At 36.8% G+C, this 144,179-nt stretch overlaps 1 protein-coding gene across 3 annotated transcripts; it reads left to right on the forward strand.

Annotated features, from left to right (window-relative positions):
• On the forward strand, positions 2,839–91,613 carry YTHDC2 (YTH domain containing 2). 3 transcript variants are annotated; one of them, XM_021084629.1, is made up of 31 exons: positions 2,839–3,003; positions 5,281–5,318; positions 28,966–29,056; positions 36,528–36,724; positions 38,171–38,370; positions 43,097–43,263; positions 44,159–44,261; positions 45,064–45,220; positions 47,663–47,770; positions 49,562–49,710; positions 51,449–51,584; positions 52,611–52,737; positions 52,941–53,006; positions 56,915–57,093; positions 57,605–57,701; positions 57,775–57,865; positions 57,952–58,032; positions 59,966–60,048; positions 65,758–65,863; positions 67,571–67,690; positions 67,999–68,271; positions 70,185–70,311; positions 71,620–71,825; positions 72,394–72,589; positions 74,335–74,444; positions 76,189–76,481; positions 80,654–80,831; positions 86,738–86,941; positions 87,689–87,871; positions 89,452–89,539; positions 89,661–91,597. In XM_021084629.1, exons 1-30 carry the CDS (start codon positions 2,978–2,980, stop codon positions 89,530–89,532), a joined length of 4,173 nt encoding a protein of 1,390 aa, XP_020940288.1. In that variant the 5' UTR covers positions 2,839–2,977; the 3' UTR covers positions 89,533–89,539; positions 89,661–91,597. The 3 variants fall into 3 exon arrangements, with proteins under 3 accessions (XP_020940288.1, XP_020940287.1, XP_020940286.1); XM_021084628.1 differs by lacking the exons at positions 2,839–3,003; positions 5,281–5,318 and adding an exon at positions 26,776–27,184 and having other exon boundaries at positions 57,778–57,865; positions 89,661–91,613; XM_021084627.1 differs by lacking the exons at positions 2,839–3,003; positions 5,281–5,318 and adding an exon at positions 26,777–27,184.

Raw genomic sequence — 144,179 nt, forward strand, 5'->3', positions numbered from 1 at the left:
AGTACAGTTCCAATGACTGGTGCTGGGCTTGTGGGGCCTAACTGATCTTATTGTCTCCCTTCCCCATCAGTATGTATAGAGTCCCCTCACTCTCAGAGAGCTGGCCTTGGTGGCTTACCTAGTTATACAGCCCAGATCCTCATCTCTGACTGTGTCCTTGTTCATTTACCGTTATAACTGAACAAGAGGGTATGAAGTGGTGCCTGAATTATCACTCAACATATTCCTCTTTGTCCCTATTGTATAATGTAGCCCTGCTTCTTCCTAACCAATGGGGTAAATTACCTTAGCCAAGATGGTGACTTTTCTTTTTGTCTACTGATATCTACATCCCTTGGTGGAAGACTTCCAAGATTTTTTTTTTTTTTTTTTTTTTTGCTTTTTAGGGCCATACCCATAGCATATGGAGTTTCCCAGGAGAGGAGTCTAATAGGAGCTACACCTGCCGGCCTACACCATAGCCACAGCAACACCAGATCTGAGCCATGTCTGCGACCTACACCACAGCTCACGGCAATGCCAGGTCCTTAACACACTAACTAGCAAGGCCAGGGATTGAACCCGCAACCTCATGGTTCCTAGTCAGATTCGTTTCCACTGCACCACAACAGGCACTCCAAAACCAACATTTTTAACCTTGGAGGTCCCATTGTGGCTCAATGGGTTAGGAACCCAACATAGTCTCCATGAAGATGTGGGTTTGATCACTGACCTTGCTCAGTGGGTTAAGAATATAGCACTACTGCAAGCTGCAGCATAGGTCTCAGTTGTGGCTTGGATCCAGTGTTGCCATGGCTGTGGCATAGGCCTCAGCTGCTGCTCCAATTTGACTCCTTGCCTAGGAACTTCCATATGTCACAGGTGTGGCTGTAAAAACTAAAATAAGAAGGAGAATAAGGAGGAGGAGGAGAGGGAGGAGAAAAAGAAGAAGGAAAAGAAGAGAAGTTCATTTCTAACTAACCCTCTAAAGACAAAAGCTTTGCAAACAGGAAGCACCTATTTCCCAAAAGGGCCATGGGAAGTCAAGGTATGTGTGGTCACTTCTACTTCCACTTCTTGGCTTCTAGACCTATATAGTCTTCCTAATGCAGCCCTATATGAACACTTTGTTAGTCAAGGTATAGCCTGTGTCCTGGAAGATGGACACCATCCTCATAAAGTATCAGCCTCAAGCTGGCACTTTAGCTGTGCTTTCTGGAGGCTGTTCTACTTCTCTTCCCAAAAGCTTCTTGGTGGGACAGTATGTAATATGAACAGTGGATCCCATGGTCACAAGCCCCCTCCTGTGCTTCAGGTAATGTGTGTTAACTGACTTGACATAACATCATGTGGGATTCTAGGTCCATAGAGTGAACATTCTGTAAGCCCTTGAATGGTGATACTGGCTGAATCCTTGAAGGTGGGAAAGGAAAGCCCATACCAAAAATATATGTCTAGCATGAGCATGAATCACTGGCCCTTTCAGACTAAAGGTGGTCCAACATAGTCAACTTAGGATCAGATAGTCAGTTCATTCTAGGAATGTTGCCATATTGGAGCCCCAGCATTAGTCTCTGCTAATTGTACGCAAGACATTTGGCAGCAGGAGCAGTAATGTCAGCCTTTGTTGGTTGGGTAACCATGCTGCTGGGTCCAGGCATAGCCTCCATTTCTATCACCATGGCAATTTCATCTGTATGCCCATTGTGCTGGTGTCATCTGACTTAGTCATTTTGCTTACTTAGTTGCTTAGTACCTCTTCTGTGGTTAATGCTCTTTGGTGGACCTTAAAATGTGATAGAAAGGTCTTCACATTTTTTACCCATTCACAGTTGTCTTTTCTTATGTCTCTACCTTGTCCTCTTTGTCTTCCTGTCTTTCCAGTCTTCCTGCTGTCATGCCACCATCTATGAATTGTATCTATTCTAATGTGAGCTGTTTCTCTGTATACAAAGTGACCACTTGAAACTCTGCCCATTGAGAAGATTTTTCTTTGCTCCAGTTTTGGTTCTCAGAGAAGATACATGGAGGTAGAATTTGGTGTGTAGGATATCTAGTAAAGAGTGTCCTTGAAAGGATGGAAAAAAGAGAAAGGAAGCAAGATTAGGTAGAGGGAGAAGTACAGCTTGGTGTGGACCTGATGGTGTTATTTGACCTGATAGGAAGCTCTGGAGTTAAAAAAATCTTTTAGAGTTTTCATGTGTTGCCCTTTCATGGCTGGACCTTCAGTCTCCACCTCAGTTGGTCACTGGGTGTAGACTGCTCTATGGGAAAGTTGTGACCTTCTTCAAGGTATTTCTTGGAGACTGAGTCAACCCCTGAATAATTTGACAGCTAACAGCTGCCACTGATGATACTCTTGAAGAGGGATTGGGTGACACATCTCTGTGTCCACAGAGAATCAGGTAGTCTGATTCTATGTATGCTATTTCCTGGGTGATCTTGTGTAAATTGCTTAACTGTTCTGAGTTTTGCTTTCCTCGTCTTTAAAACGAGGGTCATAGTAGTACTTATTTCCTAGGGATTTTGTGAAGTTCCAGAATATAATTCATGTAAAGCACATTATATGGAGCACCAGGAAAAGCCCATTGAAGATTCACTGTTATTATTTTTTATTAGAAAACTGGATCAGGCTATGCTTCAGCATATTTCCAGGATCTTTATTGTTGAATAGTGATCAAGAGAACTTCTCCTTTAAAGTATTATCTGTTTTTTTAAATTTCTGGGTTCAGATATAGGAAGTTAGCTGTACATTATTTAGATTCAAGTCTCTGGGGAAGAAGTCTGGCTTTTTTTTTTTTTTTGTACGCACAACTCCTCTTATATGTAAGAAGCTTGCGCTTCTTCCTTCAACTAAAGGGTATGGGAAACACAAGAGGAAATCTTGCAGCAGGCTGAGTGTGTGGATGGCTGTGTGTCATCATGACCCTCTCATGACCTCAGATAATGACTGACTCTCCAGCTACGTCCACCCCAGCCACAGAGGGTCCGGCAGGCTATGAAGAGGAGCATTCCATCTGGCAGGTACCCAATGCTGGTTGACTTGAAATAATCACGAACTGATTATCATTTCTTGTAAGCGGCCTAAGTATCCTGGATTTAAGATGAGCAACTCTACTTTGTGAGGGATCACACTGGCCCCCAGTGAAGGAAAAAATGAACCAAAGAACCCTAAAGAAAAGAGCTCCAACCCAACATCTTAGACAAAGTCCCTAGGGCAGTGGTTTCCAAACTTCAGATTGTAACCCATAAAAAGCAAAATTATTTTAGTGGATGGTGACCAGGTTTTTTTTTTTTTTTTAAATGGGCTAATAAAATAGAAAATATCTAAATATATTTAGTGTGGAAATCTTATGTATTGTTTCAGAAAACTTTTTCATTGGTGCACGTACTTTTTTTCTGGAATACCATACAAAAAGAGTGTATATCTGGTTGCATAGCTTCTTGAAACACACAACCTTGGGAAGACACAGCAAGAACAATTATCCTGACATTCTTAACCCAGAAGCCTTACTTGTCTTTCCTTTCTTTTGATCTCTTAATTCTTCCCATTTCATTCACCTTCTGTTCACCATACCTGGGGTGATTGGGAGAGAATGCATTTTATTTCTTTGTCTCCTGTGCCCCTTCTCGGTTCCAGGTGGTGCCTGGGTGAAATTAACAGGCCTGACATCCCTATTTCTCTCATCTCTGGGGCAAAGCAGTCAAGAATAAGCAAACTGCTGGATTCTGGGAGGGGGTTGGAGTAGCCTTTTTATCTGAGATGGGTGATGCCAATGAAAAAATTACAGAAAATCTCATTTGGATCCTCAAACCTAGGTTGCTAGACAGAAATCTAGAGTCCATGTGCAGAGGCAGTATTTGAAGCAAAAGTGGGGGAGGAAGGGTTGATCTTGCAGTGCTGAAATGGGAAGAGGGGAGGCTGAAGGAAAGGATTTCCCAAATGAGAACATCCACAGCAATGCTTCATGATCTGAAAATGAGGAAAGCTAAAAACCTATAAAACTATTTCTTAACCTACCAATTTAAGTATTTTAAATATGACCAAAAGGAGATAATAAGGGTGTGTGTTACATGGGTGTATCCATTTCCAAGTTATACAGCTAATTGTGCATTTCAGTATATATACATTTTACTTAAAAAAAAAAAAAAAGGCCCCTCCCACTATGTAAGGATACAGTGAGAAGCCTCCAGCTCTGAACTGGGGAGGGGACTCTCACTAGCGAAGGAGACAATGCTGATGCCTTGATCTTGAATTTCCAGCCACCAGATCTATGAGAAATAAATTTCTGCCCCCCGCCCCTGTTTTTTAAATAATTGAGGAGCTCCCATTGTGGCTCAGTGGTAACAAACCTTACTAGTATCCATGAGGATGCAGGTTCGATCCCTGGTCTCACTCAATCAGTGGGTTAAGGATCTGGTGTTGTAGTGAGCTGTGGTGTAGCTTGCAAATATGGCTTGGATCTGGCATTGCTGTGGCTGTGGTGTAGGCCAACAGCTGCAGCTCTGGTTCGACCCCTAGCTTGGGAACTTCCACATGCCTCAGATGTGGCCCTGAAAATCAGAAGAAAAAAAAAGAAGATAATTGAGTTAGAGTGGGAAGTATAAGGAGGTAAAGATGGGTCGAGAATGGATGATTATTGATTAATGGGTGATGCGTACACGGGATTCATTATACTATTATATTTATTTTGTGTTAGAAAATTTGCACTATATCTCAAATGCCTTGAACAGTTTTCCTTGTATTAATCCATCCAAGTGGTGATATTATCTTTATCTCAAATCAACGTGGAAGCAATAAATGGGCTACACTGCATCCACATTCTTTTTTTCTTTTTTCTTTTGTCTTTTTTAGGGCTGCACCTGTGGCATATGGAGATTCCCAGGCTAGGGGTGGAATCAGTGCTGTAGCCACTGGTCTATACCAGAACCACAGCAATTCCAGATCCGAGCTGTGTCTGCGACCTATACCACAGCTCACACAATGCCAGATCCTTAATCCACTGAGCAAGGCAAGGGATTTTGTGTTAGAAAAAAAAGCCAGACTTCTTCCCCAGAGACTTGAATCTAAATAATGTCGAATCCACAACCTCATGGTTCCTAGTTGGATTCGTTTCTGCTGTTCCACGACCGGAACTCCTGCTTCCACATTCTTAACTGCTCCCAGCAGCCAAGTCTTCCAAGATCTCCAGGAGAGACATACTGACCATGGTCATATGGGTAATCAGAAGAGATCTAAGAGAGACAGTAGATTTGTGTCTGAAAATGATTAAATCCAGCATTTCTCCATTGACTCCACAGATCTCTTCAATGTCCAACCTTTCGAGGAAACTGTGAAGGTAAGAAGAGACTTTTGCTTGTTGTTTCAGTAGTGTATTGATAACTAAGGAGGCAGTAAGACCTGTACCCATCTAGAAAGTGCCCGATGTTGTGAATTATGACTAGAAGAGGTAGGGGGCAACAGCTGGCAATTCAACACATTTGGTTTCCTCTCATAGGAAGCCACAATCTAATCTTTAAGCATGGAACCCGCAGAGTTTCTTGCTCAGGGCTAAGAATATAAAGTCTTGCTGGGGAGTTCCCTTCATGGCTCAGTGGTTATCAAACCCGACTCGGATGCCTGAGAATGCGGGTACGATCCCTCACCTCACTCAGTGGGTTAAGGATCTGGTGTTGCTGTGAGCTGTGGTATAGATCACAGACACAGCGTGAATCTGGTGTTGCTATGGCTGTGGTGCAGGCTGGCAGCTGTAGCTTCTATTCGACCCCTAGCCTGGGAAATTCCATATGCCATGGGTGCGGCCCTAAAAGAAAAGCAAAAAGTAAAAATAAAAAATAAAAATAAATAAATAAAGGCTTGCTAGTGAGGAAATGGTCACCTTCATCTGCCTCCTCCTTAACAGTTTCAGAGTGAGAGTGTGCAGTCAGAGGCTGGTCTTGATGTCTAATGACAGAAGACAGAACTGGTGCCCTGACATGATGTGCTAGAAAGGCATTCTAGTCTTGAATCTTCAAGTATTGGACAGTCCATCCAGCTAAGCTATACTTTCATTTCCTTATCTGTAAAATGATTCAGCTGAATTCTAAAGGTCCCTTTTATTTCTAAAATTCTATGATTCATTTGCCATAGTTAAAGTCTCAGTCACTCATTACATTGGCGACCTATCAATAAGGCAGCATTTTCCTCTCTCATGCATTACCTAATTCTTTCTTTTTTAAAAATTGAAGTATATATATAGTTGATTTACCGTACTGTGATAGTCTCAGGTAAGGGTCTCACAAACAGAGAGAGTAATAATTACTTCTAAGTGGTGATTTAGGACATAATGAGATAGAGTCCCAAGTACCTAATATCTTCACTAGCTGTAGCAGTTCCTAAATTACACTAGAAGAAATTTGTTTCTTTACATTTTAGAGGGTCCTCTTTAAGACTCCTTTATTAAAATGGAAATTCCCCAGAAGACTACTCAGGCTTAGCACTGATTTAAAACTTTATGGAAGAAATCTGTTAGATAGGTCTTGTGGGCAGGAGGAGAGGAAGGGGCTGAAGAAAATTCCAAACATCAAAGTGTATGCACTGTACTTCCTTTTCTTCAGTTTTTATAATGATTTTTATTTTTTCCATTATAGCTGATTTACAGTGTTCCGTCAATTTTCTACTGTACAGGCAGGTGACCCAGTCACACATACATGTATACATTTTTTTTTTCTGATTTCCAGACAAAACTTTCCTTGAAAAAGAAACATGCACCTGCATGTGCATCACAGCGCTATTCACAATAGCTAAGACATGGAAACAACCTAAATGTCCATTGGCAGATGAATGGATTATATATACACAATGGAATACTACTCAGCCATAAAAAAGAATGAAATAATGCCATTTGCAGCAACATGGATGGAACTAGAGACTCTCATACTAAGTGAAGTAAGTCAGAAAGAGAAAGACAAATACCATATGATATCACTTATATCCTCTGTACTTCTTGAGCTCCACTACTCTGAGCGATGGACTCATCGATACAGGAAAGGGAATATAGAGGGGTCGAGGTTAGACAATAGTGTGTGCAGATGTGAATCAGTTGGAATCAAAATAATTTTAGCATATGACTCTGAAATTCCTTCCATCTCTATTATGGACTGAATGTTTGTGTCCCCCCAGATTCACATGTTGAGCCTCTAGCCCCTAATGCTATGTTATTTGGGGAGGGGGCCTTTGGGAGTTAGTGAGGGTTTGAGGAGGCGAAGTTGGATGGGGCCCTAATGTTGGAATTAGTGCCCTCGTAAGAGGAGACTGAAGGGGTTTGCTATCTCTCTCCTCACATACACCAAGGAAAGGCCATGTGAGCACACAGCCAGAAGGTGGCTGTCTGAAAGCCAGGAAGAGAGCTCTCACTAAAACTGGATCCTGCTGGATATTGATTCCAGGCTTTCCAGCTTCCAACACTGTGAGAAAAGAAATTTCTAGCCAAAGCCTCAGTCTGTGGTATATTGTCTTGGCAGCCTGAGCTGACTAATAAATCATCTTTTAATCATGCAGCCCCCCTTCCCTTCCAGTGTTAGCCATGAGCCAATTTGCCAAGGTAAGCATGAAGGAAATGTCCTCAAAACATCTGGCAAGGATTATTCTTTTTTTTTTTTTTTTTTTTTTGTCTTTTTGCCATTTCTTGGGCTGCTCCTACGGCATATGGAGGTTCCCAGGCTAAGGTCGAATCGGAGCTGTAGCCACTGGCCTACACCAGAGCCACAGCAACGCGGGATCGAGCCGCGTCTGCAACCTACACCACAGCTCACGGCAACGCCGGATCGTTAACCCACTGAGCAAGGGCAGGGACCGAACCCGCAACCTCATGGTTCCTAGTCGGATTTGTTAACCACTGCGCCACGACGTGAACTCCAAGGATTATTCTTAACATTATTCCTCAACCAGAGGTTACCAGACTGGTGCTCTTGCTGTAATTGACCACTTTCAGATGATCTATTCAAAAAAGGTGGTTACATTTCTTAAAGGAAATTTCTCTCTTAAACTGTCCCTCATGTGAAGCAGGTTTATTGACTTGATACCTGTCTGAGGTGAAAAGGCTTTTAAATATTTTTTACAAAATTATCAGCATTTTCCACACATGTTCCAAAGTAAGGAAAATGGAATGGAGAGAACTCTTATCCTCATTACACAGATTCAGTGATTACCAGGATTTTGCTGGTGAAGATTTTTTTTAAAAAAGGAAATATCAGTGAGAGACAAAGTATTATATTTACAAAGTAGTAAGTGCCATGGAGAATGTAAATCATTATTTTGTGGTTTATGAATATGTTATCAAACTGGAGAAAAATGTATCTAATTCTTCTTTAACTACACACAAGGGTAAATCTGGCCTAAGCTTTTAAAAACTAGAATCTTTAATAAAATGGAAATATTAAATATTCAGTGATAAATCTTTTTTTCAGTAGGTTTCTTATGCTTTCTTCTCCTTAGAAGGTCCCGGGAGGGGGTTTCCAGGTGAGGGTTCCATGAATAGACAGCCTCTCCCTCTTTTATTATTAATTATTATTTATTATTTATTTATTTATTTGCTTTTCAGGCCACACCTGCAGCATATGGAAGTTCCCTGGCTAGGGGTCAAATGGAGCTGCAGCTGCCAGCCTACACCACAGCTACAGCATCACAGGATCGAGCTGCATCTGTGACCTATAACACAGCTCACAGCAATGCCAAATCCCCAACCCACTGAGTGAGCCAAGGGATCAAACCTGCATCCTCATGGATACTGATTGGATGAGTTTCTGCTCCACCACAATGGGAACTCTGACAGTCCCTCCTTCTTAATATCCAAGTTCTTCTGAACAGTCTCCTGAGGGAGGAACCTAGGGGCATTCGTTTTCTCTACCTTACTGCATCCTCTCATAGATTCTCATCTGATTTTTCTATAATCATGGTTAAATCCTTCACTTGATTTCACAGCCTCTTTAGACTGGCCTCCTAATAGCATCATTTCCTTACAATTCTATAAGGACATATAACAGCCAACATATTTTATCACTCATGTCTTTCAAACCGTATAGTGGTCTCCTTCCCAGTAAATTTCCTCTGCTACCAACCACAGACTAGACTCATACGGTTTACTGCAGGTCACTGCTTTTTTCCTTGCCTCTTTCAACTTGCATTACCGTGTTCCCAGTGAGGAGTCTTTGGGATTATGACATGGCATTTTTGTCTTTGATACCACCCCTTTGCTTATAAAATTCTTCCCTGTGAGTTTTTCAATCTCTCTCTCTCTCTTTTTTCTTTTTAGGCTACACCCATGGCATATGGAAGTTCCCCGGGGGCAAGGATCGAATCTGAGCCTGAGCTGTGAACTACACCAGAGCTGCAGCAACACTGGATCCTTAACCCACTGCACCGTAGGAGGAACTCCTCCATATATCTTTTTTCCCCTTATGCTATGCATCTCTTCAAAATTTTATCTATTAAAAACAAGAACAGTGGTTCCCATTGTGGCTTAGTGATAACTAATCTGACTAGCACCTGTGAGGACACAGGTTTGATTCCTGGCCTCACCTAGTGGGTTAAGGATCTAGCATTGCAGGGTTACCATTGTGATGCATAGGAAACAAATCTGACTAGGAACCATAAGGTTGTGGGTTCGATTCCTGGCCTCGGTCAGTGGGTTAAGGACCCGGTGTTGCTGTGAGCTGTGGTATAGGTCCTAGATGTGGCTTGGATCTGGCATTGCTGTCTCTCTAGTGTAGGCCGGCCGTAAGAGTTCTGATTAGACCCCTAGCCTGGGAACCTCCATGTGCCACAGCCTAAAAAGACAAAAGACAAAAAAAAAAAAAAAAAAAGGATCTGGCGTTGCCTTGAGCTGTGGTGTAGGTCACAGATGTGCTCAGATCTTGAGTTGCTGTGGCTGTGGTGTAGGCCAGTGGCTACAGCTCTGATTTGACCCTTAACCTGGGAACCTCTATATGCCATAGGTGCGGCCCTAAAAAGACAAAAAACAAAACCAACAAACAAAAAAAACCCAAAAAACATAAACCAAACAACAACAACTAGCAAGATGGCCTGGAAGAGGTTGTTAGGGTCTACTTACCACTCTAAAGCCAATAAAGAGGCAAGTTTGGTGGAAAGGAAAGTTTGCTTTATTTTGGATGCCAGCAACTGGGCAGGAGGGTAGACTTCTGTTCAAAGGGCTGACTCCCCCATTGACAGTCTGTGGGCCAAGCTTTTATAGACACAGAGAGGCGGGTATATGCAGAAACATCATGGTCAGCTCTGACAGTCGTCTTGGAATCGGTCACTCGGTGGTCTGACCAGTGTCATCTCGATTGTTAATCTTCAGTTCAAGGTGGCGTGTTCCCATTTCCTTGAGGCCAGTTCTTGGAATTGTGGCAGTTTATGACATGGCCACAGTCTGGTCATCATGTAGTTAACTTCTTCCACCTGGTGGGGGTTTCAGTATCTACAAGACAGCTCACAGGATATGGCTCAGAATATTATTTAGAGCCCTTCAGAAGGTGCTAAAAGCCCTTGATTTTGCTTAATGGCTAAACTATTTGGTCTCATTTGACTGTTTTCCTTTGCTCCTGTATCTTCTCACTTCTCCCATTAAACTTTATTCTTTGACAGGAGTTTTTCTATAGACCAAAGCAAGCAGAGGACATGAGGTAGGGGCGGGGGGAGGTCCTGCTCAGTTTCAAGGTGGCCTTTCTCTCTCCTTAGTTATCCTTAGTGTGAGATAGCAGGTGCTGCATGAGTTACACAGTGCATTTGCTAGCCTACTGTGTTCACATTTGGGGGTTGAGCTTTAGTATTTGGGAGATAGTTTAAAGATGTCCCAGATGTTTGTGAGGCAAATCCTGTAAAAATACTCATTTAAAATTTAACTTCTGGGCAGTGCTAGGAATGAGGGGGGGGGGGGGGGGGGGGGGGGGGGGGGGGGGGGGGGGGCAGTGCTACATGATAATAAATATAAAAAAAAAAAAAAAAAAAAAAAAAAAAAAAAAAAAAAAAAAAAAAAAAAAAACTTCTGCATCTAGGATACCATGTGTATTTAAATTTTTCTCTGAGTGCTGAATGTGTATATATGATGTTTCAGATAACAATTGGGATAGTCTATGATGATATAATAGTGGGTAAGAAAAAGAGGACGAATACAAAACAGTTGATAGCATCTTTTAGAGAGAATCAGATTTTATTTATTTTTTATTTTTTAAACATAATCACCTCCTTAAAGGAACCCAGTCCTTGCCATCTCAACCTTTACTCTGATCATTGCTGTTATTACAGTAGTTCACAGTTTAAAGTCAATGACATTCAAGGAGGGCCTACAGCAAAAGACAGCTTTCTAGTACCACCTTGTGGCCAACTTATTAATATATCTTTTAAGCCAATTATTTTATGTAGATGGGCAGGTGTTCAGACAGAGTGTAAGTAAAATATGCATTTTGATGTATATATAATTTTATAAATAATAGATGATACATCTGGAAGAAATTTTACTTTTATTGGAAACTCAGGTAGTGGGGACAGATTTCATTCCACAGATTCAGATATGTAGGACTTAATTTCTCTGTAATTAACTTAATCTCAGTTAATTCAGTGGCCCCCAATCCACCCTTAAGCTTCTTCTAAACTCTGGAGTACCTAAAGGGCATGAGGAAATGTGGGAAGAGTTTCTGAGCATTGGTCATCGAACAACATGCGTCACTTCAGGGTCATTCATTACTTGTTCCCAGCTGCACAAAACCTTCAGGGCTGGTGTATATCTTTGCCAATGCTGGACCATTTTTGGGCACCAGGAATCTTCTGCTGCTCTACATCACACTGAGGCCCACCTGTCTGGACGCTTTGCATCTCCACTGTTTCCTGGGCTGCCTCTCTGGGGCTCCATCTGTGAAAACAGGCTCTTCTAGGACCTCCCAGACCATCTGGAGTTGTTTTATTCTCCTCTAGGTGAGCAGAGTTCAGGATCCTTTTAAGTCAGTCAGTGACACGTTAGTATATGACTTCTTTCTCCCCCACATCTCCCCATTTATCCCACCTCCCAGTCTCTGGCAACCACGTTTCTATTCTCTGTTTTACTGAGTTTGACCTTTTTTAGTCTTTCTTTGAAAAAAAATTCCACATATAAGTGGTAATAATTCCACATGCAGTGTTTGTCTTTTTCTGTCTGGCTTATTTCACTTAGCATAATGTCCTCCAGTTTTATCCATGTTGCAAATGATATAAGTTCCATTTTGAAGGGTGAATAATATTCAATTGCATAAATGCATCACATTTTTGTAATCTGTTCATCCATTGACAGACACTGTTGTGAATGATGCTACAATGAACATGGCAGTACAGATATCTTTTCTGGGTAATGGTTTCGTTTTCTTTTTATAGATACCCAGAAGCAGGATTGCTGGACCATATCATAGTTCTATTTTTAATTTCTTGAGAAACCTCCATTCTCTTTTCCATAGTGGCTGTATCCATTTACATTCCCACCACTCATGTATCTGTTGGTCATTTGTATGTCTTCGTACATAAGAAGAAATATTTATTCAGGTCTTTTGTCCACTTTTACTTGGGTTATTTGTTGTTTTGCTATTGAGTTGTGTGAGTTCCTTATACATCTTGAATATGAGCCCTTCATGAGATATGAGGTTTGCAAACACTTTCATTCCATAGGTTGCCTTTTTATTTTGTTGATTGTTTCGTTTGCAGAGTAGAAAGTTTTTAGATTGATGTTGACCCACTTGTTTGTTTTTGCTTTTTTTCCTAATCCAAAATATCATTGCAAAAGTCAATGTCAAAGAGCTTATCTATATGTTTCATTCTAGGACTTTTATGGTTTTAGGTCTTATGTTCAAATCTTTAATCCCATTTTGAGTTTATTTTTGGGTTTGGTGTAAGATAGGGGTTCATTTCCCCTCTTTTGTTTGTGGATGTCCTGTTTTCCCAATACCACTTAGAATACTTCTGTAAGGAAAATCTATCCCTTTCCTCGTTTTTTTAATTAAATGATTTTTATTTTGTCCATTATGGTTGATTTACAGTGTTCTGCCAATTTCTACTGTACAGCAGTGACCCAGTCACACATATACATTGTTTTTCTCACATTATCCTCCATCATGCTCTATCGCAAATGACTAGATATAGTTCCCAGTGCTATACAACAGGATCTCATTGCTTATCCATTCCAAAGGCAATAGTTTGCATCTATTAACCCCAGATTCCCAGTCCATCCCACTCCCAAACCTGGCCAAAAGTTTGCCAATTTTGTTTACATTTTCAAAGAACCAGCTCTTGGTTTTATTGATTTTTTCTATTGTTTTTCAAATCTCTGTTTTATTGATTTCCTCTCTGATCTTTATGATTTCCTTCCTTCTGCTGACTTTAGGTTTTGTTTGTTCTTTTTTTTCTAGTTCATTTAGGTGGTGGGTTAAGTTGTCAATTTGAGATTTTTCTTCTTTTTTGAGGAAGGCCTGTATCACTATGAATTTCCCTCTAAGCACTTCCTTTGCGGCATCCCATAGTTTTGAATGGTTGTGTCTTCATTATCATTTTTATCCAGGTATTTTTTAATTTTCTTTTTGATTTCTTATTGATCCATTGGTTTTTTAGTAGCATGTTGTTTGGTCTTTGTGTAGTTAGTTTTTTCTCATTTCTTTCCTGTGGTTGATTTCTAGTTTCATGCCATCGTGGTCAGAGAAGATACTTGGAATAACTTCCATACTTTCAAATTTGTTGAGGTTAGTTTTGTACCCCAGTATGTGGTCAATCCTTGAGAATGTTCCATGTGCACTTGAGAAGAATGTATATTCTGATTTTTTGGATGTAATGTCCCAAAAATATCAATTAAGTCTATCTTTTCTACTGTGTTATTTAGGATCTCTGTTGTCTTATTGCTTTTCTGTCTAGAGGATCTGTCCATTGATGTGAGTGGTGTGTTAAAGTCTCCTACTATTATTGTATTCCCATCAATTTCTCCTTTTATGTTTGTTAGTATTTGTTGTAGATATCTGGATACTCCTATATTAGGGGCATATATATTGACCGTTGTAACGTCCTCCTCTTGAATGGACCATTTTATCATTAAATAGTGTCCTTCTTTGTCTTTCTTTATGGCCTTCATTTTAAAGTCTATTTTGTCTGATATGAGTATTGTTAACTCCTGCTTTTCTGTCTTGTCCATTGACATGAAATATCTCTTCCCATCTCCTCACTTTCAGTCTATTACGTGTCCTCCTTTGCTCTGAGGTGAGTCTTTTGTAGACAGCATATTGTAGGCGTTTGCTTTTTTATCCAATTTACCACTCTGTGTCTTCTGATTGGAGCATTCAGTCCATGACATTTAAGGTAATTATTGATAAATATGTATTTATTGCCATTTTAAAGCTTGTTTTCCACTTGTTCTATGTTTCTCCTTTATTCCTTTCTTTTTTTGTTTGGATGATTTCAATTTACTTTATGCTTGTATACTTTTTAGTTTTTTTGAAATAATGTTTGGTTTTGATTTGTGGTTGTCCTGTTTTTGAAGTATGTTAACCCCTTCCTATATCTGCTTGATTTAGCCTGATAGTCATATAGGCTCAAACGCATTAAAAAAAAAAAAAAAACAGAGTCTAGATTTTCTTACTTTCCTTCCCCACATCCTATGCTTTCGAAGTCCTTTTTTTTTTAACATCTTCATGTTTGTCTTTTTGCTGTTTCCATTTTTACAGTAGCCCCCCCCCCCCCACTTTTAGATCTGTATCCTGGCTTAAGTGATTGCTTTCCTATTGTGATTTCTTCCATCCTATTTCTTATTTCTTTTTATTTAGAAAAGCCCTTTCATTATTTCTTTGAGATTGGGTTTAGTATTGCTATACTCTTTTACCTTTTGTTTGTTGGAGAAATTCTTTATTTCCCCTTCTATTTTAAATGATATCTTTTCTGGGTAGAGTATTCTAGGCTGCAAATTTTTCTCTTTTAGAACTTTGAATATATCTTGCTATTCTTTTCTGGCCTGTAGTGTTTCTGTAGAGGAAATCAGCTGATAGCCTTATGGGAGTTGCCTTATAATTAATGCTTTTGTGTTTCTCTTGCTGCCTTTAGAATCCTCTCTTTAACTTTTGCTATTTTTATTTTAATATGTCTTGGTATGGACCTGTTTGGGTTCAACTCGTTTGGGGCCCTCTGTGCTTCCTGTATCTTAATATCCATTTCCTTTAGATTTGGAAATTTTTCAGACATAATTTCTTCAAATATATTTTCAATCCCCTTTTCTTTTTCTTCTTCTTCTGGAGTTCCTATTATGCATAGATTGGCCTACTTTATATTATCCCATATATCTCTTATATTACTTTCATGTCTTTTAATTTGGTTTCCTGTCTGCTGTCTTAATTGGGTGATTTCTATTTTCTATATTCCAAATCACTAATTCGTTCCTTCTGTTCTTTAGTGCCTTTAGCTCAGTTTGCATCTCTGAAAATGAATTTTCTAATTTTTCCTGGTTCCTCTTTATATTTTCTATTTCCTTTCTAAAGTAATCTGCATTACTATTTATATCTGCTCTTAATTCCTTGACATTCAGCCTTAATTCCTTCAGTATTTTCACTATCTCCCTTTTGAACTCAGTGTCTATCAGACTGCAGATGTCTGTTTCATTGTTTGCTGCTCCAGGTGAATTCTCCTGTTCTTTTAACTGGGAATGGTTCCTGAGCTTCTTCATCTTGCTTATGCTTTTCTTTTTCTCTGAGTTTATGGAAACCAAACTGTAGTCTTGGGGGGCTATTTGTATGCAAGAGTGCCCCTTTGTATTTTGTGGGAGGTTAGTATTTATTTTTGACATGGGAATTTTGATATTGCTGTCTCTTTCTTTGGTGTGAGCAGGCTCTTATCCCTAGGGTGCTGAGTGTATTTCCAGGGAGAAGGAGGCAACGGCTGGTAGTCAGTGCCTGGATGCTGGGCTCTTGACAGTAGAAAGGACGTGCAGGAAGGTGGCACAGACTACTTCTAGTCACAGGGCCCTGGGAAATGGTAATGAGCCTTAGGCAGATTTAGAAGTGCCCAGAGCATTTGGCAATGGCAACAGCAGGTCAGGTGTATTCCTGGGAAGTAAGAGCAAAAACGAGTGGTGCTCAGTTGCAGTGTCCTCTTTTTTGCTGACCTCTGAGGTTACTGGGGCCACAGGTGGAGCCTGTTCACAGATCCCTGTGGTGGCAGGCCATGCCTCCCTCTGCTTTCTGAGGTGACTGCTGTGATTTGCCCCTGCTACCTGTAGATCACACAAGAGGCACCGCATCATGCTTAGCCCCCACTGCCTTTAGCCCACACAAGAGGTGCCTGGCCATCTGTAGCCCACATGAGAAGCACCTGGTCTCCTGTAGCCTGAGAAAGTGGCCTCTCACTCCCTGTGGCCTGCACCAATGGTGCCCTGCCCTCTGAGAGCCTGTGTGAGTGTGGGCAGGGAGATTCCTATGGTGGTCTGATCCTCCTCTTCTGCCCTCCCCAACAATGGCATCTTGCTGCTTCTGCAGGCCCTGACCTCCTCCCAGGTTACCTTGGCTGTGGCATTCTGCTCCCCAGTCCATAGCACACCTCTCCTCAGCTTGTGGCACACCACTCCCTAGCCCCTCAGGCTGTCTCCACATGGCCACTCCTAGTCCTCTCCCTGGAACTGACCTCCAGAGCCTGAGTCTCAGCACCCAGTCCCCACCCTAGTGTCTCAAGCTGTGGTGTCCAGGTTGGTGGTGCAGATGATCTGTGTGGCTCTCACTCTGCTTTGCCCTCCTCAGTCCAGCTGCTACACTTTTCTAGGCGACTTTGAGGTCCCTCTGTCTCGGCCAATCTCCCCATTTTTTAGGTGGCTTCCCAGGGTGTGGGTTCCTTTTTTCTTTCATAGCTCCCTCTCATTAATGCTAGTTGCATCCTGATTCCTTTTTTCTCTCTTTCTTTCTCTGTTTTTTTTTTTTTGTTGTTGTTGTTGTTGTTCTACCCAGTTATGTCAAAGGTTTATTGCCCTTTTTGGTGGTTAAGTTCTTCTGCCAGTTTTTAGTACATGTTCTGTTCAAATCATTCTACATGCAGATGTGGTTTTTTGATGTGTTTGTGGGAAAAGGTGAGCTCAACATCTTATTCCTCCACCTTCTTGATCCTGTCTCCCTCTCTCATTTATTTATATGTTCAATTACGTATTAATATCACTGTGGGCTCATGGATGTTTATTTAAAGGGTTTTATTCTAATACTATCACCATTTATTACTTAAATTGCACCAGCGTTAGCCCTTTGGAAGGAGCTCCTTGAGTTTGGCTTCTGTGTTCTTTTGATAAGACTGTATCCCATTTTGAGCCATTCCTTAATTTCTGACACATAAAGATGTTTCAGGCTCATCTTGTTTTTGTTGTATTCTAGCCCTGGAACCAATCTTTTCTCTGGGGAGTGCTGATTCCTTTTATTGGGGAATGGTATTTAGAAAGTAGGGTCTGGGTGGTAGGTATACTCAGTGATATTCAAATATCATTGCTCCTAGGCCATCCCAGTGTTTACACTCATACCTAAAAATGTACACATGTATTTTTATTTCTCTACATACCCCTGTGTGTGTGTGTGTGTGTGTATGTCAAAAGCCATGATTTTCTACTGATACTGCTGATTCCACTCCAACACCACAGAGCTCTTTAGCTCTTTCTGACTTTCCCTCTTTTCTTATTTATAATCCTTCCTCCAACATCTGGCTGCAAATCAGAAAAGAGGGAGAATCACAGGAGGGTTAGGGTAAATAGCATTGTACACATTTCCATTAGCTGGAACTTAGACATTTGGCTTCCCAATTACAAGGCAAAAATTAAATCAAAGGAGTTCCCATTGTGAGTTGGCAGGTTAAGAAGCTGACTAGTATTCATGAGGATGTAGGTTTGATCCTTGGCTTTGCTCAGTGGTTTAAATATCCAGCATTGACTCAAGTTGCAGTGTAGGTCCTTCATTGCTGTGGTCGTGGAGTAGGCCAGCAGCTGCAGCTCTGATTCCATCCCTAGCCCAGGAACTTACATATGCTGCACATGCAGCCTTCAAAAGAAAAAAGAAAAAAAAACAAAAACAAAAACGGAGAAACACGGGGTTATATGGGAGAAATATGGTCTAGCATCGTGCTTAGAAAGAGAATAAACATTAAAATGAGCACTTGCATTCTTTGCCATACCCAAGGTTCTATGCAAATATTGTAACTTTCTATGTGTGCCACAAAGTGAAAAAGTTTGGGAAGTACTAATTTAGATAGACTCACTGATTTGTAAAAATTAAGGAGCAGCTAGATTTCTTACAACTAAATCGTATTATCTAATTAGGGTTGACAATGTTATTATTAGTTTTGGCAAATATTTCTGATATGTAAATAAAAAAGTCAGTGGGAAAACACCAAAACTTAAGTGTAATAAGCAGATTCAAATTTTCAAACCAGAATGTATATTTTTTTTGCCTCCATATCTAAGACAAATAAAAATCTGAGTATTTATGTATGTAAGTCTGTTTGTTGAGTTGGGTTTTCAGTTTTTAGTTTCCAAATAACTCAATGACATCCTGTTAAGTACTGTAAGGAAGTGACTAATTAACATGATAGGATAACAGTTACTCTTTAGCTGATACTGTGTTGCTAATTCAAATTCTGTATGGATGTATTCAGAAATGTATGGTATTTTCTGCTTTAGTGGAGACAGTTATTTTCTATTGCTCACTTTCTAAGTTCTTATGAAGTCTTAATGCATATTCTGGGAATTAAGATATTATACTCTCAAAGATAACAATTCTTACCCTTTTAGTATAACCATATTTCTGATATTTTCTTGTGGAGAATTAGACATATTAAAATAAATTAATTAATGAGTTAAACAGACCCGAGAGTTAGTACTTTGTATAAGAGAATATTTAATTAATGCAGAATATTTGATCATTCAATTTGGACTGAAACTATATTTTAATTTAAAACATAAAAAAGGAGTTCCTGTTGTGGCGCAGTGGTTAACGAATCTGACTAGGAACCACGAGGTTGCGGGTTCGATCCCTGGCCTCGATCAGTGGGTTAACGATCCGGCGTTGCAGTGACCTGTGGTGTAGGTTGCAGACGCGGCTCGGATCCCGCATTGCTGTGGCTCTGGTGTTGGCTGGTGGCTACAGCTCCAATTTGACCCCTAGCCTGGGAACCTCCATATGCTGCTGGTGCAGACCTAGAAAAGGCAAAATAAATAAATAATAAAATAAAATAAAACATAAAAAAAATCACATAACTACTCTGTCCTAAAATGGCTTTTGCAAAGACGGAGAAAGGACTATACCTTCTGATATTATGTAGGAAAAAATAGTACTAGGCTCAAAGTCTTATAGGTTATTTTTTAAAAAATAAATTTATTAAGGTGTAATTGACATACAGTAGCACACATTCACAGTGTATAATTTTAACGTTTTGATGTATGCGTGCGCACGTGCAAACATACACACACACACAAACACACACACACATGTGAACCTCTTACCCAATCAAGGTAATAAAAATATCCACCACCCCAAAGGGTTTTCTCACACTCCTTTGAAATTCCTTGCCCTCTATGCTATCCCTAGGAAACCACTTATCTGTTTTCTGTCACTGTAGATTAATTTGCACTTTCTACAGTATTACATGAATGAAATTATATAAATGTATCCTTTTTGTCTGACTTCTTCAATTTGGGATACTTACTGTGAGTTTCACCCATGTTGCTGTGTGTAAAAATAATTCATTCTCTTTATAGTTGAGTAGTGTCATGTTATATGCATGATTCATTATTTGTTTTTTCTTTCACCTGCTGATGAATATTTGGATTCTTTCCAGTGTTTGCAAACAAAACTGCTATGAACATTTGTGTTCTAGTCTTTGTGTAGATATATGCTTCCTTTTTTTTTTCTAGCCATCCCCATGGCATATGGAAGTTCCTGGGCCAGAGATTGAATGTGAGTTGCATCTGTAACCTATGGCATGGCTGTGGCCAAATTCTTAACCCACTGTTCTGGTCTGGGGATTGACAGGTCTGGTCTCCTGCCACAGAGACTGCTGCCTTAATCTGTTGCACTGGAATTCTTATACTTCCATTTTTCTTGGGTAAATACCTAGGAATGGATTGGCTGGATTTTATGGTAACTGTGTGTTTTATTTTTTTTCATGGTTAATTCTATTTTATTTTATTTATTTAAACTCAATAAATTTTATTATGTGTATAGTTTTACATTGATCATAACAACCCAATTTTTACAGCATTTCCACCCCAAACCCTCAGCCCATCCCTCTACTCTGCATCCTTTCTCTTTTGGTAACCATAAGGTTTTCAACATTTGTGAATTGGTATCTGTTGTGCAAAGTTCATTGTATCATTTTTTTTTTTATATTCCACATGTAAGTGATAGCATGTGACATTGCTGTCTCACTGTCTAACTTCACTTAGCATGATAATTTCTAGGTCCAGCCATGTTGCTGCGAATGCCATTATGCCATTCCTTTTTTATGGCTGAGTAATATTCCATTGTGTATATGGACCACATCTTCTTTATTGACTCCTCTATCGATGGACATCAGGTTGCCTCTATGCCTTGGCTACTGTATATAGTGTTGCGGTGAACACTGGAGTACATGTATCTTTTCAAGTCATGGTTTTCTCTGATAGATGCCCAGGAGTGGCATTGCTGGATCAACTGGTAATTCTATTTTTAGATTTCTGAGGAATCTCCATACTGTTTTTTATAATGGTTACACCAATTTACATGCCTACCAACATGAAAGAGTTCCCATTTCGCTGCACCCTCTCCAGCATTTATTGTTTGTAGACCTTTTGATGATGGCCATTCTGGCTGGTATAAGCTAGTACCTCATAATAGTTTTGATTTGCATTTCTCTAATAATTAGTGATACTGAACTTCTTTTCATGTGGCTTTTTTTGGCCATCCATATGTCTTCTTTGGAGAATTGTCTGTTTAGATCTTCTGCCCATTTTTTGATGCAGTTGTTTTTTTTGGTATTGAGCTACAGGAGGTCTTTATATATTTTGGAGATAGATCCCTTGTCTTTACGTTTGTGAATATTTTCTTTCATTCTGTGAGTTGTATTTTTATTTTGTTTAGTGTTTCCTTTGCTATGGAGAAACTTTTAAGTTTAATTAGGTCCCACTTGCTTATTTTTGTGTTTATTGTCATTAGGAGGTAGATCTGAGAAGATATTGCTGTGGTTTATATCAGAAAGTGTTGGGCCTATGTTTTCTGCTAAGAGTTTTATAGAATCTGATGTCATATTTAGGTCTTTAACCCATTTTGAGTTAATTTTTGTGTACGGTGTTAGGAGGAGTTCTAATTTCATTTTTTATATGTGGCTGTCCAGTTTTCTCAACACCACATTTTGAAAGGACTGTCTTTTCTCCATTGTATATTCTTGCCTCCTTTGTCATAGATTAGTTGACTGTAGGTGCGTGGGTTTAATTCTGGGCTTTCTATCCTGTTCCACTGATCTGTATGTCTGATTTTGTGCCAGTGCCATACTGTTTTGGTGACTGTAGCTTTGTAGTATAGTCAGAAGTCAGGGAGCCTGATTCATCCAACTCCATTTTTCTTTTTCAGGATGTCTTTGGCTATTCTGGGTCTTTTGTGCTTCCAAACAAACTTTAACATATTTTGATCTAGTTCTGTGAAAAATGTCCTTGGTAATTTGATAGAGATTGCATTGAATCTGTAGATTTCCTTGGATGGTATAGTCATTTTGACAATATTGATTATTTTACTCCAAGAGCATGGTATATTTTTCCATCTATTTGTGTCTTCTTTGATTTCTTTCATCACTGTCTTGTAGTTTTCAGAGTACAGATACTTTGTCTCTTTGGGTACGTTTATTCCTAGGTATTTGGTTGTTTTTAATGCTGTGTGTTTTATTTTTTAAAGAGGCTGCCTTATTGTTTTCCAAAGTGGTTTCTTTTCCATCAATAGTGTATGACAATTCTAGTTCCTCTACTTGCTCTGTAATGCTTTGTAAAACCAATTAATTTTAGACATTCTAATAGATATGTAGTGGTCCCTTTGTGGATTTTATTTGTCTTTTTAAAATGATGAGTGATATTTAGCATTTTTAATGTATATCTTTGGTGAAGTGCCTGTACAAACTTTGCCCATTAGAAAAAAAAAAGATTTTTTTTCTTATTACAGTATTTGAGATTTATTTATATATTCCAGACATGTCTTCTGACATATATAGGATTTGCAAATATTTTCCTTTATCTTTTCATTCTTTGAAAAATGTCTTTCAAATGGCAAAAGTTTTTAACTTTGATGAAATCCAATTTATCACTTCCTTTTTTTTTTGGCTTTTAGGGCTGCACCTGCAGCATGTGGAAGTTCCTGGGCTAGGGGTTGAATCTGAGCTGCAACTGCTGGCCTATCCCACAGCCACAGCAACTCAGGATCTAAGCCATGGCTGCAAACTACTTCACATCTCATAGCAACACTAGATTCTTAATCCACTGAGCAAGGCCAGGGATCAAACCCACATCCTCAGGGATAGTAGTCAGGTTCATCACTGCTAAGCCATGACAGGAACTCCCCAATTTATCATTTCTTCAATGGTTTGTGTTTTTGGTGTCATATATAAAGAAAATATTGTATAATTCAAGGTTACAAATTTTTTCTCTTATTTTTCTTCAAGAAATTTTATAGTTTTAGCTCTTATATTTAAGCAATGCCTATAATCCATTTTGACTTAATTTTTGCGTCTGGTTTGAGGTAAGGCTTGTGATTATTTTCAAGCCTTTATTTGCATTTGGCCATTCAGTTGTTCTAGCACCATTTATTGAAAAGGCCAGTCTTTCTCCAATGAATTATCTTTTTTACCTTTGTTGAAAGTCAATTGTCTGAATATATGTGGGTCTATTTTTAGATTCTCTATTCTGTACCAATGATCCATTTGTCCACCTTTACGTCAGAGCTGTACTATCTTATTTGAATGCAGCTTTATAATAAGTCTAAATCAGTGTTAGCCCTCAAATATTTTTTTCTATTTCAAAGGTTTTTTTTTTTTTTTTTACTATTTTAGTGCATTTCCATATGAAGCATCAGCTTGTTACTTTTTTCAGAAAAAAAATGTATAGGGTTGTGTTGAATTTATAGACCAAAGAGAGGAGAATTGATATCTTAACACAACTGAGTCTTCCAATCCCTAAAGAGTTTGTGTTTTGATTTAAGCCTTTAATTTTTCTCAGCAATGTTATTTTGTAGCTTGAGGTTTTTTTAAAAATCAATTGGAATAAGATAATTCACTTTCTTTCTTAGACATGTTTTGCTAGTTGTTTGTAGCTAACCTCAGTGAAAAGGGAGGTCAACATGAAAGTGAAACCATATCACTTTAGCTCAGTTCATTGACCACAACTAATCATATTTTCCCACTCAACTGCAGTAGGGCCAGAAAGTATGGTTCTGATACATACCTGGAAAGGAAGAAAAGGATAAATATTTGATTAATGTTATTGTTGATCACCATAACATCTTTGGCTGCCTACCCAATAGTCATTTTCCATCCCTTTGTACTTGCTAAGAGAACCCCAGTTTTGTCTGCTCTTTTAGGTGACCATCTGCTTCAGGAAAGACCGGACCTTTCATGGTAATCCTATTTTTCTTTGCTGGTTATTGGGTTAGACATATTCTGGCTAGGAGACATAAGGATGTCTATTTCTAGGACTTCTGGGAAAGTTTATCTTAAAAAGAAATATCAGACGGGGGCATATATCTCGCCTTTATGTGGTGCTTTGTGATTGTGTGCTGACTTGGAGCCGCAATCAAGAGGGGAGTTCCAATCACTCTACAGATGGTAGAGTGGTAAACCAGACAGATTTTGGATGATGGTGGGCATTGGTATACAATGTTGAACTAGTCAAGCTGGGAACCACCATGTCCTGAGACTTCTTGCCTTGAGACTATATAAGATAATAAATGTCCTTATTTTGGGCCTTTTACTTTTTACTTTTACTTTTTGTCTTGGGTTTCCTGTTATTTGAAATCAAAATCATCTAGTTAGTACTGAATGCTAAGGATAAGGCAGGAATTATACTAAGTATTTCATCTGCATGAAGGTAATATAATCTAACTTAATTCCCGTAATAACACTGTATTATAGGTGTTTTTATCACATACATTTCATTGATGGGTAAATTAAAGCATAACAAGGTTAAATCCTTGCACAAGGCCATAACTATAAGGTGGTAAAAACAAATATTAAAACTTTAGGTCTATATAACACTAAAAACAACTTGAAATCATTGGTAAATATTCCATGTCTTCCCTACTTTTAATTTTTCTCTGAAGCACCTGTGAAAAGTAGAATTTTAGTGAATTCTAAGCACCAGAAATTTCTAAGGGCATAAAAAAAATTAGGTAATGAAGAATTTGATTAATTTTATAATTTACTTCTCTGTAACTTTAGGCAAGCATTCTCTTTTATTGCAATGAACATATTCCATATCCTTACTAGGTACTAGGAATAAAAACATTTAGGCATTTATTCAAAAAGAAAAGAATGAAGGAAAGAAACACATTAAAGCTATGCATGATAGTTACATATTATGTCATATTCACAATAATCCAGTAAAATGAATATTAAATATACCCATTCTACAGATAAAAAACTTGACACTCAGACGGCAAAGTAGTCGTCACAAAGCTCATAAATGATGGAGCCAATAAATGGAGGAATAAAGAAGTTATGGATGTGATTTAAAGCAGTCTGTGTCTGACCCCATATAAAATGTTTTCAGTTTCGTCACAATATATTTTGTGCATTAGATATTCTCTTCAATTTATGTTTTTTCCTGGAATGATGTTAGGTCTCATGCTCAGCTGGGCTTGGTTTCCATCACCTCATTAATTATAACTAATCTTGGATCAGTTTTTAACCTTATCCAGCCTGTTTCCTCATTTGTATCATGAGTAATTACTTTATATGGTTTTGTGATGATTGGAAAAATAAAGATAGTGCCCCTGGACACTTAATAAATGTCATGCATTATTATCACACAGCTAAGGAAATTAGGATATGCAGAAATCAATGCAGTAGAAAATGTTCATATAGTTCACTGGTAACCATGCCAAGACCAGGATATAGGACCCATTACTGCTTATCCAGATCTCTTTTTAGTAGCCAGTCAAATTGATTAGGATCCCAAGGATTATGAAGAAAGTTTTAAAGAGCAGAGACAAAAAATATTAATTCCAGGTTCTACAGTATGGAGAACCAATAAATATTTATTGTATGTCCATGAAGTTCTAACTGCTGATGAAACAGTGATAAAACAAGATAAATAAGGATTCTGCTCTTAAAGAGCTTATATTACAGTGGGAAGAGCAAATAATAAAGCGTATAAATAAACAAAATAATTTCAAACAGTGGTAAATGATAATGGGTTGATATGGGAGAGCCTTTCTATGTAAGAGATGGAATCCTGGCTTAAATGATGAGAGAGAGGGGTCCATATGAAGTACTGGGAGGAAGACTGTCATGTGCAGGAGGAGACCGTGCAAGTGGAAAGTTCCCCTGGTGGGTAATGAGCTTAATGTATTCAAGGGACAGAAGGAAATTAGTGCATTTGAGCCCTGTGAAGATGAGAATGGTGGGACACCAGACTTACGAAAGTAGACAGAGTCCAGATCAGGCAGCTCTTGAGCGTCATGGTAAAGAATTGAGTATGTTTTATCGTTGCAGTGAGTTGGAGTGCTTTATGTAGTGGTGTTATCTACTTGGCTTATACAGTTGTCTCTGTCCGCAGGGATTAGTCCCAGAACCTCTGAGAATACCATAATCCAAGGATATTCAAGTCCCTTATATAAAACGGCAGTAGTATTTGCATATAACCCACACACATCCTCTTACTTTAAATTATCTCTAGATTACTTATAATCTCTAAAGCAATGTAAACACTATGTAAATAGCTGCAGTACACAACAAATTCAAGTTTGCTTTTTGGAACTTTCCGGAAAAATTCTTTTTTTTTTTTTTTTTTAACATCATTGTTCAGTGGTTGGTTGAAACTATGGATAAGGAACCCGAAAATATTGAGGGCCAACTGTATTTTTAAAACGATTACTCTGGTTGTCTGGTTGCTCTTTGAAGAATGGATCATGGGAAGACCAGCGTGGAAGCAATTAGGGTGACTGTGTTTATATTTACTTAGCAGAATTATCTGCAAGCAAATGGACATTCTCATAATCTTCCTTGACTTCCCAAACCAAAGGGTTCCATTTCCTATTCCATCATCTCATAAGCACTTATAACAACTGTCATTTAATGCTTTCCTTGTTTATTGTCTGTCACTCCCATCTAGGATTGCCAGATAAAATAAGGCCGCTTGGTTAAATTTGCATCTTAGATAATAATTCTTTACCCCATGTACTCCTAAATATTGCTTGGGAAGTACTGTATTAAAATTTTGTTCCTCATCTGAAATTCAAATAAACTTGTCATCCCATAACTTTTATTTGCTCAATATGGCAACTCTATTCCTATTAGAGCGCCAACTCCAGGAGGTCCGGAACCCTTTCTGTCTGGTTCCCCACTGTATTAGGGCATGTAGTAGGAGCCCACATATGGTTACTGAATGAATTAATAGAGGATTTAATCAAATAGCGAGCGACGGAATAAGTGAACCATGGGGAGCCTCTTGGTGCGGGGGTAGATGGGGAACCAAAGACAACCGTGGAGAGTTTATGGATGCAGTGCAGCGCCAGGGAGGCCAAGAGCAGCCTGCGCGCTGAGGTCACGGGCGCCGCTGGCTCTGGTGACGTCATCACGCCCGCGCTCTGCGCCCGGCTTGGGCTCCAGTGGCGCAAGCATCTCTTCCGCTGCTGAGGCGACCCGGGTCTTTTTGGAGAGTCCTTTCAGCGCAAGCTGTCTGTGGAGCCGTCAGCCTCCGGCAGGGGCCCACGAGGCCCACTCTCCCCGTCCTTGGCTGTCAGCCTGCAGGCCTGGCCGCGTTACCGCGGGGAGAACATCTCCTCAGGGCCATGTCCAGGCCGAGCAGCGTCTCCCCGCGGCCGCCGGCTCCCGGCGGGGGCGGCGGAGGTGGCCCCGCGCCGTGTGGTCCTGGGGGTGGTGGCAGGGCCAAGGGGCTGAAGGATATTCGTATAGACGAAGAAGTGAAGATCGCGGTCAACATCGCTCTGGAGCGCTTCCGATATGGAGAGCAGAGAGGTGAGGTTCCCGACAGGGACTCTGCTGGCTGCCCCGCCTCCTCGAAGCCCGGCCCGGCGGTGGGAAGGGGCTGCCTCACGGAAGGGAGGGGAGACCGGGGCCGCCCACCCGGACAGGCGAGGCGGTCGGGGGTCGGGATCCGAGTATAAAACCGCCTAGGGTATGTGAGGAGCCGCACGGAATTGTGCCGAACTGCCCAGTTGCTGGACTCTTGACTGAGGTTCGAAGGTGAAAAAATTAGGTTACTTCGTTGCAGGAGGCTATTCTTGCCCCGGGGATATAGGCCTTTAGGCAGCTTGGCCACCGTTTTTAGGTGTTGTTAAACTCCTCCCCTCCCCCCCCCCCTTTTTAAGGAGGTGGTGGTAGCCTTAATCGAGGCACGTTTAAGTTACGGAAGTAGAGAAGGAAATAAGACAAATAAATGCAGTGGCAATATGTAGTACCTTGCTTAAATCCTGGAAGCATCATGCTAAACACAAAAAAAAATTTAAACTTGTTCTGGTAGAGGCAACGTCTTCCCCACCTCTTAAGGTTAGAAAGCTACTTGTCTTTGGTCACGCAGTGCAGAGCGGACAAGCCAGCCTGTGATCGGTACAGTATATTGAGTGCTCATTCCGATTTTCAGGTCTAAATAGAGGACTCCTGGCTCTGGAAGCTTAGAGTCCAGAAAACAAAATAAAATCTGGTGAGAATGATTGATTCTTAACTTGCATTAAACAGAGGTGAAGCCCAGAAATATAAAACATCATACCTAGTCTGAGATAGTGAAATGTGATTTCTACGCAGTTTTGAAGGTAAAGACAAAATTCATAATACTTGAGCATGCCTCATCATTGAAGGAAATAAACATTTTGTTAATTAAGCAAGTAAGAAATAAGGTCAGATAGTACTATATGCTAATTAGTTATTATACCAGCTCAAGATTCTGCAAAAGAGGAATAGTCTTCAGTGAACTTCAGAGTTTTTTTTTGTTTTTTTGTTTTTTTTGAACACATTTAGGTTTAAGTGTTATTAAATCAGAACTCTGGTAGCCATTTAGTGGTTAATTAATACAGGCATGCCTCATTTTATTGCACTTAATTTTATTGTGCTTTGCTCATATTGTGCTTTTTACTGATTGAAGGTTTGTGGTAGCTCTGTCAGATGATGGTTAGCATTTTTTATCAGTAGTTTTAAATTAATGTGTGTTTTTTTTTTTTTTTTTTTTGTCTTTTTGCTTTTTCTAGGGCCGCTCCCTCTCCATATGGAGGTTCCCAGGCTAGGGGTCTAATCGGAGCTGTAGCCACTGGCCTACGCCAGAGCCACAGCAACGCCGGATCCGAGCTGCGTCTGTAACCTACACCACAGCTCACGGCAACACCGGATCCTTAACCCACTGAGCAAGGCCAGGGATGGAACCCGCAACCTCATGGTTCCTAGTTGGATTCATTAACTACTGTGCCATGATGGGAACTCCAATATGTGTGTGTTTTTTAAGACGTGATGCTATTGCACCCTCAATAGACTATATAGTATGGTGTAAATATAACTTTTGTAAGCACTGGGAAAACAAAAATTTGTGAGACTTGCTTTATTGCCATGCTCAGGAATCAAACCCACAGTTTCTCCAACTTATGCTTGTATCTACTTTTCATATAAAATATAATAAATTTGATTGTATGCTTTTATGTTTTTTCATATTTTATATCCATATATATATTTATATATTTACATGTAGAAGCTCCTTAAAAGAAAATTGCCAATCCACAAGTGATACTTTGTGTTTTTTTTTTCCTTCCTAGAAATGGAATTTCCTTCTTCTTTGACCAGTACAGAAAGAGCCTTTATTCATCGATTGAGTCAGTCTCTTGGTTTGGTTTCTAAAAGTAAAGGGTAAGCTGATAACTTTTCTTAATTAAAAAAATTGTTTACTGAAAAAAATATTTTTGATGTAATTGTTTTTACTGTTTTAGATTCATCTCCTTAATTACATTGTGTGTAGATGATCTGATTCATGTCTGTACCAATCTTAACTTTTTGTTTTTCCTTCTATCTCCTTTTTTTGTTTTCCCTGGTTGGGAGGGTGGAAGAAGATACATATTAAGATGTAAGAAAAATGGTTTTAAAAGTTGAAGTTGAGCATTGAGAAATGTATTTTCTTTTTTTATAGAAACTAAAACTTCTTTTGAAGAATGAATGGACTAAAGATAATGAATATAATTATTTATAGAACTTACCTCTTTTAATGCTACTGTACTGTAGCACTAAGCTTTAAAATACATGCTCATTGTTTTCTTTCACACTGTGTCAAGAATCTGATGATTAGAAAAGAATAAAATAAAAAGGAACAGGAGGAAACCTATACATTTTTTGAAGGTCACTGATCCATAGAGGGGAAAGTTATTTGAGCCATCCAAATTGAAGAACTTTAAAGTTCTGTGGAGCTATTTCATTTTGGGATTAAGAATGGTGGAATTGATATAGAGGAGGGGTTCTCCATGTTGGTGTTCTTTACTTTATAATAATAAAGTGATAACTCTTTTTTTTTTTTTTTTTTTTTTTTTTTGTCTTTTTGTTGTTGTTGTTGCTATTTCTTGGGCCACTCCCGCGGCATATGGAGGTTCCCAGGCTAGGGGTTGAATCGGAGCTGTAGCCACCGGCCCACACCAGAGCCACAGCAACGCGGGATCCGAGCCGCGTCTGCAACCTACACCACAGCTCACGGCAACGCCGGATCGTTAACCTACTGAGCAAGGGCAGGGACCGAACCCGCAACCTCATGGTTCCTAGTCGGATTCGTTAACCACTGCGCCACGACGGGAACTCCCTAAAGTGATAATTTATTGTGGAGGGCTGTTTGGTGCATTGCGGAATGTTTAGTAGTATACCTATCCTTTACCCACTGGGTGCCAGTTCTGACAACCAAAAATGACTTTAGACATTTCCACAGTGTTCCCTGGGAGCAAAATTGCTCCTGGTTGAGAACTATTGAGCTGTGGGGAAAAAAGATAAAAATTTCAACTTCTAGTTTTTAGGTTAAGAGGAAGGAAAACAGATCTCTAATTAAGTAAATATATTAATAAATAAATGATAAGAAGGTCCTAAGATGAAAGTAGCTGAGGTAAGGATGTCTTGGAGTTCCTTCCTATTGTGGCTCACTGGTAACATAACCCGACTAGTATGCATGAGGAGGTGTTTGATCCCTGGCCTCCCTCGGTGGGTTAAGGATCCGGCTTTGTTGTGAGCTCTGACTGTGATGTAGGTTGCAGATGCCGCTCAGATCCCGAGTTGCTGTGGCTTTGGTGTAGGCTGGCAGCCTTAGCTCTGATTTGACTCCTAGCCTGGGAACTTCCATATGCCCCAGGTGTGGTGCTAAAAAGAAAGAATGTCTTGCATATGAGTATGCTGATACATTACTGACTGAGATAGGCAATTTAGCTTAGGTGTAAGTGCGTTTTAAACATTACCAAGGCCGGTGTTGGAATCCTGATTAGGTTCTACCTGTATTACTGTCCTCTATGTAGGTAAAATATTGCACTTGAAAATAAAAATAGGATACAGGGCCACAATCTTTTGTCCATTTTTCAGCCTTTAGAAAGGCATTAGGGTCTTTGGAACATGTCAATATATGACTGCAAAATGTGTGACTGTTCACACTAAGATTAAGACTGAATGACTTCATGACGCTTTATTAAGGCTTTGCTGCCAAATGAAGTTGCTACACGCTTACAAAAATCTTCCACTTTTCAGAGCTGTTTGGGTTTAAGAGATTGTGGGCCTGTGTTAGGAAACATCTGTTATAAATGACCAGTTCTGTAGGTACATCATTTCTGTGGTTAAATAGATTTTGAATTCTGAACAGCCAACTTAGAAATGACCATTAGAAATTACTCTTAGAAGAGCAGTCCATTAGACTAGACTACCTCTACTTTTGTTAAGTCACATGACCCTTTAAGGGATGGTCCAGAAAGGAAAAAAATTCTGGAGGGGGGACAACAAGAAAAAAAATTCTGGAGGGGGGACAACAAGAAAGAAAAATTCTGGAGGGGGGACAACAAGAACAGCATCTACTTATCTCATTCCTCCTGTCTGTACCTAATGCCCGATAAACCCTCTTCTTAGTAAATATCCTAGCTTTTTCCTTCCCCTTCTTATCTTTTTTTTTTATTTTCCCACTGTACAGCAATTTGACCACATCTAGTACAATGTTTATTTAGTTATCCTTTCCTTTCCTTCTTTTTACATATATATAAGAACTAAATCACTTTGAATATACTTCTTAAATCCTTTTTTCGTTTCTATGATGATTTGTACCTGACATATTTCATGGGTTTTTCTGTTCACCCTAGGATCAATGCTGTTAATTTAACAAGCTAGTCTTTCTGTTTTTTTTTTTTTTTTTTCCCTTTTATGCCTGGTATTATAGTTCCTTGATACCTATTTGAGAGGCCACCTGGTGTGGAGGAAGGGTCAAGAAACCTGGACTCTACTCCCAGTTTCTCTTTGCTTCATTCTTTAGGTTTGGTTATGTCCCTTAACTTTCTAAAGGCCTGCTTTCTTTCTTTTTTTTTTCTTTTTGTCTTTTTAGGGCTGCACCTGCAGCATATGGAGGTTCCCAGGCTAGGAATTGAATCAGAACTTCAGCTGCTTGCCACAGCCACAACACCAGATCTGAGGTGCATCTCTGACCTACACCACAGCTCACAGCAACGCCGGATTCTTAACCCACTGAGTGAGGCCAGGGATTGAACCTGTGTCCTCATGGATGCTAGTCAGATTTGTTTCCACTGAGCCAGGACAGGAACTCCAGGCGTGCTTTCTTAAAAGTAAAATACGAAGAAGTTATTCTCTTTGTGTTAGCTAAGATTCCGTGATTGTGTAGTTTTATTTGAGCTTCTTACAAGGATTTTAAAAATAGATTCTAGAATTACTGTGTGGTAATTTACAATTTTTTTTTCTCTTCACTTTTTTTTTTTTGTTCTCCTTTCTTTCAGAATTAAGCCTTGTGTGTTGGATTTTGTTTTTCATCTCTTAGGAGAGTTAAATTTATTTTGAAATGGTTTTCTTATAATTGCTCATCTTTTGGTGAAAATACTCTTGTTGGAGTAATAGCTTCCTTTTGTGTTCTTTGCTATCTCCTAAAGTTTTCTTTGAAATTCTACGGAATTTTTCCCATACGAAAAGTTTCACTGCCTTATAATTTGTTGTGTTTTCCCTTCTCCGATGTCACTGTATTTTGGTTCTAAGTGCACACTTTTCTGAAACTTTGATTTGTTCATGAATAAAACAAAATTCTTTCATGTTCTCCTTAGTCAAAATTAGAGAAAGTAGAATTTACAATTAATGAACTTTGTTAAAAACTGTGGAAAGGGAAAATATAAAGTGTATGAAAGCAAGTTGTCCAGGGAAATTGCCGTAGTTTTATTCTGTGATTGCTAAAGTTGCTGCTTAATGGGTATCCAGGTGTTCTATTCACCCTGGCATAGGGAGGCTCTATCTTACAAGTCCCCTTTCAGTTTTGTGTTATTGCCTCCCTTACATCCTGCCCTTGAAGTGTGCCAAATGCACTTCCCTTCTCTTCTCCTAGCTAAAATAGGAAAAATAAATTAAAAGTGATGAACTTTGTTAGTGATTTTTTGTTATCTATTAAAACACTACAGTGTGCAGTAATAATAATAACAGCAGCTAAGTTATTAAGTGCTCTTGTGAACAGACATTGTGCTAGGTGCTTTACTTTAAGTAGACTATCATTTAATCGTCACAGTGGTCTTTTATGGTAGGTTCTATTTTTTTATATTTGGTCCTCATATAATAGATGAGGTGTTTTGAGCTTAAAGGAATTAAATAATTTCCCTCAAATCACAGGCGCTAACAAGTGTCAGAGCCAGTAGTCGAATATAATGTTTAGCTAATTAATTTTTGATGTTCATGGTGCGTTCATAGCAATGTTTTAGGAACTACGAGAAGTTAAAACAGAAATATTAGATAAATTTTATCTCTGAATTGCTTATAGAACATGAAGTCACAAAAATAAAAAAGTTTACTGCAAACATAGTGAACATGACATGTAAGTATTGTGTTTAGTGACAAAGTTAACTTGGTTTATTAATTTCTAGGTAATCATAAAAAAACCCACAAATTCATGTGATGCAAACTTTAGCAAATTAGCAATTCTGTATTATAGTATTGTGGAAAGAATGGTTTGGAGTAAGGTCTTTGCATCTGTCTACCTAATGGGAGTACAAAATTAAGGAGAAATAAATTTTAGGTATTTACTAGACATCAACAAATTAGAGACATTATCTCCTTGGTGGTTGTGAGTTTTCTAAGTAGTTTCAGATTTTGTCTCTAGCAGATTTTTAAATGGTTTTCTAATTTGTAAAGTGGGGAATAGCAAAGTATATGGTTTTATTTGAGGTGGATTATTCAGTATCATGCTGTGTAAATTGAGACATTAATAGTAAAATTGCATCTAATTTTATTAGTTATATCATTTTTCTTTAATTGGAAGAAGGTATTGAAATATCAGAACTTCATTATAACATGTATTGATTACTTTTACCCTTTGAAAGTTAGAAGTTACCGTGTTCTTATTTGTACCTTTAGTCCATTTACTTTTATACTTAAATATAGTATGTGGAGCTTACATGTTATTATTTAAAAAAAATTCTTGTGAAGTTCATTTATCTAGCATTATTTCCACATCATGCATGTAGTTTCAAGTTAATTTTGCTTTGGAAAGGGGACTGTTAGGTTTTCAAGAAGGTATAGTGCCAGTTGCTTAGAATAAAAGTATAGTAAGGAGCTCTCAGTGTGTCATTTTGCCTAGTAGGATAACTCTCTTGTATTGAATATTTTTATCCTCACAACAGTGAGTATTTTGCCAAAATTTCACTAATTTTTCAATTATATATATAAGTGTTTCAATTATATATATAAGTGATGCTGAATGGGGTAGGAATGAGCACTGATAGCCACAAGTAGAATTTCTTTCTAAAACAAAAACTATCAGGTTGATGTCTTTCTGCACTATCCATTTTCAAATTGAATTTAGTAAATTTTAAATGGTAATGGCTAAATACTCACATTTGTTTAGTCTGAGTTATTATGTTAGTGCTGTATTATTATTAGGCAACTATTGGTAGGAAAATTTCAATCTGATGTGTAATTTCGGTTGTAGCTTATTTATTTATTTGTATTTTATTTTTCTATCTTTTCTAGGGCTGCACCCATGGCATATGGAGGTTCCCAGGCTAGGGGTCTAATTGTAGCTGTTGCTGCCGCCCTCAGCCACAGCCACAGCAACTCGAGATCTGAGGCAAGTCTGCGACCTACACCACAGCTAACGGCAATGCCAGATCCTTAACCTACCGAGCAAGGCCAGGAATCGAACCCGCAACTCCATTGTTCCTAGTCAGATTTGTTAACCCCAAGCCACTATGGGAACTCCTGTAAGCTTATTTAAAAAGAGTATATTTTCCACAACTTCTAAATCCTAACTTATAGCATAGTGCCTGACACAAAGTAGGTACTCAGTATATGATAAATGATTGAATGAGGGAATAAAAGAAAGTTAAAGATGAAATATAGCAAAACTTTCCTGAGATGATTTTTTTAAGAAAATTAAAGCATCTTGGAGTTGCTAGAAATGAGAGATTTTAAAATTAATTAGTATACTGTGTCAGAGAATAAAGTGATTTATTTTTGATTATATAGCTGTTAGTTGGAAGATTATCACTAGCTAAACACAGGCCTCCTGACTTTTGCTTTAGTCTTCATTTCAGCATACTTTTGGCCTTCCGTAGTTAAAATTTTATTAGTAATTGTTACTGAAGTTTCAGAGAAGTCCATGGAAAATAACCTACTACACAGTACATCTCTAAAATCCAATAATTCTGATTTGCTGTGGAAATGAATACAATTTCTCTAACAGGTTAAATTTTAATTATTTCGTGTTTATGCCATCATTTAAGCATCACTAAGCACTGGAAAACTTATAATAAAGCCTAGAAAACTTATAATTCATAAAGGAGTTTGCAGAAATCTTGATAAATTAAAAGCCGTACTTAGAAAACTTAAATAGCTAAAACTGTATAGGTTGGTTTTCATTTCTCTCATTCTTGAGATATTGAAAAAATTTAAATCTAATGAGAATTATGAAATATATACATATAATTCTCATTGTATTTTTGGCTCTGTTGCTCATTTCTATAATGTGATAGTGGCATTAACAAATGGTAAAACATTTTATGAAATGTTTTGGGTAACTTTTTTTTTTAATGTAAGAAGTGGTATTTTTTTTCCCCTGACTATACTTACAATAATAGCTTTTACTTATGTAGTGATGACTCTGTAACAGATACTGCCTTTTACATGCATTATCTTATTCATATGAGTAGTCCTTTGAGGCAGGTATCATCATTATCATCATCATCATCATCTTATGCTCAGAACTGTTAAATAATTTACTTATGGTCCCACAGCTAGTAAGCGGTTGAGATGGAATTTAAATCCACATTCATGTGCTTTCAGACCCTGATCTCTTTACCAGTACTACATTGCACTAAAAGATGTGTATTATGAAATCATTCAGAATACATTTGAGGGCTTCCTGTGTTTATAACATTGTACTCAGTAATCTTGAAGCTACAGAAGTCATAAAAGACATAGGTCAGTCCTGGACCAATTGAAGAAAACAGTATACCTATATCAAGTAATAAGAACAGTTGTATATTATCATTGCCTTATTATTTGAAGGCTAGAGTCAGCAGCTTTGAAAAATTTATTTTTTTTCTAATATACATCTGAAAATACTTAGCAGTAATGCTGATTTGTGGTTTTTGTTTTTTGTTTTGTTTTTTTTTTTTTTTGGTTTAGTCACTAAACTTGGCTTTCTTAACAAGTTTTCATGGGAGTGTGACATTGCCAGCATACTGGGGAAACATTCAGTGGGATGTATTAGTCTAGACAGTGAACCATAACTGTGACATCTTTTGATCGTATTGTTCAGATTAATTTTCTCCCTGTATATGCTTCCCAGCATGTATTAACTGGTCACGTTTCATCCACCATGAAACCTGTTAAGACAAACTTTAACACTTAAGGGTAAGTAAGCCGTTTTTGTTGATTTAAAACTGAATTTGCAGCATTTTGGAATTTTAATTGAACATGGTCTTATGACCAGTTTTTAGTACCAGATTCCTCTTTATGGATTTTTTTTTTTTTTGGGATTTTCATCATCTTATCCCAAAGCATTTTGATCTTTTTCAATGTTTTGTTTGAAACATGTTTTCTAAGTAGGCATACATCATATGTGAACAAATTGATTATATATAGTAAATAAATGATTTTTATTAATATTCAGAAAGGGAGCAAATAGATACCTAACTGTGAAGAAGAAAGATGGATCAGAAACAGCTCATGCAATGATGACCTGTAATTTGACTCATAATACAAAACATGCTGTTAGGAGCCTAATTCAAAGATTTCCTGTCACCAATAAAGAGCGTACTGAACTTCTGCCTAAAACAGAAAGAGGAAATGTGTTTGCAGTTGAAGCTGGTATGTATTTTTCTGGGGAGCTTTCTTGTTTATCCTATTATATTACTGTTCTTTTTCCATATAAAATTTATTTTTAAAAATGAACATGAAGTAAGATTTCTCAATTTGAGTAGTTAGAAATGTTTAAGAATTATGAAAATTTTGGAATGAAATGCAGTGTTACAGTAATAGCTAGCCATTTATTGAACACTTATTTTGTGCTAGACTATACACTAAACTCTACGTAGGGCCTCATAGCAACCCTTCCAAGGAGGAATTTCCCATATTTCACAGGGCTCAGAGAAGTTAAATCATTTGTTCAAGGCTGCTCAACCAGCCAGTAAACTGCACAGCTGGGATTTGACTCCAAGGTCTGGCTTTCCTATTTTACTGTGCCATGACACACTAATGGGTGAGATTTTGAATTGGGGCTTTAGCATCTGGTAAGAGACAGGACAGAGTCTTCAGTACATTAACTTTCTTAAAGGTAGATAAATAATATATTTAGGTTATAAACCAAAGTTATAATTTTACTGTTTGGAAAAAGAACTTTTCTAATGAGAAAAATTATTTACTACCTGCAGTGACAGAATGTGTATCATTTCTGTTATTGGAGTAGGTCTGCAGAATGTAAAATTGTCCTAGATATCAAGGAGTTTTAAAAATACATGCCACAAAATATTCTGAGTTATGTGAAGAATGTAAAACATATCATGCTTTTTTATTCCTATCTTCTTAGTTAAATATAAATAATGTCTAAAATGCACAGTTAGGAGATTTGTTAAGCATTAGGACCCTGTATTTACGCACATTATTCTATATGATCACATAATCTTACATGCTCACTTTATTTATTTATTTATTTTTTGCTTTCTAGGGCTACACCCTCGACATATGGAACCAGGCTAGGGGTCGAATCAGAGCTGCAACTGCTGGCCTATATACCACAGCACAGCAATGCAAGATCCAAGCCGTGTCTGCGACCTACATCCTTACTACTGAGCCACGAAAGGAACTCCACATGCTCACTTTAAACATAGGTTTTTTTTCTTTTTCGTATATGTTTTCATATTGTGTACAACGTTGCTTCCTACTTTAAAATTATAATTTTCTGTATCATAATTGATAAAACAACCTTGAAAATCATTTTAGGATATCAAAATTTTATTTATTTTTAATGATTTTTGAGTTACTGATTTTTGTTCATTTTGAACATTATGTGCCAGAAATACTTCTGAGAAATTTGACTTCTAATTGATAGTGAAATTTGTAGCATGTTCTCTAAAAATATTGCGTAGGAGTTCATATTGCGTAGGAGTCCAGCAGTTGAAGCATTACTTGCTAACTTTATGTAGACTGAGTAGAGAAGGAACTCTTAAATAACATTAGAGGTTACTTATTTTTAGTTTTTAACTTTTTTCCATTGTTTATCATAATTTTTTTTTGTTCTTTTATTCATTTTCAAAGAAAACCGGGAAATGAGCAAGACAAGTGGGCGACTCAACAATGGCATACCTCAGATTCCAGTGAAAAGAGGAGAATCTGAATTTGATTCTTTCAGGCAGTCTCTGCCAGTGTTTGAGAAACAAGAAGAAATTGTCAAAATCATTAAGGAAAATAAAGTAGTTTTGATTGTAGGAGAAACTGGGTCTGGAAAGACTACACAGGTTTGTTTCTTCTTTGTTGTTAATTAGAAAAAATTTTATCTTACGTGATAGTTTTATATCAGATTTATACTACATGTATTTTAACAAAAAAGGAGGAACTTTTGGTTATTTTAATGGTGATTTCAGAACTAAATTATTACTAGAAGTACATGTTGAGAGTTTGCGGAATGATAATGTTTTAAAATGTTTTAAAATTAGTACATAAGGGCTTTTTAATTAATTAATTAATTTATTATTTATTTATTTTTGGTCTTTTTGTCTTTGTTGTTGTTGCTATTTCTTGGGCTGCTCCCGTGGCATATGGAGGTTCCCAGGCTAGGGGTCGAATTGGAGCTGTAGCCACCGGCCTACGCCAGAGCCACAGCAACGCGGGATCCGAGCTGTGTCTGCAACTTACACCACAGCTCACGGCAACGCTGGATCGTTAACCCACTGAGCAAGGGCAGGGACCGAACCCGCGACCTCATGGTTCCTAGTCGGATTCATTAACCACTGCGCCACAACAGGAACTCCAGGGCTTTATTTAAATAGAGGCAAGATTGTGATTTGTTATCATTAATGGAAAATGGACTTTGGCCTTCAATTCAGATTCCAGCTTCCTCATTTATTGGAAGGGTAATTTTAGGCTAGTCTTGTAACTCTGGGAGCCAGAGTCCTCATTTACCAAATAGAACTAACATTTGCTCTGTTCAAGGTGAAGTTTAGAAATAATGTCTATAAAGTGCTTAGCATAGAGTTTTTGTATGTAGTAAGCTAAATTAAAAGTACCATTAATAACAACAAAAAATGTTATTACAAAGTTAACATAGATTGGACTTACTATGACATGTTTGACTTCATTATTATGACAAAGTAGTTCATTATTATGAAGGTTCACATGTAGGGTTATAGGTTGGAGGTATGGCACAATGAGAAGACCTTGTCTTTTTCATGTTCTTTAACATGTTAGCATGTTGAAATAGTAAAATTACCTTGCTTTCGATTGTAGTGCAAATGGAATAGTCAGCATAATTTTTCATTTTCTTTTTTTATGAACAAATACAATTTTTTTTTTTTTTTCTTTTTGCCTTTTCTAGGGCTGCTCCTGTGGCATATGGATGTTCCCAGGCTAGGGGTATAATCGGAACTGTAGCCACCGGCCTACACCAGGAACACAGCAACGTGGGATCCGAGCTGCGTCTGCAACCTGTAACCACATCTCATGGCAACACCGGATCTTTAACCAACTGAGCAAGGCCAGGAATTGAACCCGCAACCTCATGGTTCCTAGTCGGATTCGTTAACCTCTGAGCCACGACGGAAACTCCAAAATAGACTTGCTTTTGGCCAGTTGCTTAAGATTTCCTTTTGTTATATTAGTTGGTTTCATAAATAGTCAATAAGTAAGGCAAGGTGGTAGGAGAGGTTGACTCTTAACTTTACCAGTTATTTACTTGTAGGACCTAATTTTATTTTCACAGAAGTATAATACTTTATTATACTTAAAACTTGAGTTTATACTACTAAATAATTGATGAACTTTTTTTTTCATATGCTGTACCTGTGGTCAGGGGTTGAATGGGAGCTGCAGCTGCAAGCCTATGCCACAGCCAGGGCAACACAGGATCCAAGCCATATCTGTGACCTACGCTGCAGCTTGTGGCAATGCTGGATTGTTAACTCACTGAGCGAGGCCAGGGACCAAACCCACATCCTCACGGAAAATACACTGGGTCCTTAACCTGCTAAGCCACAATGGGATCTCCATAAACATGAAGAAATGTTTATTGGAAGACAGTGTATAAGGTTTTTCTTCAGTATGAGTCCTTTTATGGTTAAGTGAAATTCCATGTAATCACACCAGAGAATTTGTTCAGATTATTCAGATTGTTATAATTCTTGCAGTATTAGAAAGTTTTACTAGTAGGTGCTAATTGTAGCCATTTAAATTACATTGAATAGAAATTGTGAAAATTTTGATATAAAATATAGCAAATATGTTTTTATTTAAATTATTTGAATGTCCTTCCTAATGATATTTGTATATTTGGATTATGGATGCCTGTTGTTGTAATTATATATATCATTTTACTAGGTCTGAAGAGATCATGAGAATTTAATTAGATATTAATTTGCTTAGCTTTTCAAAAAGAAACTATTAATCTAAATGGGTTTTAAACCTGAGAAATAATTGTATCTTGTTTAAGGAGTTTAAGTAAAATTACTAATGTTCCTGTTCTTGAAATATGAATATGGGAGTTCCCGTCATGGCGCAGTGGAAACAAATCCCACTAGGAACCATGAGGTTGTGGGTTTGATCCCTGGCCTTGCTCAGTGGGTTAAGCATTCGGTGTTGCTGTGAGCTGTGGTGTGAATTGCAGATGTGGCTTGGATCTGGCATTGCTGTGGCTGTGGCGTAGGCCAGCAGTTGTAGCTCCAAGTAGACCCCTAGCCTGGGAACCTCCATATGCCATGGATGCGGCCCTAAAAAGACAAAAGACAAAAAAAAAAAAAAAAGAAATATAAATACGATATAATTTGAAGTCATTAGCCATTTTTATCTTTCCTTTGGTAGAATTGGGAAGTTATTTGCCTTTTGAATATTCATGTTCAGTATTCATCTTTCTAATGTGAAATTCACACATCATAGACAGTATTACATAGCAAGTGAAAGATTTTCTAATTTTCTTGTTCACCCTCCTCTTTCCCTGGGTTATTGTCATAAACTTGGAGTATGTTTCTGATTTTTTGGGAGTGTGTGTGTATGTTTAGAGTATTGATATAAATTACTTTTAAAACAAATGTGGGATAATATATATACACTTTATATCTTGATATTTTTTGCCTTAATAGATACTGGATATTTTCCATATTAGTACTTAGAGATGTACTTCTTTTTAAACAATTGAATAGCATTCTTGAGCATTTTTGTAATGACAATGATAAAAATAAATGATGGTGTACTTTGTGCTGAGGTTTTATGAGTTATGTGGTTTAAACCTCTTAATAACCCAAGACATGTTGGCTTTTATTATCTCTTAGAGGTTAAACTTACAGATGTTAATCTACCCAGATTCATATAACTAGGAAGTGGCACAGCAAGCATTTTATTCTTATATTGTACTTACTTTATTATACTGCATCCTAGTATTTCTTTTTTAATTTGTGGGAGTTTTTTTAATAGGATAAATTCCTGGAAGTGGCAATGGTAGATCAGAAATATACATTTGAAATTTTATTAGCTGGATTGACTAATTATTATCTGTTATTTAAAGAGTTATATTAAAATAGTATGGAAAGTATTGAAAGTTCCCATTTCTCTAAAACTTGGGCAACAATGGTTTTTTAACCTTTATCAATCTGAGAAGCAAAAAGTAATGTTTTAGTTTGTATTTCCCTGATTCCTAGTTGAGTATCTTTTCATTTACTTACTTTCTATTTGTTTATATTCTTTGAGTTTCTCATTTATATCAGTTTTATTTGTTTTAATCATTTTTGTATTTATTTTTAATAGCGCGTTATTTTATGAATACATGTCTCTTGTCTGTTAGATATTTTAAAAACAATTTTTCCCAATCTTTTGGTTGCTTTTTAGCTTTGCTCTTCATATCTTGTCAGTAGTTTTACATTTTTATTTAGTCAAATCTGTCAGTCTTTTTTTATGGCTTCATGCCATGCTAAGAAAAGCATTTTCTATACCAAGATTAAAAAATATTTCCCTATAAATATTTTGTTGTAATACTTTTATATTTATAGTTTTAAAAATCTATCTAGAGTTTATTATATAGTATCAGGTAGAAATCTAACTTTTTTCCTCATGTTAATATCTAGTGTTATAGTGTAATTTTTTTATTTAATAATTTTTCCCCCTATTTAAGATACTTCTGTCTGTCTTTTTTTTTTTTTTGTCTTTTCTAGGGCCGCTTCTGCAGCATGTGAAGATTCCCAGGCTAGGAGTCTAATCAGAGCTGGAACCACCAGCCTATGCCAGAGCCACAGCAATGTGGGATCCGAGCCACGTCTATAACCTACACTGCAGCTCACGGCAACGCCGGATCCTTAACCCACTGAGCAAGACCAGGGACTGAACCCGCAACCTCATGGTTCCTAGTTGGATTCGTTAACCACTGCGCCACAACGGGAACTCCACTTCTGTCTTTCTTAATTGAAATATAGTTGACTTACAGTTTTGTGTTAGTTTTAGGTGCTCAGTAAATTGATTCAGATGTATATGTGTATCTACATACACACACACATATATAGAGGTTGTTTTTCATTATAGCATGCAAAATATTATTACAAGATATCAAATATTGTTCCCTATGTTATGCAGTAAATCCTTGTTGCTTACCTGTTTTATATATAGGAGTGTGTATCTGTTAGTTCCATACTCCTAATTTATCCCTCTTTCTCCCTTTTCTCCTTTAGTAACCATAAGTTTGTTTTCAGTGTCTGTGAGTTTGTTTCACGTTTTTCAGTAGTGTTTTATAGTCTTCATGTAAACCTTAACCATTTCTTATAATTTTGTTTTTCAGTTTTAGTTTCTGTTATGAACAAAATCTTTTAAAGTTACTTTTTAAAGCTTGTTATTAGCAGCTATTACGTGAAAGCTTTTGGTTTTCTGATTATTGTGCATTTAGGCATCTTACAGAATGTTTTTAATTCTAATGATTTTTCATTTGATTGACTTAGATTTTCTGTATATACAAATCATGTCATCTTAATAGTAATTTAAAATTCGTTTCAGATTCCTCAGTTCCTTTTAGATGATTGTTTCAAAAATGGTATCCCCTGCCGTATATTTTGCACTCAACCAAGACGATTAGCAGCTATCGCTGTGGCTGAAAGAGTTGCTGCAGAGAGAAGAGAAAGGATTGGTCAAACAATTGGATATCAGATCCGTTTAGAAAGCAGGTAAAGACATTTCTCCTGTAGCCTTTTATAATTTTCTGAAAAAACAAGGTATTTGTATTTCACTAAATATAGAGAATGTGTTAGTTGAAATGTTAGATGATCATATTTGCTCCAAAAGTTTATGACAGCACATTGAGATCATGTCCTAACTTAGTTAGGTTTTGAATAAATAGTTTGAAACCTATTTATTCAAAACCCAAAAAAGGGTTTTAAATAAATAGGTTTGGACCATGGATAGAAATTGTTTCATAGTTTCGTGATAAAGTGCAAGTTATTTCACTTGAGTCTTGTGTTCCTCATCTATAAAATAAAGCTAGTGAAAGCATCTAGAGCACAAATTTGATGTCAGGTTTATAGTGAGCACTCAGTAAATGGTAGTAACCAAATTGATTGTTATTATTAGTAATACTAGTAGTACCTTCCTGACAAGTAGTATCATTTCTTTGCTTACAATAATTTGGATATAGTGATTCAGAAAGCTGATCTCATTTATGATATACTTTTTTCCCTAAGCAAAAAGTATTTAAAATGTTTTTAAAAGAATCTCTTTATTTAGGGAGTTCCCTGGTGACCTAGTGGTTAAGGATCCAGTTTTGCCACTGCTGTGGCTGGGGTCACTAATGTGACATAAGTTTGATCCCTAGCCTGGGAACTTTAGATTCTTTAACAAAATAATCTATTAATAAAAGGCTATTAGTAATAATAAACTTGTGAAATTATCAGGCACAAAATACATATTTCATACAACTTTGCTAATAAAGTATATGTACCAATACACTGTTATATTAGTAACATTTATTAAAGTACAAAGGAGACTAGCACTTAATGTGATCATGTTTTAATACATAAAAGATTTGTAATTGTGCGTTTTATTTTGATTTTTTTTTTTAAAAAGGGTTTCTCCAAAGACACTTCTGACATTTTGTACTAACGGTGTATTGCTTCGTACTCTGATGGCAGGAGATAGTACTTTGTCAACTGTGACACATGTTATTGTGGTAAGAATATTTAAATTTAAATATATACACAAGAACCAATTTTTAAAAAATGGCTATTGTGATCAAGTTACTTTTTATTGTCCATAATTATTAGGAAAGATATTTTATATTAAAGATTTTCTTTTTACCATCATGTTTTATAAGTGAAAATAAAATAACGTAGTGTTTGAAAAAGTGCTTTTTAAATATGAAAATGATATATTGTACCACTTTAAGAGTTTTCCAGAATGGTAAAATTTCTTTTTTTTCTTTATGCTTAGTTATTTAATTCTTCCAAATCTTAGGAGCATATTTTATAGTCATTTAACTTTATGGGTAAGCTGCTAAAGTAACTAGATGCTGATGAAATAACTAGTTGAATTATGACCCTATTAAAGAATCCTAAACTTTCATCCAATTTATATTGGAAAAATTCAGTTGTTTTATAAGCTCGTGATCAGGAGCTTTTAGAAATTTACTAGTTCTGTGCATTCAAACTGAAGGATGCACCTAGTTCTGATGCTAAAAGAAGCAAATTTAAATTGATTTTATGTATATTAAACATGCATTAAATTAGACTCTACTAATTCAGGATTTGTTGTTTTTGTGGTTTTATATTCTGTGGAAGAAAGGGCAGTGTTTTGTTAGCTACAGTAGATTGTTAATGTCTGATTATTTCTGAATTGTCCATAATACAAAATTTTCACTAATTGGCCTTGTCCACATTTAATGTGGCTTAGTGTAAAACCTAGCAGCTCCATAATTTTAAAGTTATCCTTATGTTTTAACTGTTCCATGGTTTTTTTGTGTTTGTTTACTGCAGGATGAAGTACATGAAAGGGATCGATTTAGTGATTTTTTACTTACAAAGTTAAGAGATTTGTTGCAAAAGCACCCAACTTTGAAACTAATTCTTTCTAGTGCAGCCTTGGATGTAAATCTTTTTATAAGATACTTTGGGAGTTGTCCAGTGATATATAGTAAGTTAAATTATCAGATCTTCTTTTTAGGATTTTTATGAAATAATATTTTGACATGATTGTATTTATTGTCATAGAAATTGGGAAATGTTCTGATCTATAGAGGGCATCTATTATTTCTGTTTACTCTGAGATATGCTTAATCAGTCATCGCTATATATTTTCATGCTCTTCTTTTCATTTGCAACTCTTTGGTATTGTGTAGCGGGGCCAGTTCTTTAGTCTTAGAAGAAATGTGCTTTATTTTGACCCTTTATTCTCCTTTAAATTCTTTCTTGTACCTTTGCCTTTATTGCTAGACTCTTTGAAAGTGTAGTCTATACTCCTATGTTTACTTCCCATGTATTTCTGAATATATTGCCACTTAACTTTTGCCCTTATCCTTTAATGAAATCTGGTTTTACCACCAATCTTTTTTTTTACACCGATCTTTAAAAAAATTAATTTCCTTTCAAAAATAAAAAAGTTGTAAGTGTTCACCTTAATGAAACGGTACAACACATAGGGAAAAAGTTCACAATCACCTCTTCTTTTCATTTCATGTCTTTGCTTCCATGAATTACTTGATGTTAAAGCCTAGTGCATATTGCACTTGTCTCACCTTGTTTGTGCTCTTACAACATATGTTAATATATACGTATGTATTGGGTTTACAGAAAATGGTTTTACAAATGGGCACATGCCATATACATTGTTTTGCACTTTTCTTTTTTTTTTGTCTTTTTTTTTTTGCTATTTCTTGGGCCGCTCCCACGGCATATGGAGGTTCCCAGGCTAGGGGTCGAATCGGAGCTGTAGCCACCGGCCTACGCCAGAGCCACAGCAACGCAGGATCCGAGCCTCATCTGCAACCTACACCACAGCTCACGGCAACGCCGGATCGTTAACCCACTGAGCAAGGGCAGGGACCGAACCCGCAACCTCATGGTTCCTAGTTGGATTCGTCAATCACTGCGCCACGACGGGAACTCCTGCACTTTTCTTTATTCTTATGACAGTATCATAAAAAGTCCATTTGATTAGTAGCTCTAGATGTAGTTCATTATATTAAACAGCTGCTTTTATATTTCCTAATATGAATGTATCATGATTTATTTAACCATTTTTTTTTTCTTTTTGGACATTCAAATTAGTTCTCTGAACATCCTTGTACGTATAGCCTTATATATTGGTGGTGCTCTTAATTCTAAGGATAGATTCCTAAAAGTGAAGTTATTGAATGGAAGTGTATATCTGTTTTTAATTTTAACAGTAAAATGGTTTTGCTACCTTACTTTTTGAGAAGGTGGAAATTATTCACACATTTTGGCACATTATGAAGCTATTCATTTGTGCATTCTCACCAGATTTTTTTGACACTGGTTTAATTGCCAAGCCTACTGTTCAGATTTTACTTAAAGTCTCTGTAATATTTCCCATAGTTCTTTTTTTTTTTGTGAAATGCTCATATCCCATCATTTATTTGACAGCATTGATTCCTAAGTATAGCCTGTATTTTCTTGGTCTCCTCTGTGGAATTCTCTTTTGCTTGGTGCTTAAATATTGGTATTTTTGAAGATTACTCATTGATCCATTTTTTTAAATTGTTCATTCCTTTTCCCTCCCCCCTCCCCTCCCTCTTCCCCTACCCCTTCGCCTCCCTCTCACTCTCTTTTAAATCCATTCCCCCTGTTGCAACTAGAGTGTTCTTTCTGAAGTGGAATTTTGATGATGTTGAATACTCTCCTGAACTTAAAACTTTGAATAACCTTTACCTCACAGTAAAGACCTAAACCCTTAATAGGACTTATTTCTTCTACCTCATCTTGATCTGCAATCCTGTTTCCATATAGCTTCTCTCCCTCACCCGTTTGTGTTCTGATTAGCTTGGCCCTTTTTGTTCCTTTATAACTTGATATTCCTTCTCACCATAGGTACTGTTTCTTCCTTCATAGTACACTCTTTCCTTTCTGTGTAGTTTAGTTATTTTCTTTATCTCCTCTTGGTTCTCATTTTTCTCAGTAGGAATGCTTTTCTTGACTCATTCAAATTCCCCTATTATATACTGTCATGGTATCTTGTATTTCTCTCTCATAGGGCTTTTCACAACTTTATTTTTACATTTATATTCAGGATTATTAGATTAATGTTTAACTGCCCTGTTAGATTGCAAGCTTCATGAAAGCAGGAGGTAGCTTTGTTTCTGCTCACCATTTATATTCCTATTGCCTAGTGTGATGCCAAACACACAAGGAGATAGTAAATGCTAGAAAAAACAAGCAAATGAACAGTTGTCCAAAATATAGATCAAAATGTAGATGCAAAGGACAATATGAGGGTCACTTCGCCTATGAAATTGCTTTTGGATTAATACTCAAGTTTATTAACTTGGGAATCTCATGTTTTTATGTGAACTATCTCTAAGATGCAAATTGGCTATTTAAAAAAATTACTTTTATTTAGTACAGGGAAGACCATTTGAAGTAAAAGAAATGTTTCTGGAAGATATTTTAAGAACTACTGGATACACAAACAAAGAAATGTTGAAGTACAAAAAGGAAAAGCAGCGAGGTAAGCTTTTCATCAAAAAAATATAAAAGAAAATTACTGTTGATACTGACTTTTGGGAGTACTCCATTCATAAACTATGCAGTTACAAGGACACTTGAAAGTATTTTTCTCTGTGAATAATTGTATAATATTGTGTTGGGAAGCTATCCCAAATGTACCTTTTATGTTCTGGTTTACCTCTAGAAGTTATAATCTATTGAGATGAATTCAAAGTAGATGCCAGAGTTGAGGATGCCAAGTGTTCTCGTATCCAGAGATTCAGCTGCTATTGTAAGGAAGCAGGGGATGATGATGTGCTAGCTGTCCCCAGCCCATTTTATAGCATGGGAGTGGGGTGTGGGTGGGAGGGAATGAAAAAAGTAGCATGTGAGCAATAACAGGCTCAACTTTGATGCAATTTTTTTTTTTTTTTTTTTTTTTTTTTTTGTCTTTTTTATCTAGGGCCACACTTGTGGCCTATGGAGGCTCCCAGGCTAGGGGTCTAATCTGAGCTATAACTGCCGGCCTATGCCAGAGCCACAGCAACTCTGGATCTGAGCCTCATCTGCAGCCTATACCACAGCTCACCACAACACCGGATCCTTAACCTACTGAGCAAGGCCAGGGATCAAACCTGAAACCTCATGGTTCCTAGCCGGATTTGTTAACCGCTGAGCCATGATGGGAACTCCTGGTGTAATTTTTGAGGCTTTCAAATCTTGATATTGATATCAATTGTATCAGTACTTTGAATTTAGCATTATTTGCCTATGAATACATCTTTTATCATGACTTATACTATATCTCAGCTTTTGAATTAAGGTTAGTTTCCTTTTGCTTACTTTTTTTTTTTTGGCTGTGCCGATGGTATGTAAAAGTTCCTTGGCCAGGAATAGAACCCACACCACACGACACTGAATCCTTCATCACTAGGCCACCGCAGACTCTCCCTTTTACTTTTAACTACATTGCTTGTGATAGAAAACTTGGCCTCGGAGTTCCCGTCGTTGCGCAGTGGTTAACGAATCCGACTAGGAACCATGACGTTGCAAGTTCGATATCTGACCTTGCTCAGTGGCTTAAGGATCCAGTGTTGCCGTGAGCTGTGGTGTAGGTTGCAGACACAGCTCGGATCCGCGTTGCTGTGGCTCTGGCGTAGGCCGGTGGCTATAGTTCCGATTCGACCCCTAGCCGGGGAACCTCCATATGCCACGGGAGTGGCCCAAGAAATGGCAAAAAGCCAAAAAAAAAAAAAAAAAGAAGAAAACTTGGCCTCAAGCTTTGATTCCATTGTTTAGTCAGTATAAACTTCTTTAGATTCTTCACTTGAACAAATAAATAACATTGCTTGTTTCATAGTGCAGTCCTGAATCATTAATATGTAAATTATAAAACTCCTGGTGCTTGAAACTTTTGAAGATGAAAATTGTATAAACTTGTATCTCAGGTAACTAGCAGGATGATAGAAGTTCAATAAATTATTTTCTACAAGGTGCTATGTGACTATTAGTGATTAATTTTAAACAATATTTGTTACATGGCAAAAATACTGTTCATTAAATTATATACTCATTTTAGAAGTAAACTTCTTAATAGTTGATGAATAAATAAGCTTTCTTAAAGCAGTTTCTTATCTCCCTTTGGTTCAGCATAACTCATTTTGTTGAATGTTCCTAATTAATATTTTTTAAAAAGTAACTTCAGAATAAGGCCAACTTTTAAGCATTTTCAGATTCACTTAATTTTTTAAACAAATTTATTTCAAAAAGCAAAGAATTTATCTACTTGTTCTTCCTTTGGTAATTAATTTAGAAGAAAAACAACAAAGCACGCTTACAGAATGGTACTCAGCGCAAGAGAATACTTTCAAACCTGAATCTCAGAGACAAAGAGCTGTTCCAAATGTGACTGAAGAGTATGATTTATTGGATGATGGGGGTGATGCTGTCTTCAGTCAGTTGGTAAGACCTCAGCGGTTTCACACTGCTATTTTGAGTGAAAATTTTGTAATTTAAAGAATGTCTTATGATATTGTAATATTGTATTGCATTATTACAGTATAATTCTTAGAGTTCCTGCTATGGTACATGGGTTAAGAATCTGACTGCAGTGACTTGGGTTGTTGCAGAGGTTTGGGTTCAATCCCTGGTCCAGTTCAGTGAGTTGAAGGATTGGTATTGCCGCACCTGTGGCTCTCATTCAATCCCTGGCCTGGGAACTTCTATATGCCGCAGGCATGGCCATTATAGTAATAATAATATGAATTATCTTAGTTTAATCTTAGACTATAAGACATTTTTCAGAACAACTTTCTACACTTTTAAAAGAATAATATAACATCTTTGTTTCATTGAGTTTAAATTATTTCCATATTTTCAGTACATTTTTTTGAAGAAAATAGGTATAGATATTATATAGTATACCTCATTATTGCTTGATGTTTTATCATTTCAAAAGTTTAAGAACCTAAGATGAGCTATGAAAAAGTTCGGAAGAGACTTGGAATTAGAGCAGCTAATCAATACTGATGTTTCCACTACCATACAGCTATGTGACTTTGTAACCATAGACCTTCTTCTCTACTTTTCTTCCTTCTTTCTAATTGAAAACATTTTTTTTAAATTTTATAATTGCACCTGCTGCATATAGATGTTCCTGGGCCAGGGACTGAATGTGAGCTGCAACTGTGACATACACTGCAGTGTGCAACGCCTGATCTTTTAATCCACTACTCCAGGCCAGGGATCCAATCCAGTCTGTGCCTCTGCAGTGACCTGAGATGTTGCAGTCAGATTCTTAATCCACTATGCCACAGTGGGAACTCCTTTTCTTCCTTTTATTTTGGCACAAAATCTTTTCCAAATGAAATATTTTTTAGAAGCCCTGCCTGCTCATCCTTCTTTTCCCACTCCCATCCCTCACTGGGGCTTTTGCTACCTTGAGTTTCATGAAATCTGCTTGAAAACTGGAACTAGCAGATTTCCTAGGTCCCTTCAGGTTTTTGATTCTGGTTTAGAATTCTTAAAAAGGCATTGGTAATTAGTATGATCCTTGCGACACTAAACTTTTTAGAGAAAGAAACTATTTTGAGCATGAGAAGCTACATATTACAGTTATACTTGCAGTTTTCTTCCAATGTTTATAAAGTTCTGATGTACCCAAATGAACAATGTTTAAAAATTGTTATTTAGCATATGAACATCTCATTGATTCAATGAGTAGCATTTCGACCATGTAAATAAGTGATTCTTAAGCCTGGCTGCACATTAGCATTCCTGAGGAACTTTTAAATTCTTAAGGAATCTGGCCCCCATCACAGAGATTCTGATATGCTTGGTCTGGGCTGGGACTGTGCATCAGTGTTGAAAAGCTTCAGGTGATGTTCCTCTATTGTGCAGTTGGGAGAGAAGACCACTGATATACAGGTACATTTAGCAACGTTCTGTCAGCAGCATAGTTAATATTGTGACTGGATTATACTCCTTTGTTGACAAGCTCATTTTCAGATAAAAGATAAATGTAAGAACAAGATAGAGTATTGTGAGTGATAATGTTTTTGATGAGGTGAGAAACTTTTGCGTCAAAGCCTTTACTATAATACCATATTGTTAGTGGTTTTTGGCTGTTACGGCTATCTCACGTTCTTTGCAAGCAGAGGTTAGCTGTGGGGTAATTTATAATTTTTATTTCTTTTTAAAGACAGAAAAAGATGTGAATTGCCTTGAACCATGGTTAATAAAGGAAATGGATGCTTGTCTTTCTGACATATGGCTGCATAAAGATGTTGATGCCTTTGCTCAGGTCTTTCACCTTATTTTAACTGAAAATGTTAGTGGTAAGTACCATTTATGTATTTATTTATTTATGTATTTATTTATTTATGTATTTATTTATTTATTTATTTTTAGGGCGGTACCCATGGCATATGGAAGTTCCCAGGCTAGGGGTCGAATTGGAGCTGCAGCTGCCAGTCTGTGCCACAGCCACACAAAGCCAGATCCAAGCTGCACAGCTTATGAGAGCACTGGATCCTTAATCCACTGAGCGAGGCCAGGGATTGAACCCGAATCCTCATGGATACTAGTTGGGCTCGTTACCACTGTGCAATGATGGGAACTCCAATTTAGTTAATTTTTTAAAATTACTCTATTTATTACGATGGAATTATAATTTAACTCAAAAAGTTCAAAATTCATATTTTTGTTCAGAACCAGTCATTTATTCTTTTGGAGTACTAATTTCAATGGTACAAATCAGGACCTTCTTATTAACATTTTAGAATAAATAAACTTAGTAAAAGTTTAATTTTTTCTCATGGAGGAGTTTATGGGAAGAAACTTTCTGCCAGTGTTATTCCCATTCAGCATCTTAGACAGTTAGAACCTTTTATTCCATAGGGGAATAAAAGTAAACAAAAGAATATCAAAAAATCATCTTAAACTTTGCATTTGCCCTTTTAAGCTTTCATTACCAGTACTGATGAAAATTAACTTTTTAATTCTTCTCTAATTATATCTTGTCATTTAGTCAAGGCAGTTTCTCGATTTAGGAAGATTAATTAAGGATTCCATAAGTTAGTCGTTTTCCTTTTCTGTTTTAATTATCTTGGTGAGCTTAAGACAGTTTAACAACTGTCTTTCCTTCACCTGCCTTATAAGTGATACTATCTAATTCATCCTATTTATACTCAGACCACATCAGCATCGGGTCTTCTGGGATCATCTGAGTTAACGGTTATATAATGCTGTTATCATGTACTTAGGTAAAGGTGCACTTTCCAGATTAACTCTTAACATGCAAAAAAAACTGAAGTGATTAAATCATTTGGAAATTTAACGTTATGTATCTTTTCTTTTCTTAGTTGATTACAGACATAGTGAAACCAGCGCAACAGCTCTGATGGTAGCTGCAGGAAGAGGTTTTTCAAGTCAAGTAGAACAGTTAATTAGTATGGGAGCCAATGTCCATAGTAAAGCATCAAATGGCTGGTAATTTTAAACTGCATCAATTCTTTTTTACATCTTTGTATAGCTACACATATCTTTTTTTCTTGTATTTCTCTTTATATTAAAAACTATTGTGCAATAATTGCTCATACATCTCTAATGGGTGAATGAATAATTTTGAGTATTTATATAATTTTGAGAGTATTATTTATCTTTCTTAATTTAATATCTTTTAATTTTGGCAGGATGGCTTTAGATTGGGCTAAACACTTTGGGCAGACTGAAATTGTGGATCTTCTAGAGTCTTACAGGTAAAACTTTATACTATTTTTAATTGGTTGTAACTTCTTTTAAAAAAGTTTAGTCATGTAAATCATAGAATGTGACAAATAAAGTCTGTTTAGGGTCTCTTATCCAGAGATTGTTTTTTGAAGTTCTTTTTTTTGTACTATAAAGTACAAAGTACTTTTTCTGTTCAATTATTTCATAAGTTTCTAATAAGATCCACTATATTATAATATTTATCTTATTTTTAATTTTATCTTAAAAAGCAGAAGGGGGATTTCCAGTTAAACTTGGTATTTGTCTCTCTGCTTTTTTCCAAAATAGCACTAAAATTGTAAGGAATATAAAATTATAAACTAATAGAAATTTACATGTCTATTATTGCAGTCCCACCTCCCTGCACTGTTGATCCTCTTTAACCTGTTCTACTTTTTCTTTTATCCATCAGACCTACCATCCTCTGATAAACAATGTAATTTACTTAACTTACTATCTGTATTGGTTTATTGTTTGTGTCTTCTCTCCACTAGAGTTTAGTAAGGTCCTTGTCTCCTTTGTTCAAGGATAGTGCCTGGATATGCTAGATGTTCAGTGATGAATGAATGAATAATAAAGAGCTCCCAAAAATTAAAAGTAGAAAAAGAGTTTAGAGGATTACAAGATAAAGTTGAAAAAAAAAATCATTCACAAAGTAGGAACAACAAGACAAGAGATAGAAAATTTTCAAAAAAGGATAGGAAAATTTATTTCCTTTGTATTCTTTATGTGGAAGCTATTAGACAATGTGCTTTGCAGAAATTAAGACATAAAACAGTAGATCCAGCATAGGAGATATGTGAAAGAAAAGCTTAGTATGCTGTTACAAAGGGCTGTCACTGTGGTAGCTGCCCAGTAGGCCTAGTTTCAGAAACAGAAGATAGAGAGCTCCAGGAGGAAGGTCCCTCAGGGACCTGATGGTTTTGACCATATTTTAAACATTTTATGAATCTTTTGGAAACTTTGGGAAGAATTAGAATTAGTTCCAAGTACTCAGAAAACTAAGCAATCTATTGGAGACTTTAGGAAGAATTAGTTCTAAGTACACAAAAAACTAAGCAAGTAAGAATTAATAATTACTCAAGGAAAAATCAAAAAGTTACAGAAGAAAGGATGTATAGCCATAGTTACCCCATTTAGTACAGGGGTACATAATATTTATGTAGGTATAGCAAAGTAAAGGCTGAACACAGATTTAATGAAAATTGTTGGGTTTGTATGGGTGGAAAGCTTATGAGGGTGTAAGTGGTGACTTCATTTTTCATTAATTGGAGACTCACAGATAATTACTGAATTATTAAATCAGTAAATAGCAGAAGGTTCATGTTGCTTAGAAATAAGGCAGTAAATACCAAAGAATGGCTAAAAGAATTGAAAAAGGTCCTAGGCACTGTGACTAGAAGTGGAGAAAGGTTTTATTATAACTTTTATAAAACCATTTGTTTATTAACAATCTGTACACTCATTACTTTGATTAAGGAATAAAGAATCAGAAGGGCAATATGTCAAAATTCTATGAAGCTAATTCTTCTTATAGATAAAGATTTTAGATAAATTTAGATTAGGTATTTAGATAGATTATATAGATTTTAGATTAGATATTTAAAGAAAAGAAAAAAGATATTTAACAGAAAATATATTACTAAAAATGTATTTTAGGGAGTTCTCACTGTGGCTCAGCAGGTTACTAACCCTGACTATTATCCGTGAGAATGCGGGTTCCATCCCTGACCTCACTCAGTGGGTTAAGGTCCACCATTGCCGTGGCTATGGTGTAGGCTGGCAGCTGCAGCTCCCATTTGACCCCTAGCCGGGAACTTCTATATGCCACAGGTTGTAGCCCTTAAAAAAAAAAAAATTAAAAAAGTATTTCATAATATATTAATAGGTTTGATCTATTTTCAACCTGTAAGAGTGTCAAAAAATAGTAACTTCTGTTATTCAAGAACATACACGATATTTTATTCGACTTGGGTTTTTGTATTTAAGTCTATAGATGTAATCTCAGATATTAGATGAAGTAAACGTTTGAGGTATGAAATTAGTTTTGTCATTTTAATTTCATTAAATGGTAATACAGAGTCTCAAAGTCTTGGCAGATCCAAATGGTAACTCCGGATTGTGGGTTTTGTTGTCATTTCAGTAGCAGCACCCAAAACTCTCAAACATTTTGGTGCTAACACTTTAAATGTTCTAGTCATTCTTTTTTTTTTTTTTTTTAATTTGTCTTCTGAGGATCGCACCCTTGGCATATGGAAGTTCCCAGGCTAGGGGTCCAATCAGAGCTCTAGCTGCCATCCTATGCCACAGCCACTGCAATGCCAGATCGAGCTGCGTCTGCGACCTACACTGCAGCTCAAGGCAATGCCAGATCTCTAACCCACTGAGCAAGGCTAGGAATTGAACCCTCATCCTCATGGATACTAGTCGGATTTGTGCAAACTCTCACACTGAAACTCTTTTTCATTAAGTGCTAAATAGAAATGGAACACATTTTGGAGTTTCCTGGTGGTGCAGCAGGTTAAGGATCCAGTGTTGGCTCAATCCCTGGTCTTCTGCAAGCCGCAGGTGCGGCTAAAAAAAAAAAAAAAAGGAAATTAGAAACAGCCTATCAAGAAAATATAAATGATCACCAAAAGTTTGTGTTTTTTTAAGTTTTATAGAGATAAAATTCACATACCATGTGGTTCACCCACTTAAGTGTACAACCCAGTGGTTGATGGTATGTTCATAGAATTATGTACCTATCGCCACCGTCGATTTTGAGAACATTTTCATCACCCAGAAAGAAACCCCTGCTCATTATAAGTCACTTCTCATTTTACCCAACTCTCCCAGCCCTAGACAACTACTAATCTACTTTCTGTTTCAATATATTTGTTTGTTTCACATATTTCATATATGTGGAATCATATGATATATGGTTTTCTGTGATTGGCTTCTTTCATTTAGCATAATATTTTTGAAGTTCATCCATGTTGTAGCATTTTCTTTAAATGACTGAATAATATTACATTCTGTGGATAAATCACAGTTTACTCAGTTGTTTTATCAATGGACATTTGAGTTATTTCTGCTTTTGGGCTGTTATGAATAATACTGGTATAAACATTTGTGTATAGTTTTTTTTTTTTTTTTTTTTTTTGTCTTTTTACCTTTTCTAGGGCTGCTCCCTTAGCATATGGAGGTTCCCAGGCTAGGGGTCCAATCGGAGCTGTAGCCGCTGGCCTACACCACAGCTCACGGCAACGCTGGATCCTCAACCCACTGAGCAAGGCCAGGGACCAAACCCGTAACCTCATGGTTCCTAGTCAGATTCATTAACCACTGAGCCACGACAGGATCTACATGTGTACAGATTTTTATGTGGATGTATATTTTCATTTCTCTTATCCATATAACTAGGAGTCTCATTGCTGGGGCATATGGTAATATCATGTTTAACATTTTGAGGAACTGCCACTTTTTGTTCCCAAGTGGTTTTACATTCCCACTAGCAATGTTTTAGGATTCCATTTTCTCCATATCCTCTCTCACACTTATTATTATGTCTTTTTGAGCATAGTCTTAGTGGATATGAAGAGGTATCTCATTGTGATTTAAAATTTTATTTCTCTGATGGCTAATGATGTTGAACATATTTTCATGTTTTTATTGGCTGTTTGTAGGTTTTCTCTAGAGAAATATCTTCAGATTGAATGTTTTTTAAAAGCACTTATTATCGGATTTTATGTTGAATAATATACTTGAAACCAAAATAGAAATTACATTATAGCTAGAGCATTAAGTTCTGCTTGCTCAGGGTATGTTGAAAATTCGAAAGTGGACATAATGGAATCATTGACACTTAAAGGGTTACTTTTTAAAGAAATTTGACTTGGTTTATTTGGTTTTCTAGTGCTTCATTGGAATTTGGAAATCTGGATGAAAGTTCTCTAGTTCAGACAAATGGAAGTGACCTCAGTGCAGAAGACAGAGAGCTCCTGAAAGCTTATCATCATAGTTTTGATGATGAAAAAGTAGACTTGGATTTGATCATGCATCTTCTTTACAATATCTGCCATAGTTGTGATGCTGGTAAATAAGCATTATCTAAACAAACTGGAACAAAAATATATTCTCTGATTAAAAAATTAACATTTTGAGAGTTCCTGTCATAGCACAGCGGAAATGAATCTGACTAGGAACCATGAGGTTGTGGGTTCAATCCCTGGCCTCACTCAGTGGGTTAAGGATCCGGTGTTGCCGTGAGCTGTGATGTAGGTTGCAAATGTGGCTCGGATCTAGCATTGCTGTGGCTTTGGCATAGGCCGGCAGCAGCAGCTCTCATTAGACCCCTAGCCTGGGAACCTCCATATGCCATGGGTGTGGCACTAAAAAAAAATAATAATAATAAAATTAACATTTTGTATGTGTACAAAGTTTTATATAATTCCTTTGATGATAATGCACAAATAATTTCTGAAGTGTCATCTCTAAGTATTAGAGTTTCAAAAACACATGATAGAGTTCTTTATCTAACTAGTTCTTTTGACTGATTCTGGTTTTACAGTGAGATTTAATATTAAAAAATTCATTCTTCTTCAAGGTGCAGTATTGATTTTCCTACCTGGATATGATGAAATTGTTGGTCTGAGGGATCGCATCCTCTTTGATGACAAGCGGTTTGCTGACAATACACACAGGTAAAAGCTAAAGCTGTATATTTGTTGCTTTAAGAAACAGATAGGTACCACAGTGTATTTACTCTTTTGTCAGCAGATATCAAGTCTTTATGCTTCATTCAAATATGCAAACATCTGATCAAAAGAAGGTATTAAAAAACCCACCAGCAGGTGTTCGAAAAATAGTAAGTTTCATAAAATCTTCTCTTTTTTGTTTTATTAGTCATTGGTTTTGCTTTCATATTAACTATAACATAATATCCTGTTGCAGATCCTTTCCACCAATATTGCTGAAACCAGCATCACAGTCAATGATGTTGTCTTTGTTATTGATTCTGGTAAGGTGAAAGAGGTGTGTATGGATAAATTGTATTTTTACTTAAATGAAGAAGGTTATTATTTCCATAACAGTAAATGAATGTAAGCAGAATTCATTTTAATGGGAAAATTTCTGGTTCTGGATGAATGTAACATACTAGATGTTAATTTCTCTAAAGTGAATATTCCACCTTACACAATTCAGCATGTAGGATCTATCTTGTTATTTTAACACATAAAAAAAAAAATTAGCTTCTCACTAAATATTAAAAAGAAAATAAAGCATTTGACTAGTTACACTGAAAATTTTGTCTAACAGTGTTCAAATTTGACTACGTATTTTGTATGTTTTCCTTCTACTCATGGGCCTGGACCATGTCCCCCTTGTTTGTTGTTATATTGAAAGATATTTAGTTCAAGAAAACCATGAAGACAGAAAGCGAACGTAAAACCAGGGTGCAGCAAATAATAGCTAGCAGCCAAATTGAGCCTATCACCTGCTTTTGTAAAAATTAATTTTATTGAAACACTGCCATATCCAATCTTTTATCTATTGCCTGTGGCTGCTTTCACATTGCAGTGTCAGATTTCAGTAGTTGCAACAGAGCCCCTCTGCAAAGGCTGAAATATGTTAACTGCCAACCTCTGATGTAAATAAAAGGCAGCATTTGTTTCCTTTTAGTGTTGGAATGCTCAGCAATTCTCAATACCCTTAGCTTTGGTTATCCTTTTACTGGAGAATTTAAAGTGATAGAGGCCATTGATTTTTTTAAGGTAAAAAGTATTATCCATGTTTAGAAAGCAAATTTTGTCTGTTCTAGTGGATATAAATGACCATTTCTGATTTAAAATATTAATTACCGCGGAGTTCCCGTCGTGGCGCAGTGGTTAATGAATCTGACTAGGAACCATGAGGTTGCGGGTTCGATCACTGCCCTTGCTCAGTGGGTTAACGATCTGGTGTTGCCATGAGTTGTGGTGTAGGTCACAGATGCGACTCGGATGCCGCGTTGCTGTGGCTCTGTTGTAGGCTGGCAGCTACGGCTCCGATTCAACCCCTAGCCTGGGAATCTCCAAATGCCACGGGAGCGGCCCAAGAAATGGCAAAAAGGCAAAAAAAATAAATAAAATAAAATATTAATTACCCTAGGTGTTATTTATCAAGTAAACTATGATGGTATTGTCAGAGTTATTTTATATACAAAGTTGATAATTACAACATTTTATTAAAAACAGTATAAGCAATGTCTTTTTAAAAAATCCTGTAGTTAAACTATTTGGAGAACACACTTGTATTTGCTCTCTCTAGTTATTTTATGAAAGGGAAACTGTAAAGTCAATGCATGATTGACATATATGTATGAATTCTTTTAAAATACTATTCTATAGTAAGTTTTCCTTTAGATTCTTTGAGGACCTATGTAGGTAGTAATGATTCGTTTTTACTTTCTATTTTGTAACATTCTGAACAGGCTAACCATATTAGTAGTTTTGCAGGGGCTAAAACCTAAGGGGTTAAAATTTCTTTACTTAGAAATAGGGTTAGTTTAGTGATTATTGTTCTTCTTTCAGATCAGATCCCTGGAAGGTATTTCAGAAAATGTCTTTCCCTTGTCACTTCTTTTCCCCCATGGTGGTGTAAATCTGATAGAAAATGACCTCAAGAGAATAGATCAGTTCTCTTCTATCTTGGTACATTATGAAAACTGATTGCCATTATTCAAATATAGCAGAGAGAAACAGTTAGCTCAGGGAGGCACAGAATGAGGGGATTTATAACTGTTCTGAGTTTAGTTTTCATACTTTGCCCTTAGAATGTTTTTAATCAGAAATCTGAATTTTTTTTTTAATCAGTACTCTGTTCTAATTAATCAAAAGGGGCTTTGAAATAAACTTGGCATAATGTTTTTCTCTTATTTCTCAAGTACCTATTATGTATTAACATAAAGTTTATTTAAATATTACAGAAATCCTTTGATGCACTGAATTTTGTTACAATGTTAAAAATGGTGTGGATTTCCAAAGCAAGTGCTATACAGCGAAAAGGCAGGTAATGTATATTTAATGGATATTCATTCAATTGCCAGTAAAATGGAAACATTTTCATAGGTATTACATATTTAATGTATCTTCTTCTTTTTATAAAATGCTAAAACTTCATGTTAGTGTTAGTTTTTATATTATTTTTATAAAGCAAACCATTTTAATACTAACTTTTTGGCTATGCCCATGGTATGCGGAAGTTGCCAGGCCTTGGATCAAACCTATGCCATAGCAGGGATCCAAGCCATTGCAGTGACAGCACCAGAGCCTTAATATGCCACAAGAGAACTCATTTATCTTAAAAGTTGAGTTCCAGATTATGTTAAAAATACAAAATTTTTGCCAAGTATAATCTACCCTCAGAAGATGTAAGAAAAACACAACATTATAAATCAACCATACTTTAATAAAAAATAAAATTAAAATAATGTATAAGAAACTTAAAAATATATATATAAAAGATGTAGGATGAATTTCTGTGTTATACAAAAAAGCTCAGTAAAATCAATTAAAGCCCACTACATCAACCTGACATATACCACGTGTATTTAAAAAAAGGCAAATTAATGAGGTACTATTTATTGCTTATCAGATTGGCATCAATTAAAATTTTTAATAGTATACACAACAAAGTAGGCAAAGGCCTGGGCAAATAGAGTTTCATAGTTTTCTGATGGGAGTGTAAATTGGTGTGACTTCTTCAGAGTTGGATCTGAAACTGCTTAAATAGATCTCCCCTTTGACAGTGGAGTCTACTTCTCATAATTTATGCTAAGTATTCTTGTGTATGTGTACAAAGATGTATGTTTAAAAATGTTTTTTGCAGTATTGTTTATAATAGTGAAAAGTCTGGGAACAGTGTATTGTCCATCATTAGTGAAGTGGTTCAGTTATTGCCATGCAAAGTGTCCTGCTAAGTAACTATTAAAAGGAAATATTTGGATCTATATGTTTTCTGTGGAGTGAGTTTTCTGAACATATAGTAATTGAAAAAAGTGAAGTAATCGAGGATGTCTAGTATTTTCTCGTGTTAAAAATATGTATGTATCTGTCTGTATATATATTTAGACACAAGTACATTGTCCAGTCTGAGGGAAACATTAGAAAACAATGGTTGTTGACTCTAAGAAGGGGCATTTGTGGTTTCTTGGAGGAATAAGAGTTAATTAAAATTTTTTGTTGTTTATTTACTTTAGTACATGCTTGCATTACATTTTCATTTTTAAAAAGTCAAGATTAAAAAGTATTTTTCAGTAATTATTTACTAATTTTTCTTGTATTTTAACTAGCAAGAAAACATCAAATACTGACTTTAAAAGAATGCCTCATACTGAAGGCAGTGAATATGTTTCTTTATGTCCTTTTAACTTCATAGAATACCCTTGAGGGGTTTTCTTAGGTCAGTTGGACTCTTATGGTTTGGCACATTGAACTGTATTTCTGCCATGCTAATAGTATATTATCAGGGATAAAAATCAGAAAATATAGAAATTTTCAGTGTCATCTTTTTCAATGGATATTTTTTGGCAGGCTTCACCGTAATGTAATGATGAATAAACTGTAGTCTGATGGGTAAAATTTGAGTTGGGGGAAATGTTGGAGTCTAATAAATTAAGCAGTTTTGGAGTTCCTGTTGTGGCTCAGTGAGTTAAAATCCCGATTAGTATCAGTGAGGATGCGCGTTCAACCCCTGGCCTCACTCATTGGGTTAGGGATCTGGCACTGCCGTTGCTATGAGCTATGGCATACGTTGAAGGTGCAGCTCAGATCTGGCATTGCTGTGGTTGTGACGTAGGCCAGCAGCTGCATCTTTATTTTTTTTTATTTTTTATTTTTTTTATTTTTTTGTCTTTTTGCTATTTCTTGGGCCGCTCCTGCGGCATATGGAGATTCCCAGGCTAGGGGTCTAATCAGAGCTGTAGCCACCGGCCTACACCAGAGCCACAGCAACTTGGGATCCGAGCCGCGTCTGTGACCTACACCACAGATCACGTCAACGCCGGATCGTTAACCCATTGAGCAAGGGCAGGGACTGAACCCGCAACCTTATGGTTCAGCAGCTGCATCTTTAATTTGATCCCTAGCTTGGGAACTTACATATACTACAGGTGTGCCCCCCCGCCCCCAAAAAAGCAGTTTCAATACCATGTGATCTGCACTATAACTGGGTAATGATTCTAGAGGAGTTAAGATAGAATCTGAGGCAAATATGAATAAATAGTTATTGTGGGAAGCCATTTCTGACAGAGGGAACATACTCAAAAAGGCCTGAAGGCAAGTGTGACCAAGTTGTTTGGATGCAGTTTGAAGGAGAATAGTAAAAAATGAATGTAAAGAGGTAAGTTACAGACTGACCCCTAAGGGCCATTTTGTGTTTTCTTGCTCTGTTTTTTTTTCTTCTTAATAAACCAAGGGATAGCATGATTGTAATAGTATTCTTTATGCTCTTTGAGAAATGAATTGATAGAGATAAAAATGATGGTAGGAGGACCCCAGGAGGAATCTCTTTCATTAATACTGTCATTTACAATAAGGGAGCAATGAGAGTAGCCTGTATTATTATAGTGGGGGTAGAAATTGAGACGTATAGGCTTGCACTTCGCAGATGCTGATTTTTTTTACAAAAAAATTGTGCAACCTGCAAACCCCATGTTGAGTAAGTCTGTTACCTCCATTTTTCCAACAGCATTTGCTCATTTCTTGTTTCTGTGTCACATTTTGGTAATATTTCAGACTTTTTCATTATTTGTTATGCTAAGTTGTGGTTCGTGATCTTTGGTGTTACTCTTATTGGGGGATACCAGGAACTGTGCCCATATAAGATAAACTTAATCCATAAATGTTGTGTGTTCTGACTGTCCCAACTGATCAGCTGTTTTCCATCTCTTGCCTTCTATTTGGGACCCCCTGTGCCCTGAGACACACCAGTATTGAAATCAGGCCAATTAATAATACCACCATCACCTCTTAAAAGTGTTCACATGAAAGGAAGAGTCGTACTTATCTCACTTTCAAAAGCTAGAAATGATTAAGCTTAGTGAGGAGGGCATGTTGAAAGCTAAGATAGGCTGAAAGCTAGGCCCCTTGGTGCCAAACAGTTAGCCAAGTTGTAAATGCAAAGGAAACATCTTTGAAGGGAATGAAAAGTGCTATTTCACTGAACAAATAAATAAGAAATCGAAACAACATTATTGCTGATAGGGAGAAAGTTTTAGTGATCTGGATAGAAGATCAAACCAGCCACACCATTTGCTTACACCAGACCCTAATCCCAAATAAAGTCCTAACTTTGTTCAATACTGTGAAGGATGACAGGGGTGAGGAAGCTGCAGAGGAAAAAATTAAAACTAGCCAAGGTTGGTTCATGAGGTTTAAGGAAAGAAGCCATCTTCATAACATAAAAGTGCAAGACGACGCTGCAAGTGTTGGTGTAAAAGCTACAGCAGGTTATCCAGAAGATCCAGCCAAGATAATGAGGGTGACTACACTAAACAGATTTTTCTCTTGGAAAAGATCCTGCTCTGGGAAGAAGTCTGGGACTTTATAGCTAGAGAGGAGAAGTCAGTGCTTAGCTTCGGTTCAGGCTGACTTTCTTGTTAGGGGCTAATGTTCATTGACCATTTTGAATGTCCTAGGGCCCTTATGAATTATGTTCAATCTACTCTTTGCTTATACTTTTAAAATGGAACAGTAAAGCCTGGCTGACAGCACGTTTGTTTATAACATAGTTTACGGACTATTTTAAGCCCAGTGTTGAGACCTGTTCAGAAAAAAAATGATCCAAGCCATTACTGCTCACTGACAGTGCACCTTGTAGACCAAGGACTCTGATGGAGATGTAGAACAAGATTAATGGTTTTTTACTGCTAACACAACATTCATTCTTCAGCCAACAGATCAAGTAGTAACTTTGGCTTTCAAGTCTTATTCTTTAAGAAAAACATTCTGTAAGGCTACACTTGCCATGGATGGTGATTCCTCTGATGGATCTGGGCAAAGTAAGTTGAAAATGTTCTAGAAAGGATTCACCACTCTAGATACCATTAGATCATTTATGATTCATGGAAAGAGGTCAGAATGCCAGCATTAACAGAAGTTTGGAAGAAGCTGATTCCAACCATTATGGATAACTTTGAGGGGAGGAAGTAACTGCATATGTGGTGGAAATGGCAAGAGAAGTAAAATTAGAAGTTGAGCCTGACAGTGTGACTGAATTGCTGCAGTCTCATGATGAAACTAATGGATGAGGAGTTGCTTATGGATTGGCAAAGAAAGAGGTTTCTTGGGATAGAATCTACTCCTGGCGAAGATACTGTGAAGATTGTTGAAATGGCAATGAAAGATATATTACATAAACTTAGTAGATAAAGCAGTGGCAGGGTTTGAGAGGATTGACTCTAGTTGTGAAAGAAATTCAGTGAGTAGGATGCTATCAAACTGCATGGCACGCTTCAGAGAAATTGTGAAATGGAGAGTCCATTGATGTGGTACACTTCATTGTTGTATTTTAAGAAATTGCCACAGCCACTCCAGCTTAATGCACCCTGGTCAGTCAGCAGCCATCAGCATGGCACAAGACCCTCCATCAGCAAAGAGATTATGACTTGCTAAAGGTTCATTTGATGGCTAGCATTTTTAAGCAATAAAGTATTTTTAATTAATTGTAGTAACTAAGTAATTTTTAATTTAATGTATATTGTTTATTTAGACATGCTATTGCACACTTAATGGATTACACAAATTAGAGTGTAATACAAATTTTATGTGTACTAGGAAACCAAAACATTTTCCTATACTTCCTTCTGAAGGATAGGTTGAAAATTAGGATGAGGAAACCTGGATGGAGGGAGGGGATTTGAAGTTAGAAGGATTATTAATATCACTTGTGAGAGAGGGTAGAGTAAGGAGAGCAGAGGGCTGAGGGCCAGCCTCAGAGGAACATCAAGATTTAAGGACTAGAAAAGGATAGAAAGCTCTCAGGGGAGACTGGACAGGTGGGAAAGCTGATGGGTTTATTGTGAGAGAAGTATTTGATGAGGGAAAGAATGGTCCAGTTCTTTGAATCTGAATGGTCAGATTTTTAACTTGTTTCTCACTGTGTTATAGTTTTGTCTGTCTCTGAATTGTGAGCTTTGCGAAGATAGGGATATTTCTGTTCTCTCTCTCACTTAGCATATTCAACCTTGTCTTTAGTTGTTATAGGGACTTTGGATGAAATTAAAAGTGACTGCTTTCCCTCAAGATATATTTCTGCTACTTCTCAGAAATTTTTCAGGTCTCTATGATGATTGGGTAAATGACACTCCTTTAGAGTTGTATAACGCATAACTTGAATGACTCTAATTAGTTGTGGGCCTGAACTCAGTGCTTGGTAGCAGCTTGGTAGTAGTAAAATAGATTAAATTATCACATGTTTATTCATACTTTATTTTTTACTTGCTTTAATTTGTGTATATATTTTAAAATTTTATCATTGTCTTAGAAGTGTGTCAAGTAGATGTCATTCGTGAATCTCACTTTATAAATGGGATAATTGAGTCCTAGATATGAGATGTGCCCTTTCAAAAGATAGGAGATCAATATCAGAGTATGGATTCAAAATCAGATAATTTGATAGTGGTTTATTATTTTGTCTCCTGAATTATATTGCTTTTAGTTTCCTTATTGTAGTCTATATTCCTTGTTTGAACCTTAATTTTGTATTTTATTTTTAAAGGGCAGGGCGATGCAGACCTGGAATTTGTTTCCGGCTATTCAGTAGACTTCGATTCCAGAATATGTTGGAATTTCAGACGCCAGAACTTTTGAGAATGCCATTACAGGTAGAAATTTACTTAACTCTAAAAAGCTATTTTGGTGAGTGAGGGAGGAGAAGGGACAGTTTCAACTTCTACCAATTGGACTTTTAAAAAACCAGTTTATGAAAGAAAATTATAAAACATACATTACGAAAGATGGTTACATATAGCTAATATTTTTTTCTATATGAGAAAATTTAATTCAGAAACTTCCAAAATTTTAAAGAATTACTTGAATGTATTTAAATTATGATGCAACTTATAATTTTTTTTTTTTTGTCTTTTTGCTATTTCTTGGGCCGCTCCCGCAGCATATGGAGATTCCCAGGCTAGGGGTTGAATCGGAGCTGTAGCCGCCGGCCTACGCCAGAGCCACAGCAACGCGGCATCTGAGCCGCATCTGCAACCTACACCACAGCTCACCGCAACGCGGGATCCTTAACCCACTGAGCAAGGGCAGGGACCGAACCCACAATCTCATGGTTCCTAGTCGGATTCGTCAACCACTGTGCCACAACGGGAACTCCTAAATATTTTTTTTAATGTAACATTCTAGGAATCTGTTAACCACGTGAGTGTTCATCTTTTAAATTCTTAGTGAGAAGTAGAAAACAAATCATTTAAAGTCCAAAAGATAATATTGAAATCTTAGATTAAGGGGAGTTCCCATTGTGGGTCAGTAGTAATGAACTCTACTAGTTAGTATCCATGAGGAGGCAGGTTTGATCCCTAGCCTCGCTCAGTGGGATAAGGATCCTGTGTTGCCGTGATCTGTAGTGTAGGTTGCCGATGTGGCTGGGAACCTGCGTTGTTGTGGCTGTGGTGTAGGCCAGCAGCTGCAGCTCTGATTCAGCCCCTAGCCTGGAAATTTCACATGCCACAGGTGCAGCACGAGAAAAAAAAAAAATAAATAAATAAATAAATTATACTTACCACTAACATGTAGACACTATGTAATTTTTAAAATTCTTGCCTTTCCTTCTCTCTTTCCTTACACCAGTAGTTTCAATTTTTAGAGCATATCTTGTTTCTTCCTATCTTAGGGCCTTCATATGTGTTCTCTTCTCTCCATAGAATCCTTTCTGTTATTCCTTTTTTGATTAACTCCTACTTAATCCTTACATCTTATTTCAAGTGTCATTTCCTCAGAGAAATTGTCTTTGATTTCCCGTGGCTACCTCTTCCTGCTCTTTCTTGAACTTGATTAAATCTTTTGTTTTACATCTTTAGTTCCCTGTATCCTTCATAGCACTTATCACAATTGTAATTAAATTATTCTGTTTTTTCACACAGAATGAAAAGCCATGAAGGCCCTGTCTGCCTGTCCTTTTCTGTTTCTCCAGCTTGCTGGTAGTTCCTAGCACCTAGCAAACACTTAAATTTTATTTGAATGAATAAAAGATACTAGAATGTAATAGAAAGGAGCAAAAAAGATTTTTCAACAGTGACTGTTAGTGTTATATGTAAGAACTGTGTGAGGAGACATTACTTGCAAGGGCAAAAAGTAATCTTTGTAAGAGTTGATGGAAAATGTTTATTAAGGTTCTCACACTAAAGAAAGCCTATCTTTCATAGAAAGATCTTTCATAGATGACATTGTTTTCTCTACTCTTCATTTTAATCAGAGACTCTGCTAGTCTGGGTTGGGGAATTATAATTCCGATGATTTAAAAAAATAAAATAAATTATAAATATCAATGTTTCAAAATTATTTGCTGTACTTATTTACAGGAACTTTGTTTACATACCAAGCTGTTAGCCCCAGTTAATTGTCCTATTGCTGATTTCCTTATGAAAGCTCCTGAACCTCCACCAGCTTTAATTGTAAGAAATGCTGTACAGATGCTTAAGGTTTGTGTCTTAAAGCTTCATTTTACCAATTTTGCTTGAAACTTAAACCAGTTGAGAATACATCTTAACTAATTTTGTACTTAAAAACTGTATTAATCACCATGTGTTTTAAATAATACTATCATGGTAATAATAGTAAAACAATAGGTATAGTTCTTTTCTAATAATGTATTTGAAGCTACATATATTTTTTATGAGATATGGTAGCAAAAAAAATTACATTCTTATATCTTATGGATTTTTACATATGAATATTAATTAAACAGGTTTTGGTCACGTCAAATTCTATTTTATATCGTTTTGTTTAGACAATAGATGCAATGGATGCATGGGAAGATCTCACTGAACTTGGTTATCATTTGGCTGACTTGCCGGTAGAACCTCATCTTGGTAAAATGGTCCTGTGTGCAGTTGTTTTAAAGTGTCTGGACCCCATCCTTACAATTGCCTGTACACTAGCCTATAGAGATCCTTTTGTCCTGCCGACACAGGCCTCTCAAAAACGCGCAGCTATGCTTTGTAGGAAACGTTTCACTGCAGGAACTTTCAGTGACCATATGGCACTTCTCAGAGCATTCCAGGTACTATTATTGTCATTTTATTTTTGAAATATTTTCTGGTTAAATGCATTTTGAGAGTAAATGTAGCAAATTGAAAAATAGATATGGTTAATTAATTTTGTTTCATTATAAAGTCACATTTTATTAATAGCACAGAAAAATATCTTCCTGCTGTTAATGTTAAATTATCATGTTTTTCTTTTTCTCAGTTTTCTCCTTGTAGAAATACGTTTATGTATGTATTTTTATTTATACATATACTTATTTTTTTATAAACCCAGATTTCTTGTCTTTAATCATATCTTGGTCAAGGAATGCTCTAAAATTTTAGTTAGGAAACATTATATATTATTCAAAGTATATAGAACAAAACTGAAAGAAAAACTTAAAAGATTATCCTGAATTTTATGTTTAATTTTTTTTTATATTAAATCTCTTGTGTTTTAAATTAAGAATTTAATTTTATAAAGCAAAATTCAAAAATCACTTAAAATTTTAAGATAGTAATAATGAGAAGTTGAAGAAAATGGTAATTGGGAAAGAAAAGATAAGGAGAGTAAGCCTAAGTAAGGGAAATGATGGGTAATTTAGAAATTGTTATGGGAAGAATGTATCATTTCTTTAGCATGTAGACGTATTGTTTATCTTTAAATTTTCCTGAATGTAGCCTGTGTCTGTGCATTAAAAACATTTTTGTTTATGCAGAAAGTACTCTTTTCTAGGATTACAGAATTTTTCCAATATATGCAATTAAAAGAAATTGGAAGCCCTTTTGTGGACACTATTGAATAGTGGTTGATACATTGCTATTAATTGGGCCTATTAGATAGCATGTACTAAGTGTATATGTTGAATGATAATAATTAGAGGGAGATTTGGAGTAGCATTCCTGTCTGTTCTTTGTTTTCCTTGGCTCCTTCAAAAGCAGAGAGAGTAAATTATATTTTGTAAATTATATTCCAAAGCAAGAGAATTCATTTTCAGAGAGGAGCTTTCTTATACTACATATAGATGATTTCTAGGAATCCCACCTAACATTCTCAGATTAGGAGGTTGATGCAAAGGTAATTTTTGGAGGCCTAGAGTAGCACTATTCTTATATATAAATGGTATTGTGATGATTTATTTGAAAATCACCCATACTTTAGTGGAGGAAAATTAGTAGGCACATCTGTAAAGATAAATATTTTTATGTAGGTAGTCATTTACCTTAGCTGGTACTTAATTCTCATTGGGGTTTTATAAAGGGTGGCTTTCATAGAATTTAAGTATAAATTAACTAATGATAAATTTTATTTGATCATTAAGTCTTAAATTTTATTTTAAAATTATTTACTTTCAAAAGTTAGATATAATTGACATAAAACATTGCAGCCTAGTGACAATATTTGTATATATCACCACAATAAGTATACTTAACATCCATCATTGTTAAAGATTTTTTTCTTGTGATGAGAACTTTTAAATCTACTTTCTAGTCTGTTAACTAGACTTACTGCAATTATTTCACAATATATACAAATATTGAGTTATGTTTTATAACTGAAACTAGTATGTCAGTTGTATCAATAAAAAAGATATATTAAAATATATGCTTTCTTAGTAACTTTCCAGTATAAAATAGAGTGTCATTAACTATTATCACCATGTTGTACATTATATCCCTAGGACTTATATACCTTACAATTGGAAGTTTGTACATTTTGACCATCTACAGTCATTTTATCCACCCTTCTATTTCCCTGCCTCTTTCAACAATCTTAGCTGTTTTCTGTGTGCATTTGTTTCATTTGTTTTTTTATTATCTTAGAGTTTATAAAATAATTAGATAAAGGAAAATCGACTTTGAGTGGTTAATGTAGTGATTTTCACTTACTTTGCAGTCTAAGAAGTGATTGGTAAATGTGTCTCATTATGTAATTATATTTTTAAAGGCATGGCAGAAAGCTCGAAGTGATGGATGGGAGCGAGCCTTTTGTGAAAAGAATTTTCTTTCACAAGCTACGATGGAAATAATCATAGGCATGAGAACTCAGTTGCTTGGTCAACTTAGAGCATCAGGTAAAGTTTTCCTCCAAAGAGCGTATTTAAAATACTGAGAGTACCCTACCCATACCTTACAGTATTTCTAGTGTTAAGTAATGCCATCTTATTTTTATGATATTATCACATTGTATATCTTGTGATTATGAACTGCTTTGTATACTTCTGCATGACATCAACTTTTTGCTGATTAAAAAATCATTGCAGAAGTCGTAGTTGAGAAATACATGAATACTTTTAGATACTGCTAGTGATGCACAATTTATATTTGTGGGCAAAAATTAATTTATATATTATACTTGTTATATTTTATCACTGTTAATAAACAATTATTTAGCTCTATGAAATAGAAACTATAAAAATTTTAGTAGATTGGTATGAATGCTGGCCTTTATGGTTTTAGAACATAAAACAGCTAGTAATCACTTGAAGTTATATGATTTTTTTAAGATAATGCAAGTTTTGTTATTTTATTTTATATTATTTTTTTTTGTTTTTGTTTTTTTTGTTTTTTAGGGCTGACGCGGCATATGGAAGATCCCAGGCTAGGGGTCCAATCAGAGCTATAGCTGCAAGCCTATGTTACAGCTACAGCAATGCCAGATCCGAGCCGTGTCTGCGACCTACACTATAGCTCACAGCAACGCCGGATTCTTAACCCACTGAGTGAGGCCAGGGATGGAACCCACAACCTCATGGTTCCCAGTAGTATTTGTTTCCGCTGTGCCACATCGGGAACTCCCTGTTATTTCATTTTAGAATTACTCTTTAAATTTCTTTTTGAGTGGCATGTACTTTGAGGAAATAATCAGAAGAAAAGTGTTGCAGCCTGGGTTCATGGAATAGCTGCAGTGCCACAATAATAAGGAATGAACCAGAGAATTCAGAGTTATCTCAAATACAGGGACATATGAAGGACTTTGGAAACTCAAGCAAGAATACTCTATATTTGACTTTACTTCAGAATTAGTGTCTATTGTAACCAAAATATTATTAATACCATTCAGCAGAATACTTTAGGTTTTTAGCTGTGATTTAGCTATGATTCTGATAGCAGCTTATGAAGAACTTTATTATAAGAATATGTGTTTTTTAGTCCCTAAATCCCCCGTGAGTCTTCTGACTTTAGCCTAAATAAACCTAAAGTTTCTTAGAATATTGATTCTATATTTTAAACTTTTCAGAAGAGACTTTATGAATTATTGTGGAATTTGAATATCATTAAACTTGTATGAGTAATAAATTTTTTTTTTTGGTAAAAACCACAAATTTAGATGTATATCTTGTACAATAGAAAAAGTCGATGTGGTTTTTTCCTCTTTCTAGGTTTTGTTAGAGCACGAGGTGGTGGTGATATCCGAGATGTTAACACAAATTCTGAGAACTGGGCTGTTGTCAAAGCTGCATTGGTTGCAGGCATGTATCCTAATTTAGTCCATGTGGACAGAGAGAATGTAGTATTGACAGGGCCAAAGGAGAAAAAAGTACGGTTTCATCCCACTTCAGTTCTCAGTCAGCCTCAATATAAAAAGGTAAAACATTTTGAATATTCTTAGGCCTTGAGGTAAAACTAATCTAATTTAGATAGTTGAAGATCAATGAAAAATGTTCCAAATACCAGCCTGCTTTAAGAAATTAATTAGTGGAGTTCCTTTTGTGGTGCAGTGGGCTAAGAATCTGATGTTGTCTCTGTGGTGGCTCAGGTTCAATCCCCAGCCTGGCACAGTGGGTTAAGGATCTAGCATAGCCACAGCTGTGGCGGAAGTTGCAGTTGTAGCTCAGATTCAGTCCCTGGGCCGGGGACTTCTATATACTGTGGGGATGGCCAGAGTAAAATAGAAGAAAAGAAAAAAAAGAAAATATTTAGTTATATATGTACAATTCAGCAGTGGGACAAAATTTTGATTGAATCTTATAGTTGGAAGAGGTAGCATGTTAAGCAGTGAAGACTTCTGTTATACAAACTATGTGAGAAATGACTTGCTTTAATTTTTGGGTACTAGTATACATCATCTGTTTCACTAAGAGAATTTTATGTTTTAAAAATGTCAGTAAATTAAGTGATGCATTAACAATTTTTTAAATTTATTTTCCTAATAGATTCCTCCAGCCAATGGTCAAGCTGCAGCAATTCAGGCACTGCCCACAGATTGGCTTATTTATGATGAAATGACCAGAGCTCATAGAATAGCTAATATTAGATGTTGTTCAGCAGTGACTCCTGTCACTGTCTTGGTATTCTGTGGACCAGCTAGGCTGGCAAGTAATGCTCTTCAGGAACCTTCATCTTTTCGAGGTAAATATATTATGAAGGAAATAAAAATGTATTTGAAATAATACTTTTTACTGAACTAAACAAATTTTGAAATTATAAATGTTTATATGGTAGTTGCCCTCTTTTGACATAGTAAGACTAATTAAAAAATACTGAAATGTACCACTGTCCCTGAAATTGATTTTTAAGGTACCTAATACTGATTTGTATGTTTTTGATTAATCTTGCTGATAGGAAGTTTGTTTTTTTCTTCCATTTGAATTTAAAGGATGGTAAGGTAATTGTTTAAAGGAAAAGTTACCCATAATCCCTTTACTCTTAAGCAAACACTTTTTACTATTTTATATTTTTTCTGTATGTTTACATAATTTTATGTAATTTCACCCAAAACTTATTTTATATTCTTCTATTTTCACTTTACAAAATATGAAAAACACTTTTACTATATCATATTAATGGCTAGAAAATATTCTATCACATTAAAGTGATATAATGCATTTAAAATATTCCTTTATAGTTGGACATCTTGATTGTTTCCATTTTTTGGCTGTTTGGTGATTCAGCAAAAATTTATTGGGCAGCTAATGTATGTCAGGGATTGTGCTAGGAGTTGAGAATGTACCAAGATAGACAAAGTATTTCTGTCTTCAGAAGTTTACATGGTAGTGGGAATAGACATATAGCAAAAAAGTAAATAATATGCATGGTACTTTGAAGGAAATAAAGAGGGCCGCCTTAGAAGTAACCTGCTTTAGAATGAGACCTAGACAAATTTCTCTGAGAAGATGAGATTTAAGCTGAGACCTAAAGTATGAGAAGAAGCCAGCCACGTGAAGATGCAGAAATATGCTCTAGGTAGAAGAAGATGGCAAGGGCCAAGATTCTGGACTAGGAAATGATATCTTACAGAAAGATGTATGACTGGGACTTCAGTGATTAAGGGGAAGATGAGATGAGCTAAGGTTAAAGGAAAGGTATGGACTTGTAAGGAATATGCAGAGGAAGCCATTGGAAGATTTTAAGGAAGGGAGTGATATGATGTGATTTATGTTTAAAAAAATCATTTTGGCTATGAGAATGGATTTCTTGAAGGAGCAAGAATGGAAGAGAGGAGGCAAGTAGGAGGCTTTTGCAGTGGTCTTATGGTAGGTAATGATGGCTTACAACTACAGTGGTGGCATCTGATATGGAAAGAAGTATATTTAAAATTATTTTGGATGTACTAGTAACTCATGGATTGACTGTGACTGGTGAGTGAAAAGGAGGAATCTGTAACTCTCAGGTTTTTTGCTGTGGTAACTTACTGAGTAATTGTTGCCACTTATTTAAGATTCAGAAAACTGGGAGGAGCGGGTTGTGTAGGGGAGAAGTCAAGGATTTTGTTTTAGACGTGTTAAATTTGAGATGGCTCAGGAATCCCAAGTTGATTTATACATCTGAAGCTCAGGGAAAATGTTTGGACTGGTAATACAAATTGGGAAGTCATCAGCTTATAAATGATATTAAAGACATGAGAATGAAGTTTCTAAAGAGAATGTATAGAGAAGAGGATTCTTGACAAAATTCTAGAAATTTTGAAATTAGAATTTGAGTAGAGAAATAAAGAATGATAAATATTGAGATTTATGTTCTATTGTGTTTGGAGTATTCTCCACACACGTTAGTATATCAAGAAGATTTGTATAAATATAGAATATCTGTATTTACTTTTTTTTTCTATTACGTAAGTAAAATTTTTTTTTCCCTTTTAATATGTATTTAAATAGCAGATGGGATTCCTAATGACAGTAGTGATAGTGAAATGGAAGACAGAACTACTGCTAATTTGGCAACTTTAAAACTTGATGAGTGGCTCAGTTTCAAACTAGAGCCAGAGGTAAGTTGCTTTTTAGTAATGTGATAAATTTCTTTCATTCGGTTGTATTAATTGATATATAGTGTGATGAAAATTATGTCTTGTGTATTGAGCCCTTGGTATGAGAGACTACAGCTTGTTTTTTGATTTTCATAGGGCCTTCATACATTCTTTGTCATATTGGGTTTTATTCCTATAGAGGATTTGAAAGGCCCAATTGTGACTCAATATTTAAGCATGGTAATATTTGAATATTTTTGTGTATATAAGAAAATAATTGAATATTGGATACACAGAAACTTTTCCATAACTTTGTTTATAAGAGAAAGATGAGTTCATTCTGTTTTCTCTTTTCAGGTATCTCTGAAGTAGGAAAGATGAATGTTTCCTTCCAAATTAAAAATTTTCTTGACAAAGCCTTCCCTTAATCCATCTTTACTTTTAAAGATAATTATGTATTCTTTTTTTGGACAGTGTCAACAGAAAAGTTGATACTGGTTAGATTTACTTTTTTTTTTTTTTTTAAACCATCCCTTCATCACTTTAACCTTCTGCAGTCTCTTTTCCATTCCCATCAATCTTTCACTTCATTGAAACTGTACTTACCAAAGTCAATATTGTCCCCTCCATATTGTCAAAGCCAGCCTGATGTCCTTGATAAATTTGACCTTTCTTTCTTTCATATTTGACACTATTGTCCTTACCTTCATTTTATTTTATTTTATTTTGTCTTTTAAATTCTATTTTATTTTATTATAAAATAAAAAGATGATAAGGACAATGGTGCCAAATATGAGAGCATGGCCACATTTTTTTTTTTGTCTTTTTAGGGCCACACCCAAGGCATATGGAGGTTCCCAGGCTAGGGGTCGAATCAGACTATAGCTGCCCGTCTACATCACAGCCATGGCAATGTGGGACTGAGCTGCATCTGTGACCTACCCCACAGCTTATGGCAATGCTGAATCCTTAACCACTGAGCGAGGCCAGGGATCGAACCCATGTCTCTTGGATACTAGCTGGGTTTGTTAACCACTGAGCCACGATGGGAACTCCCTTATCATCTTTCTATAATTCTGCCCATCCCCATTTTTTTCTCCTCAACCCTGACCCAGTTTCTTTGTCACTAGTTTCTATGGCATTAATTTTTCCTTATTCTTCTTTCTAGAGAGGTTATTCCTTTTTAGAGTCTGTCACTGACTCTTCTGTATGTGCTTGTGCCTTAAATTTAGATGTTCTGTAGTAGTCTATGGTTTTACTCTGTTCTCCTCACTGTCTCTGCACAATCTTACCACTATGTATAGATTTAGTAATCATTTATGCACTGATTACTCCAAGGTGTATCTTACCTGTATCTCTAGTTTATACTTAACTTTGGACCTGTGAATCCAGCTGCCTTCTGAACATCAGCATTTGGATGTTCTTCAGGCACCAAAATAAAAGTATGAATGGAACTAAATGTATTTTTCTTTATTTACTTTGCTATTTCTTTCCCATATTAATCACACTCTACCACACATTTTTTATCTCTCTCTCGTTGGACTGTTGCATTTGATTTTGTGTCTTTAGTACTGCCTCAAAATGGTAAATAAGAAATTTGATTTCTTTCATGGAACAAAATAATGAAATTGATAGTACATTATATGAAATGTGAAACATGTTCTTTGGAAACAGTTGAAGACCTTAACTAATAAATAGTTGTCTTGCAACTGTGATAGACATTTTGTTTATATCTACTTGAACTGAGGAAACAATCTCATTATAGGCAGCCAGTTTATTGCTGCAGCTAAGACAGAAGTGGCACAGCTTATTTTTACGTCGAATGAGAGCTCCATCCAAACCTTGGTCTCAAGTTGATGAAGCTACCATAAGAGCAATTATAGCTGTTTTAAGCACTGAAGAACAGGCTGCAGGTTTACAGCAACCATCTGGGATTGGCCAAAGGCCAAGGCCTATGTCTTCAGAAGAACTTCCTTTGGCATCATCTTGGAGATCTAATAATAGCAGGAAAAGTTCAGCAGATACTGAATTTTCTGATGAGTCTACTACTGCAGAAAGGTAAATTTATGGTATTTATCAAAGTGAGTATTTTTCTCTAGGAAAATAGTTATCATAGAATTGCATGCTTTTATAATATTTAAAAATTACTTTCTTAAGTCTAAGGTACATAAAAAGGTCACAAGTAAATGAGAAGAGTTTCTTACTTTTAGAACATAGTTCTTGTAATTATTAAGATAGTATGGAGGATTTCAAGCTCCTGGAGTCTTGATTATTTAACAAGGAAAATTTTGTCAGCAAAAACCCAAAAATGTTTAATTTCCAGAATACGCAAATTCAGGGTCTGTAAAAAGGATAGCAACATTTTTTAAATTTTAGTTGACATATGTCAAGCAATATCTTTTCTAGCCACCTTACTGTAAGAAACATTGACTACAGCCATTTAGAACAGCCTCCCCAAAAGTGTTACCTAGACATCAAGAACACTGACTAGAATTCCTACAGAAAAATAGTTTATTCATTCATTCAGGGACACATTGAATGCCTACTTTTCTTGGTGTGAGGGATATAGCATTGTATGAGACAAAATCTCTTCAGAGAGTTTACATTTTATTGAGGGGAGACATATATTGAAAAAGTAAATAAATGTCTTGGTAAAATTTGTTACAGTTTAGCTAAATTCTTTTATCCTTTCTAACATTTGGTAATTAGATGTGTTTTTTTTGTTTATTATATGATTGTTGATAATAACGAGAGCTCTTATATTGAATTATTTTATCCAAAAATGTATTTGGTAATAAAACGGTGGTTAAAATGAATTGTTGGCCATGATTCAGAAATATTTATTTTGTAAAAATATTTATTAGAATCAATTTAAATTACTTTATATCAGTTAAAATTTTTTTAACCCTGTTAAAATTGATGACAGAGACAGCATTCTTGCCTGGAGTGCTAGTCTTGACCACATGGTAAGTAGTCTCTTGTGTTAAGAATATGATTTCATGAATGTTAAAAAACTGAAAATAGAAACAATGGAAACATAAAATATGTGATGCTTATTATTTTTAAAGGATCAGGTGTCTTACATAGTATCTACCTTCTTTTGAAGAGATTTTGCATATTTGAATGAAGCACAAAGGCATGTTATTAGTGAAGACGTCAATTAAAGAGGAATAATACATGGTGGTTTTCAGGTTCTTCATACATTACATTTTGGTAATAATTCAGCCAGTTGCTAAGAAAGCCTTCTTATAATGAGTGTACCTGAACCTTTTTCTCTGATATAGATACTGCCAAATGAAAGGAAAAGAGTAGAAAACACATTTTCTACCTAGACACTTTTTTTTCAGGATTGTTTTTTTTTTTTTGCCTTTTCAGGACTGTACCCACAATGTATGTAGGTTCCCAGGCTAGGGGTTGAATCAGAGCTGTGGCCGCTGGCCTATACCACAGCCACAGCGACTTGGGATCCCAGCCGCGTCTGCGACCTACACCAGAGCTCACAGCAATGCCGGATCCTTAACCCACTGAGCAAGGCCAGGGGTGGAACCTGTGTCCTCATGGATACTAGTCAGGTTCATTTCCGCTGAGCCATGACAGGAACTTCGACACTTTTTTTTAAAAAGATTGTTCTAAAATTTTGCTTTAACAATGATTTTTTGAATATATTTACATAGAAATTGTTAATGTGGTAGTGTTATTTCTAGACTCATCTGTAGAAAACTTTTGTGTGTTTATACACATGTTTATATGCACACACATACTACACACATACATTTTTAGGAAAGAAAGACCTTTTTTCTTTATAAAAATAGTACATGCTCATTTAATAAAATTTAGAAATGCAAAAGAAAGTCAGAATTATAAAGTGTGGTATGTTTTGCTTTAGAAACTGATTATGTTATAAATTCATTTTTTTCACCTGTGATACAAGGATCCACCATTTTTCTTTTTTTACAAGTATTGCTTTGTACTCTTCATTCTCTTAACTGTTGAACAGTGAGGTACAGATTAGACTTTTTGTAGTATTAATAAATAAGGCCTGGAGTTGATATAGGTGGGTGAGTAAGATTTATTTTTGAATGGAGAAGTTATAACCTAGTGGGATTACTTCTTAGAGGAAAGGTATTTATAGTTAGAGTTCTTACTCTAGGATGGCAAGGTATAGATTAATTTCTTTTAATAAAAGCATTTTATTGAAACTTTGTTTAAGAAACTGTTAAAAAGACACTACTCATGTCTCATCTTAAAATTAGACCAATTTTTAGCTTTCATTTTCTAAATAATAATTTACTTTTTTACAGAGGGTAAACATATTTCTTATAAATGAGTTCTATATCAGAACTCTGTGTTCCTCTTAAATGAAAATTTAGGTGGGTTTACACAAATGCTTTGTTTCTACCTGTTTGAAATTTTTAGACAAACTCAACATGAGAGAGAGAAAGGCTAGAATAGAGCACAGAGTGAAGGATCAACCTGAAAACCACAAAAGTAAACATTTATTTCTGTTGAAAACATCATTTTTATTTTAATAAGGTGTTACCCTCAGTTAAGGTCTGTTACCTAATCTTCAGGTGAAGTAGGTACCAGGGTAAGAATTATGGAATTTTATAGGTGTAACTTGATAATTCATTAAACTTAAGTTCACAAGAGGAAAAATACCTGAAATGTTGGTTTGTTTACAGATGATTCAGTTGTTCATTCATGATATATTGTTTGTTAATATGCTTAGAGTTTAGCTATTTTATCTTATTTGTGAAAGAAATGATATTGGATCTAAGATATTTATTGAAAGAGAAGCAAATTGTGGGGATAAGCTATTTTAACTTGTTTTGAAGCCAGAGTAATTATAATTGCAAGACTCTGTGGAAGTTTGTGAAATGTTGATGGCTTTACTCTTTTCTGTTTTGTTTATTTATTACAAGTATTGTTAAACACAGCAAAGTGAATGATATGCCATAGGTGAACTCCATATTCCAGATTCAGTGGTTTACCAAGATTTTCATGTACTTGCTATATCTATCCTAATTGTTATTTTTTTGATTCTTTTTTGTTTACATATTTTAAAATCAGTCTCACATACCATGTCATTTTGCCTTTCTGTATTTATATATACATTTCTTAAAAATAGAGGCGTTTTTTCCTATGTAATCAAAATTGAGTTACCAATCCTGATAAAATATTCATTTCCCCAGTTCTCAAACTATAGATTTATTTGAAACCACATCCAAAGAAAACTCGTGCATTGTATTAGGGTGTCCTGTTTCTCAAGTCTCTTGTGATCTAGAGAAGTTAGTTTCTCTGTTGACTTTTGAGGAAACCAGGAATTATGAGATGTACTGCTTTCTGGATTTGTCTCTTTTTATTGCTATACTCTATGTATTTTATGGAAACTGGTGGTTAGCTCTCAGGGCTATATTAGATCAAGTGTTTGGACAAGGATACCTTATAGGTGATGCTGTGAACTTTATATTGCACTATTTTAGGAAATACTTAATGTCTTTTCTTTTTTTGATGTCTGGTTGTTCCACTAAGACATATCCTTTTTTTTTTTTTAATTATAGAGTTTCTGACTGCATTTATTCATAAAACTTTGAAACAGAAGACTCTTAGCATTTCTCTAGTTTAATTCCTTCATTTAACAGATAAGAAATTAAAGTTCAGATAAATTAAAAGACTTGCCCAGAGTCACCTACCTAGTTAGCTATAAATTTAGCGCTATCCTAGAAATTTTCTTTCCTGACTGTAGTCCAGTATTATTTCCACTTTACCGTATGGTAATTTTTTAATATGTTTTTAAAATCTATTTTACTTGGCTTTAAGATATTATATGAAGGGGGAAGGGAAATGGAGGGGGTGATAAGGGTCATTAGCATAGATGTATTTAAATAATTTTATAAAATTAAAAGTCATTAAATATCAGTATAAAACTGTTGTTAAGGACATCTGTAGTGTCATAAAAGAGGTTAGGAATTTTGTAAGGGAAATATACTTGGGTGTTTGTTAATATTAAGGTAAAGATTTTCATAGATTGTTTTAAATGTATTTTTACCTGTTGTTTCTATAACTGTATCCTAATAGTACAGCTGTTTCCTCTAAACGTAATAGAAGAATGAAATTGCATTTTTAAATCCTGTTCCATAAATGATAGTCATTGGAAAATTGACTTGAGATGGAGTCTGCTTTCTATTATGAACTTATAACTGATTTTTGCTTCCTCCTTCTCACTCAAGAGTATTGATGAAATCTCCATCTCCAGCACTACACCCACCTCAAAAGTACAAAGACAGAGGAATTTTACATCCTAAACGAAGCGCTGATGACCGGTCTGACCAATCTTCTGTGAAATCTACAGACAGTAGTAGTTATCCAAGTCCTTGTGCTAGTCCTTCTCCCCCATCCTCAGGAAAGGTAGAGTATCAAGGATTTGTAGCATATCTAATGTTATGTATTTAAACAAAATTATAAAATAATTCTGTTTTTCAATTACTAGTCATGGCCCTGTCCTAGATAAAAATCAAAGCTGGCAAACTTGAGGCACTTTGGGTAAATTTTTTAGTTTTTCCTGCTTGCCAAATATTTCTGGTTATCATCATCTTAGGGTGTTTTAAAACTAATAGATCATTCACTGATGGCTTGTAGCTAGGTAGTTTATGGTTTCCTGTCTATGTCTTTAGAAACGTTTTTTTTAAAAAACAAATGACAAGAGGATTATCTTAAGTTTTGGCCTATATTTTCAGAATTGAAAACAATAATTTCTTTCAATTTATAATTCACTTCTCCAATTCCATGATTATATTAAAAATACAAAATTGCATGGGGTTAGGAAGTAGGAAATGTTGATAAGGAATTGAGAACTATTTGTCTTTTAAAATAATTTTTAACATGGGGAATTCCTGCTGTGGCACTGTGGGTTCAGGATCCAGCATTGTCTCCATGGCGGTGCAGGTTTGATCCCTGGCTAGGTACAGTGGGTTAAGAATCCAGCATTTCCACAGCTGTGGCATAGGTCGCAGTTGCAGCTCAGATTCAGTCCCTGGCCCCAGAACTTCCATATGCTGCAGGTGTGGCCGGAAAAGAAAAATAAATTGTAATATGGATGATTTCAAATGTTTAAAATATGTTTGCTTTTACTGTCCTGCATTGTTAGTACCTGAATAAGTATTTCATTAGTGTTATTTAACTGTATGTTGTGGTCCAGGTGAAAATATTTGCTGAAATATGAAATATTTTTGCAGATTTGCATTCTTAGGTTTTAAGGTAGTTTTTTGTTTTTAATTTTAAAAAAACTTATATTAAGGCATAATTTACACAGAGAAATTCACCAACTCAAACTGTATAATTAAGTGAATTTTGACAAATGTGTACAGTCATGTAACTGTACTACAGTCATATACAGAACATTCTCACCACCCCTGAATTCTGGCAGCCATTGAACTGTCTTTGTTGCTAGAGTTTGTGGTTTTTTGGAATTTCTCATAAATGGAATCATGGGAATATAGATTTTTGTGACTCGCTTATTTTACTTTTGAAATTCATTCATATTATTGATACAGTCGATTTTACTTTTCATTGCTGAATAATATTCCATTATATGGATATATCACAGTTTTTCCATTCACCATTGATAGGCATTTAGATTATTTCCATTTTTTGACTGTTATGAATAAAGCTGCTCTAATACTCAGGTACAAGTCTTTGTGTGTAGATATGTTTTCTCTTCTTGAGTACATACCCAGGAGTGGGTTTTTTGGGTTGTATGCTAAGTGTAATTTTATGAGAAACTACCCAACTGTTTTCCAAAATAGTTGTATTGTTTTCCATTCCCTTCATTAATCAACAAGAATTCCATTTGTTCAGTAGTCTTAATCCTTGACATTACTAATCTCTTAATTTTAGTCATTATTGTGGGTATATATAATATTCTGTTGTAGTTTTAATTTGCATTTCCCCAGTGACTGATGATGTTGTGCATCATTTCATGTGCTTTTTGCCATTACTGCATCTTTTTAGGTGAACTATTCAAATTTTAATTTTTTTTGAGTTGTTTATTGGTTGTTTTTTTTTTTTAGTTGTAAGGAAGAGTTTTTTAATATATTTTGGATACAAGTCTTAATTGTATATGTCTTGCAAATTTTTCTAATAGGCTCTGCTTGTACTTATATTTCCTAATGGTGTCTCTTAAAGAACAAATGTTTTTAATTTTGATGGAAGTCCATTTAATTTTTTTTTTCCATTTTGGTTTCATCTGTTTTTTTTTTTTTTTTCTATTATGGTTCATATTTTGTGTCCTAAGAAATCTTTGCTTAACGCAAGATCACAAAGATTTTTGTCCTATGCTTTCTAGAGATTTTATAGTTGGAACTCTTACATGTAGGTATATGATCTATTTCATATACCTTGAATTAGTTGATTTTGTGTTAGTTTTTATTTATAGTATGGGTGGATGAAGAATTAATTTTGATGTTTGTCCATACAGTTATTCCAGCACCATTTGTTGAAAAGATTGTCTTTTTTTTTTTTTTAATTGAATTACCTTGGCACCTTTGCCACAAATCAATTGACCATAAATATGTGGTCTGTTTATTAGACTATGTTCTGTTTCGTTGGTCTATATGCTTCTCCTTTTGCCATTGCTACAGTGACTTGATTATAATAGCTTTATACTAAGTCTTGAAATAAGTTAATGATTTTTCTCCAACTTTGTTATTCTTTTACATAGTTATTTTGGCTATTTTCAATCCTTTGTATTTTCATATAAGTTTACAAAAAACTTAGCAGTTTCAACAGAAAATTTTTTTTAGTATTTTAAGTGGAATTGCCTTAAATTTCTCTATCAACTTAAAAAAAATCTACAATTAACATTTTTTTAAAAAAATCTACAATCCATAAGGATATCTGCATTTATTTAGTTATTCTTTAATTTTTCTTAGCAGTGCTTTATAAATTTCAGAGTTCACATATTAAACATTTTTAAAGTTTATTCCAAAGTATTTTATGTTTTGATGTTTCTCTTTTTTTAATTTTAATTTTCTTGTGTTCATTGATAGCATAGAGAAATATGTTTGGTTTCATATATATTTATCTTGTATCTCATGACCTTACTCCATTTTTTAGTTCTATTAGCTTTTTATGTACATTTCTCAGGATTTTCCTGTGTGGATAAACTGTTAATGAAGGTAGTTTTACTTTTTTCCTTTCCAGTGTAGATGCTATTTCTTCCTTTTCTTGTCTTATTTCTATGGCTAGAACGTCCAATAAAATGTTTAATAAATATATTGAGAACCCACATCTTTGTCTTGACCTTAGAGGGGGAGCCTTAAGTCTTTCACCATTTAGTGGGATGTTTTCTTTTGGATCTAGTTTGCTAAAGAGATTTGTTATAAGTACCCATTTAATGATATTGAATGACATTGATATCTATTGAAATAATAACATAGTTTTTTTTCCTTTTGTCTGTTAATATAGTGGGTTTCATTGATTTTCTAATGTTTATACCTCACTTGGTCAGGATGTATTATTATCCTTTTAAAGCATTGATGGATTTGATTTTGTTGAAACAAAAATGTTAAATGAGGGATATTCGTTTATAAGGAATATTACTCTCTTGTTATCTTTCCTTATGTTCTCTTCATATGATTTTGGTATCAGGGTAGTGCTGCCTTTTAAGATTAGTTGGGAAATATTCTTTCCACTTAAGTTTTTTGGGAGAGATGTATAGATTTGGTATTATTTTTTCCTAAATGTTTGATAGAATTCACTAGGTAAGTCATTTTTACTACCGTAATGTATCTTGAATCAGTATTACACCAGTTCAGTTGTATTTTGTGAACCTGCAACAGTATACTTTTATTTTAGCCTTCAGCCCTTTATGTTATTGGTTTCATATATTTTATTCTGCATGTTATAAATGCCACAATGTACTGTTTTTTACTTACATAGTCAGGTATTCTTTTACCAAAAGTCAGGAAAATGTCTTTTATATTTACTCAGCATTGACCATTTCCTTTGCTTTTGTTCTTTTGCATTGACACGAATTTCTGTATTGTATCATATATTTCTACCTGAAAAACTTTTAACATTCCTTTAAGTACAGATCTGAAGGAAATGAATTCTTTTAGCTTTTGTGTGAAAATTCTTTTTCATTTTTATTCTTGAAACATATTTTTACTGTGTATATAATTCTAGGTTGACGGTGACTTTCTTTTATTACTATATTACTATCATAATAGTGGTTTACATAGTTTCTGTGGAAAGTATACTGTCATCTTTGTTTCTCTGTATGCTTTGTCTTTTTTTTCTTGTAGCTGCTTTTAAGGTTTTGTTTTTATCGTTGGTTTTTAGCAATTTGATTTTGATATGACCTGGTCTGGTTCTCTTTTTATTTCTTCTTCAATATATGTATTTATAGTTTCCATTAATTTGGAGAAATTTAACGCCATTATTTTTCACATATTTTTTTCTATCTCACCTCCCTCCGTCCTTTCTGGAACTCTAGATACACAAATGATATTGTTCCACAGGTCATTGACACCCTTTTTTTTTTTTTTTTAGTTGTTATTGTTTCTTTGCTTTATTTGACATAGTTTCTGTTGCTATGTCTTTAAATTCACTGATTTTTATATGTAGCATCTACTTGATGTGTGTCTTTCTCTAAATACTGTATTTTCATCTCCATAGCTCCCTTTGGGTGTTTAAAAAAATGTCTTCTGTTTCTCCTCTCATCACATCTGCCTTCTTGAACATAATGAACATATTTAGAACAGTTGCTTTAACATTCATTTGTCCTAATTTCATAATCTGTCAGATCTTACTCTGGTACTGTTGATTAATTTTTTTGCTGGTTGTGAATCATATTCTGTTTGTATGTATTCCTTATAATTTTGTTTGGCTGCTAGATTTTTGTTGTATTCCTTTAATAGTGTTAGAACTTGTTCTGATACGCAGTTAAGTTAGTTGCAATCATTGTAATTCTTTTGAGATTTACTTTTTAAAATTTTTAAATTTTGTACTATATAGTCAGTTTACAGTGTTAGTTTCAGGTGTGCATCAAAGTGATGCAGTTATATATAAATATTGATATATATTCTTTTTAGATTCTTTCCCCATATAGGCTATTATAAATTATTGAATGTAGTTCCCTGTGCTATACAGTAGGTCTTTGTTGGTTATCTATTTTATATATAGTAGCACATATATGTTAATACCAAACTCCTGATTTATCCTCCCTTCTTTTTCCCTTTGGTATCCATTTTTTTTATGTCTTTCAGTCTATTTCTGTTTCAAAAATAAGTTCACTTGTATCATTTTTTTTAGATTCCACATATAAGCAATATCTTATAATCTTTGCCTTTGGCTTACTTCACTTGTGATAATCTCTAGGTTCATCCAAATTGCTACAAATGGCTTAATTTCATTCTTTTTTATGACTGGGTAATACTCCATTGTGTATATATGTTACCATTTCTTTATCTGGTGGAATATTAATTGGTACAGACACTATGGAGAACAGTATAAAGGATCCTTTAAAAACTAATAATCAAGATTTATTTTAAGCAGTGTTAGGGCAGGTCCAGGGCAGTTTTTATTCTGATACTAATTTAGTTTCACTGTTAAGGTGTAATCCTCTGTGGGCTAATGCACTATGTATGCAAGTTCTTTTCATTCTCTCTGGATAAAAGATGAAATATACCCAACCATGTTTGAGTTCTAGGAGCTCTTTTCCTTTGGGTCTTTCCTGGCATCAGGTCATTTTTTCTTACTTACGTGTAGTTCACTACTTAGCGAGAAACTTGTAGGGACCCTTTGTGCAGTTCCCTGGGATCTCTGTTTCCAGTCAACTCCGTTCTATCTAGTGTGCTGCCATGCAAAATCTAGTTACCTTGGCTTCTAACTCCAAAGCTTATCTCTGTAATTCAGTGAGACCATTGGATTCTGTTTGTGTTTCCCTTCCCTGCGTTATAGCCTGGAATCTATACCCAGGCAGTAGGTTGGAGCAACTTTTGTTTTGTTTTCAGACTTTGAAAGTTTATTAAAACATTTTCTGAAAATACTTTTGAAGTATAAATCAAAGTTGGCAATCCAGGATCCTTTCTTGGTATATGATTTTGAATGCTCTGAAAATGAGTCCTTGGTTTTGGCTCTTTAACTTTATGTATGTAGATTTTTATTGAGCCTATGTATGGTAGAGCTGTTTGCATTTGTTGAATATTTGGTAAAATGTTTTAGTTTGTATGTTTATGAAGATGTTATTTAATGGAGCCTTTTGATTTTGAAAGGTCAAATTACCTTTCAAGAATTTATGCATTCTTTTTTAGGGCTCAAAATCTCCTTCACCAAGACCAAACATGCCTATTCGATACTTCATAATGAAGAGTAGCAATTTGAGAAACCTCGAAATTTCTCAACAGAAGGGTATCTGGTCTACCACCCCTAGTAACGAACGGAAGCTAAATCGAGCCTTTTGGGAAAGCAGCATGGTTTACTTGGTATTTTCTGTTCAGGGATCTGGGCATTTCCAGGTAGGCCACCCTGAAACAGTAAAATGGCATTGTGCTGATTAGATCATTAGATCATAGACATTTAAAAGAAGCTAGTTTTTTTATTGCATTGGAATTCAAGAATGTATCTTGCTTGACTAAGAATGAGGAAAGTATTGCATTTCTTCAAACGAATGATATATAGGGGTCCCTTTGTTTTTACCCTGTTTTAGCAGAGCCTGTTCAGATAAACAATTTTTCCTTCTGAGGATAATCTCAGATTTACTATTTCTCAGGTGAATTAAAAGTAATGAGAAGTGTAACTTTTGATAAAATGTTTATTTAAATAGTTCAAAGTGGTTAGTATTGACAATCAAGAAACTGAGTGTTTCTTAACTCATCTTCATTTGATGTATATCTGAGTTTACAAAATAATGAAGTTATTATTTGATATAATTTTTGGAACTAAAAACCTAGATGTCACATTGTATCCATTTATAATGAAATAAATGTGGGTTTAGAACTGTGATATATTATTTAGAAAATCTGTTTGTATTTGAAATTATATTAGAAGGCTGGAACTGGTCTTTCCTCTGGAATTTGCTAATTCACCTTTTTTAATAAAAAACTCTTAGTAGCTGTTTTGTTTTTTGTTAGACATCTGCTATTTTTTATACTTTTACCTTAAGTTAAAGAAAAAAACACAAAAGTCAGCATTCTCAGATAAATTGAATTCAGACATTTTAATATCATCCTCACCCTCACACTTTCCCCTCATTTTACCCACAGGGATTTTCTAGAATGTCTTCTGAAATAGGAAGGGAGAAGAGTCAGGACTGGGGCTCAGCTGGACTAGGAGGAGTGTTTAAGGTGGAATGGATACGAAAAGAAAGTCTTCCCTTTCAGTTTGCACACCACTTACTCAATCCTTGGAATGACAACAAGAAAGTCCAGATAAGCAGAGATGGGCAGGTATCCAGTGGCACTTCATGTTTTTCTTCCACTTTCCTTTTTGTTTTATTTGATATTTATTTAGTGGTTTGAGGAGCAAATATAAGAATATAAATTGTATCTTCATGTACACATGGAGAGATAATGGTTCAGTTTTGTAAGAGAGCTAGTTAAAAACCTACTTGGAAATGTGTCTGATAGCTCATTTAAAAAAAATTTTGTAAATTTGATTTCTCTCTGTCATAAATCCTTCATTAGTTGCTTCTTGGAAGTTCCTGTTGCCTTACTAACTAAAGTTACGATCAAATCCAGTATAATTCTGAAGTGATTTCACTATAATCTAAAGATAACAACAGTACCTAAGTTCTTTTTTTTTTTTGTGTGTTTTTGCCGTTTTCTCGGGCGCTCCCATGGCATATGAAGGTTCCCAGGCTAGGGGTCAAATCGGAGCTGTAGCCGCCGGCCTACACCAGAGTCATAGCAACGCGGGATCCGAGCTGTGTCTGCAACCTACACCACAGCTCACTGCACGCCGGATCGTTAACCCACTGAGCAAGGCCAGGGACCGAACCCACAACCTCATGGTTCCTGGTCAGATTCGTTGACCACTGAGCCACGACAGGAACTCCACAACAGTACCTAAGTTCTTTATGGCTTTAACTAGTGATCTAACATAAATAACAACTTTATAATATTTTTGTGCTTTGTTTTATTTCTGTTATGCTTTACTTTCACGATGCTGCTCATATGCATTTTAAACTGGTTAGTTGATAGGAATTAACATGTATATTGACTATTGTGCTGCTTTATATGAGTTAATTCAATTATTAGGCCTAAAATGAGTTATTAGCCAAATTTTTTTTGTAGGAGAAAGTAGATTCAGAGCAATTAGTTTTGCCTAAGGGCACTTCTGGTAATTTATTTGGTGACTTGGTTCACATCACCATGTGAAAAGTGTTATGATTCTTTTTAAGTGCACATGCCACAAGACAACTATAAATGACATTCTTTTCAACTATGTAAGAATATTTTTGGAAGCCCCCTTGTGGCACAGTGGATTAAGGATTCAGCATTACTGTAGTTTGGTTCAGGTCACAACTGCAGCACGGGTTTGATCCCTGGCCTGGGAACTTCTCCATGATGTGAAAGTGACCAGAAAAAAAAAAAGAATGTTTTCATTTTTATTCTATATAATGATTTTGAAATAAATCTAATTCCTAAGAAAGAACATTAAAAAGTCATCTTAGATAATTTCTTGAGAAAAACCCTCTAACATTTAATATAGTAGATTTCATGATGAAACCTTTGGAAGTTCAAGCTTAGTGTTTTTGCTAATCTTCTTGAAAAACAAAATTCATTATTTCCAGATAGAAAAAATTCTAGTTGCAATTTTGCAGGTAAGTTAACTACAATCTTGAAGTCTGAAAGTCAACTCTAAATCTTAAAAAGAATTAGAACAATGCATAGCATATGATTTTTAGCATGTTCTGGTAGAAACATGAATTTAAAGTGATTTTCTTACATTTTTATCAGTGTAGCTTTTGATGATAAAAAATTCGATCTTGTTCTTTTTATGTTTATTCTGACTTTGGTTTATCTAGGAACTAGAACCTCAGGTTGGTGAACAGTTGCTCCAGTTATGGGAACGCCTTCCATTGGGAGAAAAAACTGCAACTGATTGACGCTCAGGTTGTACCATACTTGACTTTGAGTACTGACAGTATTTGTGATCATTAAGGATATCTTTCAGATTATTTATCTTTTCTTTTTTCTTCCTTTTCTTTTTCTTCTTTTTCTTTAATCCTTCCAGAACTCAGCTTCAGAAGAACCTCGTGCCTATTTATAACCACTAAATACCCTGACTTCTAAAAACTGAGATGGGGTTATGTTATGAGTAAGCTTTTCTGGTTGAAAGTGCTGCTTTAGAACCACCTTCCTCATGTAAAAGAGAAAAGGATGATTTAATTTTATAGTAATCATAGGGAATGATTATATGTTTGTTACTTGTATGTTTATAATTAAATAAAATAGTATAGTTTCATTATTTGACAAAACAGCAGTGAAACATACTTAATTTGTTGTTAAACATTTCATTTATTTAAAACACCAATTTAAAATTCTTATTATTTTTCTGTACATCTGAGCACCATTTTAGAAGAGTCAGCTCTTAAGATTTATCATTAAAAAACAAAAACAAATGATCAAATTCTTAAAATGTCCCTTTTAAAAATAGTGTGTGCTTATTGACTATTCATTCTGCCATTTTTAACCTAAGATAAAGAAAAAAAGAAAAGGGTCTTCTTTTTCTGCAACTGTGAAATATAGTAAAAACTGAAGAGAGGCAGAATTTGTCCCTGATTTTTGTCAGATCAGATTAAGTGCTGAGTTTTTATTTCTGCCTCTTTTAACGTGGTGTGTACCAGACCTTCCTTTCTCCTACATTACAATCTTCACACATCTCTGATATAAACACAGTAATTATGACCTCTTTGTTTTGGCTAGAGAAACTTGATTTAAGCAAGTTAAAAATTTAAGCAAGTTATCAAGTGGAAAAAAATGCCGTTAACAGTTAATGATAGCTTGGTTGCTGTATGTCTTCCAAATTGAAGCCTCCCCCGCCCCCAAGCACCACAATTCTAAATGCCTTCTCTTTGATTTCTGGTTCTTTTTAACCTACTTAGGTTTTCAGATATGATTTCTCTTTTTTTGTCATCTGAGGTTTAATAAGTGGTGTGTAAATTTTTTAAACCCATATTAGTGCCAAATCTCATATTTCTCTGACATCTCAGAATTAATTGGTATGTTCTCTTTAACACAGTTATCTGTTAAGTTTCCTTAAAGGCTTTATGAAGGGAAATGGAAGTACAGGGAGAAATGAAAGAAATGTCTTGGTTACCGAGTTCTAAATAGGATAGCTTTGATAGCACTTCTAATGAAATGCTATATTTGGGTCATTGCTATATAACAAAAAACCAACATGCAATTTAATTTAAAGACGAAAAGAAAACTCTTAAGTCCTCTGCTATTTTATTTGAGAAAAGAAAGTGAAAAATCATGGGTCAGCACAAAATCTTAAGAACCCGTCTACTTTCCTTAGGAAAGTATTATATATTGGTGCATTAGTTCACAATGTCAGCTTTGACTTTTGCCTGTATTTGTAGACATTGGGTTTTTGTTTGTTTGTTTTATACTTTGAGAGATATCTATAAATTGAACCAATGTGAATTATGTTCCACTACATGTGTATTAATGTTCTTTTCCTATTAGAGGAACTTGTGGTTTTCTGATAATGTATATATTTTGTTTAGATATATATTTGGCAGTTTACCATGGTCTACTTTGGAAGTAAGGACTTCTGAAAAATAGAACTTGTTTTAATTTCCATCTCTTTTCTAATATCTATCCCTCAATGTAAATGATGAGTTTGTTGTTATTTAAGATGAACACAATTTGAATGTAATTAAAATGCTGTTTCTTTGAAGAGATGAACTTTAAATATACTTATTAAATGAAGTTCTGTTAAATTATTAAAACTTTTTTATTTCTGATACTATATGGTAGGACTAAGGTAACAATGATCAACAATATCTCTTGAGATATTAATGAATTTCAGACACTTTGAAGAAAACTAAATTGCTGTAGAAGATGATGGCCTCATCACCCCTTGAAAAATTTTGCTGTATTATGATGGGGGAGGGTAAAAATCTTTAGACATGTTTTTAACATAAAATCTTTGAATATTAATAAAATATGTAGCCATCCACCTTCTATTCTCAAGACACTGCATTATGGTAACATGCTATTGTATCCACTGAACAACCCAGCCTCAGTCTACCAATTTTAGCAAAGATAGACAATGAAGGAGTTCCTGTCATGGTGCAGCGGCAACGAATCCAACTAGGAACCATGAGGTTGTGGGTTTGATCCCTGGCATTGCTCAGTGGGTTAAGGATCTGGCATTGCCATGAGCTGTGGTGTAGGTTGCAGATGTGGCTCGGATCTGGCATTGCTATGGCTCTGGCTTAGGCCGGCAGCAACAGCTCCTGTTGGACCCCTCACCTGGGAACCTCCTTCAGCCTGAAAAGACAGAAGACAAAAAAAAAAAAAAAAAAAAAAAAAAACAATGAAAAAAGAATAATCTCAAATGAGTACTTCAAGAAAAGTTATACTTATTTAAGAATTTTTCCTCAGAGTCTCATTCTTTACCACTTAAAATCTTGTATCCTGAGACAGAGAAAATTCTTAAGAAATGAGTCAGATCAGCTTTACTACTGAATCAACGCCAGGGCAAAAATGTTGCAACTGGATATGCACAGAGCTTCACTGTGCTCCAAAATTCTCCATGATTCTTCTCTACCCAGAGGACCACATGCAGTCAGTATGGCCAAGCCCAAAGGACACACCATGGTCTTTCTAGCCAATGTGAATTTCTACTTGGCTATCTAATAAAATCTTAAGTTCTGTATATTCAAATTTGAACTACAATTCTTTCCTCCCAGTCTCTTCCCCTTAAAACTGTCCTTTTTTTCAGTTGATTCCAGTTTCATTCTTTAGGTTGTTCAGGCCAGAAAACTTGGAGTCATCCATGATTCCTTTATTTCTCTCAGTCTGATCCATTGGAAAATTTTCTTGGGTTTACCCTCAAAATATGTCTATATTGTTTCTTACTACATCTGTCACAACCACTCTGGGCTGAGCTACCACCATTCTCACCTGGGTTATTGGAATAGCTTCCTAAGATGTCTTCCCTTTTCTATTTCCTGGTGCTGCCAGTTTATTTTTAACACAGAAATCAGTGATCTTTAAAAACATTAAGTCAATCCACATTACCCTGCTGCTCAAAACCCTGCAGTGGCTCCCCATTTCACTCAATAGCCAAAGTCCTTATAACATCATAAACACCTTAGATGATCTGGTTTTCCATTGCATCTCTGACCTTCTCTATGCAACTCTGCTCCTCTGTTCATTCCACTTTAGTTACACCGACCTCCTCACCATTTCTTGAATATACCAGGCAACTTCCAGCATCAGAGACTAGTTTTTGCTGTTCACTCTGCTTGGAGTGCACGTCTCAATATCTACTTGGTCAACTAGTTGTGTCATCATTTAGTGTTAGGCTTACTGTAAAGTTTTCTTTAAAGTTTTTTTTAGAACTAACAAACTTTTAAAAGTAAAATCAACTTCTTTCTTAGGTATTCAGTTCTGAATTTTAACACACATACAGATTTACATCCACCACAATCAGGGTACAGTTCCATCACCTCCAAAAGTCTGTCAGGCTTGTTGTTACATCCTCCTCTCATCCTTAACCCTTGCCAGCCATTGGTTTCTTTTCTAGTATTCCAGTTTTCTACTTTTGAGAATATAATATAGATAAACCATAAAGTATATAACCTTTTGAGTCTGGCTTCTTTTATCATAATACCTTTAAGAGTGACCCAAGTGGTATATATCAAAGTTCTTTTTATTGATAAATAGTATTCCATTGATAAAATGTGGTACATTTTATTTTTGACCATTTACCTATCAAAAGATATTTAGGTTATTTTCCATTTTTAAAAATTACAAGCAGAACAGCTAAACATTTGTGTGCAGTAATTTTCTGTCGAAATGTGTTTCCATTTCTTGAGTGAATACTTCAGGCTGGGATTGCCAGATCATATGGTAAGTATATGTTTTATTTTATAAGAAACTGTTATTTTTCAGAGTGGCTACAACATTTTGTATTTCTACCGGCAATGTCTTAGAATTCCTAGTTGTTCCTCATTCTTGAAAGTACTTACTATTGCTGGTTTATTTTGTTTTTTTCTCCATTCTATTAGATGTGCAGTAGTATCTGATCATCATTTTAGGTTGTATCTTTCTAATATCTACTAATCTTCCTGTGTGCTTTCTTCATCTGTTTGAGCTGCTATAACAAAATACCACAAACAACTGAAATTTATTTCTCATAGTTCTGGAGGCTGGAAGTCCAAGATCAAGGTACCAGCATGGTTGAGTGCTAATGTGAGCCCTCTTCCTGGTTGCAGGCTGATGACTTCCTACTGTGTCCTCACATAGTAGAAGATGAGGAAGCTCTCTTGGGGCTCTTTTATAAAGGCACTTTAAAGGATTTTATAAATCCCTTTCATGAAGGCTCATCTGTCATCACCTAATCACCTCCAAAGGCCCTAGAAAGGATTCTCATATCATCACATTGGGCTTTTGGATTTTACCACATGAATTTGGGGGGCACACAGATATTCGGCTTCTAGCATTCACTCATATATCCTCTTTGGTGAAGTGTCTGTTCAAGTGTTTTGACCATGTAAAAATTAGATTGTTTGTTGTCTTACTGTTGAGTCTTGGGATTTCATTATATATTCAGGATACATGTTCTTTGTCAGATAAATGGTTTGCAAATTTTTTTCTTTATAGTTTGTCTTTTAATTCTCTTAGCAGTGTTTTATATTTTTAATTTTTGATGAACTACAATTTATCAATTTTTTTCTTTGTGAGTAATGATTTTAGGTATCATGTCTAAGAAGTCTTTTGCCTAATTCTCAGTCATAAATATTTTCTCCTGTGTTTCTTTCTAAAGGTTCTATAGTTTTATATTTGATATTTAGATTCATGATCCATTTTGAGTTAATTTTTGTATAAGTTATGATATTTAGGTTGAGGTTCATTTTAATGCATATAAATTTCCAGTGGCTCCAACATATAGGTGTCCACTGATGAAAAGCCTTGACTTTATTGAATTATCTTTGCACCATTATGGAAAATCAGTTTGCCATATTTCTTTGGCTCTGTTTTTAGACTCCTTATTATGTCCCTTTGAGTTATGTATCTGTCCCTTCATCAAAATGAAGCCTCGATTATTGCTGTTTTTAGAGTAATTTTAAAGAATTGGATAGTGAGGACTTGCACATCTAACCAAGATGGAGTAACAGGTATGCAATTTATTTTATTTTATTTTATTTTATTTTATTTTTTATTTTCCCACTGTACAGCAAGGGGATCAAGTTATCCTTACATGTATACATTACAATTACATTTTTCCCCCCACCCTTTGTTCTGTTGCAACATGAGTATCTAGACAAAGTTCTCAATGCTACTCAGCAGGATCTCCTTGTAAATCTAAGTTGTGTCTGATAAGCCCAAGCTCCCAATCCCTCCTACTCCCTCCCCCTCCCATCAGGCAGCCACAAGTCTATTCTCCAAGTCCATGATTTTCTTTTCTGAGGAGATGTTCATTTGTGCTGGATATTAGATTCCAGTTATAATTGATATCATATGGTATTTGTCTTTGTCTTTCTGGCTCATTTCACTCAGGATGAGATTCTCTAGTTCCATCCATGTTGCTGCAAATGGCATTATGTCATTCTTTTTTATGACTGAGTAGTATTCCATTGTGTATATATTTTTGTTTTTGAAACAACTTTAAAAAAACATAGAATACATGAAACTGCAGTTTTCAAGACACTGGATATCAGATGAAGGACAGTAATCCCTGAGACATAAAAAACAAGTAAGTTTAGTCTTAAAATTGCCATGCTTACTGCCTCAGAGTTTCTAGGCTGTGGCATAGGGAGGGGGAACTGAAGCAGAACTTGAGAGTTTCTGAGTTGAGAAGTTAGAGGTTAGAGTTGGGAAACCAAATCAGCTAGAGTTCACAAAACAGAATAGCAGAGGGATAGAACTACATAGCAAGAGAACCCCAGGAATAATCTCCCTGGAATACTCATCAGAGTGCTGATCTTTTCATGCATGTGCAGAAATTACCTGAGATGAAGAAAAAGAACCATCTAAAAGGATTAAAAGGAATAGTGCCTGGTGCTTATAAAGGGCTAATAAGAGTGCCTCTTCCCACTAATCAGACTTGTAAAAATTCAAAAGAAAGCAAAAAGAGGAAAATGGAAATAACAAATATAAACAAACACCATAAATAGAAAACAAACAGTGAAAAGATAGACTCAAATCTAACAATCAGTAATGATTTTAATGTCTAAAAATCCCGATTAAAAGGAAGAACTTAGACTAGATAAAAAATCAAGACTGAATTACATGATGTCTACAAGAAATGTACTTTAAATATGAAGACATGAAAGTTTGAAAAAAATGGAAAAAGTTATGCATGCTACTATTAGCAAAAAATATTACTATTAGGCAAAGTGGAATTCAGAGCAAAGATGATAAACCTGGGATAAAGACAATCAGTAAGTAATAATAAAAGGGTCAATTGACCTAATAATCCTAAATATTTAGGCACCTAAAAAAAGCTTAAAAATACTTAACTGGAAGTTCCCATTGTGGCTCAGTTGTGATGAACCCAGCTGGTAGTATCCATGAGCATGCAGGTTTGATCCTTGGCCTCGCTTAGTTGGTTAAGGATCCAGTACTGCTATGAGATGCAGTGTAGGTCACAGAGGTGGCTCGGATCTGGTGTTGCTGTGGCTATAGTGTAGGCTGGCAGCTGCAGCCCCAATTTGACCCCTAGCCTGGGAATTTCCATGTGGTTCAGGTGTGGCCCTAAAAGCAAGCAAACAAAAAAAATCCCAAAAAACAAATTGATAGAACTTAAAGAAAAATAGATAAGTTCATGACTATTGTCAGATTTTAATTTTAACCTCTCTCTCAATAATTGATAGAAAAAGTAGGCAAGAAATCAGCAAATATATTGTAGGCTTGAAGAACACCATCAGCTAAATTGACCTAATTGAACTTACCACCCAGCAGCTGCACCAGCATACATTCTTTTGAAGTGCAAGCATATTTATCGTTATAGACCACTTTGTGGGCCATGGCACAAATCACAATACATTTATTTATTTATTTATTTGGTAAGAGTACCTAATATGAGATCCCCCTTTTAAGAAAATTTTAAGTGCACAATACAGTAATATTAACTCTAGGCAGAGTGTTGTATAGCAGATTTCTAGAACTTACTCATCTCTATTTTCGATTTGCCCCAGTCCCTGGCTCCCATTGTTGTAGTCTCTGTCTCTGTTATTTTTGACTGTTTTAAGGGAATGATACAGTATTTATCCTTGTCTTACAAACTTTTTACTTAGCATAATGTCCTCCAGATTTATTCGTGTGTGTTTGTCAGGGTTTCCTATTTTTTCAAGGCTGAATAATACTTCATTGTATGTATGTACCACATTTACTTTATCCATTTACCTGTTGGTAGACATTTAGGTTGTTTCTGTGTCTTGGCTATTGTGAATAATGATGTGGTAAACATGGACTGTATGTAGCTCCTTGAGATCCTGATTGCAGTTCTTTGAATATATCCAGAATGGGATTTCTGAGTCATATGATAATTCTATTTTTGAAAAACGTCTCAAATTTTAAAATGATATAAGTCATATAAAATGGGTTTTCTGACCACTTATACTTAAAGAAATGAGTTAATGTTCTACTTCAAAGCAGCTAGAAAAAGCAGTGTTTTCTCACTAGCTTCGTCATAAACTCCAGGATTGACTCTCACTGGATCAGTTGGTCGTATGCTTATCTCTATACCAGTCAATATACTGATTGGCCAAATCTGTGCCAAATGCTCACCCCCAACACAAGGACCAAGAATAGGGAGAAATGGTTCTTTAAAGGAATATCAAATAATGTTACCAGAATAAGGATTCTGGGACAGGCAGAATTAAAACCACAATATATCATTATATATCTACTACCAAAAGAATAGGGAGAAATGGTTCTCTAAAGGAATATCAAAGTAATGTTACCAGAATAAGGATTCTGGGACAGGCAGAATTAAAACCACAATTAGTTAAAACCACAATAAGATATCATTATATATCTACTACCAAAAGCTACTAGAACTAATTAGTGAGTTTAACAGGGTTGCAGAATACAAGTCAACAGTAAAAAAATCTATTTCTTTATACTAGCAACAAACAATTAGAAATTGAAGTTAAAAATATCATTTTTAATAACCAAGAATATCAAATGCCTAGGAATAACTGACAAAAGATGTGAGAAACTTGTATACTGAAAAGCACAAAATATGCTGAAAGAAAGAAGACTTGAAAAACAACAGAGATTTACTTTGTTCATGGGTTGGAAGATTCAGTGATGTTAACTTGTCAATTCTCTTCAAAATCTTTAGATTTAACAAAATCCCAGTCAGAATCCTAGCAGCCTTTTTAGTATACATTGACAAGCTGACTCCTAAATTTGCATGGAATGCAAAAGGATCTAGAATAGCCAAAACAACTCTGAGAAGGAATAACTTTGAAGGGCTTACACTCCATGACTTCAAGATTCACAAAGCAAACTACTTGGTATTGCCATAGAGATGGAAAAAATAGATCAGTGGAAAATAGTAGAGAGTCTAGAAGTAAACTCAACGTCTATGGACAGCTGATGTTTTTTCTTTTAATCAAGGGCACAATGACAATATGATGGAGAAAGTATAGCTCTTGCAATAAGTGTGATGGAACAATTGGCTGTCCATATGCAAAATAATGGACTTAGATCCATACCTCACATAATACATAAAAATTAACTCCTAATAGATCATAAGCTTAAAACATAAGAGCTAAAACAGAATATCAGGAAGAAAACAGCAGAATATCTCTCCTGGTGTATGCAGAGATTTCTTAGACCCATTGTCTCTAAAAGAACAAAAGAATAAATTTGGCTTCATCAAAGTTTAAAACTTCAGTTCTTTAAAGACACTGTTAGGAGAATGAAAACGAATTGTAGAACACAAGAAAATATTTAGAAGACATGTATCTAAAAAAGACTGGCATCCAAAACACTTAAAAATTCTCAAAATTAAGTAATAAAAACAACCCAATTTAGAAATCAGGCTATCTGAACTGATACATCACCAAAGAAGATACACAGAAAAAGTTCTCAATATTGTTAGTATTAGGGAGTTAAAGCCACAATAAGATACCATTATATATCTACTAGAATGGCTAAAATGATAAAGACTGACTGCAAGTGTTGACAAGGACATGGAGAATTGGATTTCACACACAATGTAAAGTAATACAACTGCTTTAGAGAACAGTTCAGCGTTTTCTTAAAAAGTTAAATCTACACCTTCCATTACTAAGTAGTGACATAGTTTTTTTCCTCACTGCTTTGCATATTTTCATTATAGTAATTACTATTGTTTTATGATTGTTTTCATATCTGCCTTTTTCTGTTCTGTCCACAGACAATCTTTGAAGGTGGGAAATCTTTCAATTTTACATGTAGAATTTCTTGCCCAGTGTCTTGTAAGCATTTAATAAATATTGGTTTAAGAAATTACTAAGAGCAGAGTTATCATTGTGACTCAGCAGGTTAAGAACCTGACACTGTCTCTGTGAGGATGTGGGTTCGATCCCTGGTCTCACTCAACAGGTTAAGGATCCAATAGACGTTGCTGCAAGCTGTGGTGTAGGTCACGATGTGACTTGGATCCAGTGTTGCTGTGGGTGTGGTGTGGGCTTCAGCTGCAGCTCCGATTGGATCTCTAGCCTGGAAACTTCCATATGCCACAGGTGTGGCTGTAAAAAGGAAAAAGAAAATTACTAAGAGCAATAAAGAAAACAACAATGAGGATAATTCATTATTGAACATGAATTTTATCTAGTATAGTGTAGCATTTTATTCTTTTATTTTCACTGAAAATTAAATGATTTCCCCATGTTATTGCAAACTTCTAATTCATAGAATGGCTATGTAATAATCAATAAATTATATTTTTTAGAATAAATATTTCATTTATTTTTCCCCATTGTGAATAATATTATTGCAGATATTTTCTTATTATAAATAATTTCGTTAGGACAGATAACCAAGAGTGGTATTACTAGATGAGAGGGTATGAATAATTCTTCCACATTCTAAGGTATATTTAACTACAAGTGGAACATGTAGTTCCTTAAAAAGAGTGATTTGGTTATGGAAATTATCTTAGCTATAACTGGGTAAATTTTAAATTTATCTTTATTTTTTGTCCCAGTTTTATTGAGATATAATTGACATACAGCACTGTATAAGTTTAAAGTGTACAGCATAATGATTTAACTTACATCTTAAAGTGATCGTAAGTTTAGTGAAAAAAAGTTTACTTTTAAATCAGGAAAATAATCTTTTTTTTTTTTGTCTTTTTTTTTTTTTATTGTTGTTGTTGTTGCTATTTCTTGGGCCGCTCCCACGGCATATGGAGGTTCCCAGGCTAGGGGTTGAATCGGAGCTGTAGCCACCGGCCTACGCCAGAGCCACAGCAACGCGGGATCCGAGCCGCGTCTGCAACCTACACCACAGCTCACGGCGACGCCCGATCGTTAACCCACTGAGCAAGGGCAGGGACGGAACCCGCAACCTCTTGGTTCCTAGTTGGATTCGTTAACCACTGCGCCACGACGGGAACTCCAGGAAAATAATCTTTAAAAAAATTAGGCCTATTCTATTTGGGTTTAAAAAACACACACAAAGTTGGTGATTCTTTCCCTTTCATGTGGCATTTTTAAAAAATGATTTTATAGTTGAAAAATTAATTTTTCTCAGAACATGTTTCATCTACTCTTAATTCATCCTGGCTAACTATCAGAAACATTTATGTGAGTATGTAAATATTTAGAGTACTCTCTCTTGTTCCAAAGAGAATTTGAGATAGTATTAAACAAATTTATGGCATGAAATGCATGGGAAAATAGCAAAATAAAAAATGATTTCTTTAATTAAAAATTTTTTTTTTTTTAGTGGCTGCACATTTGGCTTATGGACGTTCTGGGCCAGGGGTCGAATCAGAGCTGCAGGTGCAGCCTAAGCCGCAGTGATGGCAACACCTGCATCTGTGACCTATGACACAGCTTGTGGCAATGCCCAATCCTTAATCTACTGAGTGAGCCAGGGATAGAACCCGCATCCTCACAGAGACATTGATGGGTCCTTAACTGTTGAGCCACAAAGGAACTCCAGAAATGACTTCTTTGAGAACTGTATAGATAGCAAAATGCAGGTTATCAGGTGAAAGAAGGGTACCTATAAGACTGTAGTATGCTGCTATAATGCACTGTCGGTACTTGATCATTTTAGAGATGTGGCTTCTGGATTGGTCTTTTGATTTAAGTAAAAGTGCTAGTAAGTAAATGATAATATATGTTGCATTAAATGAAAGTTACTTTCTTGTCACCCCTAAGAACTTGGTGTGTATCAATCCAAAACTTAGGTGTAACTGAATTATAAGTAACACATTCTGACTTAAGCAGTAAAGGAATTTATTGGAAGAATATCAAAACAAACAGTTCACAGAACTGATGAGATTAAAGATCAAATAAGGAAATGGGCAGAGGAGTGGGTACATGGAATCAGAGCCAAGGAAAGTTCAGTCTAAGATCTTAACTGGCTTTGCTGCCATTAGATACTGACAATCCTAGACTCCCTCTTCTTTCTTCAGTGATTTTTCCAGTTTCCCCTGTATCTTTGCCACACTTTTTCAAGAATCAAAGTTGGTGGGAGCAAATGACTGGCCAAGAAGGTAGCCTTCCTGCCAAGGAGTAGAAGCAGAGGATCTGGCCTTTTCTGCCATGGAAGATGGGAATGTTGCCTCCCACCCACCTAGTCTGATGAAGTATCCCTCCAAACAACAAAGTTTGAATTGTGGTTAGATTTTTTTTTTTTAAAGAAGGAATACATAGATCTCTTATACCTGTACTAATTCCTGATGATTATAGGATCATTCTTGACTTTCCCAATGGTTGAAATAATGTGTGCAGTACAAGTTCTTAAACTGTGGCCCGTGCGAGATTGGAGAGGGCTGGAGTGGGCCATGTGTTCCCTGAAATTGTATGTGATTTTGGAATCTGACTTTTTCATCTTGGGGGGGAATCTCCAAGAGGCCCATGATATATAAAAAGTTAAGAAATACTACCTGGAGTTCCTGTTGAGGGGCATCGGAAACGAATCTGACTAGGAACCATGAGCTTGTGGGTTCAATCCCTGGCCCTGATCAGTGGTTTAAGGATCTAGTGTTGCTATGGCTGTGATGTAGGCCAGCAGCTATACCTCTGATCAGACCCCAAGCCTGGGAACCTCCATGTGCTGCAGATGCGGCCCTAAAAAGCAAAAAAAAAAAAAAAAAAAAAAAAGACAAGAAACAAAGAAATACTACCTGGAAAGTTCTATATAATTGCTTTCTTACGAAATTTCATTTCATTTCTTTTTATTAATTCTCACTAGTATTACTTCCTTTTTCCGCTAGATGGTGGTGTTGCATGGTGTTTCCCACATCCGTCACAAACCTTATTGACATGAATGAAGAAGTTCAGTGATTTAAATGGCACATTATCAAGATCATTTTAGGGTTGGGAGGAATATAAGACCTCCTGAAGTTCAAGATTTGTTGTTTTACAAATGAAGAACCTGATGCCCAAAGTTAAGGGAGAGCTTTGACTGAAAACAGCCCTTTTGAAACGTCAAAAGGATGTCCCGAGGGGGAGGAACACTTGGAGTTAGGGCTCTTCTTCAATTATACTTTAAGGATGTGCCTCTGGCTGCTGAGGGACCAGGGTGATACTAGTTGTGGACTTTAGATTCTTGGGCTCTGAGGCATGTGTATATTTCGGTTACATCATGACTTAAAAGTCTGTCCTCCTGTGAGGCAAAAGGGCTCCTAGTAGTGCTGAAGGCTTTGGTTAAAGAGGAAGCTTACACAGAGCCTTCCTTGTGATTAGCCCTCCCTTCCCCCTTCCCTGGTCCACTTTATACTTACCTTACAATTACATGTTTTATGTTCTTTCCGGAACCAATGGGAACGGTATAAATGTGTATAAAGAATATCGATGACACATAGGGGACATCTGGGTTTGGATTTTTTAGAGCTGAAGAGAGAGAAAACCCAAGTCAGATGGAGATACCACGCAGGGAAAGTGGCTGGACTGATCTCCGCAGCATCCTTTTGTATAGGCCATTAGACAAATGCACTAAGAGGACTCATGTGCTCAGGACACAGCTCTCTTTCCCCATATTTCTCCCCCCAAAGGTCTTGAAGTGCTCAAGTCTTCAAAAGATGTGTTATGTTTGCCTCCACTTGCTTGTTTTTTTTGTTTGTTTTGATCCTTTCTGACTTTGGCAGTATCCTTAGCCACACTAGTCAAGACAGGAACCAGAGTGCTCACCATAACAGCTAGTAATATTGAATCAGTAAACTGTCCTTTAAGAAAACAACCTTTTCATTTGCACTGATAAACATATCTAACTCTATCTAAAACTCAGTGTTGTGTCTTAAATTTCAGTAAGCAATTGTGGAGTTTTTACTACAATGGATACTCCCTGTCTCTACAGATTACTCTTCTTTATGCCCAAGATCCTGGCTTTTATGTCCTCTGACATTTTATTGGCTTTGGCCAACGGGAGGCACCGGCAAGAAATGGGAAGGTGAGAGGACAGAGAGCTCTGTCTGTCGGCTGTGTCACTGACGCAGCTGTGTCACAGGTTTTTGGTGTTCTTGAACTTCTGCTGAAAGCCATAGCTCCTGTCACATAGCTCTCTCCCACAGCTGGGACTTTCTGGTTTCCAGTGACTTCTTGTTCCTTCCTTTGCTCAATCAGGTCTAGAGTGGTAGTAGTTTCCTGCTTTTGCTAGTCATTAGGTGCTTCATTCTCCCTTGTTTTGTTTTTCCTTAACCCTGCCTCCTCCTTTGTAAACAGACCCTTTGTAAAAATCTCTTCATTTTTCAGTTAAAATCTTGGCCTGTTCAGTGAAACTTCATTCAGTTTCTACAGTATGAGATTTCTAATAAACAGCTGTTTGTGATATTGGATTTATGCATGAATTTTCAAATTGGCAATAATGGTCATGTTTTATTAGATTTAGTTTGAAAACATTTACTGAGTGCCAGGCATAGCATTGCTGAGGCTTAGGGCACACTCCCTCAAAATATGCCATTTGGCATACTAATTATTTTGAATTAAAGTTAAGACACAGCTGGTGTGAGAAGGACACTTTGGTCCTCCTTTGTCTTCCCAAAGCAGGAAATAAATATCTGACATGGCTTCCTTGTACCAGGAGGTAGAAAGACATCCTTATCACCAGAGATAGGGAATTCAGGGCCAAGAAGGCTATGTAAACAAAATATGTTACTTAATTAATTAAATACCCCAAGACTCAAAATCTTTGTTTGTCCTTTCATCAAAAATTTACTGTTTCTTGTCTGAAAGGTGTAAACACTGCCTACTTTGGTCACTTCTGTGGGTCCTATATCTATGAGACCTCTGTACATGCAAAATTAAAATCTTCTCCTGCCGTTATTCTTTCTTGTGTCAATTTAATTATACCAGTCAAAAGAACCAGGAGGGGTAGGGGGAAATTTTCGCCTCCCTGACAACATGAGGCATTTCTTTGTCTTTCATTGTATTTTACCCTCATCACAATACTTTAGGTTGAATTTAAGATTTTATAGTTGAAAAGTTGAAACTTTTAGGCATTTACATAATAGTTGAACACTGGCATTTTTAGTGTGTATGTATTTGTATACGTGTTTTTAAACACTATCATAAAAGTCTGTAAAAAATTATTTGCTGCTAGTCACAGTTTCTCCGTGGGCACTGTGGAGGGAAATGGATTCTCAGTATTGGGTGGCCTGCTGGCAGAAAACCCTCAGATGTCAGCCCCTTGCCAGAATTGTCTCAAGTGAAGAGAAACGCCTTGCCCAAGTCATGCCCTCGTTCCAGGGTCCCATCCCAGTGATTGCTTGATGTTTGAGGTATAAATACAGGCCTCTTGTTACAACTTGATACAACTCGGAAGGGTCATCCTAGCTTCCAGACTTTCTGTACAGGGCTGAGACCTCTGTTGAGATGACACTGTGGCTCATCTCCTCCCTCTGCCCAACTCTTCTTCCTTGCCTCCTTTTCAGGTATTCATCACAAGAACACTCCTTCTCATAGTTGGACATGTTCTGTGACATTTCGTGCCAAGAGTGATCCAAAAATGCAGGTGATGTCGTAAAATTTAGGGTATGGATTATGCACTATTTGATTGACAACAAGGACTCTCATCATTGATGGTAAATGGAATGCAGATATCCCTTGGCACAAGGTAGCAATGCAGTTGTTAACACTTTTGACCTTGCTTGAGTCACATGACCATCTGTCTACTCTCTGGGGACTGGATGAGAGGGGTCGGTGCTGGACCTGACCTGGGTCATGTACTTTGCCGCAGGAGGATAAGCAGAGTGTTTCAATGCAGATTCAGCAGAACCGTGTGGGGGAGGGGGAGAGTTCACCAAAGAAAAGAATGATGAGGTATCTGGTGCAGTTGGAGATGTAGTCCTCATTATTGAAGTACTTATTATGGCCTACAAGGGTACTTGACCTGAACCCTGTCGTTGTAAACTTCATCTCCTTCCATTCTTCCCCTCCCCCACCACCCCAAACACGTTCTAGGCAACACTATCTTTTTTGATGTTCCTAAAATATGCCAAGCATTTAACTCCTGCTATGGGGCCTTTGCACCTGTTCTCTCTGAGAGGCTCTCCACTCATCTTACCATGATCACTCCCTCACTACATTTGGGTCTCTGCTGAAATGTCACTCAGAGAGTTCTTCCCCATACAGTCATTCTACTCATCTTACTCTTCACCTAGTTTAATTTTTCTTCATAGCATCAAACTGCACTTGAAATTAAATTATTTTTGTTTGTTACTTTGTGTCATCCACTTGAGTTGGAGCACATAGAGGAATAATTGTGCTTTTTAAAGCACTGTATCCATAATCCTTAGAATAGTGCTTGCTATGTAGTAGATGGTGCATAATTACTGAATGAAGACAAAGGGCAGATGGAAAAATGAGATGTAAAGTAGGGGAAGGTGAATTTTGACTGGAGGAAAAACATAAAAGCTTCGTGGAGGAGAAAGCATTTATATTGGACATTGAAGGATGGGTAAAATTGATAGGCAGAAATCAAAACATTCACGTAGAGGAATTTTGTGAGGAAAGGCACTTTTTTGTGACATTTAAAGGATGTGTATTCCATTGTGACGGGAGTTAAGAGGTAGTCTGGTGACCCAGGCCAAGTAGTCTTGGGTCTAATTCATACTGCAGTCCAGATATTATTAATAATGGAGCCTAATCAGGAAATTTATACTCCAAAAAGGTATTGCTGCTGCTCTTTAAGTTATCTCTTCCTAGGTAGTATGCAAATCTTGATTTATGGTTCATGCTCATAGTTCGAACAAATTTACCTTTATGCTCACCATGCCAATTAGTTGATACATACCAACAGTAGGTGCAGGCTAGTTACTCTTCCTTATTTCTGCGTTCTTAGCGGGTCCTAGTATAATGTAGAGGAGACCTAGATTCCTATTAAGCTAATGGTTAGTAAGGGAGTGAGTGATGTGTTTTATCATGCCTGTGTCAAAGTTCACATTTTTAACAAAATTTAAAATTTAAATTTAAAATTTAAAGTTTAAGTACACTCAACAGTGATTATCATATGAAGCTTCAGATGTTTGCATTTTTGGTATATTGTTTAATATTCCATAGTATATAGCTCTAATAATTTAAATATGCATTGTTTAATATTTTATGATGGTTTATAAGATATTTAAGTATTCAAATTAGAGATGTTTCTGGAAAGATTGTAGAATGAGTAGATTTGCTTTATTCTTCTTCCTAAAACCTACACAAATGAACAAAAAGAATCCCTAAAGAGGAAAAAATTTAGAGTAAACTAGGAAATAGCCAAATTCCACATCCCAGATTAAAGAATATCTTCTGGATGCAACATCATTTGAACAAAATTGGAGGGATGCTCAGAGCTGAATTTGAGAAAGGGTCAGATTTCAAGATGTAAATTAATAGATTAAAATGAGCACTGCTAGAAACTTTTAACTTGGTGCAATAAGGATTAATCCTATGAGTGGATAAAAGAGGAATAGGGAGGACCTTGACTGGGTACATTTCTATTCCAAAAAATGACAAGGGAGATGATGTTGAAAGGAACTGTGTGCATGTGCAATCTGTACTGTGTAGATCTTTGATACTCTACTCCAAGACTAGGGTAACTTTCAGAATGGCAAGGATCCTAAGAGAGTACCTCACAGCACCAACACATTTACATAATAGAGGGTTAATCAGTTTTTTAGGAAGAGAATTTATATCACGTCTAGATTTCTGTGGAAAAGACAAAAATAAGTTAAAAGCCAAAAACTCCAAGAGGGGAAAATGGAAGTTGTGGCAGAGATATTCCAAAGCAAGTAGTTTTTTTTTTTTTTCTTTAAAGCAGGTAGTTTTGACAATAAAATGTTTAAGTAATAAGGTAATGTTGAAAATGTGGTACTAGTCAGTGTATTATATATATTTTTTAATCTGGAGAGGTTTTTTTTCCATTAAGTAGTTAATTTGAGTGAGTTCCAGATGTCGTTTTTTATGGACATGCCTGCAGTATGTGGAAGTTCCTGGGCCAGGGATCAAACCCGTGATAGCTGTAACCAGAGCCACAGCACTGACAACACTGGATGCTTAACCTGATGAGCTATCAGGAAACTCCCGGTACTATTACATTTTGAGGAAATGTTTGATTCCTGGTTTGGACATAGAGGAAGAATGAAAAATTTCTAATCGTTTTCTGACATGCATAGTTTATTCCAATTGTTTGATTATTGTTTCCTTAATGTTAGGTCTTTGTGTCATTAATTTTCTGCAACCTAAACACTTTTTAATGCCAAATAAGAAAAGGAACTGGTGGAACAAATTTGAAGCTTTCCCCAAGATTTCCATGGTTTAGATAATTTTTTTCACTATATTCTGAGATGATCAAGAGTTGACTGAGGGTGAAGTTTTTTTTTTTTTTTTTTTTTGGTCTTTTTGCTATTTCTTGGTCTTGGGCCGCTCCTGCGGCATATGGAGGTTCCCAGGCTAGGGGTCCAATTGGAGCTGTAGCCACCGGCCCACACCAGAGCCACAGCAACGCGGGATCCGAGCCGCGTCTGCAACCTACACCACAGCTCACGGCAACGCCGAATCGTTAACCCACTGAGCAAGGGCAGGGATCGAACCCGCAACCTCATGGTTCCTAGTCGGATTCGTTAACCACTGCACCACGACGGGAACTCCAGGGTGAAGTTTGAAAATCTTTGTCATTGGGTGATTTCTCTTTCTACTTCTAGGATTTCTAATGCACAAAAATTTCCAGTTGTTCCTTACCATTATTTCCTATAGAGGTTCTGTAGTGCAAAGACAAGACATTAATTTAGGGCTCTGCTATTTACTTATCTGAATGAGTTTTTCAATGTGTACAGGTTTCCCTTTGTAAAGGGCAGATAACATATATCTCATAAAATTGTTGGAATCATTACACAGTATTCATGGAAAAACCTGGTTCAGAGTCCGAGACAGAGAGGGCACCCTAATATAATGTTGTTGCTTATTCTGTGATAAGAGCGCATAAATAATGAAATATGATAATGCCAAAAAAAGAATGCTTCCTTTGCTGAAGGATTCTGTCCCTCCTAGGTGGTAGCCCACCCATAACATCTGCTACATTACTCTATATTCTTAAAATTAGCATAGCATAGCATTATGCTGGACATTTTATGGATGGGAACAATTAGATATTTTATTTTTGGTTCAAATAATGGCCTCTGAGCATATGGAAGTATCCTAATTGGCAATGAGTTCATAAACTCTGTGGGATCTACAGCTGTGAACCTATAGTACACATCCTCTGGGCATTTTTAACAGATTTTAACTTGGTGATAATTAATAAATTAACAATTGGTGCTAAGATAATTTAATGTATCATGCAAGGAGAAGCAGAAGCAGCAAGTAAGAAACACATATGTCTTTAATGAACATGCTATCAGGACAAAAGGAAAGTTTGAAGGGTGACTTGACCTTGACTAATATACTGGCATGTTAGATTGATTACCTCTCACCCTCTTGTGATGATAGAATGAGTCTCCTTCATTTAAACACTGATCACTGATTCTATGGAAGTTATCATGCTTTATTAGAATAGTGGTATTATGGGAACTCCTGAATTATTAATGATTGAAGTATTAAATTCACACAGAATATATCTGTAGCCTTTTGAGGAAAAGTGATGCTCACATTGTCTTTGAAAAATTGTTAATGTTCAAAGTCATATTCTTGTGCATAATTGCTCTCCTTTAGTAAGCAAGATCACTGTGTACAATCTCATAACCATTATCAATAGGTTACACATTGTTCAACACAGTTTTAGGCACCTAATAAGAGTTCAGAATCTATACACTGCTTTTTAAAGAGTTTCCTCAAATTGTTTTGCACTAAATATTTTATAATTACTATTGTTTAATATCCAGGGATTGGGAATCTGTTTATTAGAGATTATAGGTTATAGTATTCTTTGATAGAGTCATGGCTTGAGAATGAGGCTATCTTAATAAGAATAGTACCTCTGGCTTCATTAATTTCCTTGGAAAATGAAGAAAGAAATAAGACAGGTAAATGAATAGAATATTGTTTTGGTGCCTTTTCTTCCTTTTTTTCCCTGTGATAAACTTCTAAGTGGGTTCACAGCCCATGCGAAGGGCTTAAGGTCCATACTGCCTCCTGCTCATGATTTTCACTGGATGGCTCCAAAGAAACAAATTACCATGACTCAAACCATCAAGTTTACTCTTTGAACTCCCCCTTCACCCACCCTCAAACCCTCTCCAGGTGTTCCTCATTTTGGATTTCCTAACTGAGCAAATGGCACCCAAATGATTTAGATGCATGTGCCAGGGGCTGGGGGTTATTCTTAATCTGGATACATCTTTCTGCGTTGGATTCCACAACCACAACTCACCACTTTACTTTTTTAAAAAATTAACACCATTTTTCCATCTTTATTATGTCCTATGTACTATACTCAACCCGTTACAAATATACATCATTTCATTTTTTAAACCACCCTTGATGTAATGACAATAACACAAACACTAATAATGAACAGTTTTTAAACAATTTTTTTCTAGGCACTATTATAAGAAATTATGTATTCAATACTCACAGCAGATCTATAGGATAAACCAATTTATAGATGAGTAAAAGTCACAGAGTTAAAACAAAACAAAACAAAAACGCTTTTACCAAGGCTGTGTATCTTATAGGTGGTGGGACCAGAACTTTAACCCAGAAAATTTCCTTCTAGAATATACACTCTTCTAGAACACAAGCTGTAATGCCTCTTTGGTAGGCAGTATCACCTCCCCTTTTAAATTAGTGGACTGAACTTCATAGAAATTATCTAATGTACCCCATATATTCTAATCCAGGAGTGAAAGAGTTGGAATTTAAACTCAAAACCGTCCTCAAGCCCATCCTGTTTCCCTCATGGACTTGGAAAGAGAGTCTCCCCAGCAAGCTTTGTAAGGATGTGCTAAAGGAGAAACCCATTTTAGGGGTATATTTTTTAAATGTTTTGACTTCCTTTCTTAACTTTTGACCTCATTGCTACCTCCAATACCATATCCGGACCACTGGCTTCTCACTCATTCCTACAAATCAGATCTTCTCATCCATGACATCTCTTCCCTATAAAGCCATTCTTACCTTCATTTTAAGGCATGACTCCTCTTGTATGTCTTTTCTAACCATCTCACCTATTATCTTTCTCCTTGTGATCTTTAACACTTGGTGTTTACCAAAGACCATTATTTAGTGGGGGTAACCAACCATATATGTATGAATTCTTTCCATCTCACCTCCATATGTTTATGCCTTTATAATGTAATCCAACTGCAAATAAATTTTAGACACTCTATCTAACATTAGAATGAAAGGTATTCCAGGTACTCTAAGCTGGCAGAATGAAAGGGTTTATACAGATTTTTGGATGCTCTTTTTTATCAGAGTCATAGTGTCATAGTGTTTGGTAAGCTGCTGCTCTCCTGGGGACCATAAATGCTGATGATACTCAAAGACAGTCATCTCATTTTCAGTCATCAGCATCCTTGAAGAGGGCCATCTTAAAGTCATCCTCAGAAGAAGCCTTCTTTGCCTCTTAGATGGCTTTGGTAACATGTAATCAAGGGAGGATCAAATCTGACTTACACTTGCACAACAATACACAGACACCTAAGATAATTCATTTAGGAATATATAAAGTATATAAAGTACTCATGTTTCTCATCATGTCCTTAAACAGCCAAAAAATATCTGCCTCGTTTTTTTGAAAGAGAAAAAAAAAAAAACCCATAAATATTGAGGCATCAGGACCAGTTTACATTCTGGTCAGAAGCATGAACCCTCTCATATGAGCTTTAACGTTGCTATCTTTAATAGTAAACTTTGTGAAGCTGCTGAGCCACAGTTTGTGTTTACAGTAAGACGTGTGCAATTGCTTAATCAGTGATCAAAATCCATAATGTTCACACACACTTCACATATTTATTAGTTGAATCTACCAGGGTCAAAAGCAGATTGCTTTGCTACCCGCAAAATACCCATTTTGACTTAATTTCCCCAAGAGTACTCAAAGGGATTAAGAATATGAGTGTAGACATCCAGCTCTGTTAATTGGGTTTTGTTTGGGTTACATCAGTTCTTTTGACCTTTTTAATGGAGTATCATTAATGTATTTTTTAAACTGAAGTATAGTTGATATATAATATTTTAAAAGTTACAGGTGTGATTCTCTCCATTTTCATTATCGCTACCCTGGACAAGCCATACTTATGTCTTACCTGGAGTACTTTAGTAGGCATCTAATTGGTCTCTTCATTTCCACTTTTCAATTCCAGTCCATTCTCTGCAACTCAAGTGACCCTTTAAAACCAAGTTGAATTATATCATTGAGCTATTTCAAATATTTACTTTTGGGAAAAGTCTGTTTGACCTGGCCCCTGCTTGCCTGTCCAGGTTTGTCTGCTACCTCCTTTTCACTTGCTACACACTGTCTTAAAATCCTTCAGCTGCGATGTGCTCTTGCCCACAGCAAGGCTAACCTCAGTTAACATTTTGAGACCTCATAGCAAAAATTACTCCTGGAAGCCCTCTAAGATATTTCAAGCTTGGTAAAATCCCCCTTAAGTGTTTTATTGGACCAGGTATTTTTCCTTGAAAACTTATTGGACATATACCTTATGTGATCATTTATTCGGTGTTTTTATGGAATGCTATCTACTAGGTGCACCATTGAAGGATGCTGCCTGAAACATTGTAGCCTTTTCCTCCTTCTTTTTACCTTAATGCTTTGGCTCCTTTCATGACTGTTTTCTATGTGTCATCTTCAGGGTTGAGTTGGAGGAGGAAGTAAGAGCCTATGATAATTAGCCATCTTGTCAGGAACAAAGAATTCCACATTTCCATTTACTATGCTTTTCATAGGTAAAATTTTAGTAGCTCCTATCTACTCCATCTTATTGATGTGAGCCATTCATAAAGGCACAGAAAACTAAACAGTAGCATTTAGGATCCTCTGTAGGTAGTGAAGCTATAAGATGAAATGGTTATTGTAATAGTCAAGGATAGATATTATCTTTGTGGGGAGGGAAGGGATTTCAATTGGGAAGGCACAGGTTGGGAGCTTCTAAAGTGCAGCAGTTTTTTTGGATGGTGATTAGTATGTGTTATATAATTTCCAGAGCCATAGTAACATGAAAAAAATGCAGTCCCTTGTTTTTAAAATTATGAATAGTCTCAAGGCAGTGACAGCAGATCAAGCATGGCACCCTTCTTAAGTCACTGTGTAATTGCCCAAGTTGCATCCCCCTGAGTCAGCCTTGGTTGTGATTGGATAAGTATTCACTCTATAATAATTTGTTAAGGTAAATATTTATGTTTTTTGCCCTTCTATATGTTTGCTATGTTTCACAATGAAAGAGATTAAAGTAATTGAATGAAATGGGAACTCAACAATAAAAAAGAATTAATTAGAACTCTGTATGATTACTTCGAGGAACTCCCACTGGTTAGGAAAAGATAAAAGGGTAGGACATATAAACAGAAGTCCAGAGTTATGAATAGTAGAACTGTGTTAACATCTATACAAAAATAGGAGGCCCCGAAGGAGATAGTAAATAAGCAGAGGAGTAAATGTTTTAAGAAATAATAATGACTGAGAGTTTTCCAGAGGGAGAGAAAGTAGAAATAACTGAGTACAAAATAGGATATATAAGAATAAACCTATGCCTAAACATCTATCCTAAACTCTAAGGACAGCTAAGAATCAGAGAAAATTCTAAAAGCTTCTAGAAAGAAAGAACAGAAAAGTCCTAAAGGTACAAGAGTAAGAGTAAAATTGATGCCTAACTTCTCCTTGGTGACATGGAATACAAGAACATCATGAAGTAATGTCTTCAAAATGTTAAAGGAAAAATCCTTTCAAGTTAGAATTTTATTTTTAGCTAAACTATTCTGTAACTTAAAAAAAAAATTTTTTTGTCTTTTTGCCTTTTCTAGGGCCGCTCCCAAGGCATATGGAGGTCCAGGCTAGGGGTCCAATTGGAGCTGTAGCTGCCGGCCTCTGCACAGCCACAGCCACAGCAATGCCAGATCCGAGCCAGCTACCTACACCACAGCTCATGGCAACGCTGGATCCTTAACCCACTGAGCAAGGCCAGGGATCAAACCCGCAACTTCATGGTTCCTAGTCAGATTCGTTAACTACTGAGCCATGACAGAACTCCTATAACTTTTTTTTTTTTTTTTTTGTCTTTTGTCCTTTTATAGGGCCGCACCTGTGGCATATGGAGGTTCCCAGGGTAGGGTCTAATTGGAGCTGTTGCTTCTGGCCTATGCCGAAGCCACAGCAACATGGGATCCGAGCTGCGTCTGCAACCTACACCATAGCTCATGGCAACACCGGATCCTTAACCCACTGAGCAAGGCCAGGGATCGAACCTGCAACCTCATATTTCCTAGTCGGATTCATTTCCACTGTGCCACGATGAGAACTCCTATAACTTTTTAATCTCAGAACTCCTTTACATTTTCTAAAATCACGACCCTAAAGAAATGTTTTTGTGGATTATGTCTATCAATATTTAATGAAATTGATATTAAAACTGAAAAAAAGGAGTTCCCATTGTGTCTCAGTGGTAATGAACCTGGCTAGTATCCATGAGGATATGGGTTTGATCCCTGGCCTTACTCAGTGGGTTAAGGCTCTGGCGTTGCCATGAGCTGTGCTGTAGGTCACAGATGTGGCTTGGATCCCACATTGCTATGGCTGTGGTATAGGCCAGCAGCTGCAGCTCCAATTGGACCCCTAGCCTGGGAACTTCTATAGCTGTGGGTGAGGCCCTAAAAAAACCAAAACCTGAAAAAAATATTGTATTACTTCATAAAAATTACAGAATATATTTAAACGTAAATAGCATGTGTGGGGCGTTCTCATTGTGGCTCAGCCAGTTAAGAACTTGACATAGTGTCCATGAAAATGTGGCTTCGATTCCTGGCCTCACTCAGGGCGTTAAGGATTTGGCATTGCCACAAGCTGTGGGGTAGGTTTCAGATACTGCTCAGATCCAATGTTGCCATGGTTGTGGCATAGGCCTGAAGCTGCAACTCAGATTCAACCCTTAACCTGGGAACTTCCATATGCTGTAGGTGCGGCTATAAAAAGAAAAAAAAATTAGCATGCTTATAAATGTATTTCAAACAAAATATAATTAGTAAGAGCAATGACATTGTTATTACCTGATTTTACTCAAGAACTTGATCTGGTTGGAAAATGCTTTGTTTCCAAGGCTTTTATCAAGAACTACTAGTAGCAATTGTTTAATATCTCAGCTGCTTGAAGCTGTAATGCCACTTGGGGCAAACAGGTCTGGCCAGAAACTTGAGAGAAAAACTTGGAACAAAGTTATATTTCATACATACAGAGGGTTTTGAAAAGCTCTGACTTATTCTTGGGAATCAAGAAGGCCATGTATATCCAGAAGAGCTGTGACCATAGTTAGCAAAGACCTGAGAGAGTCTCATTCTCTCACCTCTGGCTGCCTTTTAGGCCCTGGGCAAAAAGGAATTGAATGCTAAGTCAGAGTTGTAACTTCTTGAGTATTGAAAGTGTGCTCCAACACAAACACTGAGCCCTTCATCATAGCTCCCAGTCTCTTCTTAAAATGGTTCAAGAAGGTGAGAACACAATTGTGGGACAAAGAAAGATGCCTTACATCTTGAAAATGAGTGCCCTTCTGGTGATCTGAAGAGAAGTTCTGAACATACTCAGATAGTTCTGTCTCCTCTACATATCCTACACAAGAGATGACTTTATTGCGGTTTCTCTCTTCTCTGCTTGCACATATTCAGGGTAATTTTGGAGTCTTCTGAAGTAAGGATGTGAATTATAAGAGGATACCAGTTTATCCCATCAGGTATACCCTAAAATGAAGCTTTATTTCTACCAAACATAAAATCAGGAAAAAGAAGCAAATAAATGAAACAAACCATCTAATCAGGTTTTTTTTGTTTTGTTTTGTTTTGTTTTGTTTGTCTTGTCTTTTTAGGGCTGTACCCATGGCATATGGAAGTTCCCAGACTAGGAGTCGAATCAGTGCTGCAACTGCCAGCCTAGGCAGCTTGGGATCTGAGCCACGTCTGTGGCCTATACCACAGCTCACATGGCAATGCCGGATCCTTAGCCCACTGAGTGAGCCTAGGGAACAAACTTTGAGTCCTCATGGAAACTAGTCAGGTTCTTTACCGCTGAGCCACGAAGGGAAATCCCTGTGTGTGTTTTCTTTTCCTAATCAGTTTTAAAGCATAAAAATGGGCTCCAGGGTGGAATAGAATCTAGGACAACAGTTTAGAAATAAAATTGAGAAAAATAAATAATGCCCAAAGCACACAGTAAATGAAGCCTGGTTCAAAGCAAAAAGACTAAAAAAATTAAAAACTTTCAGGCAGTTCAGGGACCAAAAGAAGCATGTCATTAAGCAGATCACGTTGTTCAACATCTGCTTGGGAAGCTTTTTCCATTTAGGAGTCAGAAAACTGAGCCCTTTCATTTAAAGTTTAATCCTTTGAAAAAACAAGCCTTTACATATAAAGGTGCCTTGCTGACCAGGACCTCATCAAACTGAAAAGCTTTTGCACAGCAAAGGAAACCCAAAAGAAAACAAAAAGACAACTTACAGAATGGGAGAAAATAGTTTCAAATGATGCAACTGACAAGGGCTTAATCTCTAGAATATATAAGCAACTTATACAACTCAACAGCAAAAAAACCAATCAATCAATGGAAAAATGGGCAAAAGACCTGAATAGACATTTCTCCAAAGAAGATATACAGATGGCCAACAAACACATGAAAAAATGCTCAACATCGCTGATTATAAGAGAAATGCAAATCAAAACTACCATGAGATACCACCTCACACCAGTCAGAATGGCCATCATTAATAAATCCACAAATAACAAGTGCTGGAGGGGCTGTGGAGAAAAGGGAACCCTCCTGCACTGCTGGTGGGAATGTCAACTGGTACAGCCACTATGGAGAACAGTTTGGAGATACCTTAGAAATCTATACATAGAACTTCCACATGACCCCGCAATCCCACTCTTGGGCATCTATCCGGACAAAACTCTACTTAAAAGAGACACATGCACCCGCATGTTCATTGCAGCACTATTCACAATAGCCAGGACATGGAAACAACCCAAATGTCCATCGACAGAGGATTGGATTCGGAAGAGGTGGTATATATACACAATGGAATACTACTCAGCCATAAAAAAGGATGACATCATGCCATTTGCAGCAACATGGATGGAACTAGAGAATCTCATCCTGAGTGAAATGAGCCAGAAAGACAAAGACAAATACCATATGATATCACTTATAACTGGAATCTAATATCCAGCACAAATGAACATCTCCTCAGAAAAGAAAATCATGGACTTGGAAAAGAGACTTGTGGTTGCCTGATGGGAGAGGGAGGGAGTGGGAGGGATCGGGAGCTTGGGCTTATCAGACACAACCTAGAATAGATTTACAAGGAGATCCTGCTGAATAGCATTGAGAACTATGTCTAGATACTCATGTCACAACAGAAGAAAGGGTGGGGGAAAAAACTGTAACTGCAATGTATACATGTAAGGATAACCTGACCCCCTTGCTGTACAGTGGGAAAATAAAAAAAATAAAAAAATAAAAATAAAAAAAAAGTGCCTTGCTCTTTCTTGCAACTTGTCTCTCTTGGTAATACAAGTCGGTTGTGTTTCCATGGGGTCTACTGTCTTCTTTAGCATTTTTAATTCTATTATGGGTAAGACTGGGGAAGAAGGAGAGTATGATATGAAATCACATATTATTTCATTTTTTTTTCATCCTTTTCCCCAAACTTAGATTTGTCCCATTTCTGAAGCATTACCATTTTTGGAGTTGAGGAAAGAGAGTTGAACAGAATCTTCTAAGTTTACTTTTTATTGGTCAGATGTAGGAGCCCTGTGCATGCCTTCCTTCCCACACCCAGGAATCTTATCTATTTGAGACTAATCTATTCTTACAGACTGAACACTTTGAAGCAGATGACGCAACCAATAGACAAATTAACATCCCTATTCAACACCAGTATAAAATATAGAAAAATGCTTTACAGCTGGTTTAATAAAAGAAGTTATTAATGTTTTTCAAATTCAACCAAGCACTGATATTGTACTGAGTTAGGTGCTTGCACATATATTTCACTTTGTTGTTAGCATCATTATTTTCCCCCAAGTCCCAGTGGGAATTTAAGTGATACTGCAAGCCATTTGTGGGTGAAATCGATGTCAAATGCTTAGATGAAATTCAGAGCTATAATGAATGTTTTAATTCAAGACTGAGCTGAACCAATCTCAAATGCTTTTCTATTCCAGTTCAGATTGCGTTGTTTTTGCTTCTTTCCCTGAATCTCCCACAAAAGTTCTCAGATCTGAGACCTTGTCATGTGAGCACTGGAACAGTACAGACATATTTGAAATGTACAAATTCTGCAGAGGTGCCAGGACTGACCTACCCTTGTCAAAAAGTCCGCATGTTACCTTGATTCAGCTAAGAAGTTTGTATCCCATAACTTCTTTTAAATTTTACAATCTGCTTTTAAAACCGCTAAGAAGGAATAAGCGTATAGGTGGATGCATGCAATGATACTTTGTGACAGTGGAGAAGTACATCCTTGAAGTTTAACTCTGAGTCCTTCTTTCAGATCAGATGTTGACAGAGGGGCCAAGATGAAGATCAGGCATGTGGGGCTTTCTGGATGACTGGACTTCAACATGTATTTCTAGGCACATTCCAATTCCAGCTAGAAAGCCATTTTTCAAGGCTGCAGGTGAGAGGGCTTGCTGCCTTGGTTTTTAACTCTTACTCCAACTCATTCTGTGGAAAGGCATTTGAGCCCAGAGGTGAGGTAACACTTCCAAGACAGGTCATGGTCTAAGCCTGAAAGCATTCATGTGGGCTAGTGCAAGGACAGGAGATAAAGGGAAACAAGATGATGCTTCTACCTCACGATCAGGATCTTTCACTCTTTTTCCTGAGTCAGGAGCTTGGTGAGTGTCGGAATATCCTGGCTCTCCTCACCTCCCTGCTTCATGATGTAAAGTTTCAACTTGTTAGAAGTCTTTAATGCATATCCATTGTGATACTGTCTCACTATCAGGATATTTTCTCAGAGGGCAGAATGTTCACCGAGTTCAGCTTACACCAAGAACGGAAGCCGTCATCTGGGGAAAACAGGGAGGTGGCACAAGTGGAGTGAGTTGCTTTAGCTGGACAGGCTGGGGTCCCGGGGTCCTCTTGTGCCCTCTCTAATCCTGGATGAGGGTGCAGCTGCCCAGTGTGCATGGCCATAAAGCATGACCTCTGCAAGACAGAGGAAGGGGGTTTACAACTGGGGAAAGTATGCCGCATAGGATTGGTCCTTTAAAAAGAAAATCATTTCCTCAGTAGTATAGGAGCATGGCTGAGGAACATTTAATACTCAGGGCAAAAACACAGCTTCGTAGAGATATGTGTGTATTTATGTTCTGGTAAAATATATTTAGCATAGAATTTTCCATTTTAATGATTTTTAAGTGTACAGTTCAGTGGTACCAGGTATATTCACAGTGCAACCATCACCATATCCATTTCCAGATCTTTTCCTCATCCCAAGATGAAACTCTGTACCCATTATACAATAACCCCCCATTCTTCTCTTTCTTCAGTCCTTGGCAACCACCATTCTACTTGCTGTCTCTATGAGTCTGACTATTTTAGATACTTCATATAAGTGAAACATACAACATTTGTCCTTTTGCTACTGGTCTATTTCACTTAACATGTCTGTAAGGTGCATCCATGTTGTAGCTTGTGTCACAATTTCCTTCCTTTTTAAGGCTAAGTAATATTTCATTGTAAGTATACAGCACAGTTGGTTTATCCATCTATCAGTGGACATTTGCTTTGCTTCCATCTTTTGGCTATTGTGAATAATGCTCCTATGAATATGGAAATACACATATCTTTGTGAAAGCTTGAAAAACTACATGATATCTACGGTTTGGGGTTGGAGCATTATATAATCTTATTTGGCTTAATGTTTTCATTCTTGAAGAATATCCCAGCATAAGAGAAGGGAGATTCTTCTCAAGTGTTTGACTAGAAAAACTGGGCACAACCTGGTAGTCTGAAGCATAGAATCTCTAGATTAATGCTAGTTAAATTGTTTTTCTGGTGACAAAATCTTTCTCAGATTAATATGCTTCAGGAGTTCCCGTCGTGGCGCAGTGGTTAATGAATCCGACCAGGAACCATGAGGTTGCGGGTTCCGTCCCTGCCCTTGCTCAGTGGGTTAACGATCCGGCGTTGCCGTGAGCTGTGGTGTAGGTTGCAGATGCGGCTCGGATCCCGCATTGCTGTGGCTCTGGCGTAGGCCGGTGGCTGCAGCTCCGATTCGACCCCTAGCCTGGGAACCTCCATATGCCGCGGGAGCGGCCCAAAGAAATAGCAAAAAGACAAAAAAAAAAAAAAAAAAAAATAATAATATGCTTCAGTCACTTAAAGTATTGTTTGGTTTGACTTTCCAAATCCAACTCATCTTTTTGACTTTAGTTTCCAGTGTTTCAGGAGGCAGCTCAGGTTTAAGTGCCTAACAGTTCCTGACATGGGCCTGCCTCCAGGTTTTGTTAGGAAGTGAGAACTCTGGTAATTTTACTCCCCCACACTCTGCTGAGAGAATGAGGCAGCAGTGATGGAAGAGAACAATTATGGCGACTTCTCTGTGTGGTTAGAAAGGTGAAGCTGAAAGACAGGAAAGTGCTAATTCTGAGTGTGAGCCCAGCAGGAAAGCGGAAGAGGAAAGGCTATATCTATTAATATCTCCCTACAGAGGATTTTCTTTGGGCTATAGGTCCAACAGGTGATAGAGACTATTTATAAATTTAAGAATTTCTGTATATATTTTTTTTGTAGTTCCAGTAGCACATCTTCTTTACCCATTCTTGATCCACTCATCTGTTGATGGGCACTTAAGTTGCCTCCATACCTTGGCTATTATGAATACTGCTGCAACGAACATGGGATGCATGTATCTTTTCCAATTAGTGTTTTCATTTTCTTTTGGCAAATTCCAGAAGTGGAATTGCTGGATCATGTGATAGTTCTATTTTTATTTATTTATTTTTTTGGGGTGGGGGGGAATCTCCATACTGCTTTCCATAGTGGCTGCACAAATTCACATCCCCGCCAGCAGTGTACTCGGGCTCCCTTTTCTCCGCATTCTCACCGAACTTGTTATTTGTTGTTTTTGTGGTACCAGCCATTCTGACAGCACTGTCGTTTTGATTTGCATTTTCTTGATGCTTAGTGACCTTGATCATGCTGCTTCTCTTTGGCACATTGTATTTATTCATTTTTTTCTATCTTTAGAAGGGTTAAGATTTTAGGTTTTTGCTTCTAGCATGCTATTGTTGCTGATACTGGGAGAGACTGTGGATACAGTTGCTCACCCATGAATATTCACACCAACTGAATATACTGTAAAATAGACAGTAACCATGGTAAAAAATGCCTCAGAAATGAAATGATACCTAAAGCAAACTGTTGCTAAATGATGAACATAAGATGAAGAGCACTTTCTTGGCAAAATGTAATTATTCTTTGTAGTTTTATCTCAGTAGTAAAGATTTATATATACCTATTATTGATCAAGAGAAAGTTCAGTTTAATAGCTTATAAGTGGCATATGTGATAAAAGGACATCCCAAGGTTGAATAGGAACACATTTTAAAGAAAAAGGTAGAGGCAATATTTGCATACAAGAATCATGGAAAATATGCACATACTTATAGATGTTAAATATGAGTGCAACTGGGATAATGGTCTTAAAAATATGTTCTGGTTTTGTTTTTGTCTCTTTCTATGTATTTTTCTTCTACAGCCTGAGGAATTCACATGGCTGAGAGTGGGGATGAGGGTAGAGGATTGCTACAGTAGGACTATAAAGGGAAAGAAAAAATTAACCTTCAGTTTCTGCCATTTCAAACAGGATTTTGCAGGAAAGCAAGAGGCTTGCAAGAGAAACTTTATTGAGGAAGAGACAATTTTCTCAAATTTAGCATATCAGGAACCAGACAGGGAGAACTTGGACCAGAACATCAGAGTTTCTTTGATAAAGATAACCAAAAATAAATGTCCATCAATCTATGATGACCATTCTTTGAGACACACTGCTCTAAGGATGACGTGAGGTCCTCTTGTCTAGAGAGATTGAAGGATAAGAAGGGAGAGAGGCAGAGTAGGTAGGGAGTGAGAGACATCCCAGCCTCTCTTGTCTGGGTTAAAATATGTTAAATAATCTGAAGGGAGTGCCAAATTCAGGCAGTTGTGTCCCTGATTGGCATATTGGTGTTGAGGGTAGGGGGTTATTTTTGGTAAGTTACCACTAAGTTGTGGGAGAGTCCATAGCAAGCTAAACTCTGTGACTCCGTGATTTTAGGTGTAAAAGGGAGCCAAGCTTAGTTTTCCTGTTTACCTCTGATTCATGATCTAGACAAGATCCAGAAGCTTCCACTATTCTTTAGGAATAACAACATTTTGCTAAGGGTCTAGCCGAGGAATTTGCTGTAGGTTGGAGTGAGTTTGGAGTTACCATGTAGGTGAGGACTGCAAGGCAAAGACCTTGGGCCAGGATCAAAGAATAGACACAAACCTTCCCAGGGGCCAACTAAGCCAACAAGCAATGCTAGACCCAGAACAAGCCAAGGAGAGCAAACCACAAATTATACCAGGCATTGATTTGTGCTGTAAATGCTGGTGAGGGAGAAGTGGCAATCTGACTAGGGTGGTTAACGCAGAGGTCAGGGAAGCAAGAGGATTCCACTTAGATCATTAGATCCCTTTGTCTGCTGCCATGAACATGCACCATCTGAGGGCAGGGTGGTGGATGCGAGGATTTTGGAAACCCTGGCCGTGGTCCCAGTCTGGGAGTTCCCAGTAGAAGTCTGCCTATACCTTCTGTATGATCCCAGGAGGGATCCATGAGGTATCTCAAGAGATACTTCAAAGTATGGTCTCAGAGTGACAGATTACCAGATTGGACTAAAATGTAAATATTCTTCCTCTGCTACTAGCTGGTGAGTGCTAGTGAGGATTCTCAGAAGAGTTATTAGGAAGATTTTAAAAAAAATGTACATTTTTCTCTGCCCATCTGAGCAAAGGGTGAGAAATATGCAGTTCCAACAAATCGATAAAACTCTTAAACACATTATATACTATGACAAATGATCGCCACAACAAATTAAGTTAGGAAAACCCTTGTGAGAGTTTGACATTTTTAAATTCTAGAAATGTGTTGAGGAAATACTGTATGTCCTGGGGGTTGATTCTGCCTGCTCTCCACTAAGTAGGGATATTAGCTACTATTCTAAGGGCATGGGGTGTAGCGGGGAGAACACAGGCTCCAGGCTCAAATCCAGACTCCACCATTCCTTGCCTTGGAGCTTGGCCAAGTGGCATCTGTGTCCTCATCTGAAGATGGGAAGGATCAAACGTCTTCACAGGTGGATTTCAGAATTAATACATGTAAACTATTTAAGATGTGCTCATAAACACTCAGTTTCATTACAAACGTAAACTGTCTATTGCTTTGTGTGAAAACAACTTGAGACCTGCCTAGGAGTAAACAAAGCACAGGGGTCTTGTTAGAGGGGCTTCTCTGTGGGAGATGGATTTTGAGTGTCGTGAGTCTATGTATTTGGCAACAAATTTTTCTAAATCTTCAAATTCTTTAATCGATGATGTATCATTCTTTTACCTAGTTAGAAAAGAGCAGAAAAAGACCATGATATGAATAGGTCATTAACAAGAATTCCATTGTATTTTACATGTTAGATGCCACTTTCAGGGATCAGAGTAAGATCATAGGATGTAATCAACGTTTATACATTTTAATGTTATATTAGAGCTCATTTCATGGCTAGGTATAATTGCCCCCAATACTTAAGTATTCCCTATAACTCATTTTGCATTTCTTACTCATGAATTTATCTAAATCTTTGAAAAAATTTCTCTAGCATAATCTCTTAAAGCATGTGGGTTCCTTCAGTTTTTGCCCATACTGTATAGAAATTCCTTTTATTTGTAATGCAACCATCTCTCTCCAACACAAGTGTTTTTCTTTGTTATTTTTGTAGACAAAAGGAATGGGAAAAATGCTCTTTTCACTTTCATGATGCATACTGATTTTTCAAGAGAGTTCGAAAGTGACCTGGCAAGTGAAATAGATTATTTACCAAAATACAGAAGACACTGTTCTTACCCTCCAATAAAACAGATGATTTCTTAAAATGGCTGTTTACTGTCTATCACTGTGAAATTCAAAACTTCCTCTCATGAGTTAATGTTTGGGAATGGTTGTCTTGCACAGAAGTTCTTAGTGAGGCTTCTATGTTTTTCTGAGATGGTTAAGTACAGCACCTAATGTGGATATTCTGGCCCTTACTTTTCGCTGGAGAATTAAGGAAACAAGCTCCAGATGACTAGCCGTTTTTAATCGAGTGGTTGCATACTCAGTATACTTCCTGGAAAGAACAAACTGAAAAACAAAAACTGTACATGTTGGCAGACTGTTCTCCTTGTGTCTCATACTTTTCTGCATGTCTTATGAGCAGAGGCACCGAGTGACTTTGGGGCAATCTTTTCAATGTGTTTGTGTGGGCCTAAAGAGAAACTCAGAACTTAAGATCTGTGCATTTAAGGTTCATGCATTTAAGGGTCTTGCTGAAGGCTGTACCACAGGAGACAGTTCACTCAGCTCTGAGGAAATTGCTCTGAAAAGGCAGGGGAGAAAGCAGTTTATGTCTGATTTTTGGCTCAGGAATATATGCAGTCAAGCATACATTTTGGCAAAAGATTACTGTTGATCACAAAGAACAGGTATTTCAGGTGAGTGATTTTAGTTTAGGAAGATGCAGGAATCTGTGGTCATTAAAATTCTGCCTGAGATATGCATCTAACTATTTAAGGGACCTGCTTGTCCAAAGCACAGAGCATGTCAAATTACCTCAGTTTCTTCTCAGAGTCACTGTTGGTCAGCAGTGGGTTAAGACTTAATCCTAGCAGAACCAATGTGGTGGTGGGGGAGGGCGGGGGAGGGTGGTGGTGATGAGCAATTCTCTTTGTTCTTCTTTAGTTCACTTTCGTAAAGGAAACAGCTCTGAAAGATAGAGCCTGCATCTCCCTCTGGAACAGAGAGGGAGGCGTGCTTACCATCCCTGTAATAGCTTGGGTTCTTGCAGCATACACCCCACCCCCCAACCCGGTGTGTGCAGGTGTCCCTTGACTCTCGCGGCATTGACTCCTGGGAACCAGGGCTCAGGGAACTGACCCAAGAAAATACGAATACTCTGGCAACTATTTATCCTGTGAGTAACCAAGTGTTTTGACTCTGACCCAGGAGTTGTGTGTGTTCTGAGGATCCATAAACTGTGGCAGACTGAGAATGAAAGAGGAGTGCATATCCAAAAGAGAGTTGAGGTGCATTACCTGAAAATGGTGCTGGTAATCAATGACTAGATATCCGATACCATGACAGGTAATTTTGCATGTATGGTTCCTTCCTCCTACTGATTTTCTTGATTAGCAGCTCTCCTTATCCAAGTCCTAGTCTTCAACTAAGGCCAAGCAAATTTCTCCAGCCCAGGGACAGCGTCAAACCTCTTGATATCACATTTCTAGAAAAATGCATTGTATAAATAAGCATTCAGTAAATATTTGCTATTGGTTTATCTGTGTCCTCCTGTGTCTTCTGCCTCTAGGATCTTGGAAGACAGAGACTATAGTATTTGGGATTCATTAAAGTTTTTAGCAATATTAGTATATAAAGTAAGAAAAAATTTTTGTTAAATCTAGTAAATACATACTAAAATTAACTATGTTAATCAGTAGCTTATTCCAGGTGTCAAACTTTTTTTTTCTTTTTACACCTACACCTGTGGCATATGGAATTTCCCTGTCCAGGGGTCGAATCTAAGCTGCAGCTCTGGCCTACATCACGGCCATGGCAACAGTAGACCTGAGGCACATCTGTAACCTATGCTGCAGCTTGCTGCAACTCTGGGATTTAATCCATTAAAGAGGCCAGGAATCTAACCCACAGCCTCACAGGGAGACAACAGGTCCCTAACCTGCTAAGGTACAATGGGAACTCCCAGGGGTCAAACTTATATTGTGGAAAAAAGATCACTTGCAGTAATATGAAATAGATATAAAGTAGATATAAACTCCTTCTGTGTTCTTGGAGTCCCTATTGGTTAAGGACTTGGTGTTGTCCCTGCTGTAGCTCAGGTTACTGCTGTGGCTTGTGTTTGATTGCCTGGGAACTTCCATATGCTGTGGGCACAGCCAAAAAAAAAAAAGCTGTCCTCATCTGCTCTGGGCTTTTGTAACATCTTTTGGCTGTATCCTTGTGGAGAGGTTTAAGAGTTAGGATGAGGAGAGGTATACATTGGGGAATAATTTTACCTAAAATATTTCACTGGAATGTTGGCAAATTTGGTTTCAAAAAACTAGTAAGAAAAATGGAAAGACAAGTCCTGGTTTCAATATATAAGAATTAGTTTAACTACATGTGTGGTTCAAAGTGAACTTCTCTTTATAGAGATAAACTTGGTATCTTCCTGAAAGTACTATGTCTCAGGACTAATGCTATGCCCTAAGAGTATTTCTAAGATCATGGATTTAATTTTAAAACATTCTAAACTATCTCTCTTGAAATTTCAAAATTTGAACATCTCTTTTCCTTACTCATATCAAGATTCCTTTAAAATTCCATCTCTTCCTTTCTTCTCTGAGATTAATACTTTATGGACCTTAAAGCCCTAAATGTTTAATCACTGCTTTAAGAGCAATTCTTTGAAAATGGTATGTAATTCCAGTGGGTACAAAGATCTATTCAAAGGAATTAAATACAAAGCAACTTGATTTTGCTTTGGCAGAGAGATGTATACTGAGGCAAAGACTGGCAAATTTGTGGATCTCTTGGGTGAGAGCAGTTCATAAGATCTCATAGTACAACCAACAGGAAAATATAACCATATATCCATAAGATATTCTTTTGTTTTACTTTATAAAATGATTTCATTTTAATAACAAATACACAAGGGAAAAGTTTAAGAGTTTTAATTAACAAATAGAAGTAAACTTGCATTTTGGACTTGAAGATGAATGAAAATATATAGAAACAAAGACCTGCTCTGAAAGCAGTGCTTCCCAAATTTTATTGCATGCTGGAATTGTCTTGAGGCATATTTAGAAATGATTGATGCCTGGTTCTCATTCTCAGACATTGTGCTTTAGTTGGCATGGATTGCCCACAGGGCATTATGCGTTTCTCACATGATTCTAGTGCGTAAGGAGAGTTTGGGAATCACTGCATCAAAGGGTATTTCCTTGATGATCTGTGACAGGTTTTAAAGGACATAAATAACCTGAGGTGAGCTCAGTGGTGACCCTTCAAAACATATGTCCATGTCTTATGTTACTCTGTCTTGAAAAAGGGTCCTTGCAGTTGAAATTAAGAATCTTGGGTGAGGAGACTGTCTTGGATTATCTGTGTGGGCTTTAAATCCACTGACAAGTGACTTTATAAGAGATAGGCCTAGGGAGATTAGACCAAGAGAAGAGCTGCAGGCCATAATGATGGAGGCAGAGATCTGCAATGATGGACCCACAAGCCTGGGAATACCAAGAGTCACCAGAAGCTGGGAGAGCAAAAGAGGAAAACTCCCTCAGAGCCTCTGGAGGGAGTGTGGCCTGCCACCATCTTGATTTTGGACTTCTTATTTCCAGAACTATGAGAGAATAAATTTCCATTGTTTTAAGACACCCAGTTTTTGGTGACTTGTTACGACAGTTCCAGGAATTGAATACACTACCGAATGCTGCTGTAGTAGAACAGATGCTAAAATGAGGGATGCAGTTGATAAATACTAGGTTATTGCTATACGTGAATCATAGTCACAGGGGAGGTTTGTAGTTCAGGTTCAAATGCCCCCATCGTGCAGAGTTGAGCTGGAGTTACAGCTTGGCAGGCCATGGTTTGCTAAAGCAAAACCTCCTCTGCCTCGAATATCTTTTGTCTTTGTATCGTTTAAGAATTTTGTAGCTGGGATAAAAAGTCCAACTGACCTCCCCCAAACGGGTAAACAGATGATTGACTGAGAAGTCGTAGTGGAATACCCAGTGGCTTACTCAGGCAATTAAATAGTGAAAAATGGGACAGCATTTCTTTTCATCCATTAGCTCTGTTTCCTCCACTTGGGCTCCATTCTCAGACAAGCTCAGTCTTTAAGGAGCCGATAGCAGTAGCTGCAGATCTTAGGTCTTCATAGCTGCAATTGCCTCTGTTCCCAGAAATATCAACCTCTCTGCAAACCTCTCCTGGTGCTTCTTTACAGTTCTGGGGTCAGATGCTAATCTCAGAACCTATGGCTATACTCAAAGGAATACCATGCTCTGATTGGCTTAGGACTGTGCAAAGAATACACATATCCAGATATGTTCCTGAATGTCTGATTCCATCTCACAGCTACACTGTAATGATTTGAGTGGGTTTTGAGTCATTGTAATTTATTCTTATAAGTAAAATATTTATATTTTAGTCTTGCCAATCTTCAGATAGTACTCAAAAACTGATTTTTGAACATGAGTTTGGCTTAGATTTTTCATTCTGTCTCTGGCTTATTCCCCTTAGCAAAATGCCCTCAAGGTCCATCCACGTTGTTAAAAATGGCAGAATTTCCTCCTTTTTTATGGCTGAATAATAGTCTCCTTAGTATTTTGAAGTGCTATTCAACTGTCATCGAGCTTCCTGAGAAGCTGTGCTGATAATGTGATTCTTCATCCTTTGGAAAAGACATCTTTCCCTCTCTGGAGTCTTACACTTGTGTGAGCCTATTCTATGTGGAAATTCACGTCATTTAGCTCTGGGAAATTTTTCTGAGTAATTTCTTTAATAATTTTCTCTCTGTGTTTCAGTTTTCTTTTCCTTTTTAAAATGAACCGACTTTTAAGACAGATACTACAGATTCTAAATCAGTAAAACCATGCAAAAGGTTCATGTGCCTGCAGTGCAGAAAGCCAAACTGAGAGTGAGAGTTTACAACAAAGTAAGGATTTTTTTTTTTTTTTTTTTTTTTTTTTTTTTTTTTTTTTTTTTTTAATTGCAGGGCCCGAAGCCAGGGAAGTGGGAGACAAGTCTTAAATTTACTCCTACTTGGTCTTCCGGTTAGGGGTCTTTAAAGGGAAAAAAAAAAGAGGAGTTGGTGGTTAATCATCTTGGGACATTTCATAATCATAATTCCAGGAATCAGAATGTCTGCAGTTTATGTGTCTCTGGTTTGGTGGTCCATGACCTGGGGATCTGATTAACACAATCTGCAAATGTCATTTTGCCCTGGAAAAGAGCTCAGAGTTCTGTGTCAGTGATGTTATCACAGGTTACATTCTTAAGGTATCTGGTACAGGTTGGTTATATTACTGCAAGTGTGGATAGAAATCAGACGGATAGGAAGAAAAGGAAGAAAGAGGAAAAAAAAACCCTCCCTTTAAAATCAAAAGTTAATACTAGTTAATGGACTGGACTTGGTTTCACCAGTCCTTTAATTGCATTTTCTCTTTTAGTTCTCATCCTTTCCTGTTTTTTGCTCTGTTTTCCAAGACGTTTCCTCACCGATATATTTCCAAACCTCCACTTATCTTTTTAATTTTGGCTATACTGTTTTTAATTTCCAAGTCTTCTGTGTTTTTGTTTTTTGTTTTTTTTTTTTTAGTATTCCTCCTTGTTTTTTGAAGTAATAATATCAGTGACTTAGGACACCAATGATAATTTTTTTTTTTTTTTTGGTAGTTTTCTTTTGCTTCATGGCCTTTCTCTTGTTTGCTTGTTTTGGTCTTATTGTTCACATTAGAAACTTTCCCCAAATGGCTGGCGATCCTTTAAAGGAGACATTAACACATTGGTTCAGTTGTGTGCACTGCCAGGGCCTGTCTCTTGGTGGCTTCACTGTAGGATGATCCTGGGAGTATGGAGTCATTTATTAGATTTTTTTCTTACTTGGTTAGTTTTTTCCAGAGCAGTATTCTCCTGTTTCATGCCTGTGGTGAGTTAGTATAATTCTTGCTCCTAGATTTGTGAGCACTGAATGGAGGTAAGGGATAGAAAGGTTTTATAGATCAGTGCATAGAATCTCAGTCCTTTGCTCGTTTCATGCCTTATCTTTGCTTTCTGTTGTTTGAGGTGTCCTCATATCTGGAGTCCTTCATGTTCAATTCTCCAGAGCAGTGGTTCTCAAACTCTTTGGTTCCAAAAACTCTCTCTATGACCTCAAACATTATTAAAACTGCCAAAGAGTTTTGGTTGATGTTGGATATATCAGTTGATATTACCACTTAGAATTTTTTTTAATTAAGTGTTTATTAATTTGATAAACACAACAGTAACAAATACACTGCATTTCAATATAAACAGCAAATATTTATGAGAAATAGCTAAAATTTCCAGAACAAACAATTTAATGAGAAGAGTAGCATAGTAGCATTTTAAATATTTTTGTAAACCATTTTTGATTGATTGATTGAAATAAGGTAATTTATTGTAGTACATATTTTAGGTGTATGTGGTGACAATATTTTTACAGATTATGCTCCATTTAAATTTATTGCAAAATAATGGCTGTATTTCTCTGAGCTGTATAATGTATCTTTGTTGTTTATTTATTTCATAGTAGTTGTATGGATCTTTTAATCCCTTACTCCTTCCTCTTCCCTCTCCTCACTGGTAACCACTAGTTTGTTCTTTCTATCAATGAGTCTGCTTCTGTTATTTTCATTCATTTGTTTTATTTTTTCATATTTCACATATAAGTGAAAACACAGAGCATTTTCTTTCTCTGACTTATTTTGCTAAGCACAATAATCTCCAGGTTGATCCATGTTTGCAAAAGACAGAATTTCTTTCTTTTTTTTTTGCTGAGTAATATTCCATTGTAGGTATATGTGTGTGTGTATATAACATATATGTATATGTGTGTGTGTGTATGTGTATATATATATTAATAACACTTTATCTTTATACATTCATCTGTTGATGGTCTTTTAGGTTGCTTCCTTATCTTGGCTATTGTAAATAATGTTGCTATGAACATTGTGGTGATGTATCTTTGTGTGTGTGTGTGTGTGTGTGTGTGTGTGTGTGTGTGTGATGTATCTTTTTGAATCACTCTTTTAGTTTTCTTTGGACATATAACCAGGAGCAGAATTACGGAATCATATGGTAGCTCTATTTTTAGTTTTTTGAGGAACATCATTACTGTTCTCCATAGTGACTGCACCAATTTACATTGCCCCCAATAGTGTACAAGGATTCCCTTTATTTCCACATTCTTGCCAATGTTTGTTATTTGTTAGACTTTTTGATGTTACCCTTCTGCCACATGTGAGATGATACCTCATTGTGGTTTTGATTTTCATTCTTGTGATGATTAGTGATGTTAAGAATCTTTTCATGTGCCTGTTGGCCATTGATATATCTCTTTGGAGAAATGTCTGTTTAGGTCTCTGCCCAGTTTTTCATTGGAATATTTGTTTTTTGATATTGGGTTGTATGAGCTATTTACATATTTTGGGCACTAACCCCTTGTTGGTCATGTCATTTGCTAATATTTTCTTCTGTTTAATAGGTTGTCTTGTCATTTTGTCCGTGGTTTCCCTTACTGTGCAAAAAAACCTTTTACATTTAATTAGGTCTCATTTATTTATTTTTGCTTTTGTTTCTTTTGCTGTAGGAGACAGATTCAAAAAACACTGCTATGATTTATGTCAAAGCATGCTCTGCCTGCATAGGCATAGTTAACCAGAATAGTCAGTGATCACTTATGCCTCTGTTCTCATCTTCAAGGCTCTCCTTGTTATCATTTATCTATTGTCTTTTAATGTTCTCTTTGTCTTTTTTTGTTTAACCCCTTTATTACCCCTTTACTGTTATTTTAGGGTTTTTCGCAGGGAGTGGAGAGGAATATATGTTTAATTTACTGTGTTTTAATGGATGACTTTTTCAAGTCTTATATCCTATTCAGGTACATTTCAAGATTGTTTTCATTTTAAATGTTGTATGTCTGTTAATTGGTATCTCTGTAAGTGGATAAACCTGTGTATTCATGGAATATATTCATTTGACTTTGGAGTAAAATTTAGAAGACTGACTATAACATGAAAACAGTGTACTTATTGTCAACTACACCCTCTAAAGATGAGGTGTTCTAGATAAAATGTATTTCCACACACCCTTGGTACTTGGGGATGGTACATTCTTAAATTGTTGTACAAATGGTTACAGAAATCCTCAAAATCTCTGACAGGGTGTAAATGCTCAATAACATTTTTATGGGCTGAACTGTGTCTCCTCAAAACTCATGCAATGAAGTCTTAACCCCCCCAACACCTCAGAATGTGACATTATTTGGAGAAAGGACTTTTAAAGAGGTGATTAATTTAAAATGAGACCATTAGGGGGCCTCAATCCAACCTTATCTTACTTATGTTCTTAAAAGAAGAGGAGATTTGGACACAGAGAGAGACATCAGAGATGGGTCACGTGGAGAGACCACCTGAGGACACAGTGAGAAGGTGGCTGTCTGCAAGCTGAAGAGAGAGACCTCAGAGGAAACCAGATCTGTTGGCATTCTGACCTTAGACTTCTGGCCTCCAGAACTGTGAGAAAATAAATTTCTGTGGTGTAAGCCACTTTGTCTGTGGTATTCTATTTTGGTAACACATGAAATTAGCAAACTCACACAAATGTTAAGCATTTCTGCTTTCTCTGTAGGTTCCCACACCTGTCAGATAACAAAGCATCACATCAGATCACATAAGCGTGAATCGGGTCCAGTGGTGCTCGCTGAGCTCTTTAGGCAGGGTGATGTGTGAGAGCACCTCCCAGACCGTGCCTGGAGGAAGGTAGTTTGGAACTCTCCGCTGTCCCTCCAGGTAAGATTGAGCTGATGGGGCTAATGCATTCAATTTGATCATGTTCCAGTCCCCCATTCTCGGAAGAGATTAAACATCCAAACAAACTCCACTGACAGAAATATCTAAGTTGTTCTAGCCAGCGTCTAAGGCACTTCCCTTAAAAAAAAATTCCCACTAAGATTTTGCATCTTCAGAACCATTGGGTGTACTACTAAGAAACCAGCACTTCTGAATTAAAATGATAATCATAATACGACACAGTCCAATCCGAAGTGTGACTAGAGAAAACATAGGAAGCGAGAGTAGGAATGACTTAAGGGGCACAGATCCTTCTTCACAGGGCTCTTCCTTTTACCTTCGAGATGCTTCCACTTCTCTGAGCAGAAGTGCTCTGCCAAAAGTCTTCCTGTGACCCCAGCTTGTCAACACAGTAAACTTTTATGTAGTCCTCACTCTCAAGTTCAATACCACTTTGTGAAGCCTTCCCAGCTCAGCCACACCATCATTCATCAAGCTCTTTCTTAGAAGGATCAGTTAGTTGCCTAATCATTGATGGTATAGGTATGATTTTTAAAGATACTGTATATGTTAAATGTAACTTTATTTTTTTAAAAACTGAATTTGGTATTTAACCGGAGCCCCATTCAGTTCATTCTGAGTGTCCCACTTCTTTTTACAGGGAGGTTATACTGAAGTTTTGGGGAATCTCCATAATCCATGGAAAAGGGGCATCTTCTCCTTGGTTGTACTGGTCATTAATGGCATTTGCTGGTCTCAGCCATCCTGGCATGTTCCTGCCTGTCTCAAGCATCGGCTTCTATCCCTGTTACTGTCCACGGATGGATTCTAGAAGCCATTCTCTCGTCCCTCAATCTCACTGATGCCCAAGTTCTTCTGCTCCTTGGGCTTTCTCTGCTATGAGCCTCCCTAGAGTCTGGTAGAAAGAGAATGTTTGGTGCTCTTCCAAGCCACACTGGGGTGTGAGAACTCACTGGGGCTGTCTGAATATCCTTCTGTCTGTCACTGTTTCTGCTCCACCACTGCAACATGTAGGTCATTTCTAGGACTTCATTTAGGAAGCAAGGTTCAGATTTATCTACTTTCACATTCCTCAGATTATGGTGGGTTCTTTCAGCTGAGAGGGAACAGAGGCAGTTATCAGGGACGCCCACTAGTCTGAGTCCCTTGCCTATCTCTGACTGTCCAGGCAACTGACAGTCAGAGATCTTGTGTGTGGAAAATTCTGCTGTAAATAGTTTATGTGTGTTTCGAATGTGGACTTAGAAGTACCCAAACCAATAATTTCAATCCTTTATTCCCCTGGGTTGCTCATAACAGTTCCTGGTGTCTCATTTTTAAAAACATTTTATTTTATGAGATATTCCTATGCCCTTTGTGCCCTTTTGTTTTCTCCTTCTGGCTGCCTGTAATTTTATATGACACCTGGAACAGTCACAAGGTGCCTTTGAACATGTAAATCAAATTCTGAGGATGGCAGAGCAGGAAACTAAGAGGAACCTGGATCCTGGATAACTTCACAGAGCAAAAAATACCTGCCCTGGATTGCCTCACCCCTCACATACGGCTGTGGAGTTGGATTCTCTTGTGCAAGAAAATACATCCTTTGTATTTAACACCTTTTGTGTCTAAGCTGCTATTATTTTTTCTTCATATGTAGCTAAAGCTACTTCTAATCAATACTGCTCTCCTAATCATTTCAGACTGAGTCTGTGAGTATTGAGCAGACACAAAGGTAACAGGACATCACTGCTGTTATCAAGGAGCTTGCAAGCTGGTGTGAGGGGCAGAAACCTGCACAACTCACTCTGGCACAAGGTAAAGTAGGGGAGGTACAGAAGTGATTGCAAAATGCAATCTCGGGGTTCAGAGGAGAAAGATGCATCATGTTGAATATGGAGCAAATGTGGTGAGAGACTCAGCAAAAGATGGATCTGGAAGGAAAATAATAGATTTTTTAAAATGCTGGATCAGGGAAGGCAGGGCTTTCCCAGCAGAATGAGCAAAGGGGACTGTGCTATCTGTTTAAGAAATGCTGTGTTGTCTAGATTGGTGACTTTTCTATATGGAGAAGACTAGGGAGAGTGAAGCTGGAGAGTCAGGTTGAAGCTATTTCTAGGGAGCATCAAATGTCCATGTACTAGGATCAATGTAATGAAAAATAGGAACGAGATTTTCTTTTTTATTTCTTTGTACTTGATTTTCTCCATCATCAGCCAAAGCCTCCTTGGGAGAAGAGACATTAGAATTCTGCAAGTTGAAATGCTAATGAAAAGCAAGTGTTAATATTTAGTTTATGAAATTCAAAATGAGATTTAGCAGCAAGACAATAAGCTTAGAAGCCAAGATTTTTCTTAAAAGAAGCAATGCTTTCTGAATTCCTTTATCAGGCTGAGAACAGAGCCCAGGCTTCACATGATAGAATTCTGCAGTGTTCACAATATTTCCTTGTCCCTTTTGTTGTCTAGTCCTAGAGGCTTGATACCCAAGTAGGAATCAAGAGTAAGGCAGAACAGGTCTTCCCAACGTGTGTATTGCCAGTAGGTCAGAGGTATCTCTTAGTTTTCAGGAAAGATTGGCATGATTTGCGGTAGACATGTCCCTGGGCTGTTAGTGGTGGCTCCTGGATGATAACCTCTAGACATGAACAATTTGGAGACTTGAACAAAATAGAGTCAGGCATTCTTTTTGTACTTGGCTTAGGAGATGCTCTGCGCTTGAGCATGGACTTCATGATGGGCAGGTGTGCTGCTGTCCATTGTGTACCCATGACTCTGATGCCTCAGGGGATTGCAGGGGTGTTGCAGAGTGTGTGGGGGGCTCATCTTCCAGGTTCTGCTGGGGAGCATAGGGTGTGGCCTGAGGGCCTGTCCTCAGGGTTTAGAGGTAGGAAGGCCTAGTGCAGGCTCCTGATAGATGCAAGTATGACTGCTTTAGCATATATCAAATATTTTTTCCCAGGTGTAACAGATGTACCCTTTTATGGTGCCCAGCTGATAGGTGGAGTGACTGCTCTAACAATGCAGGTGCCTTCTGCAAGTTAACTTTACTATTAGTTTGAATACTTGATGTAGGAAAAAGTTTGATTTCATTTGAAGTACTTTTGCCAAATCACCTAAGATTTCAACGTTACATTTGTCCTTGAAAGAAAAGAAAGAACTGATAGATTCTTTAAATGTCAGTATTTCAACTATTGTAACATTTTGAAGTTTTATACACTCCTCAAATTTAAAAAGTAATTTTAGCAAAATATTTGATACCAAGATGTTTTTTAAATTTAACACCTCTTTGTGAGAATAAACTTTCTCATCCATGTCACCTTTCTAGAATTTGAAGAGCTCATCATGAAAAGCTTGATCAGAAATTGCTTGTGCCTATTTTAGGGATAAAAGCTGACATAAAATTTATGCACAAAGAATCAAGTTCAAGTTTATCTTGAAAGATTGTAAAATACCTTATTTGTGTGTACAAATTCAAAATTTAATAACTTCGTTAATTCTTGCCTTTTTATATAATTACATATTATAAAAATGATATAATGATATTTTTTCAGCAAGCAACATATAGATGTCCCCAGATCTTTTCCAGCTTTACTCTGGTGTGCAGAACAAATATCAGCTTTTATGTTTGTTATGAAAAAGGACTGGAAGCCTTGACAAAGAGGAAGAAAACTCTGAGTTCCCTTCTTCCCCTCCATAGGGCTTAGAAGGGAAACCAAGGAGGTCAGCCATCAAGGATTACAGAACTATCCAGATAGGTATATGGGAGCACTAGTTCTGCTATTAAACTTCCTCGTTTATGCTGTGGGACACTGCAATAGTAGAAAGCAGCTGGTTACTGCCAACGGGGAAAGTGCAGATGGTGCTCCAGAGGGAATGGACAGGCCTGCAGCAGCCCTTCTGATTTCCTATGAACTTGGAGTGGTGAGCACAGGATGCAGGAATTCCTTTATGCTCCAGGAAAGGGATATAGAGGTGCCACCTATGGTGGGACCTGATGGAGGCCTGGAGGAAGAAAATCAAGGTTACCATCTGTGGGGCCATCTGGACTGGGAGCCAACAGCTAGCTGCACAGCTCTAGAGGTGGATGTTCTCATGTCACCTCCAAACAGCCAGACATGGCCAGTTGTGTTACTGAGCAAGGCTTGTAGCCTGATGCACATAGGAGCCAATGAGAAAGGACAGAGCTTTATTTGGAGGTCCACCAGCAAGGAGCCAGGGCAGGGTCAAATCTGTCTCCCCCATCTGGGGTTTGGTCAAACATATGAGTTAGGGAAAGATGGGTTGGTATAAGGAAGTGCTTGTAGAACATATTTTGATTGAAATGACTTTAAACAAGACTGTTTAATATATGGAAAGGGTTTGAACACCAGATCTTTCTGAACGACTAACTCCTCCTTAGAAGTTCTGGCTTTTAAGTTCCAGTCATGTCCCAGGCCTTTGACTCCATGGTGGGGAGAAACTTTGTTTCCAGGTGTTATTTCAGGTCAACATTTCCTCTTCTGCACATGCCTCAGTTGTGTGACTCACAATTTAGGGTCCAGTGCCCCTGCAAGATAACTTTGGCCTTCTATTATTTATATAATAGGGATCAGTTTGAGCTGGTCTGTGATGGTTACAGTTGCACCTCTGGGGTCAGGCATTTCAGCCACTCAGTAGCAAGGATCCCCGGATTCAGAGGATGACATGGTAGCCTAAAGACCTTTCCTTGCTGCTGCCAGGAGGGCACAGTGAGCCCCTTATATCTGTCCAGTGGCCATCACAGGGAAAGGAGCAAAGTCTGAAAGAGTGAAAATTTGGTAAAAAGATCTGCACCATCACAAAGAGATTAGGGAAACCAGCCGTGCTGTGAGGCTAACTTTGACTAGATGGAGAATTTAAAGGTAATCATTTAATCTGACTCTTTAAAATGAAAGAAATTAAAATATTACTATTGCAAATCTAAACTAGACATGCTACTCAGCTTGGTGGGAGCTTGATGGGGACGATCCGGTCGGTCTTAGGGGAAGAATAGACCAAGCTCTCTGGCCACATCTGAATGCAATGTGAGTAAATGAGGATCTGCCCAGCCAAGGGCTTTCAATTTCATCTGAGAGGCAAAGGATGCCTTTAAACATTTGGTGGCTGGCGTGGCTCTCTGTGCACTGAACTAGGAATGCACCTTCTTTCTCTTTTTTGTTCATCTCAACCTCCCACCTCTACCAAGGTGGACACACACTGCTCCTGGAACAAGACCCCACCTTTGCTCCTCCTGACAACACAAATTAAAGTCTCTTTTTAATGAAAAAATACATTTTCCTGTTAGGACGTAATCTGGCCTAATACATATGTTCATTAGCATTTTTATTTCAGTTCACACTATCCTTTCTTCCTAAATTCTAAAATATACTGAAATATTCTAGGTAACAGAACGGTGATGAATCCCCTTACGTAAAGTGGCTATAAGTAGAGATTGTTTTTGAAAAGCTGGCATTGAGACATCACCAAAAACATCCTCCTAGGTCTGCAGAAAGGATTTTGGAAATGGCATGTGATACATTAGTTCTAGCTTACTGCTTCCCACATACCATGGAGTAATCGTTTTTTTTTTTTTTTTAAAGCGGAAAAGATTGGAAGATTAGTTCTCATGCAGAACTTTTTCAGTCACCAAACAGGCATTGTGAAATGCCTATCATATGTTTCTCTTTGGTTGGTAATATCTAGGATAAAGATGCATAAACATGGAAACAGAAAAATCAATGTCATGAACGAGTCAGGCCTTTCCCAGGTGATGTTGGCGTGTCCAGGCCATTCCCACCATTCAGGCGACAGTTTTGCTTAGGCTTCTGTTTCAGTTCTTCTGCCTGCTTTGCCCTCTTTCTCCCTGGGATGTGTCTTAATATGCACTCTTTTCTTGGAACATATTGTGTGGGATATTTTATCACATCCTGTGTGGGAGTCATGTAGTAAATATCTTTATGATCTAGAAAATTGTTAAAAAATTTTTTCTTTTAAAAAAGATAAGAATTCAGTTAAGATGCTAAAACTTGAGTTATATACAGAAAAATATGAATATTACTCATTAAAACACAACTTCTTTACCATTTTTTTTTGCCCTAAATTTTACCACTAATCGAAATGTTCTAAGGATTATCTGGTTCCTGAAAGGTGATTAAGTTAGAATGACAGATGTTTAGTATTTTTCTTTTTTTGTCTTTTGTCTTTTTAAAATAATGATTGTTATTTTTTCCATTATAGCTGATTTACAGTGTTCTGTCAATTTTCTACTGCACAGCAAGGTGATTGAATTAAGAAGATGTCTTTTGTCTTTTGAGGGCCACACCTGCGGTATGGAGGTTCCCAGGCTAGAGATCAAATTGGAGCTGTAACTGCCAGCCTACACCACAACCACAGCAACGCGTGATCCGAGCTGCACGTAGGACCTACAGCACAGCTTATGGCAACGCTGGATCCTTAACCCACTGAGCGAGGCCAGGGATCAAACACGCATCCTCATGGATACTAGTCAAGTTCATTAACCACTGAGCCACGATGGGAACTCCAGATGTTTAGTTTTTAAATACAACAAACTTCAGCTCCGTAATGTATCTTAGAGTTCTCATTTATAAAGTCCTCCTGTTTAGCAGCCTGCCCATCTCATCTGTCTCCTGTATTTTCTTTAAGAACTTGAAGATGCTGTTATTTTAGGGGAGAGTCCTCTGCTATGGTAGCAGTGATGGGAGACTAGGGGAAGTTCCATATTGATGATATAATGCTTTCTATTATCCTTATATTCTTATCTTTGAATGGGAAAGGGACAATATAAGCCTTTTCCACCCTGAACATAAGGGAAAACATTAAGTTTTTAAATGGGAATTGTTCTTTGATTCTGGACATGAGTCTTTGGAGAAATTCTCTTTGGTAAATGCAGTTCATTCTCATAGAGTGGAGATGGCCCTCAAAAGCTTTCATAAAGAAGCTAATAGTATCGAGTAATAAATACTTTGCCAGGGCGTTGGGGGAATTAATCAGAGAGGTTCTGTAAAGTGGTTTGGAGACGAAAAGTGCAATATAAATGGTAAGTAGACACATATTTTTTCTGGGAAGAGGTGTGGCAAGTGCAATTAGGGTTCTGCTCAAGCTGAGCAGCCTGATGGTCACCTCCATGTTCACAGTCAGTGTTGATAGAATCACCTGCAAAACTCCCACCAGGCACGGCTTTTTTCTCCTCCTACCACAATTTAAACAATTTCCACGAAATGTAGGGCAATTCAAGCCTCTGAAAACTTTTGCAGAATTGTGGGGGGTGGGGGGAAGCATATAGTACTTCCCTAGTGGGTGCTCAATAAATATTTGTTGGTTTTATTTTATTTTACCATTAGAAGCCCCTTATTTATATGTGCTTTTAAATTCCCCAGAGAAGATATCAACACTAGATGGCTCTATGTCACCATTGAAGACTGGCTCTGGCACTGATGTAGCGGTGGTGGGGAATCTCTAATTTTGTGATTAGCCAAGAATATAGATAAGTGGAGATTTAAGTCATTTCCTTCTCATTATAATTGACAAGAAACCCTGACCTTTTTATTTTGGAGGAGAGGGGGCGGCCACAGACCTACTGTATTGTTTTACCTCCGCATAAAGCAAATTCAGTTTGATTTAATTCTCTCTTTGGGAACGGAAATGCCAGGCTGCTGCCTGCTCTGGCTCTCAGTGTGTGGTGTTGGCAATGGGCTGTGATAGGATCTCTCCTGCCGCTAACTCTGTGTCACATGAGCAGGCAGAAGGTGACTTGAGATCTGGAGAAATGGAGGTGCATGATTGATTCCCACAGTGAGAATGTGGTTTCTAGTCTTTCCTTCATTGAAAGCTAATGACTATTCATTAACATAAAAATATTGGTTTTCTCATAGTCCTTGGAAATTCTGTAACGGGCTAAAATATTTCTTTGCCCTTTAAAAACAGTTTGTAATGATTCAGACTATTTATAGATGTTGTGAGGAGGTATGCTTTAATTTGTTACCTTTTTTGAATGTGTGTCTTTTTAGGGTGGCACCTAGGGCATATGGAAGTTCCCAGGCTAGGGGTCCAATCAGAAGCCGTGCAGCTGCCAGCCTACACCACAGCCACAGCAATGCGGGATCCAAGCCACATCTGTGAGCTACACCACAGGTCAGGCAATGCCGGATGCCTGACCCAGTTAGGGAGGCCAGGGATTGGACCGGAATCCTCATGGCTGCTAGTCAGGTTCATTACCACTGAGCCACAATGGAACTCCTAATTTGTTGCTTATGATCCGTTAGGTGTTCAAAACATTCAAAAGGGGTTAAATCCTTTACAGAACCTAGAGAACAAAGTAAATGAGTTCTTCACCAGAATATAAAGGCCTCTGAATGATTGTATTACTCTGGGATGCTTGGTTGTATTATGTATTTATGCCTTATTGAGGCAGTCTGGGGCTACTCAGAAAGAAAGTCAGGAAGAAAAAATTCTAGAAAGGAAGCCAGGGAAGCTACTCAGGTAGCTTGATTCAAGAGAAGGAAGATGTTTGGGTATATGTTAGTGCCACAGGTCTTGGACACCCAGGGGACACCCAGGGGATGGCAGAAAACTCATAGGGATGCCCTAGAATATTGATTTTTGAGGGAAGCAGAGCATCATCTCTCAGAAACCAAGCAAACTACTTAGAATTTCAGTATTAGATTGCATTCACAATCCTTTAGATGACATATTTTTTGCAAAGTTAAGTTTTCAGAGGTTGAAGGGATAAAAAGCAAGCACTGTTAAAAATTAATATGTCCTAGTTAGTGAGTATGGCAGTGTCTAATCTGATTCCAATGCGTCTGCAGTGCCTAAAAGGCACATACACTTCATTTGCGGGTAATTGTGATTATCAAGTAAATGCAATTATTTTTTCCTTCAGTTTACGTTTATTATTTTTTTCATATGGCTACTACATTGTTAGGACATAAATACTTACTTGGTTTTTTGGATCTAGCTACTTAATAAAAGGGACTGCTAGGTATGGATTTTGGCATGGAGATGCCATGAAAAAAATTACTGAGAACCTAAGGGTTCCACGACCTTCTAGAAAGCTTGGGAACTTCTGGGCTAACATTGTAAGTGGTTCCTCCCTTTTCCTTGAGGAGTGGCTGACCTGCCTCTGCCTCAGAGCCTTCACTTTCGATGTTATCTCCATGGGAATGGGCTTCCCTCAGATCTCTGGCTGACTGAATCCATCACTTGCAGTAAGTCTTGGCTCAAATCTCACCTACTTACGGAGGCCTCCACCCACCATCTTTCATACTGTACCTTGTCGACCCTCCCCAGCATTCAGCTGCCCCTTCTTACTCTCTTTTTCCACAATGCATATCACTTGTTACAGCATTAAGCTATTTAGTTATTATTTTTGTTGCAGAAACTGTGGCATCGGAAATAGACAAACAGCACTGGGAGATGTGGCATAGCAAGGTTTATTCAGCACCAGTGTGGGCTCAGAGGAGTGCCTCCAGAGTCTGAGCACCTGGCCTTTGTTCTGGGTAACTCTTATAGAACACAGACATCTGGGTCTTAAGTTTTTCCCCAGCAAGCAGCCCCAGCCCTCCCCCTTTCCTAAACAGACAGAGTTCCTGCCTAAGGAGCTGGGCAAGCAGGATTACAAAAGCAAAACTGGTAACAATGCTTGGAGCAAGGTTAGCAGGGCTGCTAACAAGGACATAAAGCACGCAGCTGTTCCGAGATTACCAGTAGGGTGGTAATGTGGTGAGCAGAGCTGCTGACAGGCACATATGCCTTTTCAGCCAGCAGGGGAGTGGGGGGTTGTTTCTCTAGTTAAAATTCTTGCTTCATTTTTATTGTTTGCTGTTCATTCCTCTCACTAAACTCCAAGTATCATATGGGAAAATTTCTTTCTTTTACTTAATCGACTAGTAAATTTTCAAGTGTTTAGAAGAGTGCCTGGGCATATCAAGTTCTTTGTAAATACTTGTCAGATGAGTGAAAAATCGTCTCAAGCCCAATAAATCCAGTATGTTTACTATACAAAAAAAGTGCAGAAAATTTACATGGATAAACATACATTTCTTGGGTGTTCCTGTTGTGGCTCAGTGGTTAACGAATCCGACTAAGAACCATGAGGTTGTGGGTTTGATCCCTGGCCTTGCTCAGTGGGTTAAGGATCTGGCGTTGCCATGAGCTGTGGTGTAGGTTGCAGACGCGGCTCGGATCTGGCATTGCTATGGCTATGACGTTAGGCCAGTGGCTACAGCTGCAACTGGAACCCTAGCCTGGGAACCTCCATATGCCGCGGGTGTGGCCCTAGAAAAGGTAAAACAAAACAAAACAAAACAAAAAAAACAACTTTCTTGCTCAGAGGTATTTTGTGGTTCACCAGCTGGAGGAGAGTTAACTGAGTCCCTGCTGTTGTTGGTATTATTGCTGCTTCAGTAAATCTTCATGCTTTTGCTTTATAGAATAAAGAAGTAATGAATCAAAAGATCCTATTTTTGCTTTTCCTAGTTCTTCATTCTTTAAGATTAGCTTAGTGTGTGCCAAAAACTATACTTAGGAAATTCCTCTCGTTGTGTTCTAGGAGAGATGACCTTTAGTTCTGTGGGAGAATTAAACTGTATCTGTGGGCCTTCACATAAAACTGGAGACCTCTCTGAAGTGAAGAAAACCTCACAGAGTTAAATACCAGGCTGCCTACAGTGAAGGCTGGAATCATTACAAAGAAATGAGGGGAGGAGGCCTCCTAAACTTGGTTGATTGAAAGTAAAGAGATTTCACGCTGACTCAGTATATCAGTTTTCTACACTGCAGAACAAGTTACCACCAATTTAGTGGCTTAAAATAACACACATTTATTATCTCATGGTAACTCTGGGTGAAGAATCTGCATACAAGTTAGCTGGGCCCTCTGCTCAGGCCCTCACAGGGCTGCAGGCAAGGTGCTGGCCAGGCTGCACTCTCAGCTGGAGACTTGACTGGGAGGAATATGCTCCAAATTCATTTGAGTTGTTGGCAGAATTTGTTTCCTGTAGTTGAGTGACTGAGGAGCCCTCTTCTTAGTGGCTGCTGGCTAGAGGTCCTCTTGGGTTCTAGAGACCACTAGACTCTGGTCTATTGGCTATATGACTTCCTCCAAAGCCAGTTTCTAATGCTGGTTGCTTCTTTAAGGGCCAGCAAGATAATCTCACTAAGATGGAGTCATATAATATAATTATGAGAACAAAGCCCACCACCTAGCTATATTTTGTTGGTTAGATGCATCTCATGGGTCACACACTCAAGAGGAAGATATTTTACAAAGGCATTAACATTAAGAAGCGGGAATTACTCAGGGGATCAGTCCTTAATTTCCATATGAATCCTGACCCTATTTGGCACCTCAGCTTATTTTAGACTTACTTCCTTTTGGTCACATCTATTCTCCACCAAGAGCTATGGAGTTTGTTGAAAGGCCAGTCAACCGTGCTCTGGGTGTGACCTCAGAGTGACGAAGCCCTTCAGTCTGAGCTGCCCCACACCAAAATCCCCAGGCCACCATTGCTATAGTTGCCAGCCCCCTTATGTCATGGAAGCAGTTCTGCTTTAGGCATGTTGCTTCAGAAACTGCATTTGCTAAAAAAAGTAAAGGTCAAAATTACATTCCCCTTCATGAGTATTAGCCTTAATCATTTTATGTTTTTTTTTTTGGAAGTTTAGTTGTTACATTTATGATCTAATTATTACCTTTGAATCAATAATAACGTATAACAAAGCATGATAAGGATATATTTAGATTATGGGACCTAACACAATACATAGTTTTTCTTATCACAAATACAAAAAAAAAAAATTATCTATAAGAAACTGCATAGTTTAACCCTTTTCTTATCTAATTTGAATTGCTGGTCTATTTCTTGCTAACACAGAGGGTGGGGTGCTGC

The sequence above is a fragment of the Sus scrofa genome, chromosome 2 (assembly GCF_000003025.6).
Source record: "Sus scrofa isolate TJ Tabasco breed Duroc chromosome 2, Sscrofa11.1, whole genome shotgun sequence".
NCBI lineage: Eukaryota > Metazoa > Chordata > Mammalia > Artiodactyla > Suidae > Sus > Sus scrofa.

What these genes read in the sequence shown, in the direction of transcription:
- YTHDC2 (XM_021084627.1), top strand. Translation starts at nt 26,998, where the DNA reads ATGTCCAGGCCGAGCAGCGTCTCCCCGCGGCCGCCGGCTCCCGGCGGG. An exon ending in TTGGTTTCTAAAAGTAAAGG is followed by an intron (nt 29,057 to 36,527) that starts GTAAGCTGATAA and finishes ATTAATATTCAG; the next exon opens with AAAGGGAGCAAATAGATACC. An exon ending in TTTAACTGAAAATGTTAGTG is followed by an intron (nt 51,585 to 52,610) that starts GTAAGTACCATT and finishes TTCTTTTCTTAG; the next exon opens with TTGATTACAGACATAGTGAA.